The 144,179-nt window shown below is 45.2% G+C and overlaps 1 protein-coding gene across 1 annotated transcript; it reads right to left on the reverse strand.

Moving 5' to 3' along the window:
• Positions 1-2,042: 2,042 nt before the first annotated feature.
• LOC144095679 (neuropeptide SIFamide receptor-like) lies at positions 2,043-112,053 on the reverse strand. The gene is made up of 4 exons (XM_077629346.1): positions 111,916-112,053; positions 76,626-77,166; positions 16,013-16,112; positions 2,043-5,863 (listed from the first exon to the last, which is right to left on the reverse strand). Exons 2-4 carry the CDS (start codon positions 77,083-77,085, stop codon positions 5,095-5,097), a joined length of 1,329 nt encoding a protein of 442 aa, XP_077485472.1. The 5' UTR covers positions 77,086-77,166; positions 111,916-112,053; the 3' UTR covers positions 2,043-5,094.
• Positions 112,054-144,179: the final 32,126 nt, after the last annotated feature.

The following is a 144,179-nucleotide window of genomic DNA, read 5'->3' on the forward strand; positions in this document are numbered from 1 at the left end:
ACACCACACACTAAACTTCTGGGAGTATAAAAATATTCGTACATTTCGGAATAACGTATCGCGTCCTTTGTTAGCAGAAAAAGATAAGTAATTGAGTGGCTTGTGACGACAGACATGAATAAAGCCAACAGTCAGTGAAACCGATGAAAGCGTGGAGGAATATTTTCTTTATGAACTTCACGTGTCTATCAAGAAAAATTAGTACTGTAAGCGTTTATCACCTGAAAGATAATTGATTGAAAAGTAAAACGAATTACGAATTACCTTTCAGGTAAGAATAATAGCAGTAATAATTTTACATTGATCAACAATAAAATGAAAAAATAAAAATAGAAATATTCTTTTATGCTCTCCTCAGTTTCATATGTTTAACGAATTCCTAAAATATAACAAATTGGGCAGCGACTGGTCAAAATTTGGAACGCCTTTTAAGAGTTCTTGATTGTGGCCAACTCTTTAGATTTCACCTGCAGCTTCCCTTATCTATCATGACTCTGTAAATCTCAAGAAATGAAAAACTAAGCGCGGCTTATGCCGAAGGCACTTTGTTTCGAGCGGAAGTTCCCCCTCTGAGAGCCACCGACACTATGGAGGTTATTCTGTAACTTGTGGTTTAAGAACAGAAGAGTGTACCTGTGGTTATGAAGAGGCGCTTTAAACTCCATAAAAAGTTTTTGCTCCCTCTCCTTTTTACTACTTGCACAAGCGGTGGCGGGTCATAGGCGGGTCAATGGCACCACGGCACTGCATGAAAACTAAAAAAAAGCAACGTTTAGTTGCACAAACGCTCTGCTGGCAATCTGTAGTGCAAAGCAGTTCCCTGAAGCTGGCCGAAGGACTATCTGCTTCGGATCCTTCGCTGTTAGTTTTTATCTTCCTACCTTTTCCTTAATGGCTAAAGCTATCTAGTTACATATTTGCTTTCCTCGCGGCAGTCATGAGTAATGTTAGTTATGAGTTGAAGCCACTTTCTGAGCAAAATACGCTTTGTTCTAAATGCTTGAGTGTTCATTACATTTTTTTGTTTGTCCGTCATATGAGCACGAATGAGCAACTCGAACTGCTTCTCTTTTTTTCTTAGGTGCCGAATATAAATGAATGTAATGGTAGCGTCAGGGTTAGTAATTAGTAACCAGAGATGCCTTTAAGGGTCAGGGACCAACCGACAAAGCTATAAGTACTTCTGCACCCTTCAGACTACTAAGTGATCGATGGGCGCCGGTGTGTTGACCAGCCCTGATATTTTAACGAACGATGGTCAGGGCGGGGTTTTGCTATAGGCCCACAAGCTCTCCATTGGCGATAGCCAGCGATATGCCAGTTAATACGTCGGCCAACATGGCACTAATCCTAGGAATAGAAAAGCACGAACGAGTTTCCCTCACTGGCTCCCGTTTTGTAAGCCAGCCACTTTTCGTTTCCAGCGGCTTGTCTCAATCCCTGCTATTGTATACCTATGTGCACTCACATTCAGCGCTCACTCACACCGAATTTGGCAAGCTTTCCATGGGGTTATTTATCGAAACATTAAGCATGCTTCAGAAAAAAATCCTTGCTCTCCTAGTGATCATTGTGCGAAAAAAATGAAAATTTGTCTTATAGGCCTTAATGTCTCCTTAAAGTGAAACTCATAAAAGCGATGATGATGATGAGGGAGAACAAAAATTGCCTTCGAATCATACAGCTGTTATATTTTAGCTTTAGACCAAGAGCAAACGGTAATTTTAGTAAAAAAATGCGAACAATGCGCTAGCACTAGGCATTCTCCTTGCCTTTAATTGCATCTCTTACACTTACTTATTTTCTCCCCATTTTTATTACATACTTTTCGATGTATTTCTTTGTTCAAGAAATTTCCCTTTTACAACTTTGCAGAGCAAACTACTGAGCCATTTTGCGGTGTTCTTTGCTGAGTTATTTGTAGAAATTTCGATTTTTGCTGAGACATGCTTAGTCATTTCTATTTACTGTGTCATTCTTATTAATTTATACTTTTGTTAAGTCACTCGTGGTCATTATCAATTTTACAGAGATTTTTTTTTGGGGGGTGGGGAGGGTTCTTTTCCTGTAGCCACCTCTCGGCCTCTCTCTCCTCTCATCAGAAAGTGGAGAGGAGAGATTGCCATCTCTCCCCTTTGCCGCCTGCATGAAGTGACAGCTGGCAGATGAAAAATGTACAAAATACACTACACCAACGTACGTCGGACACTTTCTTTATGCACGGTGGGGCTTCAAATGCTAGCTCATTAATAAATGCGCGGCACCAAAATTATCATCCATACCAGTATGTGTGCCCACGGGGAGGCAGGCAGCAGAATAGAATGTTATGGACCCTTTAGCATACAGAAGTGGGGCGCATAATATATTCACAGCCAACATTTCCTTGTTGCTTTTCCTGCAGAAGAAGCGCAAACAGGTGTGATTGGTCGGGACGCGTGTGTATGCTGGCCGATAGCAATGGCCGGGAACGAGAGAGCGGAAGTTACAGCCAATTTCACTGATTAGTGCACAAACGAGAGAATTCGCACCCTGGTTAGCTGCTGTGAGCTGCCATCTCTCTAACGCTGCGAAGTATTTGTGCTACAAGGTATGGAGAGAGTAGAAAATTTGCTTCTTTCTTTTTTAGTGGATAACAAATTCTTGTTCCGAGACGCTCTGGCCCGAACAAAAATCTTAGCTTGATAAAGACGCCTGCCTTTTTGCTCTTTGTCCAATTTTAGTTGCATCTGAAAGTGTCGATATAATTTGGACGTGTTTTTGTCTCATTTTTTCTGTCTGGGTGCTTAACTCGCTAACAGCAGCGCTACAACTAAACATGCGAAAACGCGAAAATTCATGGAACAATTTTATTTAAACATATGAATAAATTTCAGCTTATGTTGTATTTAATTTAGTTTTTTGTCTCGAACGTTTGTGTCCGATCTATTTCACCGCTCTTTAATGTTATGTTAGTGCAATCAGAGAAGTGATATATTATTTCGATTTACTGCTTCTAGAACCTCAGTGTGCTCTAGTGAGTGAGTTTTGAAGTTAATCTGCGCAGCCTATTAGCCCTCATTACATTCACGTTACTATATTAGGTTTAGGAAAATGCTATTTGCAAATCTTAGTGCTTAACAGCCTAACGCGTCATATTTTCGAAAGCCAAGCAACATTAGGCAAGAAATCGCGATAAATTCTGTGAGGTTCTGCTGGGGTGGGGAACGGAGAATTTCGCGCCAAAGGTACAATCACTGGCAGGGAATATGGTGACTTTCTAGCTTTCGTTATTAAAGGGACTATTATTAAGGTAATCATTTTGCCAACACTTAAGTGCCGTTGCGAAAACAAGCTTAATATATCTGCAGAGCTAAGCCTTGTACTTATCAGGCGCATGTTGCTTTGCAGGTGATCTAAGATGATGGCAAAGGCTTACTCACACCAAAGAAAGACAATGGCGGAAGAGGATTTCACTGGCTTTCATACAACCAGTGAACACCATTCTGCCTGTGATAAGCTTAGTTGTCTTCGAGCACCCCATAGGAGGAGAAAGAGACGCGTAAGCACTAAAAAGGAAACGATGAAATGGAGAAAATTACATAGGTACTGACAAGGTGAAAGCTGCAGGGAAGCCTACGCAGTGGCAGAGCACGGAAGATGAAATTTGTGATAATGACTGTGACCTAGAACTCAAAACAAGATAAGTGAAAATGTTTGTGTGCTGCAAGCGCGAACGGAGTTTCGCACCGAGTTTGCGTACCTGCATTGTAATAGCAGTCAAGTGGCTTAGGTTTCCAACTTGGCTCAGTCACGACACCTTTTATCACAGCCTTCCTATAAATTCACCAAGCAATATTTTTCACTGAAGGAATACCGAATAAATTTCTAATTTCATCCTACAGCCGCTACGCCAGCTCTCCGGCTAAAGAAAAGGGGACAGCTGGACCTCCAATATAGGGAGTACGTGAAGCGTTCTTAGAACGGAACATAAATGCTCTGATTAAAAATCATAGTCACGTATATATAATAAGCGCATCAGTATACCGACGAGAATCTATGTTCGGGCGCTTTTCTAACCAACGGTGGACATAGGTATACCCAACAATCCTCGCTGTAAGTGTTTTAGATTGTCAAGTGCTGCTACTCCTAGCATTTAAAGGTAAACCTCGAGAAAGTGCCACAGAGAAGCTTTCTGGGGCTCACTTCCTTGTGACGCTCATCATCCAGCCTCCTATCGTGAATGCAGACTGCTGTAGCATATACTTTTGTTAGCCTGGTAGCAATGTAATGGTCTCCATACTGTTTACGAATTTTTGTGACCGCAAGTGCCAGTCTTATGCTCGGGAATTTTGCATTAATAAACATATAAAGACACATGACGAACTTTAGTTGATCTTGTTTGCACTGGCACCTTTCTTGAGGCGGCCATTGTGGAGAGGCTCCTGAAATTGAAGCTTCTTTTTCCTGTGTGCATTTGTCAGCATGAATCGCATATTTCTCCAGTTTTCTTGAAGTTTTCTCTCAGTTTTTATAAACTGTTTCACTGGTCCATAACATAACTGTACACTCGCACCTGGTTAATTAACGGGGCAAGAATGCGATTTCAGTGAGCATTTTTAAAGCAGAATTTGATCGTTCAGAGCACCAAACTATTGTGAGGGCAATCTTTCAGAAGCTATATACAGAGAGACGCTTCGTGCTATGCACATGGACAGCATGAAGTGAGCAACCACACTTGGCTTAGAACAACGTCTTCGAGATAATGTGCATTAATTTAGACAGCGGGAGCGGGAGTTGCGCTGTTGTTCTGCTTACTATAGAAGTACCTGACACAGTGATGGTAACACGACAGGCGCGAACATTTACGGGAGAACCATTACCACATCACGCGCTTCCTGCAGTGCTCCACAGTGCACGTTCCATGATATCTCAACATTACAAACACTGGATATGAGGCTGTCATAAAAGAGCAGCAGGTAATAAAACTGCTCTCTGCCGATTTCTTGAAGACATATCGCGCTTTGCGCCTCTATCATTCCGCGTGTGCGACACAGTGAAGTTTTGTCTCCTTAAGACTGCACCGATATCGGGTACGGCTCTTCGTCGTCGTCACAGTCAAAACACGTCCGAGAGGCGGGAGTCCTTTCTGCGAGCCACAGCTTGCGAAGTCCGCACGCTGGAGGGCCGGTTGCAGGAGAGCTCGTGGCGCGCGGCACTTGCGGCGGAACGGCGACGGCCACCACTGGCCCCGTCACAACAGCACCAGCAGCAGCATTGACGTCGGAACAGGATAGACTTGAAGCCCATGCGAAACTTGCTGTTGAAAAAGGCGTACAGGATGGGGTTGATGCAGCTGTTTGAAGCCCCCAGCCACTGGGCCACCGGCGCGGCCACCTCGATGAGCGACTGCTCAAGACTGCCGTCTGCCAGCGGCTCCCCAATCTTCAGCCGAGCGAATATAGCGTACAGGGGCAGCCAGGAAATGGCGAAGACCACGACCACCACGAGCAGCATCTTGGCCACCTTGATCTTGGAGCGCTGGATGATGTTTTCGACGGCGAAGTCGTGCGCCTCGCCAGGGGGCCGTCGGCGCCACACCTTGAGCCAGATGAACACGTAGCAAAGGGTGATAACGCATAGAGGGAGCAGATAGCACAGGACCAGGTTGGCCACGACGAAGTAGAGCACTCCCATGCCTTCGGTGGGCCAGTCTTCGCGGCACACCTGCAGCGTTGTCTCGCTCTCGGTCAGCATGGGCATGAGCCGGAAGAAGAAGGTCCACGGCAGCGTGATGGTCAAGCTGAACGCCCAGATGACGGCGATCACGACGCGACACGCCCGCAGGCTGATCTGCCGTTTCATGGGGTAGCAGATGGCGTAGTACCTGTAAAGGAGAAGCCGAAAGAGAGCGCTGCATTAGGGGCATCATACGCTCGATTCAACATTTGCGAATGCGTTCGCAGAACGGCTTCACAGAAGAAGAGACAGTTTCGCTTGAACTGTAAGCCGCACTTGGAGCACTTGGTTGAAATTCACCCCTCTCTGCACGTCCAGTGGGAAAAGGACCTGGGTCCGTATTCCGAGTTTGTGTCATAATAAAAAAGCGTCATAATGTGCCGCAGTGGCCACACCTGATTGGTCGAAACGCCGGAAGCGGATGTGGTGGCTCGGATGCACCGAAAAGGGTCGAAGAAACTGGACGGTGACGTAAAACATAGCGTAAGCTGCTCAAGGACGGCGGACATGGCGGCGCGCTCTCGAGCGGAGCCTCTCGCTTCGAAGGGAACTCATCGGTGTTACTGCGTTTTTCGGCACGTGAACTGGTAATAGACCGAATACGGGGTTTTCGATAAGTCTTATCTTGCCTGTAAAAAATTAGACGGACGATAAATTTGGCCTGCTTTAATTTCGTTGGGCGATTCGGTAGCTCCTAGGACTAACGAGCACCGGCTTGTTGTAGAAATTGTTCTCTTTATTCAAACCGGATGGCGCCACTATCACTGGAGTCATCTCGTTTGCGTACGTGAAATGATGTAACATCGACCATAATTTCCCGCAGAACGCTTGCGTTTACTGTAGTTTACTGCACGCAAACGTGCATTTCCTATTCTAGAACTCTCTATTAGCTGTGGAAGCGTCCTGCATCATGATCGCATATAATGCTTGGCAGCGCCGCGTGAAACCGCTCATATGCACGGATGGTCAGTTGCCAGCGGCGCGCTACTACACCGACGCGTTTAGCATGCCATATGCGGCATTCTTACGGCGTTTCTATCGGTGTAACTCCGGGCGGCAAACGGGGGTGTTCTCGACAGCCGCGGTGGTGTGGTTCTGCATTAAGCTCGCGAGTTAGCTTGCAAGTTAGTTTTCGGGCGTCAGTGCGGGCATGCGTGCACTTCGTACCATGGCGAAGCTACGAAAACTTCGTCTGCGAAGTCTCCCAACGCATATATGAAGAGAAACACAGCAAGAAGATTTTTTTAGCTCATCCCTTTTATTTACTTGCTGCAGAAAAATTAAAAACCTAAACACAGCATCTCGTGGTTCTCGCAGTGAATGCATAAAAGGAATTAAAACATGTTCGTGTTCTGTTTGCATTTCGGTATTATTGCTCGACTTGTGATATGTTTCTGTAATCCACTCCTGCTTGGGCCTCACGGCCTGCAGTATGTATAAATAAAATAAATTACCGTGTGCGCAACCGTCCGATCACAGCACCAACTTATGTTCAGCGATGTTGCAGACGGCAAGTCGTCACGGTGTCTTGCTTCAGCACGGCACGGAGCGCGCATTGTGCTGCGATTGAGTGCATGACACAAATTTTCCTCTCCCTATCCTTTTACCCTCAAGATAAATGTAAAACGCCATGGCGTGCGAACAAGCTAGCTGCCTTTTATTAATCATCAACGATCGACGGCTGCAGCGGCCGCCTTCTGTCGCTGAAAAGCCATGCGTAGTTGCGTACAATATTTTCTTCTTAAATACACCCCCGGCCTTTACGGTCCAGCAAACAGTATCTGAAATATTGTTTCTTTTTGTTGAAGTCCATTTGGTAAATAAAGCAGCTCTGATATTACCCTTTACAAAAGGAATCCGATGCGGAACTAAACTTGTGGCTGGATTTTTCTTTCGCATTGGTCGCGTTCCATTTCTCGGCAAAGAGCAATAGTGCCGCTGGACGTTTCGCTGCGGCAACCGCAACGCAGTGACATCCTGCCGCCGCTCGCAGTCGAAACCAAACCGACATCCGCTTCCGGTGTTTCGACCAATCAGGTGGGGCCGCTGCGGCAGATTATGACGCTTACTATTACGACACAAACTCGAAATTCGGCCCCTGATAATTACAGTGCTTCCCTTGAGCTGATGGAATCATGAAAAAAGCAAAAGACTGTTCCTGAACCACGGACGGTACAAGATAACAATTATATTTACACAATTTTAGTCTGTTATTTTAGGTTACTGGCAGTCTTCGAGGGTAGCGTGGCCGTGCCGTCGTGTTATACAATACGAAGGGCAAAAATAACCGCAGTTGCTTGCTTCGAAACTGCGTAACTGTGCGCTCAGTGAAACACTTAAGTGCATTCGGAAAACGTGAAACAAAGTACATTAGCTGTTCTTGCGAAAGAAAAATGAATCCCATCAATTGTGCGTCCCGGTGTTCCAAAGTTATATTCTAATTTGAGCATGGCGGCCTTACATAGAACGACGAAGTTATTTTCACACTCTGCAGTTTACCTGCTCGCCACTCCTTGTTTGCTGTTTCAGGCGCTTCCCTGGCGAGCCAGGAACGAGCCAACTCAATTTTGGATCTCGAAAACATGTTTTCCATTCCTTCGAAGGACAGCGCTGAAGATTGTAATTTTCCATTTATGCCACCGCAACACTAAACGAAAATCGCTTTTTTTTAGAAACTTGCAGAAAACGCTGCAGAATTGCGTACACCCTCATATTCTTACTGTCTCACTAACTCTGTCAATAATTGTATTTTTAATAACAAGTAACCTCAGCATGCGCGCTTCCCCGGGTTTTTTCTGCTATGGTCAAAGGGTTCCTGAGAGTTTCGTACTTCTGACAATTGGAAAGATCCCTCTCGCCCCTTCACCTCACCCCTCTACATTATTCTCCGTCTACAGTAATAACATTTACATTTGCCTCGTTACGGTAGTAGATCGTCGGTTATTTGCTCTCCAAATTATATGCCCTGCTCATGCAAATCTTCGTCTTAATATTCGCTGCGATCTCGCCAGGTTGGGTTTGCTTTGCTACTCCTGACACTCCGCTATGTCCTCAAGGTCACACCAATCCCTTTCCTTTGTAATGCTCGCTGCATTTTCCTCAGTTATCCCGCCACGCTTCGACATTCGTCGGGAACGCTGTATAGCTGTGTGGGGACAGAATGAAATAGATATATAACTTTATATTTGAGGGGTGCAAATCACGCGCTATTTATCACTCAGGAGCGTGTGTCAAATGCATTTTAAGCCTTTATTGTGCTTCACATCAATTTTATTTTGCCATATCTTTACGTGCCAACAACTCGGCAAAAGCACATGTTCTTGTTCGACCCTGACTTCCAATTTTTCAGTATCTTTTTTGCAGTTTTTTTCTCATCTTGGCTTCCAGGACTGTGTTTCCTATCAGTCGTTGAAATTAATCTCTAGACGTGACGGTTAAAACAATCCTGTCGGAAAAGGAGTTCTGTGCTTAACTTTTAGTCTCAAGCCAATGATACTTCTCGTATACACCCAGCAAATACAACAAAGGACGTCTCTATCTGATCCCCTTGCTATTATGTAACCTGCTCGCTTCTGTTATGAGGAAATATGCTCCTGGTGCAGCCCCTGGGAATATTTCCTGCACGCGTGGCAGATATAGTACGTTTGATTTTTCAACACTTCGAATGCGCAGTGCTTACGCGGCCACACAGGTTTCCGGTGACATTTTTTACGCATTAGATGAACGCCATATTAAATGGTTCATGCCTGTAACTACGAAACCACGAAGTTACTTCGGATGGGAAATTTGTATGCTGTGTGAATATGATGATGGCTCTGTGAACATAACGTTACCATGCAACACGCACATTATTTGGCTAACTGCTGTACATGGACGCTGTTTCATAACGATTCGTTTTTCTCTTCATTCGTGCCATTAGCATCAGAGGCCACCGCACATGAGGTCAGCTAACAACCCAGTTAGCTAGCATGAATTATCGCTTCCAAGTCTCCTCAGACAGTATTCCTTCGCAAACTAGCGTAACAAGAAAATATTCATTCATAGCCGTCGCCCCTGTCGTCACGTACTGACATAACGGGGCAAAGTTGGTGTTCAATTTTGCTGGAAAAAGTTCTTTTTGGAATCCTGTCTGGCAGATCTTTGAGAAGACTGGAACGGCCACAACTGGTATATGCACTGGTCTATATCGTCATTAAGATCTATATTTAAGAACTTTTTTCAAATGGGACTTCAATATTTCTCTCTCTTTTCATTTAGACCTAACGTATAGCCGTTTTTTTTTACAAAACCTCTGTATAACATCCTTTGAGCCTTCACGATTTGTAAAAATAAAAAAGCAAGTCGCTGGCTAAGGTATCAAAGCAAACAAACAAAAGAATGCAGAAAAAAGCACGAAACATGCCCCTTGGTACATACAGAAGACACGCAAGCTCCTTCCTAGAATTAGTTAGCAAAGAAGTGGAAGCCAAGGAGAGTGTCCAGAGGCCGAACTGACAAATCATCTCGCGCTCAAGAACTGTTCGGCACATGATCACACCACATCTTCGGCAATGACTATTTTGCCGCTTCGCGGCACCAAAAACAGCCGCCCATTCACGTGTACATCTAACCCACAAAAGGCATAAAAAATCACCTCCCTGATTAGCTAGCGCGGGCTGCAGTCTTCACTGCAGGGCCAGTAAGTTGTGAGACCGAGTATGGCACCACTACTCTTTTTTGCGCAACACCCTTTCGCTTAGCAAAAGACGTGTGCTGAAAAGTGGGATAAAAAACGCCGTTCTCGGGAAAACTTGAGACGCTTCTTTTGGAAATGCTGCGGCAACGTCGAACAGAAAGGTACGTTGACAGGGATTATGGCAAAAAATTTGCCCGAATCAATGAAACGCGGTACTCGCGGGCAATCACTTCTGTTGCAACATAACCAGCAATTGCGAAAACCTACCGCGCGCAAGGGAACGGTGCGCGATCTGTCCTCGCCCGCAGTTACAAGCGGTACCCGCAGAAAAGAACGCAGAGCAAAAAAGAAGAGAGAGAAAGCAAATACAGTGCGGTATAGATTACGAGAGAGCCGCTCAGACGCGACACTGGATATGTCAGTGTCAAGTCGACGCAGACGGGTTGTCTTGAAATTCTCTTTGAAGTGCAAGGGAACCGTCTGGCGAAGGTAAAGAAAAAAAGGGCAACGCACGCCAAGACACGAAGTAACACAGAACTTTCCAAGACTGATCGTTGCTCTGAGAAGAGCGCTCTTTCCCCCAGGCAATAGGAGGAAAGGTTGAAAAAAGGAGGCGAACAATGAGGGAGACGTTGTAGGACAGAATTCTATCTTCAACCGCGGGATTGCGCTGCTGCGCGGTGCGCCGTTGCTCCACGTGCGGGGAAACTGGTCCGCGAGTGAAACTCTGGCCGACCGAGGTGGTGGAATAAACAGGTCGGGCCAGATGGCCCACTGAGCTTTGTTTACCCACCGAGCTCGGCGAATAAACAGGACCAGGCGCCTCCGACTTGTAAGCGGACGGGTCGAAACAAACGGACCGCCCGCCCCGATCCCGCAGCCCCGCCAAGACTCCGGGCAAAGAACTCGGTAGCCCAGAAACCGCACCAGGAAACTCCAGCGCAAAGCAAACAGGCATTGTTCTCAGCGCAGAGTGGTTGCCTGTTTTACTTGCGTTTGCCTATCCGGTAGCGCTGCTTCTTTCACTATCATTATCTTTACATTTTGAGCATTTCGCGAGTGCAAATGTCCCTTGTCATCTGCTGTGTCCTTTCAGTCTTAGTATCCACATGCTCATGCTTGATGTTAAGAGAACCAGAAGACGCTGCTTATGTACCAAAGATGCGGCGTTGAGGGAAGATGGTGGGCGCTGCTCTTGACTCAGATGTGGAAACGTTCGGACAGGATGTTGGAAAGACCGCAAACAAGTGGAGGTATTGTGTTGACTCGCGACTCAAGCGAGCAGCATGTTCGCGGGAAGATTGCAACGAAAAAGGAAAGAACAAGCTTAACAACGCAAGGTGAAGAGACCGCTCTGAAGCGTGGTTGGTGCTGATTACTCGAGCCATTTTTGTGGCAGTTGCGGTGCGTGTAGCTTAAGCTAGTCACCGGGAGAGGTGTAGAGCCCGCTTATAGATAAAACTTGAGAGATTAAAATGTTGCGTCGGAGAAGCTTACACATTTAATGTGTTTGGTATCCCTTTCAATCGCCTCATTCCCAGTAGCATTCACCCTAGCGCAGCCACACGGCTGTAAGAAAGTTGTACAGCCTTGACGGAAACTCAGAGACGCTGAGAAGGTCTGATGTGATAAACTGCGCAAGCAAAATGAACTTTTAGAATGGTGCTTTTCCACTTGATACTCGTCGACCTGATTCGTTTCCATTTGTTGCTTGCTTTTCCCGTTTGTCCTGTCCTATTGCCTGAAAGTTGTGCCAATTGATTTCGCTTCACTTTGGCTGACTTTTATGGCTGGCTCATGATTTTGCGCTTTACATTTGCTGCATTTACATTCGCTTTGCTTTGTCTGTCTGTATGGCTCACTAATGACTTTTCGAGCTTTTAGATTTCTTTCATTATGCATATTTTGCCATGCGCTTCGCGCTCGCCACTCGCTTGGGGCCGTCTCTGCGCCCGCCTCCCTCGCGCCTCTCGTCGGGAAGTAGCTCTCGCGCTCGGCTTGCTGTAGTCGCCGGAGGTCACTAGGAGGCCACGCAGAGACACCCGCCGGAATTTTCGCCCAATTACTGCTTGCACAGTAAAAAAAAAAATTGTTGTGTTCCGGCAATCGAACCCAGGAATACCACTCAGCAGTCGCTCTACCAACTAAACTAAACACTGGAAGATTACCCATGCAAACGCTTCTTTCATATTCTCTTCGTTCATTTTCGGTGAAGGCTTGCACCGTTACAAGCCCTTGGGCCCGAAGCGGCACAGCCGGCCAGATCTGCGCTCCCCATAAAAATGTGACACCTCTGATCGCCGGTTCACAGCGTCCTTTCCGGCCTTCCTCTGGCACCAGTCACTGGCACCTCACAGAGGACGAACTTAAACTCGGCGATGAGCAAAGAACGTGAGCGGCATTGCGCCTGTTCCCGCGCGGCCCCTGCGAGCGTTCCCCCCAAAATGTTTGAAATTCGTAAGCCTACTGCGTCCATTCGAGCTGTGTTTCCTTTCTTGTTTTGTTCACGGCAGTAAATGATTTTCCGCTACCATTTGACGCCCTTGCTCCGCGTGTTGTTTGGAGAATGCAGTGGGCGCTGAAAGACATAAAAAAGGTTATCAAAGAACGACTGACGACTTTGCTATAGAGGCCCTGGAACTCCCACTTTCTCTCTTCCTTCTTTCACTGCCTCCTTCCTCCCTTTCCTCACAGCGTGGTTGAGGTAGGTGCCCACCGAGATGTGAAATTGGTACTGCGCCTTTCACTTAATCAAAACGAATTTATCCACCTGGATAACATTCGCAGTTTTTCATTGCGACATGGAACATCAGCTTCGTGGAAGCCAAATAAATTGAATCGCACAAATATTTTTGCTTTACTCTCACAATCATGGCCAAATTCTTTCTGAGTATTAAGAACACATACTGGAGAAGTTATCTATGCAGCTGCTACGGCTGCCGGGGCGTTTTAGTTTAATATGATCAACCGTTTCTCTAGAAGAATTTAAAAGAATTTTTTTTTTCAGTGCACTCGTACCAACAATTATCGCTATTAGAAACTCACTCTGTTGAAATGTAAATATATTTATCTTTCTAATGAGCTAAAACTTGTTCTGCTAGCAAAAGCGGGAGGATGACAGCGATCGCGCAAAATAATTAAAAATTACCAGCAGCCGCGAATGTTCTAAAGAACATTTCTTCAGTACAAGAGAAATCCACCGTTATGAAAAACTGTGAAAATTTGAGCACAGCTATACTTGTCTACCCTGTAACAACCAGCTAATAATATAGCACCTTGTGCGCTAATTCAACAACAGTCGCTAACATTTCATGGTCGAGTGCATATTGCAGCTTAGGCGGCCATGCTCCAAAACTGAGTGACAAAAGGTCAACAGCGTTTGGGTACACAATTGTTGTGCCGCCGTGGCTCAGTTTTGTGCTAAAATGCTGTGCAAAACTGCACAATGGTTTGCTTTGCACGCTATCATCCAGGCGCCGTAAATTCTTTCACTTCGTATTCACAGAGGAGAACGGTTGTCTGCCCAACTTTTCTGCAGAACTCCCTGCCATTTCTGATGCTGTAATTTCAGAGACTGGTGTTTTTAACTTGTTTTTGAACCTTGATCTTAAAAAATCACGAGGTCCCGATAACATACAAAACACTTTATTGAAGCGCTATGCGGAGTGGTGCGCAAAGTTCATGACAGTAATATTCACCAGATCTTTACATGATGGTTCTTTACCGGATGACTGGAGGACCAGCCGCGATTAAACCTCTACACAAAACCGGAAAAAAAAACCCACATCGAGAATCCCCGACCTATATCTCTAACGTCGACCTTATGTAAAATTTTGAGAACATATAATTCATAAACATATTTTAGGCTTTTTGGAAGAGCACAAAGTACTTACCGATTTTCAACATGGTTTCAGGCGTGGGTTTTCTACAAGTACACAGTTAGTTGAAACTGTGCATGACTTTGCTCAGTCTATTAATCAGGGAAAGCAAACAGCCGCAATATTCATGGATTTTCGCAAAGCATTTGATAAGGTGTCACATAACAAACTAATTCATAAATTAAGTTATTATATTAAAAACGACCGGATCCTTACTTGGATTACAGCTTACCTCTCGACCAGGTGTTAATTCGTCACTCTAAACAATATTTCTTCTGGCAGTGTCCGAGTTATGTCTGGCGTCCCCCAGGGATCCGTTTTGGGACCAGTCTTATTTTTATTGTTTATTTATAACATTGAGGCAGATATTTCAGTCCGCGTAAAGTGTTACGCGGATGACTGTATTTCGTATCAAGTGGTGTGTTCAGTTGACGAACAGGTGCGTCTAAACAATGACCTAGCGAAGGTGGTTGCGTGGTGCAACAAATGGCAGATGTACATTAATTTTGAAAAAAAAAACGTCTTAAAAGAACCCCACCCTGCAATTGTCTGTACTAGATCGCGGTATCTATAAATAAAACAAATAAAAAAATAAATAACAAATAAAATTTGATACACATTTCTTGCGCGGGGAACTACATTTGTTGGTCTCCAAATATCAGCTATTTTTTTACTTCCATCATTTCTCTTCCCACGACGGACAAACTTTCCCGGGCTTGAAAAAGAAGGGTAAGGCCCTGTGCAGCCAGCTTTTTCGAACCCTTACGTTCTTTCAGCACATGCATATGAAGCGTGCTGGTCTGCGCGTCCCTTTCCATCCGACATATATCGCTACGTTGCGCTGACTGCCGCCGATGTAGTTTCCCTCTTGAGGTTGCTCACAATTTCCTTACGGCTGACTTCTAACTTTGTGCGCATTCTGCATCGGATTTATTGGGTTGCGTATGCCAACAATAAGAAACGAGGAAATACTAGGATTTTTAAACCGCCTCATAGGGCGTAGCCGCCAAGGCACGCACAAAATACCCACTTCGCCGACGACCGGCCGAGCGCACAGCCTTGAGCGCAGAGCAAAAAATAATGATAATAAATTTAGAAAGGTTGCGACACGTCTCCGTCGCTAGGCTACGGCTGGCATGCGCAGAACGGGCCTCCTGGAAGCTACTGTAACAACCTTTCTCTTCAAGCATGGCGAAGGTTGAGTTCTGGTAACAAAGGGACAGGTTCGGGCGAGTTGGTTGTTCACGCTATGCTTGGCCGCAGCGCGAAATGGACAGCAGGAACACGAACACTGTGCGTGCCCGGTGCTTGCGTTCGTGCTGCCGTTTTCGGGCTGTCAGCAAGCTTAATTTAGTATTAAACTTCAGCGCTTGAACAGGGGGCCCTGGCAATTGCGTTCCTGCACGAAACAGTTCACTCTCGAGACCATTTTTCTGTGCGCGACCCTTCAGCAAAAAGAGGCACTTGCTCGAGATCTGATGCCAACACTCGACACCCACCCAGCGCTACCAGGGCAGCGACAGGAGCAAATACGCTTTCTTCTTCGGCGCTATACTAACTTCTTTTCAAGGTGGTCGTCAAAAGTTCGCGCCATTATTGTTTATTTTCTGCGGGCGTTATATTTTTCATTTGAAAGAGTTTTTCCAAAACTGAGAACTGTCAAGCTGAAGACAAACCACTTCTCCGGCAAGAAAAGTCGCCTGTCAGTAGTAAAAAAAAGGAGAATGAAAAAGGTTCATCTTACCTGTCAATTGAAATGGCCATCAGAGTGTTGACAGAAGCGCAAACGGAAACTCCTTGTAGATACGAGACGCTCTTGCAAACAAAGAGACCCAGGAGCCAAGCTGAAAAGAGAAAAAAAATGAAGACAAGTCAGTACGGCACTGCTTTTCGTAGAGTCCGCAGCATTTTGAATGTGCGTACGAGCGAAAACAAGAGGTTGCTATATTGTTTTAGCTTACAGTACCGTACAGTGAGCCTGGCAGGTTTCTTCACTGCGCAAAACGTGTAATGCCGCAATACCCCAGTTTTTGTCGTTATCAAGGTAATCACATATCACTTCTTTAGGGGCACTGTGTTCACTACAAAAACAATACAGGGTTTTGCATTAAAAACTACATTTGACGTTAAATCGCGCATGGTTCAAAAAGAAGGAACTGTAAATGCTGTTAACCCTAAAAGCTCACAGCGCTGAACTTAATAGCGCGCAAGAGTGTGGAAGGTAAATACGGCTCGACAAATAAAGCACTGCACCAATATTAAAACAAGCGAAAATAAGACTGCAGACGTGCTCGAGGATATTTGGCATTACGCTGTGTGATCTTTTATGCGTAGGATCTCTCTCTTTAACCTTCTTCTTCGTCCTCTTAAGGCCCTTTAACCTCGCTGCCTATCCTCTTCTCCCTCCTCCTCCTCCCGCACAAACGAAAACACAGTATATCGCATTCCATTTTTGACAAGCACTTCTGACGCCGAAGTAGTATGAACCCGTATTCATTCGTAGTACCAAATCGAAGCATGATAAACTTTCTGTAGCAGCTTCCTACTGTTTACGTAACAAAGCTTTGCCGAACCCTGAACAGAACTTTTTGAAACAGGCTCTGCCATTATGCAAACTGGTCCACATAAAATGACAAATGATAATTGGTTTCAGGGTAGAAAAACTACTTTCACTCGCAATTCGGAGTCCCTGGACGACAAATGATGCGCTGTGGTAGCTTCAAAGAGTCAAACTTGTCGAAAGGTATTTTGGGCTGGTTCGAAGAAAAACAATGCACAATGTTTTGTGCAGTTTAATGCCAGCTACTCTACCGCTTTGCAACTGCCGTGTCAGTCTTTCGCTAAGACACAAGATAACCACGCCGCGGCATTCTAGAAGCGAAAGCTTGCCAAGTGGATTTAAAACGCTCGCGACGAAGCAGGCAGGCAGTGGTCATGCAAACAGCATAGAACTCTCACTTCCACGCTTCAAAGGCAGTTCGCGAACTGCCCTCTCGGAAGTCAATGTAGAGGGTGGGATTCTCGCAAAGTACGCAGAACAAGTTGGCGAGTCTCTTAGCTCTACATGACCTGCATATCACAATCTGCAGAAGAATGATCACTTACACTGTTGCGCTTGCACAGTTTAATACACATGCACTGCTGCTTTCTAAACAATAAATAATATCGCGCATTTGGTTTTCATCTGAACTTCAGGGTCTACTGTGACTTTATTGTCGTTTAAGAAAAGGAGCGTGGATTCACGGCTTCCTGGAAGCTCACATAGAGAGAGCGACACTTAACTCAAGGCGAACGCAAAAGCGCTGCTTATAGCACACATTCTCATTCCCTTACAACTGTGCCAAAAGGTGAATACCGTGTGAATGATTACATCCCACTGTCCTGACAGATTCATACGCCTGTATGCTGCGATGGCACGCTCTGCGCATTAAGAATCGTCTGGATTGAAAAGATTTCTTGGAAAGAATTCGATATAAACATTACTGGGGACTCCATGAGATTATAGATTATCGAAGCGTGTCCCTCTTCAAGTTTTGTGATTTGCATTTAATAGCGCCATTGGTGACCAACAAAGCTGAAAATGCAGCGGTCCTGATACAGCCAACAAGATTTTCACCATTGGTTCGCCATGGGACATGGTAGAGAACACGCACCTTGTTGCCAGTATGATGATTTTCCCTCTTGAAATGCGTTCGGAGCTTGATAATACGTCGAGAAGCGATAATACTTCTTAAAGCTTTAATATTTATGCTTAGACATCGTAGGGGACAGCGGCCACGTTGTTAACCGCGACAAGTTTGGGTCAATGATATTCACCTGCCCTTCGCAATCAGCATATGAAAAACCTCACGAAGCCAACTAAACGCATGATAGTTTTGGAAATAGGCAATCGGACAACTGTTCTCCTGAGAACTTTGCTAAGTGCAAGGTTTGCTGCGGCACCACGTATGATTTGGCAGGTTGATCAGAAAGTGCTAGAACGTGAGAATTTTGAATTATCGATTTCCATATTTTATGGAACAACGAGCTGCAAGAAAAGACCTGTGTGTCGAAGGCTGTGGCTAACTTTACGAAAGCGCTTGATATTACTATTCTGGAAATGAGTGCAAACGATTCATTCAGTGAATGTGCATCTTCATAAAAATTTTATATACGGCAATCGCACGCTCTAACATCTAACACAAAAGCATTTCAAGTCAGCCAAATGCCTTCATGGAATTCACATAGTTAGGAGCAAGCATCGCCTGACTGCTGGTAATGATTAAAATTCTGGTAGTTTCATCAATTCAAGCGTGTAGCTTTGAAAACCTAATTCTGCATATTTGATGACCAAGGCCAAAAAATATATCTTGCGTTTTAACGGAATTAGTGCTGCTCTACAACCCTGGAGATCGAATTACGTTGGTGCCAAAGAAACGCACTAGTCATGCTATTTTGTGAATAACTTTGTTCTTTTTTCTGTGCGAATCAATAGATTTTGTGTCCTTTTCCCACCAGTTATACTACACCTCTCAGTATATGCCGAAGCTTCAGCCTTTTCATAATACGCCTGTGCGTGAATCGACTCCATGCTCTCCCATTACTATGTATATTAGCCCGTAGATCCCATGGAAATGATTCTTTGCCGCGGATTGGGCGCTGTGCTTTTAACATTAATTTGCGGATAGTGCAGATGTCAATACCTATAACGTGATTGAAAGCCATTACCAGGCCGCTTCACCAGCACATAACATCGCGTGGGATAGGAAACTAGAAGCCTCCAAGATATTAAACTCAGAGAGTTGAAATCGAAAACCCGCTCTCATATATATCAAAAGCAGCTTTGTGACCAACCGCCATGACTTTGTTTCCGGGACAAGTACATGCGCCAACACTCATGCTACACGCTTTTAGCGCACATGGAAGATCCCAATGAATCTTCCCCGTGGACGCGCTCCTTACTGTGTGTGTTGTGTTACATCTGCCGGCATGACGCTGCAGTCCTGACAACAATCGCACTGTCTTCTATTCGATAACAAAATGAAAACGCACGGGTGACAAACGATTTTCTTACCCCGCTCTTCGCCGGGCTGTCTTCCGAACGCAGTGTTTTATGGCAGATTCGGTGCTCCGAAAATAATAGCCCCGTTCCACCCCAGGATTCCAAGCATCATCTGTTTCTCGTAACCCGCCTGTCTTGAACCGTTCTGTGGCCGACAGTATGGATGAGAAAATCTATTGGAAAAGAAGTGAACAAGTGGTGTCCTGCCATTCTTGACGGTTTGTCACCGCTAGAGAAAGTAATGGCATTCTATATGAACGCGTGCATGTCTTAGTTCAGCACCGCCGTCAACTTCCTCGTCCCTCAAAGAGTACTGTACGCGATGTTTTCAGTTGAAGGCGACTATGTCGCCGGCCCAACATCCTGAAGGAAGAGGAACGTGCTTTGTAAATTATGAGAGGCATAGCTGACGAGGACAGAATAGTCACTGCTCAAGGCGATATTAATCGTCAAATATTTAGGCGCTCGGTTTCCACTGGAGATCTGAAAGTTCCGGAAACGTCCTTTTCACATAACGTTGTTCTTAGGTGAAACGGTCCCTATGGATTTATCCTTTGTTTTTAGGCTTCTAAAGGAAGCAAATGTGTGAACCAAACGGCACACGTTAAAATTTTTAGACCATATAACACAACAGACCTTTTAAACCTTGCGTTTGGCGCATGATAGCCTAAGCTGCTTATGCTCTATAAAACCCAGCACAACTCAGAAAGAAGTTTTGCAGGAATACCAAGACGCGGTGCAAACTGAGCTAGAGTAAAAGAGTCGAGGGCAACCAATTAGTCACTCAATCTAGCTTTATTTACGTGTGCAGGAATAATCATGCGCTCTTGGCACTGCAGGTTTAAAGACAAAATAAAAAAGTGCACATAAATATTACAGGCAGTACAAAAATGAAATAACACAAAAAAAGGATGTCAGTAAAGAACGTCTCTACCGAATGAATGCCCTCAAAATAATTATTTACAGAAAGATATCACATGAACAACATCCACAAGAAAATAAAAAAAAAGCGACCTTTTAGTAAAAAGGCTGATCCACACATACAGCAGAAATACAGTCAACAAACGCGATATGAACAACAAAACGCAAAACACCGCTTCTAGAGTAAAGAGATCAACGAAAACACATAAAAGTGACATTAAATAAGAAAACAGCAAAAATATACAGAAGAAATCCACAAACTAAGTGAAAGCAATGTGCTAGAAAGGCAAAGTTGCACGTAATAAGTTAGAGACGGCTCAGAATCGAACGCTGCCAAGTGCAAACTTAAACGAGGACAGCGAGTTTTCGAAATATCCTCATGAAGGCAATAAGAATTAAACGATAATAATAATAATAATAATAATAATAATAATAATAATAATAATAATAATAATAATAATAATAATAATAATAATAATAATAATAATAATAATAATAATAATAATAATAATAATAATAATAATAATAATAATAATAATAATAATAATATTAATAATAATAATGATAACTTTATTGACATTTTTGTACAAATTCGGGTCCGAGCCTGCCAAAGTCGCCGAAGGACCTGTTGACAAGGCTCTGCTCTTAACACATGCCATGTTTGACGACAATAGGGAGAAATTACCTAACACTGAAAACGAAATGGTTCCCGATGTAAAGTATGCAGACATGGAGGAGGAACGGCAGTGAATTTATATTTCATGCGTATTTAAGCCTTTGAGTTACTTTTTGAGACCTGGTAAAGTATTCTGGCGCAAAACATCGTATGGGAGGCTGTTGAAAACATATGGCACTTAGTATTAGAGCGAATGTCCGGACCTCGTAGAATATCTGTTACAGGTCCAATTGGACGTATTTTTGGAAATGTGGCGGAGAGTTTGAAGTTTTCGTCACTTCCGCCACCGGTTGGCGCGGTATTGCACTACCTCCGGGATCGGCCTTGTCTTTAGCGAGTCTTTACTATCCTGTATTTCTATCCCATCTTTCAACTCTCCTTATATCTGCACGTGGTAGCGATTGTGGCTCGTCTTGAGCCAGTGAGCAGGCCTGTGCATCTTCCTTTTCTTTCTTCCTGGCAACAACAGACAGACAGACTTTGTATTCGCGGGTCGTTCTGCCGTATCGTGTAAATGTTACGGCTATTAGAAATTTACGCGCATTGCGGAAAGGCGTGTTTAAGTTATTCGCTTTAAACTCATTTGAGCAAATGTGCTACCAGCCTGCTGTGGAAACAAAAAAGGTGTAATAAGAAGACATGTACAACGACAGAGACAATGAATTCAAACCTGAGAATGCGGTGTTGTAGCAGACAGTACGACTATTATAAACGAGGCAGGCACCACTCTCAGACACTTATGCTGGTTCCTAGAAAGTGCACCCTTCCCTCCTAAACATTTCATATAAATCTTCATAGGCAGTAGGAGCGCAGTGGCAGTTAGTTTTACTATCAGAATCGTGGATATACAATGGACGCGACAGCACTAAATGTTTTCATGGGTTCCTAAAGCAGACAAGGTTAGTTCCCGATGCATTCAAGTTTAGTTTATTACAGGATAGCCAGTCTGCAACATTAATAACATCGGTTTATAAAATATCCAGCGCCTGTTAGTAGTTAGAGTGGAGCGATAAAACAGTGCCGTCTGCATACTGGAATAAGCGACTAACTGTGACAGATGAGGGTGATTCGTGAACATGTATTTTAAATAACAGAGGCGACATAATAGAGACCTGGACAACCGCCTGAGCAAGTTGAAACAAGGAACCTCTCATCATTTTTGCAGGGACAAACTGTGTCCTGCTAGGTAACTTTGTAAAATGCTAAAAGCAGCACCCCGAAATCATAATCTCAGTGCAACAGGTCTGCAATAAATCCGCACTGTTGCGAAGGCAAGGCCTTTAACTTTGTCAGAAAGTTGTTTGCAAGTAACGAGACCAATTTTTTCATTATGAGCGCTATGCAGGAAACCACGGAAATTGGACAACATCCCGCCGAGCTGGCAGGTTCCACTTTCACACACACACACACACACCTCACTCACACACACACACTCACGCACGGACGCACGCACGCACACAGAGTGACACACATGCACGTAAGCACACACGCACGTTCACACACATGCACACACACACGCATTAATTCGGTCTCATATGGGACAATAGTAGCATGGTGCCTTTCTGTCAGATGTGTGCTTAAACGCAGATGCGGTTCCGTGTTATACGAACACGCGTTCGATGTTCAGCTCTGTTAAGGAATGACTCCAATGGTGTTGGAAGAAGCCGCAAAAACCCCGCATCGCACCAATGTCAGCTTATTAACGCGACCAGATGCGCTAGCTATCTTTTAACACGAGCACCTACTGTCCCAGCAAGTTTGCCCTGTAGATGCAGCTTTTATTATGTCTGTGCTCTTCAAAGAATGCGGTTCTGAGTTCCACAACTGCTTTGAGGGAACTCGGACTGGTGTTCAGCGGAAGATTTACAAAAGTCAATTCGACATCATGTACACTTCCTCACTGGCCCCATCTTGATTATATCCTCCGAAAAGACCTCTTGGGTTGGTTTATTCGTTTTAGAGCTTAGTTTCAACTGTACGACAAAGACGAAGACAATGCATGAAACACGCATCGCACGGACGAGCGCAAACTGCGCTCCTCGAAATGCCGTGTTTTTTCCTTCGTCTTCATCTTTCTAACGAAGTTGAAGCGAAGCACTAGTCACACAATGAAGTTTTAAAAATCGTTTCCGCGTGTAAACAGATTGCACTCATGTTCATGTGGATGCTGCATTCACATAGTGAGTGTTGGGCTCGAGGAACACAAGGTAACGAGATAGCGCTCATGGTTGTCCGACTGATTTATAAAGCGCTGTTAATTAACTATAATTATTCACTTTCTCTTGAATATTTCAATTGCAGCTTTAAAGATTTTAGTAATTTCAGACTAATCTAATTCACAGAATTGCATGAGTACAATAGGTCTTGATATATTCATCAATCACTTCTCAGTTTTTGCGCACCGCATTTCGGGACTGTACGTGAGCTCGGCATGCGCCGCACCGTAGCGCACGCTGAGAAAAAGCCGGGAATCTAGTGATGAATATATCAGTACCCGTTGCGCTTAGACATGTTGTGTACATAGGATTAGTCGCTATTCAATAGAGCCGTCAAGACTGCAATTGCAACATGCTGCAAAAATGAATATTTAAACAGATAATTAACACAATATGGCTACCTAGGCGCACAACAGTGGCTGCTATCACGTCATTTTGCGTCCGCCGAGCCCCACAAACACTCACTGAAAGCAGCATGCAGGGGACCATCAGTATCATTTTCTATAAAGCTGCGAAGATTTAAAAAAAAAATTCTCAGCATAACTAATCTTGTTATTGTACTATTATTAGTTATCCGCAATTGTCGCTGTTCCGGACCCAGCCATAGTCACAACGTACTCGTATAGTAGCCAACAGGGCGCGTAGTTTGTTAGCCTTTCGTTTTCTTTCTTTTCCTTTGCCATTACTTAGCCCTAACTTTGATTAGGGAGCCGGCAAACGACATTGCCTTCCGGCTACTAGCACTGATGTCAGAGGCAGCCGCTACCAATGATGAAGATTCATAAAAAAGCGAAGCAAAATGAAGCCTACAAAATACGGCCCCGGGTGTGCACATTCGGCGGCTTGGAAGCATGCGTTGTGCTGACGCCAGCCCCAGCGTCCGCAGCGTTGAGCATCATCAGTGAAGTTGTATCATTGAATATTGATTCCTTTGAGGAGCTGAGTCTAAAGAATGACAAAGAGCGTAACTCCTGTCCAGAATGCAGACGTTCGCTTACATATGTATTTATGACAGTGCTGCGGTACATTCTTGAACTTAGCCGCGATCCTTATCGCAACCAATGGCTGCTTCTTCTGCCACAAAAAAGGAGATAGATTCACTTCGCAGTTTTACACTATATACAGACGCCGCTTTGGCAGTGGGGCTAAAGACTAGTTCAGTTGAGCTTCTATAACTGCTGGTCTATGAACGGATAGCGCGGATTGCTTACTCTAGTTTCCTTGCGTCATGATGTGCGACGCGCTAACACAAAAACGACAATCAGGTCTTTTTCCCGTCCGAAGAATGGCTTCTAAGCTCCGCCTGCCGAAAATAACTGAACGAACGAAAACTTCACAGCGAATCTAAAGTAGCCCTCCTACACGTGTACCTAACGCGCGCGGCCAATCACTGGTGGTATGGTATGCAGGGTTTCACGTCCCGAAGCTGCAGGTGACACATGAAAGACGCCGTAATGGAGGGCCCCGAATTAATTTTGGTCCTCTGGATTTTTTTAACGTGTTTCGACAAAGAAAAAGAAAGCTGCCACTTTTTACTTTCCACTTGTGTTACCTCTGACCTGGGCGCAAATTAATGAGGTTGTTTTGTGAGAACTCTAGCGGTTTCTTTACGGGTGGAGAATTAAACTGCCTTTTTATTTTGGGACGGGCTCAAAGAATGCCGTCTGCATGTGGATAACCAGGGCTTAAATGGGAGCTCTCCTAATGTGCTGAAGGCACTTATTTTGACTTTATATATATTGGAACGCTTCAATGTAATAGTTTTCAATGCTTTTGTTTCATGAAATCCAATTACTGCTCGTTTCTCTAACTGTTCTAGCGCTGCAGTTTTCTGAACTGCTGAACTAAACGAGCTCTGTAAACAATTACGAACCTATTGAAGTGAGTCCATCGTACTGAAGTGAGAAAACGACCAAGCCAGAGCTACAGCGCCTTTCTTCGCCCAGCTGTCCACACCGCCGTCTCGTAAGCCTGGAGACGATTCGAGACTGGAGACGATTCGAGACTACTTATGAACAGGGAGTTTTAGGAACATGGGTGGAAAGCCCTCTTCTTGTAACTCATATCGCGGCTGTCTTCATAACACGCCGATGCTCCTTCTTGAGTGGTGCGACTGTACACGAATCAGGCAGCTCTCTGCGAGTTGTTTACAAAAGGGAATGGTGCATCGGTGCACGACAGACCACCGCAGCGTTGGCGCGTCACACAGAAGCCCGCTCGTAGCGACAGTTCCCGAAACCGGACACGTGAATCGGGCGGAGCAGTAGGACCTTTTGAATGGCTGCCGGGGGAACGTTGCAGTGAATTGGTGTTCGCACAATTCGGTCCCGTCACCGGCTAATCAAGAGAGTGCGATGGCGTAGTCTCTTGTTCCAGACACCGACAACAAACGTGGGTGGCAGTGCAGCTATCTTATCCTGTGGAGACTCGCCCGAGAGCCGTTTACGCTACTGTAACATGGTTTTCCCTGCTCGGATCCGAGCCGCAGTGCTTGTTTCTGCGTATGGCTCTTGGCGCGACATTGGACCCTTCCAGGAGACGTTGTGGAGACATTGCATAGGCAGCGCGCAGGCACCGTCCGCTCATTGCCAGATTACGCTAAGGTCGCGTTAGAGGATGAGACGAGCGCAGTTTTTAAGGTTAGACATCTGTGGGGACAATTTGGCGTTAATTTAGCAGCCATTTCCATCTGAGAAAATGAAACTCATTTCGACATTAATTTAATTTAATTTTCTATTCTTCAATATCACATGCAAAGGTAGATAGTAATATAAACCAGTGTGTCAGAAGCAGTTCCAGAATATCTACCAGGTCAGTTGACAGCCCGTTAGATATCTGCAGTAGGTTTCTTCTCTTTTATATTCATAGATGGAGTCTTTATGGAAGGAGCGGTGCAGCTCAATGTGCAAAAAATCTCCAAAGGTGTGTGTATGTCTTGGTTAGCTCTGCTATCATTATACATTTCAAGTTCTCTCGTAGCAAACTGAAAGTGTTGTATCCGCAAGATTTCGCCCCGTTTTTTTAAAGAAGCACCAGAGCTTAGGCTCTCGAGTTTAGTACACTGTTCACGTGGAAAGCAATAGCAGTTAAATAAATATAACTAGGAAAGAAATGATACTGACTCAACCTTAAACACCTTGGCAAGGAAAACAAAAGGGAAAGGAAAAGTCAATAGGCTACGCTAATTACTTGCGTCCACTTTGCAGCTCTACGCCTGGGCACGAAACTAATCAAAATATCGGCGGTAAAGGACAAGTGCTGACAGGTCGTGCGCATACGAGAAGTTAGAACATGAGCGCAGACGCCCCTTGAAGAGTACAGACTGTTCACTGAACCATTAACCCGGCGGATTTGTGGCCTGAAGTTTTGTCTTTTGTAAACAAACCATATATGCTCGATTTGAACAGCGCCATGCTAAGACAAAGGCAGACATTGGATTTTGAAGCGACAGCAGTAAAAGAGAAGGTTTAAAGATGTCCGTAATATGCACTGGCACCAATTATAGGGCGAAGCAAAGCGTGGAAGCCACAGCCCTCTGCTTACAATGCGACAAAATGGTTGGCCCGATAGCGCGCTAAGCCATGCGATATCCGCCGTGCACTTGAAAAATGTATCATATTCTAAAAACCACACTCGCTTACACACAAAGCTGTCGTGGGCATGGCGAGGAAGATTGCGGAGTTTATAACTCGGCTCTAGCGCAATAAATCCCGAGATAATTGTCTGGGATCACGGAACAGGTTGCAGCCAAGTCCCCTACCGACAGCCAGCTTATAATACACTGCTGTTTCTAGTCATTTCTCTTTCTGTACTACTATGCTTGAGGGGTTTATTGCGACTGAACTTATTGGAGCAAAATAAGCTGCATTTAATGCCACTCTGCTGCACGGTCATCGCGCTGTTCTAGCGCTGAAGGGTCATTTGCGCTAATATAATCAGAAACAACGCCTATCGCCGAGGCCCTGATCATCAAGCCTTTCTCGTAAGGAAGCACGAACGCTATCTCAGTTTCCTTCGGGCAAGAAAATATCACATTGCCGCCAGCGCTGCAGAGGAGAATGAAGATTTCTGAGCCAGAAGTACACCGGCTAAGGAATCTTGGGCCGTTCTTGCTGAGCATAATTCTTCGGGCTTCGTCTTTGACGCACCCGCAAGGCTATTTACCTACGTGACAATACTGCGTCAAAGTAAAGAAGTAAACCATTTATGTAGCAGTTTTTAGGAAACTGGTAAAAGTTTCAAGAAATCACGTGGCGGTGAATCAAAATATGGAAAGTGCGTTTCCGAAGATGGTTTATGGTTTATGGGGGTTCAACGTCCCAAAGCGACTCAGGCTACGAGGGACGCCATAGGGAAGGGCTCCGGAATTTTCGACCACCCGGGGTTTTTTAACGTGCACTGACATCGTACAGTACACGAGACTATAAAACTCCGCCTACATCGAAATTCGACCGCGACGGCCGGGATCGAACCCGCGTCTTTCGGGTTAGCAGCCGAGGGCCATAATTCCACTGCCACCGCAGCGGCTCGTTTCCGAAGAATGTAACGGTACTAGCGTATTGGAGTTTTAGAAGTGTAGAATTTATCTATTGGCAACGCTCAAGTGTTAGAGGGCATAGCAAGGTTGCCTGCTGGACCATTTGATGTATTTTGAAGTAAAGATAGAGAGCAACTAAAACGAAGGACCAGGGAACGGAAAACACGTACGCTTACGGGAAAGAAAAGACACGTACGCATAGTTGGCTGTTTCGTTATACCAAGATGTAATACCTGCTCGCCCACTGTGCTATTCTGGTAGAGTTGTACACCGTATATTTAAAAGCACAAGTATAGACGAAGGACGAGAGAACAGAATGGGACAAGCGCTACTCGCAACTCTCGGGACAGTCGTCACTCTCTCCCGGCCAACAAAGGTTTCTACTGCTTGCATCGTTGAATTACCCTTCATAATATTTCATGTTAGTGCACTTATTATGAAGTAAGACTACGATGACAAGCCGGTGGAAAGTTGCCTTGTTACGCAAAAAAAATGGCACGCGCAATGTAAATCACTTCTTTTTCAGCAGAAAGGGAGCCCCTGTTTCACATACTTATGATTATAATGGAAAGAAATATTCACTATAGAAGATATTAGATGCGCCTATGCTCTGGTACGCCAGAGATGAAATGCCTTTCGATGTAGCGGATCGCAAAAGAATATATTCTTGACCTTTGAAATATCGGCAGCTATAATGCAATGCTTCTTGACGTCCACAAACAAACTGTTGAATTCATTTTAGCTAATGAGGTGAATTACTTTTACAAAGTATTGGCATCACGATTCTATCAAAAAGATACTCGAACTCTTTGTTGGTCGACAGATTTCTTAGAGGTTTGCTCTTTGTGAGTGTTGTTTTCTTATATCCCGCAAGCGATTCTTTCCCACTGTACTTTTTAAGAACTTGTGCATGTTACAACTATTTTATGAGTGATAGAACATGTAATAGTGGAGAACATTCTTTTTCAGCCCCTATTATTGATGTGCATCGTACCTTCGGGGCGAAAACCGTATTCAAGTATTTGGCTCATTTATACATTGAGATAATTACGCTTTCAGTAATGCGGCCGGTTTTATGGATATTATTAGATAGCTTTGAGAGAAGTTAAATCACAGATATTCCCTCTGTTCTACATGCTTATACAGAATGCACAAGGGCTTCAAGGTTTAGAAAAGAAAAATGATCTTTGCGAAATATTGAACGAACCATATTTAATTCAGCTTTTTGTTTTAACTGTATAATTCTTTTTCACCAAAACGGACTACGCCTCTAAGTCTGGGATCTATTGCTGACCGTACAAAAACTACTGCGGCTGTTCTCTGAAGGTAAAAAGTAAGACCATTGACATTGCGAGTGCTGCATTCCACCCTGGTAGCTGTTCCAGTGTGATCTGAGTATTATTACTGTCCGTAGCAGAAGCTCAAGGCCTAAAGCACCCAACTGCTCAGCATGCGTAGGCAGATTCCACACCTTGCTGCAGAGGCAGCATTTATGTCGGGTTCAAAGCATAAAGTTTCGAGGTGCTTATATTATAACGTGTGCTAAAGAATTCCGACTGGTGGAAGTCATTCCGGCCGCTCTTCACATACTCTCGATACTGTGTAGATCTGTTGCCTTACATTATAAAAGGCAGAAATAAACACTTTAAACTAACGACGCTGACAGAATCTCGAAGAAATTGTTTCTTTCTTTTCCGCGCAGCATCATATAATGCCACTTAATTATTTCAGATCTTCTCTAGACGGCTTTGACTTCTGTTTTTGTCGCTGCTAAAAATACAGTCGCTTAGTACGCCACCTGGCGCTCCTACTAGTGCCTAACGTAGAGAGAGGGAAAAATCATAACAAATGTTCAAGGGTTTCCTAAGTGCTTTCTTATTGTGCCAGCGCGGAATGTAGTTTCTTAGAACCCCGCCCCCCTCCCTCCAGCAAAAAAATAATAATATGCATATATGAAATTGACAGAAAAATTCCAACTGTGTAACTGGATCTGACAAAAGCGGTAAAGATGAAAAACACTTAGAGGCTTCAAGCTGTGAAAAATAAAAGTATCCGCTGAGCTGTCAGTGCTAGGTGTTCGGCTTACCTGAAAAAACAACAAATGTTTCACTGCTATCAAGATCCAATCATGTACGCGGAGGAATTGAACGCTCCCGGGGAACGTGCAGGCATGCTTTCATCTCCTTGACAGCAGCCGCCTTTGAATCAACACAGGCTATGCTGGCTGATCTTTTTCTTTCAGTTTCACAGCACCGAAAGTGTGTAAGAACATAATCTCGAGCCTTTCACGTAAAACGAATAAAGTTCCCAATTGAGCCAGCAGTGGAGGAAAGAACGAAGGCGGCGAATGGCGAGTCCTTGAAATGGCGAAGAATTTGGCATTGATCTACGCTCGATTTTGTTCTGTTTCTTTTCTTTTTTGTTGTTGAACGGTGCTCTTTTCGCCAGGTTTCGCTTTTAATCTCAGCCTGGGCTGCCTGGAGATCCTCGGGGCAGAGTCGATAGTGCGCCATAGAAACAATCTAGGAACGCAGCATACACTTCTGTTTTAGTCGTCATGCAACCTATAACTTCCGCCTCAAATATGCCAGTCAGGTCAGGACAATTTTCTTGTGATGGTTTGGTTTATAGAGGTTTAACGTACCGAAGCAACTCAGGCTATGAGGGACGCCGTAGTAAAGGGCTCCGGAAATTTCGACCACTTGGGGTTCTTTAACGTGCACTGACATCACACAGTACACGGGCTCTAGAATTTCGCCTCCATCGAAATTCGACCGCCGTGGCCGGGATCGAACCCGCGTCTTTCGGGTCAGCAGCCGAGCGCCATAACCTCTCAGCCACCGCGGCGGCTTGTAATTTTCTTGTGAGGACAATTCAGTAGTTACGAAGGAGCCAACCGGACACATCAGCCGCATCATCACTAGATAAATAATGACCTAACAAGAGAGGAGCAAGCAAGTTGGCTTGGCAAAGAATGGGCAACAAATGGGAGTGATGATCAAGCGTAGCCTTTATCGCGCAGTGTTGTGCAAGTCTAAAACCAACAAAAACATTTTTTGTTCTGGTGTTGGGAGTGAAGCATTGCAAAAGAAATCAACGATAAACAAGCTCTAATAATGCGCCGTTTGGTGGTAATATTCGCTAAGTGTGCACGTGTTAGTAAAATGACAAGTACCACTCAATGTAAAAAAAATAGACGCAGGACAATGTCTATGCTAAGATGCGTGTGGATAGTTCCCAACGTCATGCTCACAACACTAGCTCAAGAACCTGTGTAAGGACTTCCACCGCAGCCTGCAGAGATTTAGGGCGTTTGACGTTGCGCGCTGCGACAATTTTCCTTCAGTATTGTTGATTCCGAAGCAGGCATCGGTACTGCACGATAATGCACTCCTGCCTTGCAATATCAGTGCTTAGGAGCTTGCCTGTTAAACACAACTACTAATTTAATATCAGATTCTTTGAGTTATTTGGCGAGGCACCGAGACATAGCAGTGCAATGATCAGTAAACTTAATTTTATTTTATTGTGCTCAGTGTTCTCGTTGGGCGTTTTTTGCCACCGCGAATCCTTTGGCTCGTTGCCGCTGTGAAAATATTGGCAATATGCTATTATATTTACATTATTATTAATATTGTCATCAGGAAAATAACTGAAATGCGGTGCAACTTAGTTTAATAATTAAGGAAGGCTTTAACGGACCTCAGCATCAGGTGTAGAACTAAAATTCAGCCTCCCGAGGAACTCCATATCTTGCCACCACCCCGGATCAAATAAACAAATAAAGTCTCGGCAATCTCAGATCAACATCACGGTGTCACACCAAAGGACATGACATATGATTCAATGGCTGTTAGGGTAATGAGGCAATACTTGATCTTGCCGGATGTACGAAAGCACCAAATCTGCCCACAACGACGGTCAACACGTCTCCATCCCTCACCTGAAAGCGGATGCTACAGGTTGGACGCGCATGCTTGCAAGCCGGATCACGCTAATTTTGTGGGTTTCAAGGCACTTCACAGACTGGCCTCTGCGCATCATGTACGCTGACTCGCAGCTCTACGTTCTACCTATGTCGGTCGCGCGATAAGAGAAAACCTGACTGGCTCGTTTGTGGCTTGGTGTTACTTTTAACAGCTTTTCGTTTATCATTCTATTGCATATATATGACTGGCAGTCCTACCGTGAAGCTTGTGGCGGATCACCTCGATCCTCACCCGCTTATGGAGAACATGCATGTATTGCGGGTAGTGTTCCGGGCAGCCGTCAGGCCTAAGGCATGCTTGCCGAGGGGGTCATGCTTGAACGACAAGTTGTGACATCTTCGCCGGCATTTTGTCTACGTCATTGCGCCTGATTACTGTATAATTTATCTCCCTTAGATCTCCCCATTTCCCTACGCCGTAAAGCGTAGTTAATTGAAGTGCATCTCTAATTGACCTCCCTTGTTCTTATTGCTTTTGTTTTACTGCAGTAATTGCGGCCATTCTGTCTCTTTTTCGTACAACTAGGCTGCACGCAAAGGCAGTGTGTTGCAATTGTTCACTTCAAGCTCACACAGCATGACGGTATGACACACTTCTACTGCCGCAGTGTTTCTTGGAAATCTTTCATCCCGTGCGTCATGACCTTTATGCGACGCAAAAAGGACGAACCGTCGATGCTCTCTGGTGCCAATAAAAGCACGCGCTCGGAAATCCCCTCCTTTTGGGGAAGCCTATCCAAGCCGAGTCGAGTTGTGTTGCAAACGCTGTGCGGGTCTGGCTGGCCGGCTCCCGTATAAACAGGGTGACGTAAGCTGCTGTGGGCTTCGGTGCAAGAATGTACCTACTGCGCACGAGGGGCGTCTGGCGGTTCTTTTCAAGGAGGAACGAAAGCAGCCACGAGCAGAAGGCGGCTTTATGGGTCTTCCGGTCTATGAGCAGGCCTCGCTCCTTCGTGCTAGCGCGACTGTGTCGTTGTATGTTCGTTTGCCCACTGTATGAGTTCTTATACGGGAGCGTGTGCTTCGCGAACACATGCGTGCTGGTGAGGCCATTGAACTTACCACGCTCAAACCAGGCGCCGAATGGAGTGTTCGGCGAAGACACCGGTCGCAAGCAAAAACAAAGCGCACAGCGCCTCCAAGGAAAAGACCTGCACATATGCGTGTGTGCAGAGTGTGCTAAGGTCCTTTTTTGTCTTCCTATAGTCCCAAGATCAATCCTCGCAAAGTCGAAAAAGAGTTCAGAGTGAAATAAACAGCGGCGCTGCTCAGCATTGTGGCTCTTGCCGCCCGTATTAAGTGAGAAAACAGCCAAAGGTACCTCAGTAGAGTTAGTTGTTGGGCTACTTGGTAATGTAGATCTAAGTTGATAGCTTTCCAGCGCAGCGGCAGAAGGCCAAAGAAGTTAAGAAGAAAGACGAACACGGCGGAGCAGGACGGGAAGGACGACCACTGTGTTCGTCCTTCTTCTCGTCCTTCGTTTTTCCTTCTCTGGCCGTGTACCGTTACAGTGAAAAGCTATGAACAGCCAAAGGTGTCGAACCCAATTGCGTGCTCCTTCAAACCCGCTTACAGTTAACGCTCTTGTTCTGCCATTTTGAGAGACTAGAAATAAAGGGTTTTAAGAGAATCACTCTTGCCTGAACCTTACCCAGGTATACGATTTGCGCGAAGTTACGGCTGCGTAATTTCATGTGAAAAGAAGGCTACTGCCTTCTTTTTATTAGTACTTCATTAACTCTGCGCAAATTTTACCTGTCAACATAGATTAAGAGCAGAAGATTGTTAAAGACAGGGGTGCTTGCAAAGCGCAGTGAGGTCGCATATAATAAAAGGCCGCTGTTTTTTTTTCTTTCCTCATTTAGCAGAACCGATCTAGTAGTGAAGAAGCCTTAAGACGGGGGACCAGAAAAGTTAACAAATTCCCCCCCCCCTCCTTTTTTTTACAAACTCCCAGGACATTGCGTTCGTGCTTAGCAGGCAGCATATAGCTCTATTAATGCCCCTGGCACTTGAAAGTGCTGTAAAGTTTGGCGCAAGAGCTATCCTCATTCCCAAGGCTTTTTACAGAGTTACGGATGGCGTACACTACCACGCCTGCAAGAAACAGAAGCAAACCAGATGACCTGGGAGTTTTTTAAAAGGATGGTGCATATCCCCTCTTTCACAACATATGCAGCTAATGAGTGTCGATGCATTGCTGCCTGCATCCTTCGATCTGCGCATTAATAGTACATGAGATGTGACGCGCCAAATGCGCCCATGAGCTATGAACAACGCCGGATTAAATCCCGTCAACGCTATCAGCGCAACCACCGCGGCGTGCGTCGCTGTCTCCTTGTGTCACGGCAGCCTGAATCTGTTATTACATTAAGCGAATCGATCCTGAAGTATATGTATACTCGAGGAGTTCTTCCGAAACAACCACCTCATGTTTCCGCAATCCGATGCGACGCAAAACATGGTTAACAGCTTTTCGGCGCGCACGCAGGTGCTTTCCGTTCATTGCATTAGAGAGACATTTCGACTTGAAATAACAACTCAACAGCGTTAGAGGATTTCTCTCGGCTCGAATTCGCGATGGCGAACGCCATACATAGTGCCGTAAAGTGAGTGGCCATTTTCTTCCTTTCGTGAACGGCAACAGGCGAATCAGAAATTCGATGAAAGGCGCGGAGGGCAAAACCGGGGCATTTTAAACACGGATTGAACACTAGCGGCTTCCCACAAAAATGCACCAAAGGCGCGCGTAGCGTAACCTCTCAGCAAGCTTTAAAGCTTTACATTTAAAAAAATTCTTTGCCGCAGTAAAAGAAAAAGTGGCCAAATCTGGGGTGATGCTCTGCACTTTCATGTGCAGCCGGTTTTTTTTTCTTTTGCGGTATAGAAAAGCGGCTAGAACGCAATCTGCGCGGCATTTTACTGGGGTGCTTATATTTTATTTAAATGAACTAACATTTCCCGAATAGGTCATGAAATACATGAAAACACTGAATAAACAAGCAACGGCGCTCTTCAAGCAGATGTATAGCTGGTTATTTCCATTAGGCGACTTGATTTTTCGCAGTAAGGCAAAATGGTATTTGTGTCACTATCGAAGTACTGAATGCCTTTCAGGCGGACGGAAACAAACAGCAGGCATCTGCTGAAAGGATGCATGAGGCGACTGCGTGACTGGTGCGGTGCGCGTTTATCTCCATTTTGCCTTATTTCAAGCCACGATAAAGAGTAGCGGATTGTCGGGTGCGTCTCTGTCCGTTTTTATCGCTGGCACATGCTGAGCGTGCGCAGTAGAATAATTTACAGAACACATTTTTTAGTGGGCTGGGAAAAAATGCTGTTTGCGCTTTTACTTTTAAGTCCTCGGAGCAAAAAATTGCGACTCAGGTATGTGCCCACTAAGGGAGCTCTGGGACCGGTTCTGATTCGCTCTCACCCCGTCACTATCCACCAGACTGACGCATATGGAAAGGTTCTCTCTTTCCTTTATCCGCAACATTAAAACAACTTCTCTGCACACACCCTGCTTCTTTGCTTGAAATGTCCGTGGCCCGCTGGATTTGCAGTGAGGATTTTGGCGCCGGAGTTATGGACAGTTAACAGAAGTATTTTTTTTTAATGAAAAGTCTCGCTCAACAGCTTTATAAACACTACGCTGGCCTTTGTTTTTGACCAGATTCATCTTCCCTGTAATGAATTTGGTGCCAATAAAACTACAGGTCATGCCTATGGCAAATAGAAGCAGTCAGTTGAGCTCTTTTACAGCCTGATTGCTATGCATGGCGAGGTAATGCTTCAAGAGGCTAATCAGCCAGCGAGCAGATGGTATAGAAAAGGAAGGCGGTTTGTGCACTATTGATGTGGCGGTTGAATCTGGGGCAACAAGGCCTAGTTTTCGAGTTTCACGACGTCTTCGCGGACAGGAAGTTTATCGAAGCAACGAACAGTTCATAACGTAAATAGATTTATTACAAATGACGGACGTTGTTGCAGCAGCCAGTGTAAACAGTGACGAAAAATCAGGAAAATTCCAGGTTGCCAGAAAACCATGCTGATTATTAGTACTGCTCTATAGGGAGGTGGGGGGGGGGATGTAATAGCTGATTAACGCAATGTGATCACAACGTTCTGCAATGTCAAACCCAATGTGTCAAGAACTGAATCAGCGCGCCTTGGTGTTTTATGGCCTGATTGAAGTCACAGTCATCGTTTTATACATTCGAATGTTATTTACAGCGTCAACCACAAGTGCGTTTATGGCATTATAGGGTTTAACTTCACAAAGCGACTCAAGCTATGATGAGCGCCGTAGTGGATGGCTCGGGTAAATTTTGACCACCTGGTTTCCTTAACGTGCGCTGAAATAGCACAGTACATGGGCCTCTAGCATTTCACCTCCACCGAAATGCGACCACCTTCGTCTGAGAGTATGACATGGACATTATTGTATTAGAAAATGTAAAAGAAAACCGAAACAGAAGTTTGCGCTTGTGTATCATCTATTGGGTTACGCTTGCGTGCTCAGACTTACAGAGTACAAAGGCTGAAAGACAACACCGGCAGGGGCAAATTTGTCATGCCAGTCATTTAGGAGGGACATCAGAGTCCGGCTGCGCACGTTATGTTAATTTGCGTTATTTATTAAAACAACGAAAAACAAGCGTTCACATACAGCACAGTTTTCGGAGGACGTGAATAGCACATCGATCAGCTCATGACTATACAGTGCAAAGAAAAAAGATAATCAATTCTCACTTTCATCAGCACTCTAGCATACAGTGATTTCGTGCAGCATATCTATAAGATGGGTAGTTATTTGAAGGGAGAGCCATTTTCAAAGACTTTATTGGCGCAGCGTTTTTCCGGGACGTGTCGGACGGGTATGGGCATACAGCTCTACAAGCCAACACTAAGATAACAGCATGCCTAAATTTATGTGATTATGTTGATTTGTTGTCAAATATTTTGGGATTTGATGAAACGGCAGCATTTGCACGAAAAGGAGGAGTCTTAGCGCTAAAGAATGTCGGTCATTGTTTAATACAATACTGTTTAATGTAAGGTGTTATTCACTTTTTTGTGCAGGTTTTCCGAACAAAATTTTTTTACATCTCATTTCGGCGTCACTGATGCCGACAAAACCACTTCAGCTTTTACGGCTTTTAAAATACAGCGGTAAGCAGCACTGACGGGTAGGAAAAAGATTTAACCTTTTAACTTTGCCTACACACCGAAAACTCCTGTGGACAAAAAGTAGACGCCTATTTTTTTTTGTTCAGGTTTGCAAAGGGCGTTTGGATATCTTCTCGAGTCTCCCTATTTGTTCCCACCCCTCTTTTGTGACTGTCACTTTTTGCAGCCAATTTTGCGACTATTTCTTTTGTCCGTCGTCTTCTAATGCTACCCTTGATTTCAGACGTAAGGTGTCAACGCCGAAACGCGTCGTCAGTCTTTGCAGACAACAGTATTTGAAATCGAACAACTACCTTACATGCAATAAAAGAAGGCTTACTGAGAGAAAAAAAAGTGATTCAGAGGACCCGTGCGGCACCGCGCATGATTTGGGGACGGCTGGGGCCTTCTGCAGAGCAAACAGCCCAGTTTTCGAGTTCAAACAACTTATCGGTTCGTCCGTGTCTACGTTTAGCACGCGAAAAATTAAGAAGAAGAAGAAGAAAAAGCAGCTACGCTGACTTGATGTGTCAGCGTTCTGCGTGTTTCAGATGTGGTCAACTAAACTTCAGCAGGCGCCAGCTTGTCGTCCAGACGCCATTCTATGTCGAGGAAAGCAGCGAGTAAGGTGTGTGGCGCCATTTTCTACAAAAAAAAAGAAAGGAAAGCGAACGAAAAGTCGAGGTGCTGTAGAGAACATTACGTAAGGAAAAAGCGACCCCTGGGACAGCCGTAAGTCCTAAAATACGAGTGAGCGCTTCGGTAGCGAGATATATTGGCTAGGCAGAGTGCTTTTCCGTCTATTTCTATGACTAGCTGTCTTTGACACCACAGCCAAGGCTACGCAACCATGTGCGCTGTTTACTTGCGCAAATGATCTCAGCAAGCCAATTTACTTTGCTCACGCATGAACGGAGATTCACTTTGCCAACTATCCCGCTTTTAGCTTTAACTGCGAAACTTGTGCAAACACAGCGCGAAAATACGAGGACGGAAAGACAGCACAAGACATGCATACGGCGCAGATTCTATGTCCTCTGCAGATTCTGTCTTCTGCAGATTCTATGTTCTCTGCAGATTCTATGTCCTGTTAAGATGCTATGCCTTCTACATTCTTTCAGGCCTAGTGCTTTCGCGCAGTTTTTTAATATGAACGATTTGCACCAACTAGCCCGCCAAAAAACTGTGCATCTGTGGAGATCGCAGCCTTTAAATTCTTCCCAGGTTTTGACACAAATGTGGACGAAAACTGCATGCTGGGGTGGTAAAATTTATACGTACCACCGCACACCCACTGAAGCGATATATAGGCCGAATCCAGTAGTAATTTGTTGGAGCATTTCCGTTAGGTACACTCAAAACGTCAGCTCGTCGGGTCTAGAAAGCGTCGCGTCATGCTGCGTCAACCTGCATGCGAAGTCCGGATAGACTCGCTGAACTCGTTTGGTGAGGCTTACGAAAGGGCAGGCTGCTAGTGGCTGGTACGCCGCCATCCTGACTCAAAGTTCTCGGCTCGAGTTCTCAATTCAAGACAAGTTTAACAATGCGGCCGCTGATTTGTTGTCGCCAGTTCTTGCTTCCCGATGCTAGCCCGTTTTAGCGAGACGCATTACAGAGTTGTAATCCGGAGGCTAACGAAAAGCTTCGAAACTGGACCGAGCACAGCGCAGCTATCTACGGAAAGGAAAATGATACGGGTAACTCTAGCAGACAGAAAGAGAGCAGCGTGAATTGAGAACGAGCCCTATTTAACGGTATGCTATTTAATATAGCGAGGGGCGAAATCAAGTTGGCGAGACATCTGTAATGCGCAGAAACGGCAACCGTTACTTCATTGCCGAACCATAGTGGATTCTAAGAGAAGAGAAGCATTGCCGGGATAGGTGGAAACGAGGTGGGGAAATTAGGTTAGGAAATGCGTGGGACTGTAGGCACGCTTCAGCTGCCACAGTACGTGGTTAGTTGAAATGAGACGGAGACAAAATACTATCTTTAGACCACCAGCACTTTGGAGAAGCCTTTCTCATGCAGTGGACGCACCCGGAATGATGATGCGTGCGGAGTAATGAGCCCAAGGCCGCGGGATTTAATCCTGGCCACTGCAGCCGCATTTTTTTGGAGGCGCAACGCAATACATCCATGAGCTGTGAGTTGTCAATGTGCAGCACACGTACGATGTGAGTGAACGTTACAGAGCCCCCCCCCCCCCCCCCCAGGTTATAGAAATTATTACCGGCCCCTCCACCGCAGGCTCTCTCAAAGAGCCCGCGCCGCTTCGGAGCTGTAAGCTCTATATACACACATGACTGAGTATACCGGTCAGGCACCGAGGTTTTCTGTGCCATGTCATTTTTGCTTACCTATACAAACTCTGATACTTTCAGCTGTGGCTCATCAGTACAGCGTCGCTTGGCCATCACATGAACCAGTACTGTGTTCTACGTTTCACAATCCTCAGTTCCCCTAGCGGACCACCGGGCCTCCCGCACCCCTTTTTCTTACTCTCTCATTGCGGAAAGCGAACACAAAATCTAAAATTTGACACAATGGACACAATGGAAGCGCGTTCAAGAGCGAGCGCCGAGGAGGAATACTGCCCCTCAGCCTCAGTTCGATCCAGCTTACTACTCCCCCCCCCCCCCCTTTTAGCTAAGACTTATTATTAACACTCGCTGTTTTACTCAGTGAAAGAACATTCCTTGGCGCTTTTAATGGCATCGCTCCTATGTTCCGGTCCCACATATAATGACCGAGAGGGCTTAGACGCTGTCGTCATTGTGTTTACTCTAGCAAGGGCGCTCGTCACTGCAGGGACAACGGACAAAATACGATTCTCATAGTGCGGCGTTATAATAGCCTCCCATCATTCCCACTCCTCGCTGTCCCATTTGCATTTCCTTTCTTTGTTCTTTTTTCGTTAGATGGCTCGATGACTGCGCGCACAAGAAAACTAACTGCAGTAACCCGTTGCACTTTCTCCACAGCTTGATAGTCGCGCTAGACGCAGCGAGAAGTATCATGGCAACGAATAAATCCCGACGCAACTTCCCACGCCAACTTGCATACCCTTAATAGTGTATTCTTGAGGATTGTGAAATTGTGGCTGCCATTTATGGCCTAGATCTCCGCTGTAGTTGCCTATGACTGTGCATACGGAAAGTGTGTTTGTAAGGCAGCCTTTCCGATTGGTCGGTTTCATTCGGAGAAAATGGGAGTGCTGCATTCAATTTTGGTTCCCCGCAGCTCATGCGCTTTCAAAGCGTGTTTTGTACGCAGCGATGCTTACGAATTCCTGTACAATAAATAACATCGATACCAATGTCATTTTGAGAGCCAGCGCCGTGCCTTTTGACTTAGGGACGCCATGCTGTCAGTGACCCGCTGTATAAAACATTGTAGCTTTATTTGTTCTTATCCCAGAGTTTGGTTGAGACATAAGCGCGACAACGTACGTTCTGGAACAATTTGCGATTTACAGGCAGCCCCGAACCAGTGGAAAAATATCCGTCCGTATCTCCGTCTTCGTCTCCGTCTAACTCCGAAATTACCTAAATTGTTCTTTACTGAAAAGAAAAGTGAAAAGAAAGCAAGAAAAAGTTTTAAGTTGCGAAGCTAGCGTCTTTGATCTCTGGTGCAATCAACCCGCATGCTTCCGCATCAACGCGCGTTATACTGCACTGCTGCAATTTTTTTCTGTGGGAACAATCTCTACTACATCATTCATCACACCTTCACCCATCATTGATGCCCTGGGGCAATAAATTTCGCTTAAAAAAGAGAATCTCGTCCTAACCTATAGATACGGCACGTCACGGGTCAGTTGCACGTGGATTGCTCGCCAGCTGTGCTTGGTGTGTTTATGCAAAAATAAATGTTGGCTTGCAGTCTCGGTAATCACAGCACGCATAGGCGCTAGTTTTTGTGTGAGGAAGGTGTATACTGCACTGCAGTTTCAGCGCAAAAGTTATAGCTCCTTAGCTGAGAAATGCGCTGGAGTATGGTGCTGTATAGTCACCTTCTTGACTATTTATACGAACATCCTTAGACGCAGCGGTTGTAAGTGCACATTGGGGAACTGTTTGTCGATAGCGTTGAAAAAGATTTTATTCAAGAAGTTCATGCAGAAGCAGCATCACCAACTTGTGTTCATAGCGGCATTATGCACCCATTACCGATTAAAGCTTATTCTGTTATGCAAATTCGTTAACACTCGACGTGCGACCTGATTTTTTGTAATACGAATAAATATAGATATTTATGAGGAGCACAATCAGCGGAAGACGACGTTTCGAGTCATTGCAACTGCGGTTAGCTAATGGCTTGGGTGTCATCAGTTTCTGAATTTCTTGCCTGGGGAGACTACATCAAGGAGCAAACAAAGACAGTTTCAAAAATAGAAAATCTGGCATATAATATAAATAATAAAAATAAGTACATTTATGAACTAAATTTATAGTTTTAATGCCATCTCTTAGAGCTTTCTGAATTTCAATGTGGTTACACTACGGCCTTTCGCAATTTTATTTTACTAATTGTTCCGATATTTGGCGTTGCGTGCGCTGCCTCCAAAATTCTGACATGATTAGTTGTGCGCCCACTGATGTACTCGAACATTTATTGCCGATTATTAGCACCGAGCCGAAACGGTTAAAACTTCATAACCACGTTTGTCTTTCATCACACGAAGCTAAAAATTGCGCAGAAGCAGTAGCTTTATGGCAACAGTAAGTCATTGCCGTCATTTTGGCATATTGAACAACTTTAAAGATGCCGCAGGCGACACGTTTCTAGGTTTTCTATAAATTTCTCTTTCACCGCGCGAATACGATGCATTCTATGGAGGATCAATATTTCGCACTCGGTGGGCTCGATAGGCTGAATCGTCCTTTCGCACAAAAACTTTAAATATGTCGAGCCTAGTATGCGGAGAGACCGGAAAAAATGACAGCAACTCACTTCTAACAAAACTGCGATTTGATAAGAAGGCGTGTCGAATTAATGTTTTCACACATTAGCCATGGAAGGATACACGGCTTAGGTGCTTGTCTATGCTCTTCATAGCCATAGTCAGGTTTTTGCGACATCACCTAATGGAGTTGTCACATTCGATACAGGAAAAAAAGCTGTTTGCTCACAATCATGGTTTTTGCGGCAGACTTCACGCAATGTATGTGCACTGCTTTCGCGACGCCGGCTTCGCGGCAATGAAAGGCTCGTGTTGGCCACGCCCATTTGGCCGAGTTCCAAACTGGTGCGCAGTCAGTGTTTTCGCGCGAGAAGCGAAGGATCTAGCTGCTCTGCGACAGGCAGAATCGACCCGTGCCAAGGAAAGCGCCTATCGCTATTTACTTGATGCACTACATCTCCGACGATCAAACCAAAGTGGCCACATTGTGCAGGCGTACACCGTGTGTCATGCTTAGAGCGAACACGAGGAATGGTTAGACCTGTTCTTAACGCGGAAAAATCTGACTTTCACCGCGAAGCTGAATCGCGGCTTCAGGCTCCTCCTCTCGAGTTCTCTGCGCCATTTTTGCGCCCTGTGGTGACGCATATTTTTCTCAAGTTAAGAGCTGATTTCACTATTTCTAGTCTCCGTCTGTGACACGTACTGTACATGGCCGCCCAACTGAAAAACGAAGCGCTCTCTCCTCTGCTCGATTGCCTGCGAGCCGCTTGGTACGTGAGAGAGAGAGAGATCAAGACGGAAAGGCAGGGAAGTTAACTAGGCAGCGCCCAGTTAACCTCCCTTAGCCTCTTAGAGATATCGCCGATATCTCTAAGAGGCTGTGTGGTTGAATTCAAAGGCCATCCTTTTCATTAAAACCGGCCATAGAAGACGCATCGCTAGTCCACTGTGCCGGAAGCGTTCTGAGGGTTTGCACATTTGCGGCCAGTTTTAGCAGCCCATAAGAGCGGGAAAGTATCTTTTTATGCATAGCGCAGCAAATGCAAATGTTCCTGCGAGCACGGTGGGCGGTGCCCAACTACGCCGCGGAAATCCTCGCTATGCAGCAAAAGAGTCGACGTTGCCGAAGCGCATTTAGGTTTGTGCGCTCTCAACTTACATGCGCTCTTTGTGCTGGAAAGACAGCGTATCAGCGGGCACACACTGTCTCGTTTCTCTCGCATTAGTCCAACCCGTGGCTTCTCCATTCCGGTTAATGCGCTGGTAAGCTCCCTCGGGAAAGCAGCAAGATCCAAATGGCCCGTGTCCGCCGCTGTCCCATTGCCGGGGTTTCTGTAGTAATCACGGGATGTAAAATATAGCATCCGGCGCTTCACTTCATAGCCTTGAATTTACTCTTGAAGCCTGTATGGGTGGCGAAGAAGTGTGTTTTACTTTTTCTTTCGAACACGGCATGACGGGAAGGGGGAGCGAAGGATGTTAGAAAAAGAAAAGAGTACGCCGCTATGTAGTCTTCGATCTTATTCGTTGGAGCGGCACGGGACTCAATTATTCTCAGACCGGACAAACCTGATGAGATTTGTCGTTAACCCATTCCAAAGGTCTTCAACTCCTTCGGGGCCAGAGGGAACTAAGTATCAGCAACGTGGCTCTGAAAGCCGCGTTATCTTGGTGAAACAAACCTGCGAGTCAGAAGAATAAAGGGGCGGCTGTTGGCGACGCGAACGGCGCCCTATATGGGTGAACAGTTCGTCGGACGCAAACCGTGCACCTCTACAGATTCCTTTATCTTGGAAAACAGTGTCTTCAACAGCCGCTCTTTCACTCTATGACTGATGGCCTGGGGCGCATGATGGCCTGAGTTGCCTATGTGCCATAAAACACAACTCTATGACTGCAGGTAAGGACTAGTGCTCCTCTGGCGGAAGAGCAACAGTGCTGACGAGGACTATATATCGAAAAGTGAGGTTGCTCCTGGAAAAGGCAACATTCCAAACCTTTTGCTTGAATGTAGCATACTGAAGACTGTCAACTAATAAGTTGCAGCTCCGGAAGCGGAGCTTATGGAACACTGCTTGTGTCCATAGAAAGCACGCCCATTGAACGCTGAGGCGCTGACTCTGCAGAGCCAGGTTTTAATAGCTATTTCCGTTTTCTCGTCTACCGCAGCTTTCCCTTGAGCTGGTGTTTAACTTATTTGGGGATAAATGCTTCGAAAATAGGTGTCTGAAGCCACCTTGTGTGAGTAATAATACCTTGTGCGATGGAGCTCTTTGTCTAAAGCTACCCTTGAGCCATGAAAATTAATAATTACCATGATCATAATCCTTTCTCTCGTCTACTGCTTGCAGGGCCCTGCTCGCAAAAGCGCTAATCCTACCGCATGTCTGGCTTTAGCTTTAACCCCCAAATAGGTAGGAGCGATGGATAAGCTGAAAGCACTAAAATGTATTGCTTTCACCCGAGGGTAAACTCCATTCTCGTCCACCATAGTGTTCCGCTTCTCAGCACAACAAAGTAACGCACTGCTCTTAGACTGTACTTGTTACCGCCACTGCTTGAGGAGACAAGTTTCATTACCTCGTATATATATAACTGTTCCTACTGGAACCATATTTTCAGATCTTGCGAGGAACTCGTTCCTTTATTTCTCGGGTTGAGAGCCCGGCTTTGCGGAATCGTCCGATGCCTTCCTGCTTCTCGGCAAGAGGTCGTTTGCGAGAACATGCTCCCGCGATTGTGTCCCGAGTTTGAACCCTGCACTACATTCAGTGCGTGCATGGTCGTGTACTTTCTAAATATAGGAGTGCAACTCCTTTGATTCCTCATCACATTATCAGTGATAAACTTTGTGTTTCGTATTTACTAACAAGGTATATCGTTTACAAGGCAGTCAATGCTATTTTAAAGCATCCGGAAGTTTGTTGTTCGCAAACAACACATATGAGTTGCTTGAAAGAATTGCATTTTAGAGTTTTAACCGCAGAACTTGAGGTAAAGTAATGCGTACGCACACTGACTTAGTGTCTTGTTTCGGCCTTCGGGAGAAATAATAAGGCGGCATGTGAAGGCAAATGTAACAGTATGTGCACGGATAAATAAAAACATGAAACTACCCCTTGTTGATTATTCCACGCTTGCTTCAGCAGTTAGAGGCGTGATAGAGCATGGCAGATAATTTTGACAGCTTGTAAGTTTCGATGGTAGTTGTTCGCTACCACCTCCTTCCTTACCTATCTTCCTGGTTGTCAGGTACATTCTCCTTAAAGTGAAAACAGTGTAGGTGGGTCAAGATCAATCTGCCCTTGTAGGGCTTCACTGTGCAGATTTGCGCTCTTTAATATAAATGACTCTGTTCATGCTTTTAGTAAGGCACAACTCACCCATTACCTACAGCCTTGAACAGAAGCTTTCACCAATGCTAATTTTAAAATTCAAGTAATTGATTTTGGTCTTTATAAAGCAACAATAGGATTTGCAAAACGTGATTTTAGAAAAAAAATGTCAACATTGCAGTATGTATACAGACCTCTGTCTAACACCATAGTCAAAAGAAAAGCCTCAATCGCTCACAGCCACGTGATTGCTTTCATAGGCTACACCTTCAGCTCATAACAATAAAAAAACTCAAACCCATTCGCACGGCATGGAGAAAGGAAAGAACTCAGGAGAGGCGGTTACGTCACATTTTTTGAAGCCGGCTCCCCCCTGAGCTCCCCCGTACTTGGCCGCCGTCTCAACGCGCTTGCGCATGCGCAGCGGACAATGTAGCACACGACGCTCTTGCGCCTAGCGTTACTATTGGTTGCGCCGTCGGCCAGATACTCCCAGTAGTCCCTGCGAAAGCGCGTCACTTCCGGCGCACTTTTTTGGCGTGCAGCTCGGATAGCGAGGGCTTCTCCTGGTTTTCCTGTGAGCAGATAACTGCTGTATTGAGACAAGAAAATCGGCAGACACCCGCGTGTATCAAATCAAATTAAGGTTTATAGCTTTCAGAATTATCACATGACAAGTATACGGACGACGGTCTCAAATTCTTACGACTCTACCGGAGGCAGCCTCTGGCACATGATATTTCTGGAGTAGATATATGTCCATTTTCACGTAAACTGCACACAACGTGACGCTAAATCGCCATGAACGGCTTATTACATCATCATAAAGTCTCCTTACTGGCTCAGCTGCAACTGAAAATCTATCATACACTTTAATATCCAGTGTTCACGAAAACACTGCGATGATTTAGCTATATTTCTAATGCTCGCTAGTCATACTTTTTTCCTAATTTGACTTTCAAGGGCATCGTTTTGGATCTGACGATGACAGGCTGTTTTCTTTACCAGGCTATTATGTTGCATATCACTACAGGCCAACCCATCGGCATGGTGGAACTGCAGTTTTCATTTTCAACGTCATTCGTGCAAACGATGTCACAGCATTACGTTTACCATAGGAAAGTGGGAATCTGAGTGGTAGTTCCTTGCTTCAAAGAAAAACACTGATCGTATTTTGTATTTACCGTTCGTATTCCTAGTCTTACGACCACTTTGTCCATAAGCTAGAAAGCATTCGTCATACACTTGTTCGCGAAACAAGAACATTGTCATCTTAGGCGACATTAACATCGACGTAACAGATTTCACTGAAAGTTTTTATTTTCAATATACTAACTGTGTGCTCGGTTATAGAATGGAGTTATTATTAGCTTCACCCACAGGCTGTGTTCTTCATGGTCATTGGACTGTCATTTATCACATAATATCTAACATTATTTCGCCTCAGAACGCAAGAATCACTGATTTTGATATTACCAATCATCACTCCACCTTTTTGGCGATTCAACGCTCTACTATCAAAAGTGCCCAAAAAAGGTTGCAGACATTCATTTGACCGAAAGCGGTTTACAGAAATCTGAATACTACTGGAACTTTATACTGCAGGAAACATCTGCCAATAAGGCTTTCAAAAGTTTTTACGCCTAACTAAAATATTATAATGATATGTACATCAGTTACTTTCGCCACACGTACGTATTGAGTTCTCTGGAACCGACCCGCCATGATGGTTGTGTGGCTTTGGCGTTCTACTGCTAGTCACAAGGTAGCTGGTTCGATCCCAGTTCAATCCCGGTACTAAAATGACCGTTTGCTGTGCGATGTTAGCGAATGTCAGAACCTGAGATGGTCTAAATTAATTCGAAGCGCTCCACTGCGGCGTCCGTCGTAGCTTGTGCGTCGCTTTGGAGGTTGAACTCCAAAATTTACAGTTTAGTTCCTCGGAACCCATCGATCACCAAAAGGCTTTTACGCTCTATTACTAACAAAAATAACCTCCACAAACGTTGAAGCGCTACCATTTAAACATGACCTGGAACAGTGCTTACAAGAGCACTCTAACACCCTTTCAGCAATACTTAAACGCACTAAACAAGGCTACTGCAGAAATAAAACACTAAAAACCCGCGTAACACTCATAAGAACTGGGTAAATAATTCAGGAGTTCTTGAACTTAATTGACAACGAAATTAAGAAAGATGATGTTAACTACTAAAACAAAAAATTCTGATGACATATGCACTTCAAAATATTATACCGATATTCCAAATGCATTTAATTCGTTTTTCTCGTGCGGTAGCTTCTCGCAACAAAGTAATTTTTGTTGACCTCGTCTATCTCCTTATTCCTTTTATTTGCGCCATATTTTACCTGAAAAGGTCTTTCAGGAGATGTATAGCTTATAAAATATAGCGTCTGGACTGGGCTCAATTCACACTTATAAAATAAAGCTAGTTGGCCAGGAGCCTTTCGATAATCTGGCTCTATTATTAACCCATGTTCCATTCATCCTACAAGTCAATGCATCTACCTGTCTGCATCTCATCGGCATCATAGACTTTCTAGAATGGTACTGGTTCCTTCTACAGGACAGAACACCCCCGTATGCAGCAAGTATTTGACACACTGATGTAATTCGGACTGATACAGATTTCGAAATACATGGGCATGCTTGGATTCTGATGCTATCAGCTTTAACTGCAAACATACTCCGTTAGTTCACAATCCACGGAGCGGAAATACATTGAGCCAAAAGCGCTCGGCGGAAACATGGCATTTTCCTTCATCTAAACTGTCCATTAACAAGACAAGAAAAACTCAGAGGGCACATAGGACTGCTTACGTGCTGTGACGGCGAAAGCATTAATGTCGTCGTGAGCGTTCGACCTCGACGCAGGTTGCGCACTGAGAAATAGAATCTAGAGGCGCCTCCAAATGCTGATTCCACAAAATTATGAATCTACAAATGTCTGAGTGAAACACTCGGGCACTCGGTTTAAATACCTGTCGCGAGCTAGCCTCCAACCTGACTAAGAGGCCTATGCTGCGCGCAACGAGAAATCGTACGACACCGCGCGCAACGGTGTACGACGAACGGTTTCGTCATAATTTCTATATTAATACTGGTTTTTGAGGAAAGGAAATCGCGCGTAACTGTCTCACATCTAGGTGGACACCTCAACCGCGCCTTAGGAAAAAGTAAAAATCTGGAAAGACTTACAATTGAAGGTTCATATGTCGTTGCTTAGAATCCTTGTCGCAAGCTAGCCTCCAAATTGACTAGCACATGTAGGCAATATGCAACGAGAAAATCGCATGATGCCCCCAGGAACGCTGTGCGACAAACGCTTGCTCGCAGTTTAGGTGGGAATGTAATCCGGAAAACTGGCGCCGCATTCAGGAGAGCCAGTGGGGGTATATATAGACGAAGACAGGTATATGGTCGTTTGAAATGGAGGTGCTCGGCTTGCTGTGTGCGTCCTATGGCCGCTTGATGACGTCATCTTATTTTTCTTTCCATTGCGGGGATTTTTTTGTACCATCTGCAAGTACACACACTAACATAGTGACCACTGATATACGCCGCCGGCTTTTCTCGTAATGGGACTATTACTGCTTCCGCATTAAAACTGGAGCGCTAACGCAGTAGTTTAGTGAGAGCCCCTGCCCTCACCTCTAAGACCCCAATGCATCACTACCTACAGTTACCCACACCAGACTAGCTACCGCGACGAAGAGACGAAGAACCCCACTTATATGCCTGTGGAATCGCACCCCGTTTTTTGTCTTCAGAGCCTCCATCTCAGAGCCTCAGTCAACATTTAACTTGCTGTTGCAAACACTCGCGATTACATTCGAACCGTCCTTATCAAGCACATCACAATGATTCTTGAACTTTACAACACATCAGCTACCTAAACTACTACTAATTTATGACAACTGAGATTGCATTATTACTGTTGGCCGAGTTTAGCTAAGTCGAGAAAGGTCCACACCTTTAAATTAGATAAAAACAAACCTAGAAGCAGAAGCTGAAAGCACATAACTAGAAGTTAAACTATGACAAGTTTCTTTCGATCAAATTTCTGCGCCATTGAGGGTAAGTATATGTGCGTATTTGTCCTTTTCTACTCATTTTAATTAAGTAATTCTAATCATTTTTAGCATGGCTGATGTAGAGCGCACGTTGACGACCTGGTCTCCCATTAGGTGCTAAGTGCCAAGTTTAGAAATAGTGGAGAAGAAAACAAGACCGCTGAGGCGGCTAATTACCTTAGAAATAGTGGGGAAGAAAACAAGACCGCTGAGGCGGCTAATTACCTTCAAACCACTAGAGTCGCAAAACATTAATAGCCGCAAGTTTCGGTCGTCTTTATAGCCGCTTCCTGTGAGTCGAGGAAACATCTGGTGAAAAATAAACTAAAAGTCATTAATTAATAATGGTTCCAAAGTCAGGTTGCTTCCATTCAGCCATGGTTATAACCAAAACTTCAAGATCCCTTTCGGATGAAAACACGGCGTATCTTGCAGTAACTGTTCGGCGAATCACATGCCCTGCCATGTCGTGTCTTCAAGTGAAGTTCCATATCGCTTTAGGTTTCGCCGCGTCGCCAGACTTATGAGCGAGAGCACCCTTATGGAGAGAAACATGAAAGTTTACCCGAAATTGTGAGAGGCGTCGCTTCCGCTAATATTGTGTTGACAAAAGACCTCAGTAAACAAACCAAGACGAGGGAGAATGCCCTCCGGCCCTTTCCGAGGCCCAGAAAGAGGGAAGCACCGCCCGACAACAAAGCCAGGACCTTTCAGCCAGGACCGTTCAGCATGCCTGTCCTTTCGCGAGTCACGCTGCTTGGCCGGTAGACAGAGAAAGAGCGGAGGGGGCCAGGTTTGAATGACGCGATTTGCTCGAGTTAATCCCGGTCTCCAACGCGGAGACTTTCTGAGGCGTTACTGAAGGTGGAGCAGTGCCGCCGCTATCCGCCGAGGAGGGTATCGCTTTCGAGACCACTAACCTCGACGTCATATGATACGCACCGCCGCCTTTGTTTGATTAATTTATGAAGGGCTTTCGGCACACGCGCTAAAGGTGAGCGAGGACTTTGAACTTGCAGTAATGCGGCTTAAAACAGGGCTCTGGACCTATCAAGTTTAGGGGTGGAAGTGCAGCTGCCTTTGTTTTTGGCAAGGGACAATGCCACACAATTCGCCCTTTTTTGTCTCACTTTTTAGAGGCAGCTGATAAAACCACCAGCACACTCAGAGCACGCAACTATGTTATTCACACTCGTGTACCTAATTTGTGATTCGTATATTTATGCACGTAAAAATTTACCTCCTCTCGTATTTCTCACTGCTTCAGCCTTTGTTAATTTCTTGTTGTGAAGGTCATATACTGAGCGAAATATAGCTTTACAATGATCGTATGTCACAAAAGCAAAGATTGCATTTCATTAGGTGCACCGACTTAGTTTCTAAAAGCTCCAGGAGGGAACGTATAGGGGTCATAAACTTGCAAAACTTTCGGAAAAAACTATAACGTTACCTATTCCTGGTCGTATTATCTTATTAGGAAAGAAAAATAATATGATACTCTGATCTGTTTTTAAGAATGAAATAAAAGAATGAAGTCTTTTATAAGCGTCGAGCCGTGGGCTCCACATACCACTTAAACACCTGTTTTCTGACAGCTCCACTATCATCCTAAACTGACTGCGCCTGTACCTGCATTAAAAGAGAGGATGCTGCGGCGCTGACGCGCACTCCGGCCATGGTAGAAACTCGATGCGGAAGAAGCGGAACGAAGGTGAACATGTTCAAGTCTGTACCAGTGTAATGACGTGGCGCAAGCCAAGTGTTGTACAGGCGTCAAATGCCCAATCAGAGCAGTGCCAGAGGGGTTTGTTAGTGTCAGTGATTGTGACGTAACCAAAACTTCCCTCAGTTAGGCGCAGAAATTCCTGGAAACAAGAAAATTTACCGAATGCAACATCACTACGTGTTTGCCTGTATGAAGAGGAGGCCGGGGGTGGGTCGTTATGTATCTAGTTGGCGCAGCAAATCAGAAGCGGAATTCTCAAAGCTGTTCTTATAAAACAACGGCTCATGACCATGTCATCTCTGCGGTCGTCAGAAGTCAGCGCGGACGAGCGTCGAATAATGAAGGCACTCCCAGGTTCCGGCAAAAAATTTTTTATGCCAGCTTTGGCTTCCAGCAGACCCAGATTCTAAAGATGCACAGAATATCAAATACGGCCTCTGGCGCCTAGTCTTCCGACGAACTGCTCTAGATGTAAAGGTGTAAATATTTTTGTTTTATGATTCCTTTGGATTGCTGTGTGAAATCAGAAAATGAATTTCTGAATCTGCGGCTGTAAATTTCATCTCAAATGGAATGCAGCGCTAAACCGCAGCCACTGAAGCCTACTCCACATGGCGAAATTGTCGAATGCGATTCTGACTACTGGAGTAGCGGGAAAAAGCAGCGAGACGGGCTGCAGTGGGAGCGATACGGGACCGACGGATGCTGCGGTTTGTCTCGGCACGAAGTCACAGAACAGTTGAACAGAAACCATGCGGTAGAATTCTATGCAGTCCAGAGATTTTGAGTTCAAGCGCTTTAGTCTTGAACTTTACGATGTTTCAAATTAAAGCCCCCGTTCGCAGTCGATAAGGATCGGCCATGTTCCCATGCATGGCAGTTCACGCGGCGTCCAGTCTGACATTTATACGTGGGCCAGAATAGATCATGAGATCAGAGTGGGCCAAGAGATTAGGATTCTAGGCTAGATTCTTAATACTGTCGCGCTGGAAATGATGGAAGCACACTTTGTAAAAGAAAGTGGGCACGTCTGTATCAGCGACTCTTCGGTTGTTCTTAAGAAGAGTGAGGTAGCATTCCTTTAGGACACTGCTTTGTTTGCTGCAAAGTGTTGCCTGTTTTCTGGCTGCACATACTCAATTTATATCTCTTCCCCTCAAATATATGCTTGCGAGCTTTCAATAAAATATGTTGTCAGTGTTGCGCTCATCCTGTACCCCGTCATGTGTGTTTTTTTTTTTTCGCCCAACTTTGCCATGTCTGAAAAAATACACAAACTAGCTCGAAGACAAGTCCTACACTATCTTTAACCTTTGGAACTTTGGTTTGCTATCTTTGTTCAGTTCAGTCGCTCTTTGTGAAGACAAAAAAGGAAACGAACTGCTTAAAGGAGGGAAACATGAAAAAGACGTGCCATTGAGCTTCTAGCAAAACCTGCAGATTTTCAAGCAAATCCGACGCCTCCGCACATATTCAAAGGTCAACTAAAATGCCACGATATTGCTTTCAGGTGAATATCGAATGTCAAAAGACCCTTATATTCGTTTCATTTATAAAGGCAAACAATTGCTGTAAAACTGAGAAGGATTTAGAATAAGCTATTATCAAGGCAGCAAAGTGTGTTGCTGGATTTTTGTTGTTTCTCAAGAGGTCTGCACGCATCAATTCTTTCTATTCTGTTCGTTGGCGCTCTTTTGCGTCTCGCAATATCAAGACTTTATTAAGTACAAGGCAAGACTTCACATTAGAAAGCCCATTTTATTTAAGGAAGTAGCTGCTTTAGTGCAGTAGTCATGCGTAGAAAATTCATCAACTTCTGAGAAGAACCCACCCACTGCTAAAGAAAAAAATTACAAGCCTTCTTTTCAAAAGCCTTGGAGATCTTCGGTACGTAGCCCACACTGTGTGGATAAAGCTTTGACCTTTTTGGAAAGACTGTAGACTGCAACACGAACTGTTGAAGAAGGAAGTGCTTGTATCATGCAGTATTTTCCACATGCCAGCTCGTATCATCACTCTACCGCTAGCCTAAAGGCAAGGAATATACCCATGTTATTATTGCCAACCAGATTAATGCATTTATAGACACGCACGCAGTCCTCTCTAATTTCCATCCCGGGTTTAGAAAAGGATACTCAACGATTACACAACTAGTGACAGTAACATATTCACTCGCTTCATGTCTTGATAAGAACGGTCTGATTGATGCAATATTTCTTGACTTCAGCAATGCGTTCAATGGAGTTCGCTATGAAAAACTAATATTAGAACTCAGACGCATTGGCATTCTGGAAATTTTAATCGTATGAATATCAAACTGTTTAGCCAATCGCTACGAATTTGTAGCAGTTAATGTGCAATCATCAGGTTGCCTTGCAGTCGGCTCTGGCGTGCCCCAAGGAAGTGTGCTGGGGCCATTATTGTTTTTACTATATATTAATGACATTACTACTGAACTTGATCCGAATGTGCAAATCAGGTTGTTGGCGGATGATTGTGGGTTTTTTCAAGAAATAACTTCAATTAAAGACCAAACCCATCTTAACTCCTCCCTTGCTAAGATTTTTGAATGGTGTGAAACGTGGGACATGAAACTGATAAGACCGTCTTTCTTCACTTCTCTCCCAAAAAAGCTCCGCTTTCTTTTAACTACAGGCTAGGTTCGTCACCTTTGCTGGAAGAGACTAAATAAAGTATTTTGGTGTCACACTAATATTTATCATGGAATTTAGAGATAACATCTGCTCTTCCGTATTCCGTAAACTATACTTTTTAAGACGTAAGCTTAAAAATTCTCGCCCTATCGTAAAATTACTGGCTTACAATTAACTAATTAGACCAAAATTTGAATATGCATGCGCCGTCTTTGACCCATTTATTAAACACAGCATCACCCGCCTAGAAAAGGTACAGAGAAAAGCAGCAAGGTTTATTTACTCTAAATTTTTCTCGTATGACTCACCCTATGAAATAATGCAGGTTAATGGTATTCAATGTCTTGAACAACGAAGAAAAAATTTACATTTGGAATTTCTTTTCTTGCTTTGGATTCAAGATCTAGCTATTAACCCTACTCCATATCTGTCGCTTTCAACATCGAGGTATACACGCCACCATCATCCCAATTCTCTGACGCCGTATTTCGCACGAACACATTTATTCAAGTTTTCATTTTTTTTTCCTCGCACTGGCACCGACTGGAATGATTCTTTATTGCCTTTAGCCACACTCTGATGTTTATTATTTTTGTTATTATTGTTTTGTTTTCCATTTAAACCACCCTGCTTAGACTTGTACAAGGTTTGCAGTATTGAGTAAAGAAGGAAAGAAAAAAAAGAGTATTATTGCCATCAAACATGTATATCGAGAAACAGGCAAGACAAGCCTCAGTTACCGAGTGAACGGTGAGATGCACGTCGCCCCAACACCAAAAAAGGCATCAGACAATAAAATTCAAAGAGAACTGAATTAAGAGAGAAGGGTACACTCGCGTTACTGCAGCTGTTCCGTATTCACAAGCCCAATACGAGAATAACCAACGCAAGTGACTTTTTTTTTTAAATCAAGAAACACTTCATGAGTAGCTTGTTCACTTGAGCATCCAGGATTCAAGTCCCATGTCTTTTCCGATATGCGGATGTATTATCAGGCCAGAATCTTTTTACGATGAACGCATTCCCTTCCACCCCAGTTTACTTTTAGGAGATAATCCACTTGTAAGAACTTGATCTGTTTTTATTTTCTGAAAGACGCGGCCATCTTAAACAAAATATAATATCAAATATCGCAGAACTATTAATTCTAAAAATTTTTTACCCTGTGCTTTCGCGCATTTTATGACGCACCTCATCCTTTTTCTCAGCCCTGAGAAGAAGGCTGTGGTCTGCATTCGATTTGATGGGCTCCTCGGAGTCCTTGTCCGGACAAGGACTTTCGCTAAGGACACCCAATTTTTGAAATAAATTATACCATGTGTTTGGCGCATGATAGCCTAAGTTGCTTATGCGCCATAAAACCCAATAAAATACAATACAATACAATACAATATCAAGCCAGAATCCAATACCAATAGTGCCTACATATGAACTAAACAGCCCTTCCGCTTTTAAACGCAGCCGTAGTGAAGAACTCATTTATGTTCACACCAATAAGGTTCCTGACAAATGTATAATTAGAAAGAGGGGCCGTATTCTATAAGCTGCCAATTTTAAAACGGACATTTCGCGTCCATCTGGTCATCTGTCATTGGCCACTCAGACATACCCGGGGCTTTAAAGCGTCGGTGGAAAGCGACCTGGCCATTGGGTAGAAGGCGACCGGAACTCGCCGCTGGCTACATATCGCAGCCAATGCCCCCAGCGGGCTTGTCTGGTCGCCTGCAGCTGACCAAGTGCTGCGATGGACCTCACCAGTGGCTGCATATCGCAGTCAATTCCAGCCAATTGGTAGGTCGGTCGCCAAACACGCAATGGTCGGGTCGCTGTCCACCGACGCTTGAAAGCCCCGGGTTTATCTGAGTGGCCAATGACAGGTGACCAGACGGACGTGAAATGTCCATTTAAAAATGGGCAGCTTATGGAATACGGTCATTGGCTATACATCGAATTCGCGCTACATACACGAGGAAGAACAAATAGTAGTGCTCGAATTTGAACCCATCCTTGTGATAGGCTACTTACGTGCTCATTCTGTGACTTCAAGAAAGAAAAAGTGTGCGCTCTGCAATCTCAGAGATGTATGTCACACATTGGGCTATCTCCCTTTCCTTCCTTCTTAATTAAAAACACTGTGATTATCTCCCGACCTGTGTCAATGAGAATACATGGCGTAGGGGACGCGGTTGGACTTGTCACGATGATACAGTCTCCTACTGTCTCTTCAATCCCTGTCGATCACTTCATTTGTTTTTTTCCACACAGATTACTCGCCAGCAAGTCGGAAAATGACGGAACCCGCGTGCATGAATGGCACTCGCGTCCAGTGCACCATAGTCGTAAGTGTCGGACAGGGAGGACACAAAATCTGTCGAACAGGCGCTTGTGGTTTCCCAAGGCTAAAGGAGGTGGCAGAAGGCACGAACAGAAAGAGAAGCTGCTGCGCATGCGAGCTCAGCAGAAGTGTCGGGACATAAAGATGACCAATGATGAATTCTTACTGCGGTAATCAAAAGGGGGGAGGGGGCATCTTTCTCGTCGAATCTCTGGCCTGCCGAGTTTATCAGCTTAGAAGGCTATCGCTCTCGTCCTCTAACGAGCGCGTGCCAACTTGGCGCGGCTGTATTAAAAATATCCCCCCCCCCACACCCCTTCCCAATCCTAGTTTCTTGGGCAAAACGCTCTAAGAACATTTGGAATGTGTTAAAAGTGCCGTTATCTGAAAAGAATTGTAAAAGACCGTTTGAAGACCCGTTAAGCAAGGGCGTGCAAGCGTTTTTTTTTTTCTTGAATAAAGGATGTCAACGCCTTGATGTCGACTGTGCACTTATTTCAGTCCGCAGCCCCTGTTTGCGTACCCCCCCCCCCCCCCCCCCCTACTCCATTCCAAACCACTGTGCATCATTACGTCGTCTTTAACGCAAGAAGGATTACGTTTTTGATATTTATTACGATCATCTTGAACTTGTATGAAGCTATATATTTTGTTCGTAGCAGTGATCTTATTCTTTTGCTTGTGCCTTTTGCGCGCGGTAAGTATCTTCGTAAATGAATGCATCGCTTATGCTTACAATGCCAATCAAAACGTTCAGACATGCCCTTGTTTTAGGAACCGCTGAGAGAGACGAGAACGACAAAATCTTTATTTTTCCTGCACTTCTATTTTCGCGCAGTGTACATGGCGTAGACGATGTACATCTGGTTATACACCAACCCTCGCGCTTGAACCTACTCTGCGCTGCACGCCTTGAATACGGGTCGATGGGAAATGTCGAGCTGATCCACGTGCTTTGTTACCGGAAAAGAAATCAAAGCAAGCGTTCCTGGAACAGCTTAGCTAGAGGTATACCCTCCAGCAACGCCAGTGTCGTGTCAGTCGCAATTGCTTTCCTGAAAAACGCGCAGTGCGGTGTGTCCAGAGGGTGCAGGGGCAGGATACGTAAAACATCTCTTAAGGTTAGCGCTTTTCTGGCTCTCTTTTCGTTGCCTGCCCCTATGGGCCGTTCTCGCGCCTAGCCAATAACACACAGGTTTTGCATAAGGCTAGACTTTTCGATACAGCCGCTATTCAAAAAAATTCGCGTGGAAGAGCAGCTTTCGTGCGCGACTGGTACGTCTTTTAAGACAAGAGGCAATCGCTACTGCGCCGCCCGCCGATCGCGAATCCGTCTTTCATGGAAAGACGACTTGTAATCTTTCGCTGGAGCCATGTCTGGTCTGATTCGTTCGCTTCGCTTTCGATGCAGGCCTGACTACATTTCTGTCAGATTGAACTGAAGAGTCTGCTGTACAAAACGTACAATTAGGCAGAACTAAAACAAACCAAAATTGATGTTTAATTATACATGTTTCGCTGTTGTTTACATGTTTACTTTTTGTGACAAAACTTGCATTTTTGTGCATGCTTTTATCTTTCTTGTAAGCAACCGTTTCCAGTTTAAAACCTGAGGAGTTTTAATGACTTCTTGCTACTGGAGGGGGGCCTTCACGTAACTTTTCTGTTCTTTTCTTGACATACCGAACTCGTACCCTGGCCAACCTCGTTGTTTATTGTTGTTCGAGATGAGTACACTTAGAAATAGATTGCCCAGAGTTCGTTGATTTATTAACTGCATTTGTCCAATGCTCCAACTGCTCCACTTATTGTTTTATGTATTCTGCTCTTGTACACCTTTGGAAAGTTTGAGATTCTTAATTCTTTACTTTTTTCATTGCGAAACCGGTAAAACGTTCTCGAGTTAGTTTTCTTGCCCACTTTTGAGTACTCGCTTTCTAACCTAATTTATCGGGAAAACAAAGTCTTAACCTCGTCGCGACAGAACCCCTCTTCTTTTCATGTACGGTTGGAGCAATTTTCGAAGTTCTCATCCTCAACATTGGACGCGGTTGAACGAGAGTAAGAGAATCTATTTTTTGCCCCAATAAGTGAAGAAGCGGCTTGACACGCTAGTGAACACTCTAGACCGGTGAAGCAATGAAAGTTTCAATGACCTGTTTGCGATACCGGCCGTGCTGAAGCCCGAGATTCGCGAAGCAAATTCGTTAAGGGTCTCTCCGAAACCTTATGAAATTCCCGTCTGCAGCTTTCCAGCTAAGTAGTGCTGCCGGTTTCACCAGCACTAAGCCAACATTTAGAACACAAAAACTCGTAGATTATTAAAGTGTTTGCGTTCATTTTGATTTCCCGTTTTTTTTTTATTCTGGTTGCCCGTGATAACGACCAGAATGAAAATTGAGATTCTGATCTGGCAAACTCATTGACGCTAAAAGAGGGCTTTTTTAGTCTTATTTTGAAGCGGATGTCCGAGGACACATCATAATTTCGCTTGAGTACTGAACTGATCTATTCAAAACGTATTGCAGTACAATGAAAATAAAGGATGCAACAGTCGAAGAAATATTAATCTGCCCTACTAATTGCTGCAATAACAATTTTTTACTCTGTGTGTTGAGCGTTAGGAGCTGGAGGAGGATGAGGAAGAAGAGGAAAGGCAGGCAGGTTCAAAAAATATACTTCCATCACTTCCACTCGACATCTGCAAAATGCTAAGCACTTTAAATTGAATTCTTAGAAGCCTTCAAACAGAGATTCAGTTAGCTGGTGACATATAGAAATCAGGATTTGTTGGAATAAGCGATAATTACAACATACCTGAATGGAAAGCAAATGATACGCGGTAACAGTACTGCGGTAAATATATGAAGAGTTCGCCATGCAATGCTTGTCCCTTCTACTGCGTCTTGAAAGATGTGCGGTCCAGGAAGGTGCACTGACGCACACGCATGTGGGTGTGTAACCAGAGATGTATCTGTTCGTGTCATACAGGTACTAATCGATAAAAGAAAATGAGATTCACCAACATAATGGAAAAGCTTGTTTTGTAGAGACTGTGAAGCCGAACGATTACGGCCACTTTATCTAACGGCCAAGAATATTTTAAAGCCATTTGGACGAATAATCTATCAGCTCAACATAATGATTACATGAAGGCACGTGCAATCTGTGTAAGCTCAGTCTACGAAACGCGAGAACATCGCGCAATAACCAGGCTGTCGTCGCTATCCTTTTGCTCTATGTAGTATAAAGGGCAACATGCACATCCTCTCATTGCGAGCTCTTTTCCTGGAAAATTAGCGGGGACGAAAGCTATTTATCGCGAAAGCAGCCGTTGCTGGAGAAAAGAAATAAAGTGGTGGAGATACCGCGGGCTAACGACCACCTCTGCCACCCAAGTCCCTCTCATTTCTTTACTTTGGCATCTCGCGGCCTTCTGTGTCCTTCCTCAGCTGGGAATTTATTTTTTTCTTCCAGCGCGTAATTAGAGCCAGGAAAAGTGCAAGAAGCACTGGCTCGTTGTGTATTGCCGTAGGCGGGCTGCGCCTCATTGTGGCTTGTTCTGCGTGACGAAATTCGACAAAAAAAAAAGAAGTACTCCCACGCGAGAAAATTAGAGCCGTCCGCAGGCTGTCGCAAGTGAAGTAGCTGACGCATTCTTTCCTCGGATGACCTTGCGCGTTGATAGCCTTAGTGTAAGGAGTTTGGCCACTCTCTCTTCGCTTTGCGAACAGCTTTGTTTTTTTATTTTACTCTAGATTTCGTTAATCAAGAGCTGGCAGCGCCTCGCCCCCTAAAGTTCCGGATCACTGCGTGCCTTGCTGACCGGTTTGGAAAGCAGCATGCAACAACAGCCTAAGCGGTGTACGTCACTCATTGCTGGTGCGGCGCCGTTATCTCTGGCTCTGTAGACATAAATTTAAGAACCTATATTTCTACGAACCTTGGAAGGTTGACACCAGAAAAAAAAATACAGATTTTTTTTTTCACTGTGATAATTTGGAAGCTGAAGGCAAATTAAAATAAAGCATGAGCATCGTGAGAGATGCTCCTCGTTAACCTCCATTCGTTGGCAGCTGCCCCACAGTTCATTTTTTTATCACGCTTAACTTACGCCACTTGGTGATTACGTGCCCTAAAAAATTGTGCCATCAGCGCCAAACGAAGCGCGTACAAGACAACTGAAACACGAGCAAAAACGATAACAAAATATCAGCGGGTGGAGAGAAAAACCAGGATTGGTCTCTTAACACTTGCTGAGACCCGACTTCACGCCTTCGGTGCGCAAATAAACCGCTCTAGTATCCTTCGTCCCTAGTGTAATATTCTCCAATTTTGCAGTTCGCATTTCAATTCTCCTCTACGCGTTTCATTTGACGCTGATACGCAAATGACGTTCACATTGAAATCATCATCCCTAGACTTCCTTAACGGGTCGTTAGAGACCTAAATTTAAAGAGGGGACAAGGCGCAAAAAAACGACAATAATTACGTGTCTTCCTGTCGAAACACTGGCTAAGAAGCCTGAGGCTCCCTCCTCTCTTGTTCACTTTGTGTACTCAATAAATCGATCTTCCCGCCCTCTCTCTTCCATGCACATGTTTCATGTGCCAGTTCGTATGTCAGCTGCATAGAATAAGGCTCCTCGCTAACACTATTGGCCGAGGAACGGGAAAGTAACAACAGTGGTCCCTGCCATATTAGGTGAAAACTGCCGCGTATGGGTGCTTTCTTTTTTCTGACTGTAAAGGCGGCTTTCAAAATGCGATAAACTGAATTGTTTAGCTAAAAAAATGAGTTGGAAATACCTATCAATAAAGAGCTGCAGGTAAATATTTTTGAACTCAACTGAACAGATGAAGCAGCCGGGGTTAAGTACAACATTAAAGCCTGATTCGATGTGCATTCGTGATACTTGACAACAGGGATTCAGGACTATAAGCATACCTGCCGCAATACTCTTTTTTTCTTTTACGGCTGCACGCAGTAAGCGTTTTTGCGGTATCGATATACCCTGTCTGAGATTTTTTTTTTCTCAGGGGTGTATTTAATTGCGTCAGTGTATTGAACGTCGCCAGTGCTCTGCAAGCAACAAAGTGCGACACTGAAGGTGAACTAATAGAAGTAGATAGGCTAAAGATGACAAGACATGAAATAGGGTTCACTGCTTGGGAATATGGCCCTTATCCACAAGCGGGCTGCAGACAAAACACAAAAAGGAAAAGCTATGCAAAACAAGACAGCAAGCTGCGCGAGAACAGAATAAATACTAAAAAGAAAGCAAGAAGACTCTGATAATCAGTCAGCAGAGATTGCTGTTAGAAAGAGGAGGAATTTTCATTTAGCTATATGCATTATTCCAATAAATGTTATTTGTGATGACGCCAACAGGCTCGGGCGGAGACAGCAACGAATAATATGTTACAGTGAAAACTGATTAGCAAACTTGGTACTGCACGGCAAACCAATATGCGAGTCGGTGCGTGTCCATCACTACAAAAGTGCAATCCAATAGAGACGCGCCTGTTTTATTTGTTGTTGTTGCCTGCTCAACTGCGTCACTTGTGATTTCTCAGTTCAATTATGTTGAGTTGCATCCGCGGGTTAGGGTGGTATCTTTCTACTTGGGGAAGGGAGAACTTGTGACAAAACTCGAAAGCTATCGGTACTTGAAACGGTTTTTCCCCTCGTCATTACGCACCAACATGCCATTCAGGATAGGCAGAATGACAACTGCCAGCGATTCGAGCAGTGGCATACCTTTGTTACGCACAAATAGATATCTGAAATCGGCGCCTACTTTGAACAACTGAAATTAGAAGCTTGTGACTCCCTCTTTGTTACTGATTTCTCCTGTTCTGTCAACAGTTTTCTAAAAAAAAGAATGTATTTCTCGACTGTCCAGCTCTTTAACTCCAGTATTTCAGTGTCACATGGTGCCGCCTGTATTGATGCCTCTTTGTTTCTTTTTGTTTCGTCAAGTGCGTTTTTTTAAACCACCTGGTAGTACATCGCCGTTTACTGGGCTTGTTAATCTCAGAAGCCACCGTGGGAGGCGAATAATTGAAGAAAACATCACGGTGCTCTTCTCGTTCACAAGTCTTACGGCAAATAACCAACCGTACTTCATACCGAACAGTTCTGGACTGAAGCATTTTTTTAACGGGAAGGTTTATAAACGAAATTTTTTATATACTGTTGGACTTTACTATAACAATCAATATATTCGCAGATCTCCCCGTCGACAGTCTTAATTTTTTTTTTTGCTATGAATGTTTTTCCTATCGTCAAAAGCATTCGCCATTAGTTTTCTAAGGCAGTCTTAACTGCTCGATGCGGTCGATGGAAAGGCTTTAAAGGAGAGATTTTGCTACGGATAGGAAGAATAAACTATTACCTTCAATATTTTCTTAAGAGTACCATAAAACTTTTCAAATGTTTTAAATTTTTGGCGAAGATTGTTAGACATGTATATTACGAGAGTAGCACGCACGCCAATTATTCCTCATTTTATTAACGCTATAATAAGTGAATTTTCGTCTAGCAGAGCAACTGCTGCTCCACAGCTGTTCGACGCTTGAGCACGCAACGAGTAAGTACCCACACACAAAAAAAAACATTGCCCAGTGCTAGCAGGCTGTGATGATCCATCTCATTTTGCCTTCTAAAGGTGTGCCGGATAGCCTCCAAGTTTTTTGTTCAAGGTTGCTTCCGCTAACTATTGTTATGCAAAAATTGCTCGCGAGCCCACGCTTCTTATTCTTTAAAGTTCTTTGTCTGCAGTGAAAGATCTGTAAAGGACCAGCCTTAACGGTCGTCAAAGAGATTTTTAATATCAAGACGTCCTTTACAGTGTGTTCGGCGTTTCTGGGTACCGCCAAATTTGTTAACGCGTATGCGGCAACCGTCGAGGTCCTGCTTTATTTGCTGCAGAATTAAGGAAACAATTGGGGTGTTACCTAAATAATTCTTTTCCAGTGATGGAGAATTAATTAAAAAAACACAAATGAGGTTTGGCGCTAACGTTGCATCTCGAATTTTTCACCAGACTCAACTGCAGAACGAAGAGCATGTCGACAAGTGTATCGCCACGAACCAGAAGATTCTAACTATATACCTCTGAACGGAGCTGAATATCAGCCCCGGTGCGTTGGAAACAAAACTGGCAACCTGGCACGAAAAACGTTAAAATGTATTACATCGGCCAGAACTTCAAAATCGGTGACGTCATCTCATGTTTCTGAAGACTATAGGACGTTATACGCGCATAGCGTAAACACATGGTAATTTTCAGACTTTTTAAATTTAAAATATATAAATGAATAGGATAAATTATTTTAGGAGGAACTCTCGTGCAGCGAAGAAATTAAAATAGTTAACAACTAGAAAACAGGCTGCAAAAGTGATGGCTTTATCCGGAAGAAAGACTGCTACACGGTAGGCACCTTAGTGAGCAGCGCTGTTGTGGCAGTCCCGCCCTCTAAACTCTGCTCGCTTAAAGCGCTCTTTTTCTTGCGATGGGTGCCATTTGCATCTGAGCAATACTTCCAAGTTAACCAAAACGCTAATGTTCCGCCTCTACGCATTCAGGAGCCAGCTGTGGCATAGTGATCGCCGGCGAAGGGAGGAACTGGAACCAAGACAGATTTTAGAAAGAGAGAAACCTGCGAAAAAAAATCTACTTTGAATATTACTGCAACTTAAAAATTGAAAACATACACAACTGGTAGCGAAAATCTCCGTGATATCATATAGAGTGGTTGACCATTCCTAGGGACAAAAAAACAAAACAAAACACGGAAGCCTTCCGCCTACTCCAGTGCAGTTGCGGCTGTAAATAAGTACACCTGCAAAATTGAGTGTCCATATAAACTCGTTGCTCACACCTAACCGTTCACACATCAGTGTTTGCATAGAATTTGTGCAGGGGAAAAACACAAATTAAATTTTGGCTCACTTGAATAAAATAGCCAGCAATGCATGATTCAAAATTAATCCCCAGATTCGAGCTTATGAAACAAGGGAAAAAAACTGCGATTCTTCGGAGCACAGACAAATTGCGAGAGCCACGAAGGGACCACGCAACGCACATTAGTGTTGCAGACTATTATTTTGTGCTTTTTTTGCCCTTCGTGTATTTTTGAAACAGACCCTGCGTTATTAAATGTACAGCCGCGTGCAAAAGTCCTCCCCCCCCTCCCCTTTCAATCCCCTTTCTATTCCGAAGCTTGCCGCCCTGAATGGGGGCGCCACCTGACCTGGTAAACTATGCGGAGGGACGCTTTAACTTTTGCCCACAACTGTACATATTCCTAGATTTCAAGCTCAGAATAAGGCAGACACGCCAGATATTTTTGATAACCATTAGAAGTTTGCAAGCAAAGTCTTTTCAGAAATGCAATGTCTGGCGGTCATACTGGTTTTTTGGTGCGTTTGTGCCTATTTTACCGTCCAGCTTTTCATTACGCGTTCTCCGCTCCCAGCGCCATTTGATCACTCTTCTCTTCTTCTTTTTCTTGGCCGCCTTTCTTCAAGAATTTTGGGGATGGGGAGCAAAAGCAACTGAGGCCTTCTTGCTGACGGTCCTCACTGTTGATATGTTATACTTTCTCCCAAGTTAATTAACGTTCCTTTTTTTGTCATTAGAGTCGAGTGCAGTCGTTAGCCGTACTCCCCATACCTATCGTTGTGCAAGTGAAACGTACCTGTTCATACGAGCACAGTATAATGCGTAGTGTAGTAAAAACCTAAATAAAATTCATAGTCTACGTCGTCGTCGAGCGTCACTGACTATACGGGCACACACTCGTCCTTCGTGCAATAGAAACTTAAAAGAAAATCTCAGGTCAATTTCTGTTTTTCTCAGCAACGGGCAGCCAATATTGTCAGACAAGTCTATAGGAGTGGGGTTTCTCAACGTTAGACTTTCTTAATATAACCAGAGGGAAAACTGGCGGCGCTACTCTTCATCCACCATGAAGAGATGCAAAAACGCCGGGAAGACAAAGTTTCCTCCTTGACTTGACTATTGTTGGGCGTAAAGCGTGGATTCTGTCCTAAAGATACGACACTTCTCGGGGCAAACCTCGAAGAAATGCTGTGAAAGTTTCCATACCAGCGTAACACTGAACTTTCACTTGCGTTAAATGTATTGAAGGAGTTAAAGAGGCAGTAGTCAAATAATTTAACCCGTGCACAGAGGACAGAATCGCGGCGCAACTACCAATACCGAGGTACAATCCACGCTTTCGTCTGCCTAACGCTAGCCAAGCCAAACACGAAATCTCGTCTTCCCGGCATTCCCGTGGTAGATGAAGTGCTCTTTAAGAAACTAGCATAAATGGTGGCGCCAGCTTTCCTTCTATAGCTAATATTTAGAAACTCTATGTTTCGAACACCACTCGCCATTGCACGCAATATTGGGGCACGTACAGTTACAGGGAGGGGGGCTGGGAGCTGTAGTGGGAAGGAGAAGGGGCGGTGGGCTCGGCTACTCCACTGCCATTAGCTACGAGTTGAAAACGGGCAGTTTGACGAATTAAATACATGCACAAACATTCGGAATTTGACTACACATGGGGGCTCAAGAAGGAGCCCCAGAAGCCACCTTCTGTTTGGAGTTTGGAAAAGCACTGAGCGCAGAGCAGGAGGTATTGAAAAAAAAGTTGCGCAATTCAAATTCTGCAAACCGTTTCTTCTGTGTTTTGTCCAGCACACTCTGGGCCTTCAAAGAAGAAAACGACGCTCTATGCCATTTAGGAGCGCGGACTGACAATTTCTCTCTATTTTTCTTTTCAGGCGTAAAAAATAAGTGTAGGCGCCGGTTCTCATGCAGCTCTCGAGACATGGCCCGAGTCATAGATTCTGCATGAAAAATTTTGGACAGAAAATGATCCGCCCGAGCTACAAAGACCTTGAAATGGCAGAACAGGCTTTATCTCCTCAAGGAAGGACGGCGGAAGATACGAATTTTAGACAAGGCTTCGCGGCACAAGAGGCGAACTTCCAGCCGCTTTGGCAGACCGCGCCGCACAACCTTGTACCGAAGCTCGTGCAAAAATTCGAAACTTCGAGTGCCTCGAGCAGTAAGGGAGTCGGCCGGCTTCGCAACGCGCCTGCTTTGCCTGGCAATGTTGTTCGTTTCTTGTTGAAGAAAAACATTTACTGAACACAAGTTTAGCGTCCAGTTGAAAATAAGCAGCAAGATGAACTCGTTCCCGGAACATGAAAATCTAATTAAAGCTACTTTTGGCATCCTGGTTTTTTTTAAAGCGCAGTACAACTGAGAGTACTACAAAAAAAAATTCTAAGCTGGGGATGCGGACCGCGTGGTCAATGTGCTGCTTTAAGCAATAACATTGTGGAAACGAATGTATATATATATATATATATATATATATATATATATATATATATATATATATATATATATATATATATATATATATATATATATATATATATATATATATATATATATATATATATATATATATATATATATATAGGAGTGTTTGGCTTCAGTTACAAAATACACGATCACATACGTTGACCTCTTCGGCAGAAGTATCTCTGGAGTGGCGCGTGCGTTGCGGGGCCGTCTATGCTGAGTGTCCACTGCAACGCGGCTTGCGAAAGAGTAATCACGAGGACAGCTGAGTTTTTGTGAAAGTCCGCAGATACCGTTCATGAGTGGTAGTCGTTCACTTCGGCAAATAGTGTTCGACTGAAAGTATCCTGATGAATGACAAAAATTGTGTCAGGGTTCTGAACAGTGGGATTTTCCTAAATAAAGTGACTGCATGTGGGTGAATTTAATACGCTCAAATATGCTCTGGAAATTTCAATCGTGATGTCAATGCTTACCCAGATTTTCGGACAAATATAGTCATTTGGTGTCGCTGAGAAGTGGAAGCAAGCAGCTCAATCAAAACTGGATATACAACAAATACACAAAGCATGAGATTTATGTCCGAATAAGCTAACGCTGCCTGAAAGAGAAATCGTGACGGACAAAAGAAAGAACAGTAAGATCCTATAACGGAACAAAGTGCAGTATAAAATCTTGAAATACAGTGTGAATTACTCAATGTCAGAAAATGCATCAAATAGGTTCAGCGACAGACTACCGCTAAAACGCCTTCCGAAAAAAATAAAAAGAAAATCATTCCGGTGGCCAGTGATCCCGGCAACGCGAGTGACGCAGTCGCAGGACAAGATCGAACTTGCGTCACAGGCGCCGATGGACCACACTCGACCTTCGTTCGCACCTTTTTGTTTCGTCCATTTCAGATGAGGCGCCTTGCGCTTCTTCAGACGGGCCAATTACCAGCTGAAAGGGTTTCTGCAAATGAACTCCATTATTGTCCGCAAGCGAGTAAATTGCTCATTCCAGCCGTGCTACACTTGAACCCTGGCCTTCGAAGAGAGCAGTCGTCGAATGTAAGTTAACTGCCTGAGCTAGTAGACTAGCAATTTCCGGAAATCTATTGTTCAACGCTTATCGCACGGACGCATCCGAGAAACTTTGGAATGACAAACTTGATACGCATTGAGCGCATAGTATTCTTGAAGCACACGTATCAGAAGAGCACCCATTGGGAAGCGGTCGCCCTTGAGAATAGGTTCGGCCAATGCAGTCGTAACGCCATAGCGTGCTGTTTGGTTAAAGGGGAACTTAAGAGGTGTTAGAATTCGATGAGATTAAAAGGGTCGATTGTGTGAAACATTCAGCTAAAACCTGCGAAATCGTTTTGCTCTGGCATTTGAAATGGCGGCGTAATTGCCTAATAAAGCGGCGTTGGCGTTGAGGCTTCTCTGCAGCGCACAGCGATGGGCAGATGCCTCTATAATGACGTCACATACGACGGCGCTATGTTTTTAGCGAAGGAACAGTTGTTTCATGGAAGAAAACCCACGCAATTTAAGGTGAATCTCACAAATCATTGTTTCGCGGCATCAGACGACGCGCAGCAGCATGCCTGCATACGTTCGCAGCAGCAGCATGCATCGGACGTCTGAAATATCTGCAACAACTACGTCACAGCCAGTTTCCTTGCACTTCCCTAACGCAAAGAGGAGAAGCCTGAACATCGTCCCGGTTTTAATCGACGATAACGTCACCATTTTAAATGCTAATGCAAAAATTGCCTCGAAGCACCGTGGATTCAATTTCTTGAAAAACCCGAATTCTTATAAAACTACTTAAGCTTCTTTTTAAGTGATTTCTCGGAAGAATCGCTGCGCTGTTTCGGTGTTCGGAAAAAAAAGATGTTCAGCTGAGGATTACTGGCAGTGGCAGGCCACCCAGCAAAAGAAGGTTTTTTTTTTCTCGAATTCTGAAGCTCAATATGATATTGAGAAGTGCTAATTTGGGCGGTTTGGTTCGCTGTTTCGTTAACGAAAAAGATCATGAGAAACACAGGAACCTAATTATTCCGTGCAGTGTGCAATATATAGCAATTTGAAAATTGACCGTACTTTTCTTCTGGGAAAATCATTGCAAGATACAGATGCTAATCAGACCCGCTACGGTGCTTCGGTGGTTACGACGCTCAGCTGCTGATCCCGGCGACATAGGTTCGATCCCTACCGCGGTGGCCACGTTTTTATGGAGGCGATATGCATGGCGATGCGCATGCTTGCAACTTCTGCTGTACAAAACAGCTGTGGATCTTAGACGGCGGGAAAAATGCTAAAAAAAATCTTGGAAAATCGCCGCTGATGACGCAGTGCTAGTTTCTCATTGCTTCCTTTTGCTCTTCTGGAATTTTTTAAAACAGTTTTACTGTCCTGAAACTTAGCGCTTTCAGCATGCTGTTTGCACGAAGCGTTTGACACATGCGTCCGAAACCTGGCAATGCTGCCTACAGTGTAAGCAATAATTATTTACAATGCTGCTGCTTGTCTTTCCGCTTCGACGACATCGCTGCCTTCAAGAACTGTCGGCGACATCTCTCTCTTCAAGAAACCGGACATATTCGCCATGCCTCTTCTGACTCTCACAGCAAGATCTTCGACTAAATTCGCTTGAGTGAAGACTGCATGAACGTGATGTGTTCGATTCTTCAGCAGTGAGGAGTTCTACTGCAATATTAGGAAGTTAACGTGTTGCTGTGCTGGCCCATTTGCACTCGTTGTCGAGTGTGTGGCATCGCAGGGGGGACTCCTAGATGCGTACCACAATGTCAGGCACGATTTCTCGATGTCAATTACGCTCACTCTAAAACATGACTTACGCTTTTTACAACCGAGTTTCATTATCAGACCAGGCTATATTGAAGACGCTTGCGCTCCATGCCAGGGTGGGCAACCTCAGAACTTTCCGCATAGAAAGCACTCGCAAAAAAAATAGCGCAGTCACCGTGACAAGCGTGAGTATGGCAGTTGTAAACTGGATTGCAGATGGGGTTATCCTGAACATTTTCCCTGCTGAACTGCCACGCCCTCCTTGTTCTGGTTGGAGAATGTGTCCTTCGCCATACTCAGACGTCAGTCTTAGATGACACGCCCTTTATGTAACCGCGCGTTAGTGTACAGATCGAGGGACTGATTATTTTAGCATCTGTTGTGTCGACTGCCAGACATGTGCGAGTGAAGTGCTGTCGCGTTTGAGTGAATTAGAATTCTGGGGTGCAATAAAAAAAATCAGATCTTTAGCAGCCAAGTTACCTTTGCCTTCCCTGATCTATTTTTGAATCAACTCAAAGCCGATATCCAAAATCTCGATGTCGTTTCTTTTTTTGTCCTGCATGAAAAAAAAACAGGTAAGAAAGAAAAATAAGCCTCTCAAATACCTCCCTCGCAAGCAAATGATTATGATAGGTTTATAAGCACATTACGCTGCCAAAGTAATACATATCAATGATATGAATTCATGAGTAAGATATTTTCCGACATTCAATTGAGACTTCCCAGCTTGTGCGCTTTCCGAAAGATCCTGAATAATCGTTGACAATATTTTCGATTTGCATTGTTGCTTAGTGGGATTGAGTGGTAGTTATTTTGCGCCATGTAATTATTCTTGCTGTTACCCGTCCTGAGGTGGTGCTTCACATCGAAATACTATTTTGTTGAAGCAATAAGATTTTTCTATTTATTTGTATTCTGTTCTTATGGCTGCAGAAGACAACGAAAGAAAGCGAAAAAAAGTGTGACAGTCCTATAAGCACCTCGTTGGATAACCAATCCCCTTTGGGGAAGCTTGAGCACGTGACAAGGGAGCAGGGTTGCATTGGGGCAAAGTGGAAGTAGAATCTTTGGAGCGCTCGGGTCGAAATGTACTACTCATAAAGACTGCAGTAAACGCTAAAGCAATAAAATACTGTCGCTGCAACTTTTCTGAGTCGCGACTGCATACAGACCAGAAGACCCTGCGTTTTTATGAAGCTGTAAAAGAGAGCGGCAACCTCAGCGCAAAATTGTCCAGTAAAAGGCTGCGGATCAATATTGCATTCTGAACGACGCACGCTCAAACTCCGGAGCATAGGGACGACCTCATGCATGAAATGCAGTGATTCATATCGAGTTCCATGCTACTCTCTCCATATCCCTGTGTAAGTTATTTTGCTTTCTGTGTTCTAGCATCAAGCGGTCAGCGAATTCATTCACGAGACGCGCGCAAGCCCTCTTACTCGCGACCCATTTCCCGTTTTTAGCTATTTGACGCCCCTTCTGCGCCCCCCCCCCCACACTCCTAAATTTAAAAAAATGAGCTATTTCTTCATACATGTGAAAGACAGCATTCTTCGTTAAAATGACTTTACGTTCACAAGGCACTAAAACACGCGGGTCATGAGGGAAGCGTTACTGGAATCTAAACTGGAGTAATTAGGGCACGATGGAAGCATCACTGGGTGACTAATTTCAATAATAAAAGAGTAGATTCAAGTTGATCTGCCTGGGTAATAAAGTCTGGCTCAGCAACGGGAATGTACATTGCACACTTGTGCTCTATTTTTTTTCCCCGTCAAGTCAATTCCTCGGGGCCTGCTTCAGTCCACAGTATCGCCGTGTTCATGCGCTGAATTAGAGAACGCTGTAAGGCACTGTTTTCTTGCATCCACGTCTTTCCTTTCAGATAAATTTTTAGCCACGGACACAAATTTCTCGGTTCTTCCATTTATTTTTGCGTCGGGTGGTAGCGGAAAGGCAGTCTGAAAGTTCTTGAAAATAGTCTCCTCCTTCCTAGAGTTTCCAGAATGCTTTTTTTCTTTTTTTCAGCAGAAAACGTGACAAGAAATAGCAACATTCTATTATGCTTTCCTTGGTGTCAAAGACTGCTGGCTTATTTCGTAAAGATGCAGCGAACGAGCCTCGACTGCAATATTCCTGTCTGCTAGTAGGGGGCCTCGGCTTCGGCTGTCTTTATGTCACGAGAAGCATAGCAGATCTCTCGCACAGCTGCCGCCGGCCATTTTCGATCACGGCCCACGTCACGCTTGCGGTATATAACAGGTGGTACCACGTCCGTCGCTATTGTTGGATGCAGCACTGACCAACATTCTTATGGCTTGCCTACACGTAAGGTAAGTGGCGTCGATAGTGGAAGGCCAGACAGCGGCCACCGTAGGTCAGTTCACAGAGTACCGAACGCGACAGGCGCAGGTCGTGCGTTCCATCTCGCTGGTGGCTAGCCGTTATCTTTTATCTAATTTCTCGAAAATTGTCTCGTATCTGTAAACATTTTCGAATTTGTTTCCTCCTGTTATGAAGAAAACCATAGAAGGAAAATAACAAATGTAGTGATATTCCGCTACGACAGGTATTCTGGCATGCATCATCAAAAGCTGCTCTCCAATGCAAGAGAAAAATTTGATGGCCAGAACTCGTGAGTTTAGGTCCCATGGCAGCACGCCAAGCAGAAATTAATTTCTCTGTTATTTTCAGCTGCAGCACGCCGTTTCTTGCTGTAAGTACTACGGTCGGATAAGAAATGAGCAAGCAGCGCAACGAGTCATGGGCGGCAGCTGCACAATAACAAAGAAAACAGAGAATAGCGACGCTGGGGCTTGACAGTTTGTCTTATTGCAGCTGCCATTCTGAGAAGGCACTACCTGATGTCTGACCGCAAATACACAGGCGTAAAATGGTGGAGTTTTAATTAACTGCATTGCTGATCATTGCCTTGTTTTCAACAGCGACAAAAATAACGATATAGGGCAATAGCACAAGGTCCCCTGAATGTTGCTGACTGTCTTCATTCTGCATCGGACTTGTCCCGTAGTCCGCACTAAGTTAAACAAGTGCCGGAAGAGGAAGGAAGCCTTATGAACGAAGGAACCGCGACGTCAAGAAAGAGTGTTTCGAATCCCCGCAATGCTATTCGTCGTACATCTCACGCGGCAAAGTTGGGCGGCACGCTCCCGCCTATGAGTTGATAAGCCGTCCTGCATGACCAGGCGCTTCTTGCTGACAGTGAAGGGCAAATCACCGTTGTTGAAAAACCGCGACGAAATTTTTTTCGCAAGGATAACCTCGCCGTTTAAACGAAGTCTATCTTGGGTGAAATGTCGAATTATAGTGCCATGACATGAGTGATGGTCATGGCTCTACTGGGCGGAGGATGATCGGCTGAAATTTCGGCTTATTTAAAACTATGAAACCAAGGGAAGGCGAACAAGGCAACCTCCCGCTCGCAATGAACGATTACCGTCATGCAGCGGCTGCTGCGCCGCCTTTTCTTATCTAATCCTTATACTGCACTAACTGCCAAGGTCTAACATTTGTCGCAGCTGGCTTAGCGCCCTCACCCTCACGTCTAGACTGAACGTCTATTTTGCCGCCCTTCTAACTAGCACGACGACGGAGCCCACAGGAAACTGGTGCCGAGGTGGGCCTCGCTTTTCTATTCTGCGATTTGCGAAGGCACTCGCTAACGGAACGAGAGCGTTCGATAACGCGGTAAAGAGAGAAAACAGAATCTGAGATGGAGCAACCCAATCGCGTGGCGCTCGCTTGCCAGGTAAGGGCGTGCCTAAGCACCAAATCAATCGTTCAGTGGTGCTTAGGCACACCCTTACCTGGCAAGCGAGCGCCACGCGATTGGATTGCTCCATCTCAGATCCTGCTTTCCCTCTTTACCGCGTTTACCGGGATTTCGCTGGAATTTGGCTAAATTTCGCCGCCGGAATTTCGCCCGGCGAAAATTCCGGGGCTTGGAGCGAGGCGACGTAGAAAAACGCAGATACCTGGTGGGGCCAGATCTCAGCGTCGGCGCCGGAAATACCTCGCAAGTGGGGATTGGTGGGAACCGGTGACTATACAGCGCACTGGCTGCGAGTTTTTGATGTATCCTCATCGCTGCTGTATCCGCCATAAGCGCGTCCCGTTTCTGCGAAGTTAGCAGCGCCCTGGCCACCACAGTAGTTTCCTGCCGCCGCTAAATAAGGCAACTAGCAATGGACAGGTTATAACTGGGAGGCTTTATCCACGATCTCCCCACACAGCCGTTTGTAGACGCCTATTCGTATGCCTTTATGTGTTTGGTCACGACCGGTTGATAAGGTGGTTTGGTCGCCCGCCTCTGCGGGCGCTAAGTGACAGCGCCGGTAGACGAGACGCTGACGCGACGCCGGAGGAAGGCTGCCTTGTGGTTCGGCCTTAACATCGCGCTGTCCAACAGAGGTTCTTGTTACAAGCGGAGGGGGAGCATACACATGTAGCGAGGCCCATGTGTATGCAAGACTTTTCGCGTACATCTTCAGCTCGAGAGCACCGTCAAGTTTGAGTCTCGCTCGAGATGTTCGAGTGGCTAGTAGACGTCATTCTTTGATGCGAAGCGATGACTTATAGTGAATCCCACTAGAAGATTTCGAGCGAACTATCGAATTTTTGCTAGAGCGAGAGCATCCAGCGCCGAACGATTCATCTCTGATTGGCCAGTGGAAAACATGTGCTCCGGCAGAGTGTTCGGCGCTATTGCTGTATGCTACACGTTCTAGATTTTTCGCCTGGCATATTTTCGTTTTCGTAATGCAAACGCCTTCATGATGAAAAAAAAAGAGCAGTCGTATCCTGCAGTTAGCTGACTGAAATGCTGTTTTCTAAGCGGAATTCACACTCCGCATGCTTATGATTTATGGGGGTTTAACGCCCCAAAGCGACTCAGGCTATGAGGAACGCCGAGTGAAGGGCTCCGGAAATTTCGACCACCTGGGGTTCTTTAACGTGCACTGACATCGCACAGTACAAGGGCCAATTTCGCCTCCAGTACAATTTCGTACAGTACAATTTCGCCTCCATCCAAATTCGACCGCCGCTGCCGGGATCGAACCTGCTTCTTTCGAGAAAGCAACCGAGTGCCATAACCACTGAGCCACGACGGCAGCTTGCATGCATGCATGCTTAACTCTGCGTTCAAATAGCTGCATCTGGCTGCATACTTTTAATTAACTCATAGCGAAGCACTTACATTTGATTATTTTTCCTGCTGGTGCTTTTTGGCCGACTTCAACCCCAAGGCGAGAAGCATAGCTGCTCCATTTGGCGATGCAATATCATCATCATAAGTATAAAGCGTTATCCGGCGATGTCTGACAGAGCGATCACAAGAGAACTGTCCTGGGCTTTCCAGAGGTGATGACAACACACATTAGGAGCTCCTGCGATATCCGCGTCTGCTCGGAGGATAGACAGAGTGCTCTGTCTTCGGAGCAAGTTTTTCTGAAGCGCCAAACCAAACGCGTCAACTCGATCCGAATCGACCAGTCAAACACGGATTCTATGACGCGCAGCAAAATATACGCTGCACCAGGCAGGATCAGCAATAGTTACCGAACGTCTACATCGGATCCATTAGCAGCTTGGCTCGAATTCCAGTGCCGAGGAAAAGGCACTGGTGTTTCTGCGGGTACAAACAGCCCCAGATTTTTTGCGCATTCCCACAACCTGCAGGAAAGTTTCGTTTGCGTAATTTTTCATTCAGTCTTCATTAAATGTTGAGTGGACAAAGAAAAACAGCAAAGCTGTGAGCGGATACTGACTGCGCCTGCACTCAGTATAAACTTGCCGCCCATCTTCTGACCAGCCGCCATCTTTAGTATGGTCCTCGAGTTTCCAGTAAATGCTGCTGGCTTTGCAGGCCGCGAGGTCACGATCTATGGATAGTACAGGCAGTTTCACCATTAGGGTTTCCATCTGACGTGAAGACGTCCTTCCGGCAGTTCTCGCGTGCTGTTTTGTCGTTTTCCATGAAGTGAACGGCACAATTCGATGACAGATACCTCTGGCACAACTGCAAGATGTAAGAAATGGCGCAGGCCAGCGCATGCCGCTGCGGCTTGGTCGGGCGCATGTGGTTCTTCTAAAGACTGGAGGCGCGCCGCGTCGGTCTTGCAACCGACCATCCTTCATTTTAAAGAATAATAATTAAAAAAATGTATCCTACTTCAAATTGGTTCGGACACCTATAAGCTCTGGCTTAAGGGTATGACGCGATAACGTTGGTGGGGTAATGCCCACACACGCGGAATCGTCCATCCTCTATGTCACATTCATAATTTTTGGGAGTCGTCATACCAGTCATGGCGCAGTGGCGTAGCAGTTAAGCGATGCGCCACTGCCCTGCGATGGCAGGGGCTGCCGTCGGGGAGGCCTGTGAAACCCAGGTTGCTCTTCCCGAGGAACCTCGCGTGTCCAATCATTAATTCAACTGCCGCCTGCCACAATGGGCAGGTTGCTCACAGTCCGGTGGGCAGGTTGCCACCTTCCACCTAGGTTGATTTTCTGGGGACATTTCGCGGATTTTTCACTCACGATCAACACAGCCTCGTTAATGCTGTCGAGTTAAAACAGTGCTCCACGTTTCATAAACTGTAGCACACACCGAACGAGCATTTCTGAGTGCACTGCCATCTGGCTTCCTTAGGCAGACCGCACGCTAGTGTGACGGGGAGCGCCTGCAGTGCTGAGAACAGGCATAGGTACCAATAACCCCACAGTAACACGTGCGCTTTTGTTCCCTTTTATGTTCCTTTCATTCATGCATGCGCGTGTCAGAGTTCTTATGCTATGGGGTAAAGCCTTAATAAATCACCGTCTCGAAATTGTCTTTATGAGTACGCGTTGTAAAAGCTACAGTATGAGGTCTTTGGACTTTAATCAGTTACTGATGCGGCATTTACATCGTTAGCAACGCGGCACTATGCAAAGCCAAAAGTTTGGCGAGTTGGTTAAAGTTCGTGATGAAAAATAGCGCAAAGTAACACGAGGGATGGAAAATGAACGACGCTGACAAGCGCTAATTTGAAAAAAAAAACAAGCAGCCCCTCCTCCTTGGAAGCCCAAGTCAAAAGGAAAAAGGTATTGTAAGCAGCACGTGTCACTCACTGCTAGGGAAGAAACAATTTTGCAAAAAGACCCGTTATCAATTTAGCAAAAACACCCACTTGCCTAAGACTTTCCTTTCCGTCCCTCGTGTTTCTTTTGCGCTATTTTTTATCGTCAACATGGCACTTTTGCCTCGGCGCGCAGCCCTTCTATTCATACGCCCTTCACGCTAATATCAGAGGCTCCTTACATTGGAATTTGCATCGTTTAAAAAGAGAAATCCGTCATAACGCTCCACAAAATAAAATTTCTCTCTCCTAAATTGCTGCCCGAAAGGTGCCGGAAGGGGACGCTTTCAGTTTCGCCATTGCTTAAAACTAGTGCCTCATTGTGGCACAAAGTGGCAGCAGTGAGGCACACAGCGAGCACTCATGATGCTCGCAGCGTGCGCATGCGTCACGGCAATGAAAGGAGCGCAACTCACGTCCGAACAGGTGGCCGACAAGCGTGACGGGCAGGCAGAACACGATGACCATGAGGTCGGCCACGGCCAGATTGACGAGCAGCGCGTGGAAGGCCGAGTTCTTCATGGACGCGTTGCGGCTCACCACTCGCAGGACGCAGCAGTTGCCCACGACGCCGACCACGAACACGGCCGTGTAGGCCACGCAGTAGCCCACCACCCAGGGGGCCGAGTGGCGCAGGAAGCACGCGTCCACCCATTCCTCCGTCGACAGCTCGGCCCCGGCGGCGGCGTCACCCGTGGCCGCCCCGGTCGAAGGGGGCGCCTGGGGCGCGGCGGCGGTCGCCAGCATGGCGAGCCCTCCGCCCGTACCGTTGGGCCCCGCTGCGACCAGCGGGGGTCCGCTCAGCGCTGGCACCAGCGTCGACAGGGTCCAGTGGTACAAGCCGTAGCAGTGAAACGTCACGTTCGCCTGCCGCATTCGAAGGACGCGCGCACTGTGCTCGCAGGGCGCCCCGAAGCGGTCGGCTGGCGCGCGTGAGGCCTGCTGCTCCGGATGGTGCTGGGGAGCAACGGAAGAAACATGCCATCCCGTATGCCCACTTCGCAAAAGTGTTTGCTGCGAAAAATAGTGGATTTTGGCGCAAGCAACGAGAAAAGGTGCAATTCTACTCAATACATGGTTTTCATTTACCGCTATAACGAAAACTTTATTCTAAGACGGTCAGTTCTACTATATTGAGATATATTGCCAGTCTTACAGGAGTGGGTCTTCTCAGCCCCGCGTGCCGTCACTCTCATTGCTTAGGCTTATGCATGCCTAAGTTGACAAACAGTAAACGCAAGAAAACCGTCGAGATTTCTGCTTTGTGCACGCACAGCACGATCTTTCCACCAGCCGTCGTTAAGCCGATTGCTTTCTGCCTCATGCTATGCTATACAGGAACACGTAAAACAGACATTTGAAACGCGTTTTAGACCGCTAGCTCTCCGCCTCCTACAAAGCAGCTGCCTCTAGCCATTAGAATGTCATAATGCACACAACTTCCTCTTTGAAGCCTTCGAAATCTTATTCATCACTGACTTTTTTTACATATCGCTAGCCATTAATGCAATTGTTCCTGGACAAAGCTTGCCGTCATCATTGTCGTAGTAGTATAGTGTGGTATGGTGCCATGTTGAGGCTAATATAGAAACAAGAAATATGGCCTCTAACCTTGTCACTAAGAATAATAGGCTAGTAGCAGACAGGAGTCAAAAAGTGTCCGTGCAGGCGAGCGCTATTGGAGAATGGGACAGGCTGCTTGCTGGACAACGCCATGGAGCCTGGATTACGAGACCTCTACGTATATAGCCCGTGCTTTGCGCCTTGCACAAGTATTTTCCCCAAAATACAGAGTGAAGGCTGGCAGGAAAGGCGATTTGCAAAAACTGCAAAAACTGCTGGCTGACGTGTTTCGAATGGTCCCCCCACAGCACAAGTCGCTGTGTTACTACCTGCTATGCCGCAATGGTTCAACCCCTACAATGTACGGACTGACAAAGATTCATAAGCCTGATGCCCCATTGCGCCCTATTGTGGACTTCACGCGTTCGCCACTTATTTGTTCAAGTTTCTACACCGAGTAATTTCTCCACTCGGCGGCGGGAGCCCTACACACATACGAAACAGCCAGGACTTCATCGGAAAGGCTCGGCAGGTTCGTAAAAGGTTCGACGCCGGAGAAGTCACGGTTTCATTTGACGTAAAATTCCTCTTCACAAGCGTCCCAATAGACATTTCCATAGAATTCAGTACCGCTGCAGACCTTGAGGGTGACCCGACACCGCCAGAGAGAACTCCGATCGATGTGGACGACCTGACCCGTCTTCTCCTATCCTGCAGTGTCTGTCGAACACGTATTTTACTTTCGACGATGTCTCATACAGACAGATTGAATAATAATAATAATAATAATAATAATAATAATAATAATAATAATAATAATAATAATAATAATAATAATAATAATAATAATAATAATAATAATAATAATAATAATAATAATAATAATTTGGTTTTTGGGAAACGGAAATGGCACAGTATCAGTCTCATATATCGTTGGACAACTGAACCGCGCCGTAAGGGAAGGAATAAAGGAGGGAGTGAAAGAAGGAAGGAAGAGACCGGTACTAGTGGAGGGCTCCGGAATAATTTCGACCACCTGGGGATCTTTAACGTGCACTGACATCGCACAGCACACGGGCGCCTGAGCGTTTTGCCTCCATAAAAACGCGGCCGCTTCACAGGCAGATTCACGAAGCAGCTATGGGTGCATCTATTTTCGTAACGGTCGCTAACTTAACTATGGAAGAAATCGGAGGCCACGCACTTGCATCGTTCACGCCAGTCCCTAAAGTGTTCCTGAGATACTTGGACGTCTGCTTTTGTATCCTGAAAAAAAGAAGCATTGCACGATTTTACTGCCTACTTGAACAAATTGGAACCTGCCCTACAGTTCACCGTCCTAGAGGAAATCAATGGCCGCCACTCTTTTTTGGATGTGCTCGTCCGCCGACAGTCCTCACGTCTAAATTTTAACGTTCACCGAAAGCCCACGCACACCAGCCATTACCCTCATTTCAATTCTGTAAACCTTGATTCCCAAAAACATTCTGAAGTTTCTTCACTCCATCGAAAATCGTATGTTCCAAACGTGAAGACAAGGTCGCTGTAGCGGAGCACGTACGCCGTGATTTGTCTTCTTGTGGCTATCCTGGGCATGTTATTGACTCGGTACTACGCCAACTTGAACGGGGTGCTGCAGCTAAATCAGTGTACTCGGAAGCGAGCTGCAATTCCATATGTTCCAATCGTCAGTGAAACGATGGCGCGTATCTTACGTTCCTATGACGTACAGACCGCACATGTGCCAGCTTAAAAAATACAGTCGATCTTGTGTAGTTAGTTAAATGAGAAGTAGGTGCGTTAGCACTGCTTACCCCTGATATACTTTTATGAGCGACGCATAGTGCACCGGTGTTCTATGAGGCCGCTTCGCCTTCTCATCGGCTAAGACGCGCGATGCGGCGTCACCCCAGTCTCCTTCGCGCTTCAAGATCACGGAGAGAGAGGGAGAGAGCAGGGGCGGCTTGCACGAAGCAAATAAGACAGTCGTATTCTCAGTCTAATCTTATTTGCGGTCTAAAACATATCTCAGTTTGTATTGAGGAAAGGGGAGGCGCATAGCTAGCTTACGTTGTCGGTGGACGCCTCAAGCGTACCATGAACGCCGGCTAAAACACGGTTACCAAGCTTTTCATCAGCGTTCGTGCTGCACTTGAGGTGCCCACCGACAAAGTGAACTTGCAATGCGCCTTTGCTTTCCTCAAAATTGAGAGAGGTTTCAGTCCTCCCGATACAGGCTTCGGACTGCCATCGGCGAAATCTTTGATTGCGGCTAGAAGTGCTACACACTGAAAACTGGGGAGTCAATTGGTGCAAGTGAAGGATAAACTAAAGAAAGTAAAAATTCCGGGCGTGGAGTGCGCAATTCCATGTGACGGTTCCCCATTTGTGTATATCGGCGAGTCAGATGCACGACTACGAACGAAGATTGCGTGATCACCAAAGTGACGTCAGGAACCGGCGCTCAGAAAATAATGACTTGCCGAGCTCTCGATATCAAATCAAACAAAATCAAATCAAATTGTATTTTGTTTTGTATGAGGTACAAGAATGGAGCAGCCACACACTGGAACAATCTGGCACACAGAACATAAACTGGACAGGTGCACGTGTGATCTCAAAAAAAAGGAACAAGAAATGGCGGCTCTATCTTGAATCAGTTAACATACAGACGACAGCGTATACGCTTATTCGGAATAACGGATATTATAATAATAATAATAATTGGTTTTTTGGGAAAGGAAATGGTGCAGTATCTGTCTCATATATCGTTGGACACCCGAACCGCGCCGTAAGGGAAGGAATAAAGGAGGGAGTGAAAGAAGAAAGGAATATGTGCCGTAGTGGAGGGCTCCGGAGAAATTTAGACCACCTGGGGATCTATAAAGTGCACTGACATCGCACAGCACACGGGCGCCTTAGCGTTTTTCCTCCATAAAAACGCAGCCGCCGCGGTCTGGTTCGAACCGGGTACTCCGGATCAGTAGTCGAGCGCCCTAACCACTGAGCCACCACGGCGGGTGATATTTTCGCCCAATCTAGGCAAATGCCTAGGTTCGTTCATGAAATGAAAATTGTTTTTATGAGGAAAAGAAATGGCGCAGTATCTTCCTCACATCTCGGTGGATACCCTAACCGCTCCGTAAGGGAAGGGATAAAGGAGGAAATGAAAGAAGGAAGGGAGAAAGAGGTGCCGTAGGGGTGGTCTCCGGAATAATTTCGACCACGTGGGGATCTTTAACGTGCACTGACATCGCACAACACACGGGCGCCTTAGCGTTTTTCCTCCATCGAAACGCGGCCGCCGCGATCGGGTTCGACCATGAGCCGTGTTTAAAAAGCGACGCTACTACGTTTTTCCTCATTCTGAACAAGGCTCCCGTGCGGCAGCAGAACCGTCTCTCCATCTCCATTCTTTTGGTCGGTGTCTTTCACTTTCCTCAAGTCATTTCGCGTCAGTGCAGCCGAGAGGGGCCGGAAAGAGTGGGGCAGGGACCATCAAGCATGGACTGCACCTTTCTCTGCGTAATCTTTATCGGATGCCAACTGGAGCCGTTTATTAGCATTTCCAGTGGCGTATTCGCCATTCACTATTTATTTTTTTTTTGGGGGGGGGGACACTATATTGTCTCGTTTTCAGCTGATATATGCTTATTTCACAGTTTTCTCTTTTTGGGAGGCAAATGTGATATGCTTAACAGCTCCCCATTCGTCCGTGTCGCCTAATATTTAAAGGTCCCTCTGAATATTCGGGTGCAGCTTACCTCACCTAAGTTCCCTCTTCAAATCGCTTGCTTTCTGACTGTGGTGCCCCTGATTTGACTTCTGGGATTAAGGAATAGTTGCGCACTAGTTGGTTCTGCACATCTTAACGCAGCGCAAAGGACGCGGACAGTGACAAGAGTGGACACTGATGCTGTTTTCTGCAAAACGAGTGAACAGTTTTGAATAGATGAAACTCGGTTTTGCCTGCGCCGTTCGCGCTAGTGCTGTACACGTTGCGAGTGAGTGACGAGTGAAGAGTACACAGTTGCACCATGCGGTGCCTAGAAATTCTTGTAATGGAAAGAAAAACCATTGTTCTGGTGTTTGCAAGTACTTTCGTTTCAAAGAGCTCATTGACAAGCTATTATGCAAGTTTTGGTCATGTGTGGATTGCAGATAATGTCACTGCCAAGGGCAGCTACTGGGCCCAAGTGCATGCAGAGAAAAAACAGACATAAAAGCCTATATATATTAATGGTGGCACGAAAGCGTGCCACCAACACCGCGCGTTTAGTTTGATGTTTTAAAATGAAATCATAAACATGCAAAACGAATAAGAGATAAGGTACGCGAAAGGCCCTCTACTTTCCTCTTTATTTACTCTCCGCTACGCCACAAGCTTGTCAATCCCAAGTGTAGAAAGCTTCGTTACTGGCCGGCCCCCATAAAAGAATCGCATAAAAAGCCTCAAAAACTCCGCTCGAAATCAAGCATGACGCCAGTGCAAAAGAAAACAAGCGTGCGTCTTCCATGTCATATCCTCAACTCGCCACAAGATTTCACTTTAAGTCACCAGTATAATTCGGCAATCACTTTACGTATGGCCACAGCCCTGCTGCGTGGGTTGTTGTCAGGACGCGGGCGGTTGCTTGCAGCCACGGTTCTTGGCATCGATTGCAACACTGCTGTCTCCTGCAGAGCCTGACCGCAGTGCTCGGAGGGTAAGAGCAAGCGAAGAGAATCGAAGAAAAGCCTGAGCCAGCGGTACGCTTACATTCGTCGACAACCTAAAGCGAAGTGACAGCTTGTTTTTCTAGCTGATGACGATGTGAGACTGCCGAGCGCGCCGTGGCACCTGAAGGAAAGGCAGGGAAAAAGCGCTCGCCAGATTTTCTTTTACCAGAGCCTTGCCGGTGAAAAATCGCCTCTCCATGTCGAAACATAGTTAGCCAGTGAACGCTCGGTGCCGGCCATGGTTGTTTGTTCTAAGTAATGGTTATCCTCTCTCAGCAGCCGATTGAGGTCTTCAGTTAGCCAAGGCAATGCTTTACCTCATTCAACTATACCACCAGCTCGTGGCGCCTTTTTGCTTGAAAACTGTATGCCATTGCTGAAAGCAGCTCCAAAGAAGTGGGCTCTTGTCGTTGAGGTTACATTAAACGTTTTTCTTTAACCCAGTGCGTTGTTGTCAGGGCCATTTGATTAATAAATGTCCCGGTTAGTGCCTGTTGTCTCATCTCACTTCAGAAACAGCCCTGGTTTGGTTAGCAGTAAAGAAACAATAAAAAAATCAGTTGTGCAAGAAATGATGAAGCGCTACAGACGCTCACTTAGCTAGCAGATTGCACGCAAGTACTGCCGTTGCCGTATCCTTGAAAAAACGCGCTGTCGTGTACATCAATTCTCGAGGGATCACTGCGGGGAGAAAAGCGTGGATTCTTCTTACCGATCTTAAGCGGTTTTACTATCCTGTGCAGTATAAGCGTGGCAGCGTCAAGCGAGTCCGTCGTAAACGAGACGACCCAGAAGCCTACTGACGCAAGTAAGGCAAGGCATGTGATGAAGTTTAATTGAGTAATTTGGTACAGGAATATTTCCTGGAACGGTGAAGTTGATGCCGCAATGTGACAAGGTGACAACAAATTCCCTCTGCTCGTCTTTATTAGCCTCTTCTAGGGGATGCACACTGCTCCACCAATGATGCCGCCAACATTCTGACCAGAAATGCGCAAGGGGAAGGTATTTTTTAGAATTTTTTCGGCTATAAAGCAGATCAGTCATTATTTTATTGTTTCTGAATATTCAGTTTTGAAATTTTTGCCTATTGTCGACCCACTTATTTACAAGTGGCAAAAGCCTTGAAATCTGATCAGAATCTGCCAGCCCTAGCGTGAATATGCTCGGCAGCATGCTGCTCAATTTCTAGGCTACTCAAGGCGCGATATTAACAAAGAATGGCTGAAGTGCGACATAATAAGAATAGATCAAAATTGTGCAGTCATTTCCTCACAACTAACTAACAGACGGCTAGTGCTACAAAAGCGATATTTTATTGCTGTCAGAAAACGCTACAAACATCCACTGAAACCACCGACTTCAAGATTCACATGGCGAACAATTGGTTTCATTTACCCTCAATCGCATAAAAATATTACGCAAGAGGGTGGTGGCAAAAGATTCAAAAGCATAATAGCACGAAACCGAACAAAATCCAAACAGGAATATGATGCTAAAAAAAAACAGGCAAACAAATACAAAATAATAAAAAGCACGAAAAACAACAAAATATGAAAGGCAATCTAAAGCGGGTTACTAAAAAAGAGGTGAAATGGTTTCCGGTGAAACTAGACGCAGGTCTGTAACTGACCAGACGTGTTGACAAAAGGCAATTCCAATAGAAAGCCTGAAAAGTACGAAACTAGACAATACAAGCAGAAATATTATGGTAAACCAAAACAGGTTAGAGCAGGAAACCTCACGTAATGAATTATAAAGAACAGGATCTTTAATTGACATGACATCCTGTGTAAGGCGTTCCCAGTCAGCTGATACGCAGGAGATGAATGAATAAAAGAAATATCGAGTTGCTACAAGTGACAATATGAACCTTGAGGAAGTAATCGATGTGCGATTAGATATGAAATAGACGAGTGAATAACTTATGGCTTAGTTCAAGACGATCACAAATTTTATAAAATAAGCAGAGTCGAGATAATTTTTACGGTGTTCAAGAAGTAGGAGTGATAGGTTTTTTCATGACGGTGACGCTGCTTGTGTGGTTATAGTTGGATAAAATGAAGTGTGCCGAGTTATCTTGGTTTTATGGTTTATGGGGGTTCAATGTCCCAAAGCACTTAAGTTATGAGGACATCGTAGTGAAGAGCTCCGGAAAAATCGGCCACCTGGGGTTTTTTAGCGTGCACTGACATCGCACAGTACACGGGTCTGAAAGAAGATGTAAGTGTCGAATGTCCAGGGTCGCAGATTGATTGCGCGTACTCTAATTTATGCCTAACTAACGTCTTGTACATTATTACGTTGACTGTAGTAGATGAATTAAGAAAGTTCCGAAGCAGGTAGCTCGCAGTGACTTTTGCGTTGTTAATAACCTTGTTCGTGTGACGCTTTCAAGTAAGGTTTGATGTTAAGTGCGCGCCCAAAAATTTATAACGTGAAACGGGTTCCGGGTTAGTGTTATTCAGAACATTTATTAGGGAGCTCACTGGCCAGCATAGCATGTGAAAGCGTAATTTTCTAGTCAAGGCTGCGCCAAAAAAGAAATTCCCTTGCTAAGTCACACGAGGCTTCAATCCATGAAGTATCGAGGCTTGTTCTTGATTTGCACGGCTGTTACCAGGTTCGAAACAGGGTGCCGCACGACTGCTTGATCAAGGGCGTACGGAATCAGCTCTGGTCAGTGATGGCGCCTGCGTCACGTGCACAATTTTTTATTCCCTTGTTCGCGTTTCGCCCCTTTCGTTCTGGCTCGCGCTTTTTCACGTGTATAAGTACTTTGATTGGGATGCAGCGCTCCGAAGGAAGTGCTCGACCACCGGCTGTCGCTGTGCGGCGTGTTCTTGAATCCTGCTTCGCAACGAACGTTTCCTCTGTCCCCATCCGCTTCTATTCAAGCGAACTAGAGACGGTGCGACAAATACTTGTTTTTTTTTGTAATCTTATAGTGATCTACAAGAAAAAAGAAGCTTTGCAGCAGACAAGCAACAGAGACTCGCAGCTTTAGTGTAAAGTTCTCCAAGTTTAATTCCCGTGAAGAGTAGCAGGTGCGTCGAGAAGAACAGAGAGAAGGCTGTTGTTGCTGTTGTGATTAATCTGAAACGTGTAGGGGAGGGTGGTGGAAACACTTATTGCCAAATACAGAGGGGGGCAAACCCCCTAACATGGCACGAGGCAACCCTTATGGGGATGTCCTTACAGGGCAAAAGACAGCCCTTGGAGGGCCATCCGCTTCAGTGTAGGGGAGGGACATACTTCTGGAGGTCTGGTGTGTGCGTTCTGTGCAGCTAAACCTCACTCCATCTACTTTGAAAATGGGATCAAGCACGTGGCCCACGGCCAAACGTGAAAGGAAGAGTAAAACTCATGCACCTCACATTACAGCAGGCGCATATTTCCCAAACGGCCACATCCATTTTCTCTCGTCGCAACAGCTCAGCCGTTCATTGCTGTGCGCAGGTGAGAAGTTTCGTTGTTCGCCAAGATGGTCAGGTAATGGGAGTCGGCACTTTCTGCGCTTCTGAAAAAGCTGCAGAGAAATTTCGCATTCCGTTTTCCTGCACCATATCGCAAAGCTTCCCTCTTTGCCGTCTCTGAGGCTTGACGTTATTTTACCTGCAGTTCTCGGCAAGTACATTTTTTCGCTTCTGTCCACAGATTCTACAGTAGTCCCTGTTTTTTTCTTCTCCGTCTGTCTCTGCATTACATTTACTCGAGAGTCCTTTTTTTGAGCCTCCTGGTCGCCTCTTCCCGGCTTAATGCATGCAGACTTCAATGCAGGCAACACCATGCATTCTTTTTTTTTCATCTTGTTCTCCCGGGTATCAGGCCAAATAGTTAGGCGCTCACATTTCTTCTTATGCACGCGCGCAGGGTTTGCGCTTATACGAACAATCTTATCCCCGAAAATCTTCTTCAGGACGTGTTGAGAAGAAACATTACCAATCTAAAAGTTTTCGCGCTGATTTGGCGACCGCTGTCTCCCAGACCATAAGGACGAAATTCACATTCCGTTTAGTATGGGATACCTTCTCCGGATTGGAGCCTGCTTTTTCTATGGTCCTCTTGGTGTCATCTTTGAACTGCCTCCCAGTGCACCGGTCGGTCACGATTAAAAATCGTGTTTGTGCCCTGTGTTTTCGGGTCTTTTGTTTGTTTGTTTCCTAGATTCGCGCATCTCCTGCTATAATCTTCAGCGGGAACTCTTCACACATTATTATCTCCTGCCAAAAGGTCCTGTGCAACCTATACATAAAACATTTTTATTGTTTCGCATTACAGCCCAACGGAAGAACACAGCCGTGCAGGAGTGTCCTCTATGAATTCTGCTTCCAGCTTTCAAAAGCAGCTCGTTTTCTAAAACACCGACCATGTATCTTCAGTTTTCGCCGATCGTGGTCCTCGACCGTTCCACGCTTTCGGATGTTCCGTCACTGAAAGGCCTCCTACGGCATGTACCGCTTTGAATGTCGCCCCGTACACTGTGCCCGTACCAGCAACTACCCGAATTTCTCTGCTACTAGCAGAATCGTCTTCTCAAGTTTTCGCGAATGACCTTCGCAGTTTCCATGGATGAAGGTCAGAACCAGCAGCACCACTTGATACAAATGCGCTGATCAAGTCCTAACGCCAAACTGAATGCCTCGCTGGCGTTGGCCACCTCGTTCAGTGGCGCCGAGCTCCCTATGGCGCGGATAAAACAGCGTGCGATCAATGCGCGTGCGTCCAGCAGACGGCCGAATGACGTGCAAATCGAGCCACATGTTTTGGTGATATTAAATGCAGCAGTATACTCGTCCTCCTCGTTGTTCTTAGCTTTTCGAAGGACAATGTGTACAGCGAAAACTCAACCTCATCATACATCGTCTCTTACGTAACGAAAACCAAAATATTAAATAAAATACACACTTTTCTCCTTTCACCCGCTCCCCATGCATGCACTGCAGGAGTGCCCATTCAACACCTCCTCAACTTCAGTGTCAACCACATATCTTTCGCCTCGCCCTTTAGACGCCTCGGTTCGTTTGCACACCGCGATACGGGGCTACTTATGTGCAGCGTTCGCATACATCATAGGACGAGCCCCACTTCGCGAGGAAAAAAAAAAAACTTTATTCACTCCTTTCCCGGAGTACGTCGCTTTAGTTATGGGGTGCTATATTCCTCTCACTGCAGGAGCGGAGAAGGCAAGAGGGTTATTGAATGGAAGAGAGAAAGAAAACATACTAAGAGAGTGCTTGATTTGCCAAAACCGGCCGACCTGGCCAGCGCTGGAAAGGAGGAGTTGGCCCACTCTAATGGCGAATTCCAGTTAGCGATCTGAAGTGCTCTTCGAATCCTCGAAGGAGCAAGATGTCTAGAGATCCTAGCGACTGTACCGTCGCGATCTAACCGGCAGTCATTATTTGAATCGAAATCGGCCATTGCAAATAGCTCTTCGGTTTCACAGAGTAAGAAAATTTGGTCCGCATAACCTTTTGAAATTTGCCAGAACACCGGAGTGGTCCCTGCTCGCCTGATTAACATGATCACACAGGGCACAGAATCGAGAGCAGCCGCTCACCGTCCCTCCAGGAAAACCCTCTCACTGCTCAAGAAGTGGACGAGTGGGTTCATGGTTTGCGAAAAGCGACGAAGCTGAAGCCCTTTACCCCGGGAAAGGTACCCTTCGTAGCCACCGCAGTAAAGAGCGAAACAAAAACAGCTGCATGTTACTGAAAAGAAAGGCGAGTATTTTGTTGTCGTTCATTTGTAGTTAAACAAACCTTTTAGCGCCACGGAATTTTAGTGATGTAAACAAGGAGAAATGACAAAATTTTAAACTGGTAGAAAAACACGAAAATTTTCTTTAAAAGTGCGCAACCGTGAAACGTCAAAAACCAAGCTCTAAAGAACGCAGTCATCTCAGACGCAGCCTCAAACCGAAAGATTTATTCTTTTATTAACGTTTGTTGCAGGGCTAGTTGGATATGCATGTTACTCTACAAGAAATAAGGCGTGTGTTTTGCAGCGCCTTATTTTTTTGAACTCGAATCCCTTACCGCCAAATTAATTGCCAAAAACGTACCAAAATCACCAAATTTTTTTAAGTAGTCAAATGTTTTACGTGTAATTCTGCGTCAGGAACTATATTACTTAGCTGGTTTCAGGTTAGAATTCACACAAAAATTTCAAAAAGAGAAAGCTGCTCTTGAGGGCGGGGTTGCCTCAGTACGTGTCGCAGCAACGCGTTACAACGTACAGAAATGCGCCGTATTTATGGGATATAATACGCTGTAACACACTGCAAAATGAATAGAGGTTGCTTCGTCCTAACACAAACAAGGCTTCATCCCTAGCAGTTAACGTGCACTACGCAGCGCGTCACCGTCCTCGCCGTCGTTCTCGGCTTCATCTGAAGCCGTCTCCAGCTCGCAAATGAACTCAGAGTCACTGTCGGAAACAAATCTAGATCATCAGCAACGCTGCTATCAGAACCGCCCCAAGAAGCAACTCTTTTGCTCGGGAGCTCACCGCTACTGGCATTCTTGATGAGCGATGCCATTATGAAAGGACTCTTGCCAGGCTTAAAACACGCGCTAAAAACGTGAAAAGCGTTGTTCTTTTTTTAAGAACGACTACCGCTCTCTAGCGCTGAAAATTGGAAGCTACGGAATACTGCCGACCGTAAGTCATCTTTGTCGGGAGGAGCACCGCAACATCGAGACGGACGAATGTGACTCGTCAATGGCGATATTGGTGCACTCTCCCATGACGAGTACAGCTCGGGGTTGACGGTTAAAGGGTTCTATCAGAAATAAAAGCAAAAACTAAAACCCTGGGCTGGTTTGCAGTAACGTGGAAACGTTTCAATGAATTTTTCTTCCTCCTTGTTTATGTCATGTGCTAAGCATTTTCACTTTTCGCCCTTGCAAGAACCACGTACCGTAATATCAGCTCTAAGCAAAGCTGTAAACATTAGTGCTTTTCTTTGATTTTCAAGTTGCTTCGTTCTGTGCCCCCTTTTTTATTCCTGTCTCTTTTTCTCTCTATTTCTTTTTTTTCTTTTTGTAAGCGCCCACAGTTTCCCCGTCCCAGTCTGCGATGGAAAATACACGTTTCATTTCTGTGTCCCACGTATGGGTTGTGGACGGAAATGGGATTACCTATAGCTAGAAGCAACAACGGTTACAGACTAAATGTTGTTCCACTTCTGTTCAGCTCTTTAGGAGCGTAATTTAATGATTAAGCTTGGGCGCCTCCCTATACCTCGTTACGAATTAACAAACATGCAAAGTAACGCGAGCCCCGCAAGAATGGGCACCGAGCGGCTGACTTGTTTATGTGGGCGACCACGTGAGAAATGAGCCCTCATAATTTTGTAACAAGAACCAGGTGCGTAACGGTGACCTTGGAAAAATTCTTGCTAAGATTTCAGCAGACCACACTGGGTATGTGTGGTCCACACTACACACCGGCCACACTACATGCCGGCAATTTCGATCTCTTTCGTATCAAAAAAAATGAGCTTTCAACGGCAGTGCTGTGCACTATAGAAATATTCACTCTGAGTATTAACTGCAAGGTATATCGCAGCGAACGAGGACAGTGTTAAAATTTCATGGGCCAGAAACTCGAAGCTGGAAAAGTTCGCAGGCCCGGATTTCCACGTGTAGAGGTTGGTTAAAAATGCAGCATTTTTTTCTCTTGTTTTAAACCTTCATTCACGAAAGCGGACGCCAAGTGCGAAGCTCTGCTCGGCGATCAGAATTGAAGGAAGTCATAATACACCACGAAGAGCACCTTCCTCTCCCGCTTTATTTTCAGCGCATACTTTCACCCCGTCTCTTCAACTTTCGCGTATCCTCTAGCCACAGTCAGCATAAATCACGACTGTAAGCAACTAATTACAGCTTACAGTGTAGCTGTTGGTAGCGTGCTGCTTTATTTCTGGGAAACTTTACGTTACGCCCGCAAACTAAATACGAATGTATAGAGTATGGGACATCATTAAAATGAAGAATGCCCGTTAATAATAGTGCACTAGATACCGGTATATGGGACTCTATATTGCCGAATACTCTGTGGGCTCTGTTTCCTTTCTGAACGTTACTCGATTTCAAGCTCCGATATACACTGCTTTCTGCTGCCGGCTATACAGAACTGCATTTTGCGCGCAAATGAGCCCCGAAAGGAGCGGCGCGGCTCGTTTATGTGTCCACATAGCATGGAATTGGACTTATACTTTTTAAATTATGTTTTCTTATCGCGAAAAGCGGGTGCTGAAGAACTTCGACAAATGCTGGAACATACTTTCAATAGTAGACATTGGGGGTGTTTTTTCTCTGTCATATTTAATTCTGTGCTGTCCTTAATGTAGCAGGGAGTATACTCATAGAGTGACTCCTTCTGCAAAGGAATTCGCGTAAGTTATCACGACAAACATGGCCTTAGGAACCATTCATCAATCCCTTTTAATGTTATTTTAGCTAACACGTTCAGTGGATCGTTGGTGCAAAGCTTGTTGAATTAACGCTGGTCGAAAATTTTGCAAGGCGAAGGCAGATATAGCGAACATCTCTTGAAGCGATAAAGGAACAGCTGAGAATCAGGGAGAAGATCCGCTATCCTTGCACCTACATACATTTAGAACGTGCGCCATGTGGCTACTACTGCCCAGCAGGAAGACAATTTCGAGAAAGTGGTACAGCGCTTATGGTCCTCATCGTTAATTCCGGGACGTTGAGGATGCTGGTGTTGTTTATAAATTTCTGCGCTGAATTAGCATGGTCTAAAACACTAGGCACTATTTAAAATAGAAGAAATACCTTTCGCTTGTGGCTCAGCTGCACACTACGTTCGGAGCGAGATTCGTTCTGCAGCACCGAAGCTTCGCCTTCGAGCCCCGCCCACTAGCCTTTCTCACGAACCGAAAGTTCTTCAACCACCACCTTTCAGAACAAATAAGTAAAACCCTTCAACGCGCCGAATCCAGAGCGAGGCGAGATGACCTTTCAAGAAGCACAGCCAGGGCCCCCTGCTACACGCCTCACAATGGCTGCTAACGAAGCTATAGGTGGCCTTTGAGAGACCCATGTGGCGCTTCTTAGGCTTCCTCGCAAGATGCTGGCTTGGTGCTAGCTATCTAAGCGGTTTGTACACTTGCGTTGCCCAAGAAAGCTGAGTTTCTAGCACCACCTAAATTCTTCTCTGGCTAGAGCGACATTCAGCAATTTCTCGAAAATATTCCAAGCAATAGGCCCTCGTCGCGGGCGCTAAGTGCTATAACATCGGTATCTGGCACGCTTAAACCTATTCCAGGCTTTCCGATACGCGAATAGTTTTGTTTATAACACATACAACCACTGAAGGGCATATTTTTTTACTTTATTCTCGGTCGCCTTGGTTTGTCGGTATATAATGAATGCCTCTCATCAGCGCTGTGACAAATCTGTGATAAACTTTGTATAGCAGAAGACTGAGGAAGAGTGCGAAATCACAAATGATGGTCCTTGGCGTTGAAAACTGTCGGGTTTAATTAGTTGCTTAAGCATGGCAAACAGCTACAGCAATCGCAATTTCGTTGTTAAGTCCGTCCCCTTACTGACATCACCAGCCAGGGTTCAGTACACATGAGTGTAAAAAAGTCTCTCTGATTGCCCCTCACATGCGCCAGCCGAGTTGGCCTTGCTCCAGCGAACTCTCGTCACCTCGCGTGCGGTGTTAGATATGTTCAGGACCAGCAGACTTGCTTCATATTCACTCATGTACATATATGTGCCATTGGGTGCCACAGTCAGCTCTCTAGTATTCGTCTCTCATCACACAGATGACCTGAACGCTTTAAAATGTTCGTAAGTGGAAACTGAAGTGGTTTTTGAAATCGGCGAGCTTAAAGACATCGAATGTGTGGAACTCGCAGGTAAAGGGTGTGAAATCTTTTTGCGCTAACATTAGAAATGGCAACGTAATCGCTGATAAAAAACGCGGCGGCGTTCAGACTTCTCCGCAGCGAAAAGCGCCTGGTTTTGGGCGCACGATGACGTAATTTACGATGCCGGCATATCTACAGCTCAGAAACGCTTTCTTTGACGGAACAAAAAATCAACACCGTTGAAGGCAGAGACTGCGGAGCGTTGTTTGGCGGAATCCGATGACGCCTGGCTAGTTGTTGTCGAAGGCAGCGGAATTTTTAAATCTCCCCGTCCGTGACGTCATTACCAACGTCTCCACACTCCTCCGATCCTGCGAGGAGAAGCCTGAAGTTCCAGCGCAGATTACGTCACCATCTTAAATGCTAGCGCAAGCAAACACTTGACATGCTTTACCTACAGCCTATATAGATTTGAACCCTTGAATATCCAAGAGAAAGAGAGAGAGATGAACGTAAAGGCGGTGAGGTTGACTAGACGACGGCCAGTATGCTACACTACACGTGGGAAGGGGAACGGAGGGAGAAATAGAAAGGGGAGAGAGGAAAAGGAGGTCACTTTTCCCCGTGTCCGTAGGCCGTTACTAACAGGGAACCCAGGGCACACACTGATAGTTCACAATCTCGAACTCAGTCCTGAGTCCTTCAGGAACTTGAAAAGCGTTTCACAGCTGTTCTATGCGATGAGGATTTAGTGATAGGACCCAGAGTCTTGGCTTCTGTAAGCGGACGAGGGTTTAAGCGGCGGAGCGTTGCAGCCATAAGGAATATCCGAGAATTCTCAAAAAGTGACACAGCGGCACTATATAAGGTAGCGGCAGAGTACTCTACCCAACCTTAAGAAGACTCGCAGCATTTCCACAGTCCTTTTAAAGCTCCATTGTCCCTGCGACACTAATAAAGGGCACGGATATCAGTATATATATATATATATATATATATATATATATATATATATATATATATATATATATTGGAGATGCATATTGTCTATACTGGCTGTAAAGCGATTCGCGTACTCACACAGGAGGTGCGATGTGTTGTGTGGGTTCTAACTTCCAAAACTGCTCGTGGCCCATGAGAGATGCCCCACTGGACAGCTGGGGATTAATTTCTATCTTAAGGGTTCTCCGAAGTGCACTGGCATCGCGCCAAACATATGTGTTTTAGCACTTCTCCTCCAACGGAATACGGCAGCCGCCGCCGGGATTCGATTGCGCGACTTAGTGCTGAGCAATAGAGCGCCTTAACCACTCCGCTATCACGGCAGATACAACTTAAGCAATAACGCTAATGTGTGCAGTGAGGCAAAGGAGATTTGTGCGGCATGCAGCATCAACATATTTTCGCTCGTGAACAGGAAAATATTTCCAAACGAAGCATCTTGCACGTCCTTTGACGCCCCTTATATAAATAAAGAAGTTTAATTTCGAATGTTTACGGTGTTGAAACAACGGCAGGAACTATGGAGATCTGGGCCAGAAAGCAGGCAGACAATCAGAAAGCAGGCAGATAATAAAATAAAATTGCTTTTTGGCAAAAGAAAACTAGTAGAGACAAGCTCGGCGTTGAAAGCGCCACCGTTTTTGACACTGTAACGCGTAATTTGTGCGGCATACCGGCAGCTGTAAAATTAGTCTAGTCACAAATGACCGCCGAATCAAAGTGCCTGCCCTTCCAACCGTTGTCATGGACAGTTTTAAAGTACGTCGTATTGGCCGTGTCTGCCCAACCCCATTTATGTACCCGTGCGACTCGCTTGAACTCCAAGTTTTGACGTCTTGTGTGAAAGGCAGTAAGCACAAAAGAAGCCAACAGACATCGAGGCCGACAATGCAAGGAAAGCAATTCTAAACCAACTAAGAGATAAAAAAAGCTTCGCGCTAGGGCGTGTGATGTTCATTCCAAAGGACAAGCTTCCTGTTTGTTTCTGTACGTAGGAGAAACGATGAGCTCCCACGGGGAATGCATTCGAAGGCATTCTGCCGAAGTTGCTCATGTCACGGACATTTCATTAAACAAAAAAATGAGGCAGCTTCCTTTGTGAAAAGCACTCGTATGTTTTCTCGTGAGTTACTCCGTGCAAACGTGCTTCACATCGAAACGCCAAGACGCCCCTGAAATGGACGGAGGGCTGAGGCCGAGCGTTCGAGGAGTGCTCCCTCAACGGCACAAAGAAAAACTGCAAGCCGCCGAAGCACGTCGCCCGCATTACATTTGACATCCCTCTGTTGCACTCGTCATCATTGCTGACGTTACTCTTAAGGCACCGTTTTTTATCGGTCTATACGCGAAGCTTTCACAAATTTACAAAAACAGTTTTCACTACGCTATTAGGTATCAATCAGCCAATCAGAAACTCCACCTTTGCAGGGTTAGCTTGATCTATAAGAAGAATCAGTCGCCTTCTAATAATGCATTCAGTTCTCAAGCTTTTATAATCTCGCTGGTCTATGCGCTACGCGCTACGACATATGGCTAATCTTATCCGCCTACGTTACATGGCTCCGAACGAGCAACGTATCGCTCTACACATCTGCTCCTACGTGGAAACGACTGTGGATTTCTTCGTGTCTGGAGGTCAAAACAGCTGCCACTGCAACCGTTTCAACGAGGGTAGCAGAACGTGCGCGCATGCCTTTGTGGGGGCTCACTTGTTCGGACACGTGTCGTTGCGCGCGCATTCCTGCGCCCCTACTTTGGCCGCGCTGCATGCCCAGCCAAAAGCTCAGCACATATTCTTGTTTTATTTTTGTACATGGTCTTGTAACGGCACGAAATATTCTCGTAATGTCGGCGCTTTATCTGTAGTGTACAGCCTGCCAGATTTTTATTAATACCTCGCGACCGTCGACCGGCTGTCAACGGCTTGTCGCAGAGAGAAGCGGGGAAACCTTGTAGGGTTCGGGCATGCGCACAAATAACTCTCCAATACAAGCGTCGTCTGTTGCGCTGTTCCCTTCGTGAGGACACGTGCCCTGCCACGCTATCTGTTTAAATAAAGCCCGTGTGAATTAGAAAATGTGCACAAATAAATTGTGGCGTCTGTGATGCGCCTTCCATTTTTTTATTTAATTTCACAGCACCCTCCGCATGCGGCAGCGAACTATGGTAAAAATGAGCGTGCTCTTAAGCCGAGCACGTCGGATTGCTCTGTGTTTTCCCGCAAGTGCCTGCCTCCAATGCTCCGCGGAAGCAAGACAGACACGAGAGTCCATGGTAGTTGCGCATTGGGCCCGGCAAGGGAGAAAAACAGCCTGTACACCCCTCTGCGGCTGGCACTGGCAGTAGTTAACCAGTCACTTGAAGAGCCTCCTCACTTAGTCGTTTCCCTCGAGGCAAGAAAGACAGAAACGCTAGATTAAAAAGAAATACCGTTTTCTTCTCAACCGCAAAGAAATCAACACCGAATGGGCCCATGTCAGGTGCAGTAAAGACTTAGAACTACGCTTTGCAACCATTGAATAATTAATTGAATATTTTCTTTGTTCATCGTTGCACGAGGCGATGCTGGCAACCAAAACGGCGGATAGATGCCTGACAGAGGTCCTGGCCCCAGAGTGTACATCAGGAGTAGTATAAACATCAGTAATATTTGAAATATTCATTGTTTACATCTTACAACATAGGCTTTTGATGAGAGTTATGGCATTCGCTTCATCTGCACGCGTACAACGGCTAGGTGTTACGCCTCATATACCATCGAGCACATTTGTTTTTCGCTCGCGTATGCACTCTGTTACAGTCGCCTCAATACTACGCTCTTCCGTTTCTACTCTGTCTCACTGACGGTTGATATTCTTCAGGAGGCCTCAGGTGCCGTCTGCGTATGAGCAGCTTCATTCCACTCTAAGAGGCTAGCACATGACAATGGATCAATACTGGCACACCACTTGTAGCCTCGGCGTCCTGACAGCCCAACGCATGATAATCAGGAGCCGATGCCTTGAAGCCAGGTGGACCTTGCACAACGTTGGAAAGCTTTTTTGTGAGGCTTGCATTCGCAGCTGCAGATACCGGATGTGTGCAAGCCCCGAAAGGAGTGGATCTGAACCTAGGAACACCCCGATTTGATTCCTAGGTAGGTCACGGATTTGCGTTCTAGCCTGCATCTCGCCGGCTGATGCGAAGCGCAGTGGCCGCTCTCATCTGTGAATTTTTTGAAGGCGCTGCGGCGTCTTATTTTAACCTGGTCGGGTCCAGTGACTACAACGGGGCTCTTTGGCATTGTCAGCCGTCCGTTTACAACCTGTAGGTGCGCTAGAAACTGGCTGCAGTGTATTTGTGCCGAAGTTATATGCTCGCGACCACCGGGTTTCGAAACCATCGTGTCGATGAAATTTATAACAGCCAGCACCGTGAATCTGCCACAGCCGTTAACTAGTCTACACATTCTGTAGTGACTGGAGTGTTATGCCTGGCTTATGTCACTCTGGGCGAAAAGCCCGCGCGCATGTGGGTTTGCGAACGGGGTAAGCCTTTATGGGCGAGAGGCACTCCCAGCCATTCAGAGAAGAACGGCCATCTAATTCTGCCTCTTCTCCATATGCAGGTTGACTAATAAGCGCGTGCGGGGACGCGTCCTTATTAGTCTTGTTATTAATAGGTTAAAAAAGTGGTAGGGTTTTAACGCAGTTAAACCGAGTAGACTTGCGAAAGTAACTATTTAGAATGGTTAGCTCATGGCTTTGTTAGCTGGGTCGCCGGCACGTCTGGCGGTGATATTAGGTCGATAGCAATAAGTTGAAGTCGACGATGTGCAATGCGCAGCGGGAGAGTGTGTTGCAGTTTAACACGACGCGTGATCAGCTGCGGCGCAAGTCCAGCTTTCTCTGGAAAAAATTTTGAAAATTGAAAAATTGTAAGACACTGTTATGAAAACATTGAAGGGAATGGTCCATTATTCTGATATGTAGAAAAGTCTTTCCTTTGAAGTATTTCCAGCGATCGCATCGAACAGTTCAGAAGGCCATAGAAAACAAATGAGGGAACGCTTTTGAAAATAGCAAACACGTGAATAGAAAAAAAAATACAAGACTAACGTCGGGTGATCTGCGGACATATCGATTGTTATAGTGGAACATTGCATTATATGAAAAAATTGCGTTCATAAACGGGTTCCGCAAAAAAATGCTTTTGTCCAGAATTGCTGGGTATGAACATAGGTTTTTTTTTTTGCTCTGGTCCAGTGGCCAGAGAAGTTGATCTGTTCTTGCCGCTTGTGTTCGAATACGTGTCGCGGCATTATTTATTTATTTATTTATTTATTTATTTATTTATTTATTGCTTAGCTAAGGTCACCCTCACGGTCAAGCTTCACGCAAACTCGATGAGCCGGTTAGACCTCGTGAAGTAGAGGCTTCGCACTAAAATTTCTGCATCAAATTTTCAACTTATTACGAATAAAAAGAAAGCATATGTGTCAGAATGGTGCCACAGAATTCTCTGTTCTCTTATGTGTCTAGGCGATCAGTCAGTGAGTAGGTACTGTAAGGAAAATATAAAAAAGCAGCTGCAAGGTGGTGGCGGTGCAAACGTCTCCTTTCAATACTGACATCTGGGTCTCGATCGATGGCCTCCGTCTCCTACTGAAGGAAGCCGCGGCCAGACTAAGTGCAAAATTTTTAAATGCTGAAATTTAAGGCATACGTTTACACCGCAGGGCACCAAAAAAAATAAAACGCTCGTATACGAAGTTTTAAGCGTGCTCTATATAGCTCCTCCGTGTGGTTCGAGTTCACGGGAGAGCGTTAGTACCGCCATGTCGGAAAAAAAAAGTCCGCTTTCGGCATCGGTGGCGTTGACCGTTTGAAGCCTACCCGCTGCTCCGGCAACCTAGGTGGGCCATCTATAGGTCACGGGATTTTGTGGCATCATCACCACCTGCCCACCGGATGGTGAACAAACTGACCACAGTGGCAGGTGGCAGTTAAATTAATGATTGCTCATGAGAGGTAGCTGTGGAAGAGCAAGGAGCAAGCTGAGACTCATACGCCCCACCGACGGCAGCACCATCCAGCAGTGGCATGAGGGCTCCCAGCAATCGATGAATCTAAAGCAGAGAATTACCAGTTTCGCATATATGGGCATTAGCCCATTAACGCTACGACGTCCTGACGTCCCCTCCAGTTATTTTCCTGGCGCTCCACAGCAGGTGACCTTTATTATTCAACAGACGGTGATTTTGTAAACTTCTTGCCACGAACGCAAGCTACTGTTTGTCCTCGCTAACTCTGAGGCAGATTCCACTGGATTGAGCTCATACCCCGCAGGTTCCTCCTCAACGTGCGCGATGTTGCGGGGCAGAAGCACTTGTTCGACATTTTGTCTGTTATATGGAAAGCAGCAAACTGCTCGAAGACCGGCACATGCAACGCTAGCATGTTGCCTTCCTACGTACTTCACAAACCCTGTTGGTGCTGTCGTTTGTGAAGTGCACGGGTACGTAATCGGCGGAGTTTAAGCTGCTTACCTCGTTAACTCCAGAATTAGTACGCTCTACTGCTCGTGTTTCTTTGAGATAGAGGGATTTACTAGATAATTTTAATAGAGAAAAGAAAAACGGTAGCTTGGACTCGAGTTGTTTCCGAGCCCTTTCGCTAAGAACACCGCAAGACACTATTTATTTGAAATATTTGCTACAGCCATTAGTGGTCGCTTCCGCTCTTTTTTGCAAACTAATAGAAGTCAGCATCTGAAAGTAATATCGGTAATGTGCTTGTTGCTTACACTTTTATGCAAGGAGAAACTCACTGTTACAGTTGTTCTGGCCTTCTGCTCCTGTACTCTAGACAGTGTCATAAACATGCTCTATAAAACTGGTATTCATGGCTCACGAGATTATTTTATGAGTCACCTCGCAATAAGCGCGTTTCAGGCTACATGAGTCCACAGCAGTTATTTTTTGCAGCATGCGCTTTGCAACATGTTTGCGGCTTTCATTTTAGTACATAGGAGCTAACGTAAACGTGCGTGAGGATAATTGATCCGGTTTTCGAGATAAAGTAATTGTTGCGTTGTTAATATTTAGAATAGACTTTATGACCTGAATCGATGCAGAAGTAGACGGGAGAGGGAACACCACGAAGGCCGAATGTAAATTTGGATGAATAAATATGCCCAGAACAGAAAGATGAAGCCCTCTTTTTCCGGCAAGAAATGCTTGGAGCAGTGTCTTCCAAATATCGTTCCCTTTTACTTCAGCTGTCCTTTCATGATATGATGGCGTTAATAATTCCAAGAATTAATGGCAGTGCATGTCTTTATAACTCCCCAAAATTTCATTATAAAGTGAAGAGATATCACAGTTAGAAGATTACAAAAGCACTAAAAAAACGATATCTTCTGCCAGCTAAAGCCTGATTTTGCAGATTACGCGCAGCGTGATACACCGAATACTGTGCGCCCAAGAAAATCCGAATCAAGAGAAGATGAAGAGGGCCTTACTTGGTTTTAATGATGCGCATAACACTAACCTGGAGACACCAGGCTCGTGTAATGCGCGTATCCTGGAAGACCGCTCTAGCCTGCTACCTCTTTCTTTCCTGGCGCCGCCAACAGGAGCAAAGCCGGTAAAGTTAAGACACTAACTACAGAAAACTAACCCGCCGAAGAAGACGCGAAGCCTCCCGAAGCGCTTCTGCTTGGTTCGGCTCAGCCTCACGTTAAAGACAGACCAGCTGTATTGATTAAAATCCAAGTCAGTTCGTCCCAGGTAATTCTAAAGCAGCATGGTAAGAAGATGATAACGTCTAGAAGAAGCGCACAGTGCTGACTAACAGCTAGGCAAGTTTTATGCGACGGCCTAACTAAGGTGAGTTTCACGTTTCAGGTCACTTGAACTGGCGCGCTTGAGGAAAATAAAATCGAAACAGTTACGTTGGCGGTCGTATGGATAACAAAATAATATTTTTGTCCCCTAATGACGGTGTAACTATATTCGCAAATAATGAAGCAACTTTTTTGTTCCAAACGCGCGAGAAAACATTCAGTTGGGAAATGACAGACGGTACAAGACGCCTTCATTGGCCGTAATTTTTTAACGCCTGCCTAACTCTGACTACCAATAAAAAACAATCAGTAAAATTCGTCTGAAGATTAACATGCCTCTACTAAAAGCCCCACTTCGAAAATATTGCACTCAACTGCTAGTGTAATGGACTGCTTTGACGCACTAAGCTGTTGATCGGCCAAGTATTGACGTCGCATTCACTATTATTCGTAGTAGCACCGCTATCACCATCACTTTCGCGCCCTATAAACAGTATTTTTCTCTTTCCGCAGCAGTTCAAAGAGTGTTCAAAGCAACCCAACGTTTTCTTCTTTTTGCGTGCCTTGTTTTCCCACCGAGACAGAGCTGTGAGTTATGGTTCACCCGCGTGTTGGTTCACAACTGTCAGATACATTTTGCGAGACCACAGATCAGGGCGTTATTTACGATGACCGGGTGTAAACAATACAGGCTGCTTGTGATAGCCCTAAATCTGACAACAGATGAATGATATCGGCAGCCATTTTTTCATCTAATTGCTTTTCATGTGCGGCAGAGCAAAATATTGCTTTGTCTATCCCTCACCTACTGCTTTGTTATGGAAGAGAAAAAAAGACTACACTTGAACGACGCTGACATTTTGTTCTTGCAACGTTTCTGGATAAGCTCCTAGAAGAATCGCTCTTGCAACAAGTTTAGTCTTTGTTCAGTACTTGTTGTTAATGCCTGCCTGTTACAAGCCTGTTTGCGATTTTTTTCTTTCTACAATGACTTTAGCTTACACAAAGTTAACGCCTCCGGAAAGCTTTTCGACGCGTAAATCATCTTGTTTTCTTCGGTCAGCTACAGAAGACGTACGTACAAAGTCTAAATCTGCACAGCAAAAGATGACTCGCAACCTAACAACTAGGATTATTTTTGCGCGGTAGAAGTGAAAGAACAAAGCGAAGTTTACAGAAAAGGAAGCAGCAAGTTAAGGCGTTGGATGCAAGCACTAAATACAAGTTGGACACTCATATTGGTAAGCATTTCCTGTCGCGGTGTTCCTGGCTTACTCCTGACGTTGACGTTATTTTGTTTTGTGGTCTTCAGGCTCAGAACCTTTCCTTTCAACAACAGGGTTTTTGTCACCTCATGAGCTCCAAAACTCATGAAGCCTCACATTATCATTTAACACTGATGCTCTTAATGTCGCAACCAAGGTACACGGTGACGAGTGCTGACGTTTACTGTTATCCCCTCATACATAATACGTAATCACTTATTTACCAAGAAATTTTAGCTAAGTGGAGCGATGATTTTGAAACGAATTGTAATGTGCCGATGTTCAGCCTCTCAAATAGAGCTGTAGATTTCACCTTCATGGCTGGCAGTATAACCCGCCAATTATTAAATTTTCCCAAGCCACAACTACAACAGCACCTTGAGGGACATTCTGTAAGAAGTGCGCGCTTCAGGGGGTCCACCGGTGGGCCATGTAATGAGTTACATATTACACTTCTGGAGCTATAATTAGCTCTGCAAGAGCGAGTAATAGACGCCTGCTCACTCTCCACGGATTTCGAGTTGCAGGGGTGCCCTGAATTTCTCAGTAGAAGCCTGGATAGTGAACCCTAAGGGCCAGACACTTTTTGCAAAAGCTGTGAGCCGTAGTAAAGGGTTCTGGATTAACTTCGACTGCGTTCTTTACCTTTTGCTGAAATCTCCCTACGCATGCTGTGCTGCACTTCGCCTTGGTTGGAATGCGGTCTCCGCGGTTGGAATTGAGTACACGACTTCGTGCTAACGAACCGAAAATCATAGCTGACTGAACCGTAAAGAGTAAAAAAGATGTAGAAAGATATTTACGAAAGAGCGCGCCAATGAAGCAAATATCCTGAACTCGTAATCTCGCTGAATTCGTAATCTAATGAGAGCAGTGCTGACACCTGCCAACGTTTTGTGCAGACTCTCATTGATCCTAAATTATAGGCCTTGTTAGGAATACTGAGTGGAAGTGAAACAAATTCTTGCAGGGTACCGTACCATAAAGATGCCTTAAGGTGGGAGCCACATACATTTTATGGCAGTTAGAGCACAGGCTGCAGTAATATACTCAAAGAGTAAAAAGGCTACAGTATATTTGGTGAAAACCAGCAGCCAAATTAAGTGAAGAAGCCAAAGCTAAAAGAAATATACTTGCAAGTTGCTTCTGCCATCGCTTGATAGCAGAAGCAAGTAGAAGGATCCTGCGTAAATGAAGTCACTCCGGATAACCTCACTAGAATGTATGCTTGAACGTGCGATATTCGAGCTAAACAATGTCAGTGTACGCGGCCCAAGATTTCCCATGTCAGTTTTACGATCATACATGGCTGTAGTGATGGCTGCGACTTGAGTTTTTAGCGCGACTGCTGTATCAGACAAGTTTTCTGCGCTATGTGTATGAGCCGGCGCAGCGCGTAACAGTGATTATGTCTGAGGAGGCGGAAGGGGGAGTCGCGTTTTTTGGTTGCCATGCAACGTGAACATCTGAAAGGAGTCCGCATTAATAAGAATCGTTGGGAATGCATATTCTCTAGCGCACCTCATGACAAATATGCACCGCTCATGTACGCCTGCTGCTCATGTACGCTATGACTTTTCTTTGTCTTGTATTCTTCTCTCCCCCACCTCACTTATGTAATGTCTGTGAGGACCTTAGGATGTGTGAACAAATACTTGCGTAATTAGCGGCTACGTCGAGTTGCGCACGACGATCGGCAGAGCAAGTGCTGCTGTTTATAAGCGGCCGGGCGACACCACGGCCTCATGCAGGTCAGCATGACGAGGTGTTTAGGCACATGAGGCATTTGGTTAATCTTAATGCAACCCTATGGGCTAGTCGGCCTCCCGAGCCGCCTGGAATGCGGCCTGAGTTACCTGGCTTCCTGTCGGTGTGCTCCCTGGAGCCTTGCTTCTGAGACTTGTGACGCGGTTCGTTTGGTGCTGGGAAAGTCTAGTTTACCAGGGCTTGAAGCCAGTCTCCGCCGAAGTTATTGCGGCAAGCTAGAGGCACACCTTTTTCATGGCGACATTCACCGAACTTGGAATTTAATGACGGGGGAGACAAGACTATCCACATATCTTGCAATGAGCGGCAACGAGTCGCGATACATATTTTCTTTTGCGTCACGAAGACCAGAACTGTAGCTTCAACTATAATAAAGTAATTAGCCTACTGGAAATTAAGACTGCACAAACACAGGCACACAAGTATTCGCAGAAACGTATATTATAGCTTAGCCGTATGCTGTGCTCAGTGGCAAATTTTCTGGTGCTTTCTGCGCAAGTACTCAATTTCTTCTTACCCGTTGATCAATAACTTTGTGAGAAAGCGTGAAAATTTATTAAATAAACGGAGCTGTTTTTTATAGGCCTAGTATTCTACTCCTATTTCAGAGCATTGCTGGTTTGGACGTCAGGTCGTCATCCTATGTTTGTTGAATTAGTTCCTGATCTTCGAATGTTGTTACGAGTTCCAAAGGGAGCAAGGAGGACCGAGGCATTGCTGAGTTTCTGGAGCAGGCACTTTTTTTAGTTATGCTCATTTTAGCCTCTTGGACGCCACTATGCTTATATTAACTATTTTGCTTTCATTTAAACCGAAGATATTGTCAGGAGGGTAAATAATTCATGAAGAACCAGTCGAGGAGTAGGGGAGGCTGGAGTGCGTCTGCTGTGAAAGAAATTTGAATTTTTCTTTGACGCCAAGTAAAGGCAAGTCTGATTACAAGCTTCTATATATATTTAATTGGCGGTGTTGCTGAAGTAGGTCGCTTTACATGCCTTAGTATCTCCAACAAAAATGTGGGCACGTTTTTCACAACAACCACTCAGTACTAAAGTGCCTCATACCAGTAATATGCAGGAAGATTATTACGCAGCCCAGCTACGCATCCCAGCTACGCAAGTGTAGTGGAGCATTGTCATTGGCAGCCAATAGAAAGCACAATGCTGGAAAATATATTGCAGCTGTGTCGATACATTAATCGATTTCTCTGCGAAATGGCACATGGTATTAAAGTACGCTCATCGCTCCACGCCAGGGATAGCTTCGCAGCTTGTGGCCTTAAATGTGCTGAACCGTTGTGATTTAAGCAAGAATACAGCGACTTGTGCTGCGTCTCCGAGGGAAGAGAAGAAGGAAGCCCCGACTAGCTCCAATTCGTCCGCCAATCTCCCATCGGATCGGCCAGAATAGAGAATCAAACAGAAATGCACTGCCCGGAAGACCGACCAGCTGCGCCTTGAATACATTACATGAGCCACGACTGCTGCAGGCAAGAATCCAATAACAGGGTGAGCCTCCGACGGCGACGTGAACAGCTAGAGTTGCAGGGGGCTGCGATATTGATAACAAATGGTTGGGTCTGCTTGGCCGGTCCGTGCGAGTGCCTTGGCTGCTTCAGATACCCCCTTAGCAAAGCAACATCAACTTTGCAGATTCACTTGTCTGAAGCTTTGTTGCTCAGCCCACCTTTTTCGAGCTGGTGGCACGCTGGTGCCACAGTTCAGATGGTGTCCTTGTAAGCTTCTGCGTGGATATGTTATTATTGCTTTGCGTAGAATTCTCCTCTGGAACCATGTTTGGATTCACCGTCTGCGCTTACAGCTGTGGTTGCAAGTACAATGAGTGGCTTTCAAGTTGTCAAGATGCCAGAATGAAATTGATTGAGGCGATAACTCATCATGTGCGTTACTTTTATTAAACAGTACAGCGCCCTCCGTCGAACATGAGAACCGTTTCTTGGTTCAACTGGGCAGAACCCTGCAATGTCATGGTGGTGCAGACCTGTTGTATCTTGCAGCTGACTTAAATATTGACGCTTTATGCAAATCAGACTTCTGCGGTAATTCTCCAACGCAAAGCCGACCACTATTCTACAGCCTGCCGTTTCTCGGCTCCCAACGACTGACAGCTAACCGAAGCCAGCGACCGTTCAGATCAGACGAACGTCTGATCTGAACGATAGTATATCAACGTATATCTGATGGTATATCTGAACGATGGTATATCAACGTAACTTTCAGTGTAACAAACCAATTGGACTAGTTGCTATTAATAAAATTCGGTTTCCCTGAGATTGTTTATGAAATATTTTGCCGTAATTTGCTTACTTTTGTGAGATAATGTACGCGCATAGCGAGAACTAAGCAAGGAAAGAACCGCTATTCGCTAAATGAAGTCTTAATTGACGTGACCACATATCGCGACTAGCTTTCGAAGCGCTGCAAGTGGTCGCCACAAAAGATACTCGTACTGAGCGCTGACTAGCAACACACAGGGTAGTAGCGCTTATATGTTAAGAAAGCACCAACACTTTCAAGAAAAATTGAGACAAAGATCAAGAAATCTTGCAAAGGCTTGGTCATTGATAAACCAGTTTCGCGGCAAACAGGAGTCGAATAGTATGCAGTGAACCTAAATTATGCCTTGAAGGCAAATGTGTCAAATAAAAAAAAAAATATCCAGACGACGCCGCTGTCTTTACGAAGCGTAATGTTTAAGGAAACAGCAGTTAATTCGCTACATCAGAATGTTTGTGATTTGATTTCATGTGTCTCGAGTAATGGAATGTCATTTGACCGAACAAAAAATTAAGGCCATATGCTTAAGTGTTACCAGCAGCGGTGGCTGAGTGGTTAGGGTGCTAGGCTACTGGGCCGGAGTTCCTGGGTTCGAACCCGGCCGATGCGGCCGCGTTTCGATGCAGGTGAAACGCAAAAGGTGCCCGTGCGCTGTGCATTGTTAGTCCACGTTAAAGATCCCCAGGTGGTCGAAATTATACTGGAGCCCTCCACTACGGCACGTCTTTTACTCTTTCTTCTTTCAATCTTATCTTCCTTGTCTCTTCCCTTACGTCGCGGTCACGGTGTCCGCCGAGATGCGAGTGAATTACTGCGCCATTTCCTTTCCTCAAAAAAACAATTTTCTAATTTTCACTTCTCATATGGGAAAGAAATAGTTGAAGTGCAGCCTTTTTTGTACATAACTCTTTTTAATGAGACGGCTGTGGAATGTTGCAAGATACTGTTATGTACATCGTGATGGGAATGCTCTCATCTTCCTGTGCGCAGCAAAATCTTTGTTTTAAAATTTCTTGCGCGCTCGTTGCAAGTAGTTAAAACTTCCTTAGAAAACCAATGGGGTGCGTTTTTGGCAATAATTAGCAGAAAACAAGTGCCCTGAGGGAGCGTCTGCGGTTATATTGATTTCTATGGAGTAATCTCACGATATCGGAAAAATTGTGTTCATAAAGGACTCCCCTTTAAGACATCCGCTTGTCAAGAATTTCAGGGTTTCCTGCTCTAATTGACCTACCTGTGTATTTCCATGGTGCTCGCAGATATTCTTGCTACTGCGATACGGACCAGACACCGCAGACGGCAAGAGACGAACACAAGGCAATGCTAGCAACTGAACACTTATTGAAACAACGCCACGGCTAATGAATCTTCAGTTGCTAGTACTGCCTTGTGATGTGCACCGCTGCCGTTTTGTGTGTTCTGCTGTTTTTTATCCCGTTATGAGTTACCAACTCGCCTACAACTACACACTCAGAGTATACACACATGGTGCGTTCGCTAAGTGCGCCAGTTCATGATGTGGACTTACTCAATTATATCGAACTAATCTTTGAATGCCGCTTGCCATGGCGCTTGAATATAGAACACATCTGCAGCATACTGCGGAAAGCCGCTTGGGTTTAACACAATTCAAAGTCTGGCTCCGGTGCAGTAATACAAACTGTAAGGCGTGCTCCTGTCTACAGTGTGCTGATATACGGAATAGCGGTGCTCGGTTTTTGTTTTTCGTGTTCAAAATGCATTGACTAATTTCTGAACAAAATACAAGTATCTGGCGCTTACAACTCCTCTATCGCGTCATCTGGTAACTTCTTCCGGTCGCAAAAGCGCCGTTACGCAGATTCGGTTTTTTTTTCAGCGTAGACCTTAGTTACCGTTTTTAATTTTTAGCTAATAAAGTTTTTCCTCCTCTTCCCACATGGTGGTCACAACATATTTTCAAAACTATAGGAGTTTAAGACGACCTATGCTGCTCCCCGCGTTTCGCGCAGCCACCGCAAGTTTCAGGTGCCAAAATATTCCCAGTTTAAGGTTAAGCGAGATGCTGTACTCACGTTCCTGAATCGTTGAACAGAGTTTCGAGCGAAGATCTCACGGCTACTTCATTGATTGCTTCAAATCGACTGTTAAGAACGTCTTGTGAATTAACAGGAAGCTCTGTACAGTCGCTTTCTTGAGTTTTCAAGAACTTAAGGTTGGTATTTATTTGCCTGGAAATATGTAACAGGTTGGCACCTTTTATTCCATAATCTTTTAAAGCCTTTCAAAAACTCTGTTTAAACCATTGTTATTTATTTGGAAAATGTATAGCAAGTACTTTCGTTCCTGACTTGAACCGCATAGCTGACCCACCAGCAGGGTTTGGCGTTGCCATGCCAGTCGAGCAAGACCTTGTATAGGCTTCGACTGACCCGCAATATCCGACATTCTCATTTTCTGTTGACAATAAGTATTATTATTATTATCATTATTAATTCACTACCAAGTGTCTTTTGGGCGAAGATCTCGGTACCGTCTGCCGAACATGTACAGTGGTTCCCGCGCATTTTGTAGAAGTTTCCGGAAAGATATTTGGTGATACGTTATTTTCTTTAGCTAAGCGGTCCTAAGGTAAGCACATTCTTCATCAAGATATTCTGTTCTCGCAACTTTTTGCTCAAGCTGGAAAAGTCGTTATGAAGGCTGAAGGAAAAACGCCCCGGCGTTCCACCTTCCTTGTAGTAGGGAACGTCAGGAGCATCACCACAGACAGCGTATCCTCATCGGTATGCATTTTCGCCGAGCAGCAACATCAAACAACTGAATCATATTCATTGGTCGGGAAGGACCCATGGGGTTCACTAATATGTTTGCACAGTTCACTGCCTCGCAAGCCCCACAGTGCGCCGCCACTTGCGCTCCGCCGTAAAGTGGCTCACTTCGACAGTATCACTTGTTCCTGTCGCTTATAACTCATAAGCTAAATCGCTTAGCAAATGTGCTTAATGTTTCAGAATGCACAAAATGTACAAAAACTGCTCGCACCAGTTTATGACAGGGCAAAGGAGCGCTACAGGTACGACTCCGGAGGGGCAATTCCTGTGGATGTTTCTAACAGTTTGAGGCAAAATTCTGCGGTAAAGTAGTAAAAAGGACAACCTGTGTGCACAACTCCCAAAAAGAAAACACGTTGAATCAAGGCGTCTGCTGCAAGAACACATCGCTGCTCGAACTGTTTGCGGCAGCAGTTGAAAGGCGGAACTCTAATTGCGTGGAGCGGTTAAGAGATCCCTTTACCTCCTTCTTGGTCATTTTTTTTATGTTTTTAAAATGTTCATGGTGCCCAAGCGGTTTTAATAAAAAGTTATATTTAAAGATATCTCTGTTTTAAAGAAGCTAAAGATGAGTAGTTGGAAGAGAAACGCAGACTGCAATAAAGTAAAAGGTGGAGGCAAAGCTCAGCTTGCCCAATGTTCTTGACGAAATGCAGCCCCACAACAGAAAGAATGTTTTTGCTTTGCTCCCCAGCGCATGCAATACTACAACTACGTAAATCTAGAATGTAGCACTCAGAAATCATCTGTGCTGAGCAAAAATACAAAATTTCAGAACACAAATAGCCTGAGAAATAAGAGCCGGAATGACGAACGTTTCGCAGTGCATCACGCCATAAGGAGAAATTGGTATTTCTACGCGTCCTTTAATGAAAATAAAGCGACATTCATTCATATGTCACCAGTCAACACTTGTGCGCATAGTGAAGATATCTTTGGAACTTTCTAAAGGCATCGGACTGTCTCTGAAATCACTATGTTAACCAGTTCTTTTATTATTAGTGCGTCTGACGTACAACTTGTTATTTCATGCCTCAAATCAGTGATTTCGTGATGACGAAACAAGCGGACACACTATATTGTTAAATCTTGAGCCACTGGCGGTTGAGTAGCGGTTTTTCAGAACGATATGACCGCGCAACGTTCTTTCATTACGGAGCGCTGTGGCCTACAGCAACCACTTTTTCAATATTAAGATACCACTTACCCGAAAATAGCTTTCCAGCCCATAGCTGATCCTGATAGTGAGCCAATATTACCACCCCCCTCCAACAAAAAAAAAGTCGCAAGAACAGTGCTCATGTCTTCGATGAGTTTATAGAAAGCGCAGTGACTTCTGAATGGTGGACATTATGCGCCTCATTTCCGCGTGGCTCTTTCGCGATAAAACTGGCCAAGGACGACAATGCACGGAACCATAGCCTCAGGCCTTTGCAAGGTATTCTAAATAATTATAATATATGGGGGGGGGGGGGGGCACGCTTCAGTGCACAGAAATAGCGCGGCGCTGATGTTTCCGGACTTCACCGTCCTGAAAGGTCAACCACTCCTGCCGGGCATCGAATATTGTGGAGTGATACAGCCATTGAGTGCTTCAGCAATTTCTTAAGCGCTAATCTGCATAACCAACCCCAACCGTAAACGTTCATGCTGTCGGATGGATCACAAAATTGAGAAGCGAGTTAATTGAAAAGGATGTGCGCTGTCTGAAAACTTTCAGCCCATCAGCTTGGTAGTGACTGCTGCTGCGCCCACGGCATTTCACCACTACTGTGGATGTGGAGAGGGAGCGAGGATAAAAAAAAAAAGGCTGGTGCGAGGGGCCGCAGGATTTCTTGCTGCTTGCGTCACCGGCGTCGCCTCCCACCATAAATCGGCGCCGCGGACGGCACCGCAGACGCGGCAATTTAAGGCCCGGCGCTACTGAAGAAAAGGCCTGACAGGTAAATGGAGTGAAGGCTATTTTCGAAACGAACAAGGTTCATGAATAACAGTTCATCGATGGGCGAGTGAATTTGCGTGAGCACTACGCGTGGTTATTAACAAGTTCCCGAGATGAAGATTGATTTTGCGAATGAATCGCTGAATTCGTGAGTGATCGAGTGAGAGACGTTTGTGATTGAATAGCAAAATCTTCCAGCGACTAAGCGTGGGACCCTGCAGAGCCACCAGAACACTTATTCCCACTTGGGTTTCGGCTGAATAAATGCCTAAATAAATAAGGCATCTGGTTCTTTTCAATGCGAAGGTGCAAAAAAGTTGATATAAATCAGCTTATTTGAATAAGACCTGGATGACCTTATGAAGAAGTAAAAGTGACGCATTTTGTGCGGGTGTGAAAGTATTTAAAATAGAGCATAACTTATTTAAGAACTTGCGCAAGCTGTATTAAGTGCGATAAAAAAATTCCTTCTTCAAAAATTTACTAAAGCGCCTACTGTTTTCACCTATTTAACTCCGGGGTATAATTTCTCTTTTTTATTCATTAAATCACGACAAATATCTTTCTGTACACATCACAAAGAGCTGCATTGAAACTGGATTCGATGTAGCCACACTGCATTCGACGAGTTGTAAAAAGTCACCCGAGTCTCCTATTGTGCGACAGCGCCTAACGGTGCTTTGTGCCTTGAGTTCTTCTAGGATATGAAGAAATGTCCCAATCAACTGCTGTGACATCAATAATGTAACAGTTCTCGAGGCAGCAGCATACCTAGGCGTCCTTAACATATTTGCTGACATCGGTTACAAAGTTACATGGCAGGCAACTTCTTTTCTTTGTTTCCAGCGAGGAGATATACTCAGTATCTCATCACTGTGCAAAGAAAAAACGTAGCTCACACGCACCTAATGACGCCGTTTTTTCCTGCGTGTTCTCAGTAATTGCAGGCACCAACATTTTTTATCGCACATCTCTCAAGCAAAGAGGACAGAGTATTGCATATGCCAACATTGACAGCTGTAGTCATTCTATGGAGAACAAGTGGGAGCTGTTCCTTTCAAAGGAAACACTTTACACATTCAGCTCGTTTAAAGGGCGTTAAAATAGGTTGAATAAAATAAAAAAACACACACAGCATTAATAATTTCAAAGTTTGCTCATGCATAGTTTTTTTTTGTTGCTGGTGTCTTCAGTGGCAGCAGATCACAATTGTGTTTTTCTGAGCGAATTCTTATTATTACTAAAACAGGATCAAAAACAAAATAAGGTGCACCAATTCACAAAGCAAGCATTACAAATACCTGCTAGACTAGACTAAATGTAAAGCAGACGACCAAAGCCCACGCGTTGCTTCTTAGCGAATTTAACGCTTTCTTTATGTGTTAGCATAGCACATAATTAGAAACCAGAACATTCACGAAGACGATATTTTCCAATAAACGGATTAGAATAACTTTGTATACTCAACTTTTCACTTCTCACAGAGTGCACACAGAATGTTTTTAAGCCTTCTGTCTCAAACTTTGTCCTCAGCCAAAGTTACGCGCAGGTTGTTGCCAAAGGGAAATATCGAAGTCCTGTGACACCTCACAAACATTACAAAAGTTTACTTTCTAAAATTCGTGACTGGAGAAACGAAGTTGTCTGAGGACGGACTTACGTTCGAAGGGACAGGCGATTGGCAGAGCAGCGGCCCGAGCCGAGAGCGAAAGTCGCTCGGAATTGACTCGGTCTCTCCAAGGGGACCGATGGCAACGGCGAGAGGAGCGCAGCGCCCGCTTGGTCCGCGGCGACACCGGCGAGTGAGGCGCCCCGTCCGCGCACGGCCAGCGCCGCCGCCTCGAAGCGGCGAGAGGAGGCGAAAGTGGCCGAGGAGGAGAGAGCCGCGCTAGGGACAGCGTTGCCGGCGCACAACACGGGCAACAGTCCTCCCCCACTCCCTCAGCGACGAGGGATACGAGAGAACCGCTTGCTCCCGCGTCTCCACACCGTAGGGAGGCGAGGCGAAGGAGCCCGAACGAGAAATGAGCAGGCGAGGTGTTAACGCGAAGTAGACGAAGCGAAATGCCAACGCTAATTGCTCAGCTGCCATTCATGACAGGCCCAGGAATGCATTGCCACTTTCAGCCGTGCCCGCGTGGCAGTGATGAGCAGAGTGCTTGACTGAACAATCATCGCGGTGGACCAGTGGTTATATAGTATACTACATCTATGTAGCTGAGACGGGACAGGGTGTGACGAAGTGCGTTAATGGGCGCCAGACATGTCAGCCTGGCAGTAATCCTGGCTCCGTTCTGTCAAACGGAAATGCTGTAACCTCGTGGAGAAGCGCGACACCGGTAACTGAGTGCAAAAGAGGGGGAGTACAACGATTGAGTCCAAAAACCAGCGAATTGAGAAAAGCGCTACAGACGCTCGTTAGAAGAGATGCGGATACGCCTTGCCTCACGAAGACAACGGAAAGCTACTCTGTGAATGTTCTTTCCACACTTCGTCGTGATGGAAATATCGTGTTTACTCGTCAGTAAGAACACCGCCACAGAGGTCCCGTGGAGTGAGCGCGGTGTTCCAATTAAGTAGGCTCAATGGTGGACTTGGATTGGCGCCGAGGCTAGGCAGTTGCGTCATGCTAACGCACATAAATTATTGTCTAATGAAGCTAGACCTCATTCTTCGGCCGGTCTGACTCGAATCAGCATCTAGCAGAAGAAACTCTACCACATGAACGGCACGACAGCGCACAAACAGCGTGTAGGAGTGCTCTGCCTTCCGTATTTACCCATGGAAAAAGCGAAAGAGAACTAAATCGCTCTGTAGCATACATCTCTCAGGATTTTTAGTTCTTCGCCATTGCATGCTTCACATAAGGGGCATTGATTCTTTGGTCAGTGACGACAATTTGTACAGCTGCTAAAAGAAACATTTATTGTAATTAGTTGTTACTCCAAAAAACACATCCGAGTGCCCAGCATAAGAAGGCCTCTTTAATAGCAGTACATCATGCTGTCATTCTGCGCTTTATTTTTTGCATGGATGTCTTTCAGTCCCTAAACCGTATCATTACTAACGTCCGTATTGCTGGGAAGTTATTCACCTGCAGCTTATTTTAGCCATTTTCTCCCTGGGAAAAATAAAGACAACCTTCACAGATATTTCATGAAGTCCGCACGGCCGGGACTTATCATAAGGAGAGTTCCCTTAAATGCGTCTGTGCACTGAATGCAAGTCTATATTACATCAACACCTTTGTGCGGAACTTTGTAAGGAGCAAAAAATGTTGGAGTCGCCGTCAGAGTATACTGCGAGCGAAAAATGCCGCATTAATTTGGTTGCTAACGAGATTGTTATCCAAGTGAGTCTGTTCTCCGCATTCTGTTATCCAAGATGCTGTCGATTCCAAGATGCTGTCGATTCTAAGATGGCTGCGCTGATGGGGGTCAAGTCCAGTTGCCCCTGTCGGCAGTTCGTCTCGGAGGATGGTGAAAAGTGTGGGAGTTTGTTTTTGCTTTTGTCTGTGGAAAATTTATTCACGTCCATTACTTTACATCAACGGATTCGCAGTTGTCAAGTCAGAAAATTGCTCAAAACATAAAAATATATTGCTCACAGTGGTTACTAATGCACAGTATATTTCTCTAATTACCAGTCAATGAAAACTTAACTATTTAGTTCGTTGATTCCTCTAGAAGCCGGGCATTCACTGCGTTTGGGTACCCTGCTTGGCAGGTATAATACCTATCGTACTTTGATGCTGGTGAACACTCTCACGATTAGGTTACAGGCAACATAATTGCCCCCGAAAGTAGAAGATATGACAGCCGCCGCCATAGCGAAGTTGGTGGAGCACCGTACGCGATATAAGGAGGCCGTGGTTTCGGATCCCACTAACAGCACTAATAGATTACCTTCCAGACATAAAATAACTACAGTACGAAGATTCCATTGACCAACAACACAAATTATATTTTTAAAATGAGACAAAAAATTTTCCCGATGCTTTCCTTAGTTTCGTTCACTGTTGCTTATATAAAACGTAGGCCATAACGAGCCCTCCGTTTCCCTACCCTCGCCTCCATCATACGCTCTCGTTGTTCGAGGAACAGCAAAGGGTAATCGGTTGAATGTTTATGCGCCAGCATCAAAATAACAGGCAGATTAGTTTTTTTTTTTGTACGAAGCCCCCAGTTTTTCACAATTTGAGGCCGCCTCATTTGCAAACACATGAGGACACCATTTCAGAGAGTGGTGAAAAACCGTATCAGTGACGGATGGAAATCCATGTCAAATGAAGAAATTTCATACGCCAGTACGTCTGCGCAAAGAATATACCCAGGTCGGAATAAATCACTTGTCCGTTTTTCATTCCTCCACAGGGATTGACTTTAATCAGTTAAAAAGCTTTGAATAATTCATTCTCTCCCAGCGAGGTTTTTGCCGGGCGCAATGGCGCAACTATGCGCTGCAGCATTGCGCATAGGCAAAACTATGTTTTTCCGGGCGCAATTATGCTGACTTGTTCAATTTTTCCTTACACCAGGGCCCTTCAATAGATACGCCAACAGTGGACTCCACTGTCTCTCAGAGTGGTTGTGTAATGGCTCCTACCGTTACATACCCCTCCACTTGATCGTTTCATTCATCTGGCCATTTGACTGCTTCTGAAAAACTCAAAAGAGCGGAAGGACAGAGTCGCTGGCTGTCGAAATTCCGCCAATGTTCAGCTTTCGCTCGCCCTCACGCAACGCAATAGCCTAGACGTAAGATGATTCGTTCAACGCATAAATGCAGTTAACGGCTTCATTTTCACTTCTCTTTGTCTGCTGATTTTTGTTTTTGCCCGCAGATTTTGTACTTGTCCTCAGACGGACACAGGACGGACACCGTGTCTGTCCATCCACATCACGAGAAAATGACTATCTACAACCGAGCTGCTGTCACTGCCGCGTGTAGACTGAAGGGAGTCGAAAAAAAAAGAGATACGAAAGAAAAGATTGAAAAAATATGCACGTCGCAGCAACTACGTACACCCAAGAGATTGCTGAAGCATCAGCAATACCCCAAACTACCTCACTATCATCTGCCACGCAGGTCTTAGTTATGCAAAAAGGCACTTGCTCATATAAATGTTAACTTGCAATGAGTGCAACGATAACAACAACAGCACTGCTAAAAACTGTCTCTAACTTTGTACGCAACAAAGAACAAGGAGGAAAGCAAAGATTTATAAAAAGACACTGTGCAAGAGGTAAATTTTATCCGCTTAAGAATGCACAGTATCCTCACAAGATGTCCAGACAGACTCCCTGAAACGGTGCAGCTTTTTATGCTTTTGGAACGCGCAGAGTATCTTTATTTGTCATGCGTTCTCTGCTGCGAGAGCACAACTTCGTAGCCTCCCTCCCACCAGCTCTTGTCCGCGCTTGCACGTGCTTGTAGTGTCCGCATTCCACTTTTCGAGTGTGCTACTTTAGGTGAGTTTGGTTGGCTCGTCGCGTCAGTAAAATTGCTATAAATAGGCTGAAACATTGAACAGCACGCATGAATTCTTGCAGTGGGTTTATCCAGGCGGAGTAAGAAGAAGACCACTTACTTTTCAATGACAGTTTCGAGGTCTGCAGTCCCGAAATTTCGCGTCGGGCTTATTTGGTTTTGCAAAAAGGCGTGATTGCCATTACAGTTTGCGCTGGTGACATCAAATTTTAACGGGAGACGGCAGTAATTGCGTCAAAGGTTGGCTCCAGGGGTTTCGGCACGAATATGTGGGCTACTTTGAGAACGGAGACTGTCATTCCAGGTTCCACAGCGCTCAATTCGTTTCACAGAAAATTAGTTCCTAGAGTTACGACTACAGAGCATCCTACATATTACGGATAGATTCCTCAAATTTGTCATCACTCTCCGTTGCGTGAGCAAATGGTGGTCAATTCTCATTTACGGGCGTTTGGTTTCATGTTATTGTTACATAGATGTAACCTATTGAAAATTTCGGAGCAAGGGATTTAAATGTCCGCATCTGCCAACGATGCACCTTTCTGCTCCTGATCTGCGCTGTGCAATAAAATGAAAATATCTCTCTATCTCTCATCCCTTCTTTTTCTCTCCACCACAGCGTTCGTTAAAATTTAGACGGAAATTAATTTTATACGGGCTAGGAAAAATGAAGGTGTATGCTCAAACTCTGCCAGCGCACTATTTCCCGCGGCTTCGGAAAAATTTGTTTCAGTATAAAATTTAAAAATAACACAAGGTTACCAAAACCATTCAGCACCGACTCACATGCTGGAAAAGACTAAGATTATTAGACCTGTGTGCCTTGCCTTTCGAACAGATGCCCTTCTGCTCAAAAATACAACTTAAGCGTATAGTTGTACGGCTGAAAATTTCTTACGTCTTGTTTTCAAGATTTACCGGACAGCCCTCTTACATCTGCTGGAACTTGTCAAAGTTACTAACTCAATGAAGCTTCCGTTCACTCATATACGGTACTTGTAATAGACAGGCAGGGCTGTCGTGTCGCATGGGCAGCAAAAGAAAAAAAAAAGCGGTTTTCGTTGCACTGGAAGCGCATGCATGCATTGCTATAGGGGAGTATCAGAACACCGCAGCGGCACTCTTCAAAACGAATACTTGTAATGGCCTGCCAGAGATTTCTGAAGACAAATAAAACAGGCGTTGACACCCCAGTGCCCATGGAAGATTTCACTCCCCGCAGTCCTCACTGAAAAAAAAAAAAGTCAAGACCGACCCCAGTCGTTCAAGGTTGCCCCGGGTAAATCAAGCTTGACGTCTGCATCCATCGGGCTACCAGTAACAATATATATATATATATATATATATATATATATATATATATATATATATATATATATATATATATATATATATATATATATATATATATATATAGAGAGAGAGAGAGAGAGAGAGAGAGAGAGAGTACATATTGTTGGCCTCACTTTGAGGCCGTAATAGGATCGGGTTTACATACATATGAAAAGGTGTGAAAGAAAAAGAAAAAAGAAGAAAGAAACAGCAGAGAAGGAAGTTTTTCGCTTTACACAAAGGTACACGTAAACTCACATGGTGACACTGTTGTTAATAATTTTCACGTTGATTTGTTAGCTTCGATACCAATGCTTTAGGGGACATCTGGTTCACAATTTCTGGAGGCAACATATTCCACTCATGAATCACATGTGGGAAAAATGAAAATTTGAATGTATTACTACGGTATCTGTATTCGGATAGGTGTTTTTCATGTTTTGTTCTTGTGACACGTGTGTTAGGCTCAAGCAGATATGTAGTCTTTTCTAGTTTTGTCCGATCATTCAAAAGGAGGAACAGAAACTTAAGCCGCAGCAGTCTGGCTCTTGTGTGGATTGTAGAGAGGCCGGCTTTTTGCAGAAGCAGTGTGGGGGATTCACGACCACTCTATTTGTTGAAAATAAATCGGACAGCTTTTCTCTGGGCAATTTCTAATCTATCAATATATTGTTTAGTGTAGGGCAGCCAAGTAATAATACTGTATTCTAGCACAGAACGAACAAGTGAAATGTATGCCAAAAGTTTTGTTTCCGGTGAAGCAAGTCGAAGGGAACGTCTTATCATGTAAAGAGCAGAATGCCCCTTTGTGGTAATGTGTGTGACGTGCTCGTTCCATCGAAGGTCTGAAGCAATTATAACGGCAAGATACTTGAACTGCTCTACCTTTGTGAGTGTCTTCTATTCGATTTCATAATTGTGATTTATTGGCTGTTTCTTTCTAGTGACTGTCATGCAGACAGTTTTTCCAGGTTGAAGGCCATCTGGCAGTTGTCCCACCATTTCGATACGGAGTGCAGTGAGTTGTTTAGGGCAATTTGGACGGCAGGACTATTGATTTCTTTGTAGATGACGCATTCATCCGCGAACATGCGTACTGTTGCATCGATATTCTTGCTCAAATCATTAATAAAAAGAGGGAAAAGAAGTGGTGCAAGCACTGACCCCTGTGGCACGCCAGAGAATACTTCCGCTAATTCCGACTAGCTGTTTTCAAAGAAGACAAACTGGCGACGACCATTAAAACAGGCTTTTAACCAATTAGTTATTGTACCATTACCAAGGAAGTGAACTAGCTTATAGTGAAGCTTAGGATGAGATACCCGGTCGAAGGCTTTTGACAAATCAAGGAAAATTATATCTATTTGTCCCCCTTTACCGATTGTCATAGCTAAGTCATGGACCGTTTCTAGTAATTGTGTCGTCGTAGACAAACCTTTTCCGAAGCCATGTTGATTGGAAATAATTAATTGGTGGTCTTCAACAAACGTTGTAATGTGCTTCAAAATTAAATGTTCTAGGATTTTACAGACCGTAGATGTAAGAGAAATAGGACGGTAGTTGGAAACATTGGCTAGGTCTCCTGATTTATGTATCGGAATTACATTAGCTATTTTCAACATTTCTGTATATATATATATATATATATATATATATATATATATATATATATATATATATATATATATATATATATATATATATATATATATATATATACCATAGCCGCTATCGTCGAGGGTGGCGCTGGAGAACACTCTCAAAGTTCGTTTACACCCAATGAACATAAATACCCACGAGAGCAGCAGATTGGAGAGCCGTCGCCGTAGCTCAGTTGGTAAGAGCACCGGACGCGATATTCGGAGGTCGTGGGCTCGGATCCCACCGGCGGCATGGTTGTTTTTTCTGCTGCTTTATAAGTAACTTTCTTTAAGCGATGTATTAATCTAAGTACTATAATATCCCACTGATAAGCACAACACTTGGTTTCGGTGACTGTTAGCTCCCTTCACACACACACACACACACACACACACACACACACACACACACACACATATATATATATATATATATATATATATATATATATATATATATATATATATATATATATATATATATATATATATATATATATATATATATATATATATATATATATGCTACAGGAGACAGTGCTTAAAGCAAAAAAAAAACTAAAAACAGGAATGGTCGAATTGAGACCTTTTGCAAGCACCGCTGTTTCTTTTTTTGTCTTGGCACGAAACTCAAAACTTCTCTCTACTCCCGTCTCAATGCATTCCAACGACTTGGGCTTTGCGTAGCGCGAGATGCTTCTACCAGCTTGTCCGGGTAGATTGGAACGTCACAACTACTTTCCTGAATGCGAGTAGCCAGTCGCAAAACAATTCCAATCAGCCCGCTTGCTGTCTAGCGCAGAGAGCACCCGTCTGCTGGATTGCGTTCAGTAAGTTGAAAACAACCCGCAAGTGGGATGGAACACGCTCTAACCTTATTATCACAGATGACGGGGCCTCTCTTTAAATGAAATTTTGTTCGCTCTATAAGCCTACTCTTGTACTGGCGCCCCATTCTTTTGCTTGGACGGATTAAAAAAAGAAACTTGACCGACGCATAGATAAATGAATAGATTGATTACGTAATCGGCTGTTTTGTGCACAGCCGGCGGAAAAACATTTTCGGGATGCACGTGTATGAAAAAAAATATGGCGGACAGATTTATGTCAGATGCGAATTATGTGCTCTAAAACTTCGATTTTCAATTCGGTTCCGCTTTTGGTTCGAGGCTCTGTTTTCAAGGTCAAGCAGGCGTTAGACAAAGATGAGCGAAATCGGTGAGTGGAAGCTTTGGTGCTAAAACCGGAAGGGACACTTAAGCTCAACCTTAAGAGTATGTCGCGATAGCGTTAATTGATAATGCCTATATATGCGGAGTCGGCCATTGTCTACTTTACATTCATAGATCGCTAAGAGTCCTTTAACCAGTCCCGGCGCAGTGGTGCAGCGGTTTAAACGATGTTGGTTTATGGGGGTTTAACGTCCCAAAGCGACTCAGGCTATGAGAGACGCCGTAATGAAGGGCTCCGGAAATTTCGACCACCTGGGGTTCTTTAACGTGCACTGACATCGCGCAGTACACGGGCCTCAAGAATTTCGCCTCCATCGAAACTAAACCGCCGCGGCCGGGACCGAACCCGCGTCTTTCGGGCCAGCAGCCGAGTGCCGTAACCACTCATCCACCACGGCGGCTCCGGTTAAATGATGTGCCTGCCCCGGAAGGTACTGGTTCAAACACAGCCACCAGAGGGCTTTTGCGACCCATGTTGCTCTTGCCGAGCAACCTCTCGCGGCCTATCATTAATTGGACAGCCTTCTACCGCCGTAGGCAGTTTGTTCACAGTCCAGTTCGTTGGGAAGGTTGCGATGACGTCACAAATTCACGCGACTTGGGTAGCCCACCTGCCGCATATAGGGCCACTTAGGCGGCCCACTTTGGTTGCTCCAAGATCAAGCAAAGTTCAGATAAATATGGGGGAAATCCCAAAGCGTGGGATTAAATTTTGCCAGCAGCGTGATTTAAAACTGCAGTTGATGACAGTATCTCAGCTTCAAATGCCCCACCAGCCGCGGTGGCTAACTTGCTGTGGCATTCGGCTGCTTATCTCAAGGTCGCGGGTTTGCTTCCGGCCGCGGCTGCAGCGTCTTGATGGAGAGGGGACGCAATACAAAAGACGCCCGTGTGCTGTGCGATGCCAGCGCTCGTTAATGAACCCTATGCGGTCTATGGTCCGTATTAGTACGGAGCCCTTCACTAGGGCATCCCTCATAGCCCATGTATTTCTTCGGGACGTTCAACCCCGCAGTCCACAATCCAAAGGCCGCAAAAGCATAGCAGTGCGTTGCTGAACCAAACGCGCTAGTATCCTAAGGAGACCGCCGTATTTTGGAGGTTGTCATCTACCCGAAGACCGAAACTAAATCACAAATACGGCGATCAATTTCATGCTTTAGAACTATGTGTAGCGTGCTGTCAGACAAGCGGCTGAGTGCTGCACGAAATGCACGGCGTTGAGGAGAAGCGCTTGCAGCCACCGACATGGCACGCCCTATTTTGTCGCACACCAAATATCTATTTAAGTGTTCCCACTGCGGAGATCGCACACTGATGCATGGATCGTGTTCATGAAAAATTATACAACACCGTGGGCCCTTCACAGAAACAATGGGGCGCGCAAAGTAGTAAATTAAGCGAAAGCTGCTCAAATATCGCTGTGATTATCTTAAAATCCAGCGTACAGAGGTAATCTTAAGTTCAGTCTCCTACCGTCTACAGTTTGACGCTAAATCTGCAGTCCAGCTCCAAGTGCGGGTAACCGTTTCGAGACGCAGTTTCCTTGAGTTTGTAACATTTTTCAAGGTATCTCGCATTAAAAGAATGCTCTGTGCTCCTGAAAGCAAGAATATTAAGTGAAGTTTATGAAAGCGGCGACAGTTACCGTCTGTTTTGTTCAGCCTACAACCGCTTCTGACGTAAGCTTAGCGATTCCACCCTAGCAATCACAGCAAGGTGGACAAGTCTACAATTAGAAAATAATTGGATAAGCTGCTTAGCTGCATCCAGGCTTGGCCGAGAGCGTAGTAGAGCATTCCAGAGTATAGTTTTGTTTCTTTAACTCTGCCGGCTACCTCTGTTCATGAGCGTTTTTGCACCATGGCTCCATCGAAAAACAGCCCACGCAGCCAAAAATGGACGTCGCGAAATTGTGCTCAGCAACAAAACACCGCAGTCGCTGAGCCACCCTTGCGACTAATGAACACTCGCGGTTGTTTCACCTTGCTGCGTGCGCGTTAAAATTTCCTCCGTTAATTTGTCCGTGATGGGCGTGTTCTGCGCACGCCCCCTGGTGACTGCCCTTTGCCAGCCACCACTGTACCGGATGCCTGGCTGCGACTTCTTCATCGCGTCGCATCAGCGCAAAGCCGCGCTGACGGCGCACTGCTCAGCTCTACACTGGTGAGCGTTACGCGAAAACGGTTCCCCGTACACCGCATGGCACTTGAGCGCTAGTTCCCACCGTGCGTTCTGCTAGGCGGGTAGGACACATACGGTCGGCTGGACTCGCGTCAGCTCGGCCTGCCTTGGCTCTGGCACGACGCAGTTCGTGACAGCGCTAAAATCATTTGCACCAACGGGGCCCGCGGTATCAGCTGTGAGTTCGTGCGGTAAGTTGTCATTGATAACTGCATGTATAATGGGGATAATCATCCTTATTGTTCAATATCGTCTGGCTGTCGTAAGCGGCGAGTGGTGTGAATGTTTAAAAATTCCTCGCTTTGGGAGAATTATAATTACCTCAAAGAAAACATTTAACGCATGCTGTACAGTCAACCCTCGGTAATGTCTACACGATGAGGATAGGACATTTGTTTACCTTATGCGGAGCTCGAATCAATGAGCACATGTCTAATACACTTTAAGTTTGTGGGTCCAAAGTGCCAGTTAAAAAAATTGAAAGTTTGAATTAGGCGCATTCTAATTAACGATATTGCACTGCACTAAAACATTATCAGTATTTATACATAACGCAGACGGGGATCCAAATCTTTATAACTGACACTGATCTACTCTTGATAACTTCCGAAGTTCCTTGGTTTCATTTCGCACAGAACTGAAGAAGTTGCTAGACTAGCTCGTCAACTTATTTCTCTTAGTTATTCTCGCTGTCACAGCGACAGCTGTACAGGGGAGCATAGCTCTTTGACCATGATCGCTGGAAGACTGCGTTACAGAACCGGATTATTCTCGTTGACCACATCGCAGAGGTTCAGAGATGCTGCACCATCTATGAGCTGGACAGCCAATTTTGTTGGCGCACCGCAACTTTTGTTATGCAACGCTCAGCAGTTCATTCAGCTCCGCACATGTCGTGACAGGCTGGTAACCTCTAATGTTATTTAATAGAGTGTTTCAATTTGTAGCGAATGCAGCTTGAAAAGAATTAATTTTCAGTGATTCACTTTCATCTTATTTGTTGTGTGTTACTATAGAGAACCGGTGACCGCTGCACCGCGGATCAGCGCTCTAGGTTGGAAAGAAAAGCTATTCCATCACTTCACTCTCCACATGAATACCTGAGTGCCAAGACATTTGTGCCTTAAGATAGTATTCCTACCTTCAGCAAAATTTGAAGGCAGAAAATTGGCTATGTATTCATTCCACAAAGCTTAAACAGAATGTACATTATAGAATGCAGCTATGGCATATTATTGCCGAAGGAATGTTAGTCATCAGTTATGTGAAATTCTTATCGCTGACGTACGAGGAACTAGTTACGCCAAAGAAAAATTGAGCATCAGATCACGCTTCTGAGCAGACAAGGGAAGGGAAGTGAGGGAGGGGCTCGTTATGACAAGCATGTGAAGGAAGCCAACAGTAGCGGAAGCCGGGGCGCATAGGGGAATGTTTCAATCTTTTTTTTTAATTTGTCGTGCTGATCAATCCTAAATTAATATTGTATTTACTCATCTCGCAAAAACAATCGGCTAGAAAGTAGAAGAAAAAGCAACCACAAGGCACCAGTTGGTCTCGTGTTCTACCAGTTGAGCTGCAACGGCGGCAGTCTATTTATATGAACGTAAAAGGCAAAAGGACAAGAACACACTTGTCTTTTTTGCGCTTTAACGTTCAGCGTTATGTATCGTGTAACCTAACATTGAGAGGGCTCACCATCGCCACTCTCGTCCCTAGCCGCGGGCGTAGCATGATCCTGCTACCGCTGGTGTCACATGGAAGGTGATCGAACGGAGAGGGCGGAGGCTGTGCAAGAACCATCTTTGTTACCAATGACATCAAGAATGCCAGAACAGAGTCCCTCTTTAAGTTATTGTGAAGACAAAGGAAGGGAAATGAGGGGCTTGTTATGACGTATACATGTGAAGGAAGCTAACAGACACAGAAATGAGGGAGCGTAGGAGAATATTTGTCGTTTTCTGTTCTTATTTGTGTTTATCAATAGAAAATCAACAGTGTAATTATTTTACTACCGAAATATAATTTGCTATAAAGCAAAAGAAAAGTAACCGCATGCCGCCTGTGAGATTCGAGCCCACTACCTCTGAATTTTGCGTCCGTTGCTCTAACAATTGAGTCCAGTCAATACACTCCAGTCCACAAATACAGTCATCAGCACAAATGGAACAGCATCGATTCCTTCCAGCGACGATCTAAAAGCAACAGCTTGTGTCCACTGGATGAGCATTCGCTTACTGCCGACTTTGAAAGCATCTCCCTTTTCCCGTCAGGCGGGAGCTGCGAAACTCCTGCTTTGGAAGAGTAAGACCCGTACGGCAACAAATTTCTAAACATATTGTGAATTGAGGCTCTCCGAATCTTTCTTCTCTCAGTGATGAGAAGCACCAACAGTGGAGCTCCGCTTACAAGATGGACGACTACCCAAATTCTTCGACCTGTCGAACTGCTTCAACGCTACACTCATCCGATGAGCAAGGTTCTTCGCTCAGTGAGTTCCTTGCCGTTGTCGGCGCAAGCAAGTCACATTCATCCAACGTCAGCGCTCCAGAAGCCGAGATCTTTGCCGTCGTCAGAAGACCCGTGCTACCTGAAGCTTCGGAAAAATCGAAATTCCAGGTGATCCCGCCTGCGACAGCCAGCTAGAGGCCGACAGCGTCTGCATGTGTGTGCAGGCAGGCAGGGTATTTAATCATAGCATGGCCGAAAAAGCTGATAGACACCCGACCGGGTGTTTCAGTATGACAAATACGACCTGTTTTCGAGTTTAACACGAGCAAAATGATGACAGCGGGCGCCAGTGGTGGATTTTGCAGCGATGCGAATGACCTATGCATTATTTCACAGTGAGCTTGCCCGCCCTCTCACCTCTTATTACGTCAATGGACTTCACTGGTACATCGCCTTAGCGATTGGGTAAAATTTTGCAGCAGTGTTCCCTTCTCCACGTCTTCCTCTAGAAGACAGCCGCGCTGCTTCCCCTAACTCTGATATCATGGGCCGCATGTCGCTGACACTTCTCGTATAGGTTTTGTTACCTGAATGTCGGCATTGCCATGATCACCGGCACCTTTCCCTGAAACGTACTAGTGCGTCCCAAAAATACTATTAATGCTTAGAAATAACGTTTAATGCTGAGCTCTCCGCTAACGCTCATAACTGCACAGATGCGTTAGGGCATGCTCAAACTTATAAAATCTGGAACTGTTAAAGTTCTCGGGACTTGGAGAAATTTTGCTTAGAGCATTTTCGTGCAAGTCCCAGCGCATTCACCTCATGCCGTTTTGGACACGTAAAAGCCCTGGTGAAGAAAATTCCTAGAAAATGACCACTGCAGACCAGTTCGCATTACAAGCTAATGCAGAATTTAGAAAATGAAGCCGACGGTTTTATGAAGAGTTCGGTCTTCTATATATTTCGCAAACTTTTCCGTAAGCATAATTCGTGCGCAAACAAAAATAGTCTTTCTTATAAATCCATGGCTCGAAGTGTCGTGGGAGTGTCCCTGAACGCATTTACCTGCTTTAACTTGTCCAAGAGCTTTGACTGATGCACACTCATACAGAAAGCATTAGCTGACTTGAGCCTCCCCCCCCCCCCCCCACCCCCCGCCAAAAAAAAATATAGTGGCTCACACTGCGAGACAGACTATGACAGCCTCGTGAGATCACACATTTGGCAAATAAGAGCTGTTTTGTAAATTCACATTAAAATGAAATATATTCAGTCATGAATAATGCGAAAACCTGCACGATAAGAAAACTGTGAAGTGTGGAGAGGAGTAAAAAAAACCTAGCACCTTAGATTGAGAGTGTTACTGCGAAAGAATTTGTCTCGCGAAGTTTGATTGATTGATTGATTGATTGATTGATTGATTGATAATCTTAATTGGGAATCACAAAAATATTCATCGGAGAAGAGGGTTGGGCCCTTAGTGTAGACTCCACTTTCTATTATCTGATATGTTCAAGCGACGAGAGCGCGTTTCAAAATATTCTCCGTTCCTCCGTTTCGTTCCTCAGCGCTTTTTTACTGCTGTTAGACATGGTGCAGCTAGATTGACTCTGCAGGTTTGATATAATTAATGTACCGATTCTGCTCTGATTCCATTCTGTTTTGTTTATCCCGCCATAAATGCTTGTCTGGAGTGGCGCCACATGTGAGCTTTCCCTGAGCTTGATACCATAACAAAGAGTGAAGGCGGGAGATATTTTGATTAAGTCAACTGCTAAGGGCGGGAAAACAAAACTAGAAGGTAATCTACCTTTAACCTTTGCGAGTCAATTTGTCGTTACCGGCAGGGGCGAGCGGTCGATATCTTGTGCTCGGCTTTTTTTTTGCGCTTCATTCAGAGCGTCCATAAAACTTACGAAGCATCTTTTTTTAGCAATAGCTCTACATGGTGTTACTTTGAGAGCCTGCAACATTTAGTTCGAACCTTTGGCTTTACTTTGGTAGTTTAAATTCGATAACTTTGCTTTTTTAAGCACAACGTAAAACAATTGTTTTTGTTACAAACGCCAAACAGTCTTTCTTATTTTTCAGTTTAAGTGTAACCACGTGCACCCATTTTTTTCCTTCAAATCCATGCCCTAACGTCTTCCATCACGAGTAAAAGTAGATCACTTCTCGTTGCACTATGTGACACCCGCTACCCGCAACGGACGGGAGCTCATGTTATTTCACGGACACGCACTGTCGAGCACAATATGTATACTTTGTTCTTGCATCGACGACTAAATGCATAAAATTTCAGCCCCATAGGGCTCACAGTGTTTCAAGAAGTGAGTTACAGCCACAGCTTGTGCGTTACCGTTCATATTGAGCGAAACTGCTTCCTGTTTGCTCGATGCGAGAAAATCTGACATGTTTGCACGGCAAACGAAAGTCGTTTTTGCGAGAAGTGCGCACTCGTGACCGACAGTATACGGACAATGTATGTCTCGGAAAAGACCAATTTTTTCGCAGCCAGAGAGCGGAAGCGGAGATTGACAGGTGCACACTGGCTTTAACAGGTGGAAGCTCAGGTCAGTTTGCAGAGTTCGAGGCTTTGTACCGATCCAGCGAAGAAATTCCGCCTTCCAGCATCCCTGGCCCGCAAATATTTGCCCGTGCTTGTTCGCAAATTATTTACAGCAATGCAAAGAATGTAATACGAGAGACAGAAGTCTAACGATTTCAGCGTCGCAGACGTGGGCGGGGCCCGAGAAGGTCTCCTCGACGGCCACTGCATACAAATGCGAATCCGCACGAACAATTTTTTTTGTAAGTTTCCCATAAGCAGCATGGCCGAGTCAGCTGCAGCTCGCAACGTAAATGACTTCGGCACAGTTCACTATTTGAATCACTGCAAGACTCCTAGCTTAGAGTGCCCCTGTCACTCGTACACAGGCAGGAGCTTATTGGTTTACGTTTTTTTTATGGCAGCTCCACCATACTTTTTGTCACTCGTACCCCACTCAAACGCAACTGACGCACATATGTCACACGCAGCATAAACATCCAAGTAGCGTACGCAGACAATCAGGTGAGTAGACGAGATGAGGCAGTTTTTGGGTACAAGGTGGTCCCAGCTTGCGCAGGACAGGGCTAAGTGGAGGTAAGTGGGAGAGGTACCTATATTGCATTTGCATAAGTGGGCTCACGGCGACGATAATAGTGAGTATGGGCAGAGCCATGCCAAGTGAGGCACAACTCTCGCACGTTGTTCGCGCTACTCTGGAAATAGCACCATGAATGAATTGACAACGCTCTTTATTGGCTCCGCACTCTAAACGCATTGTCTAGGCTGGTGTCGGTTTCGCGATCCTCGACTGTCATAGTTATCTCACCATTTCAGTCCACCGCGGAGAAGCTCAGCGGTAGAAAAGGCTGCCATTCAGCCTCGGATGCCAATAAACCAGGCTGATCTGAAACTTGCAGACGTCACGCCGTATGCCAAGTTATTCACTGAGTCAGGTCGATGAGTACTTCGAGAGTTCCGGTATGTTTGGCTCAATAGGTAGACTCCCCGAAAGCGACCTGTGGTATCATCAATGCTAAGAAGGTGAGTCAAATGAAATCATTCATGATTTTATCTCAAAATTTAGCGACCGCACGAGATTACTGAATGTCGCCGCCCTTCCAAAAATAGTCTGCGGCGCTCAATCAGGATTTCCAGAGTTTTAGAAATACGTGAATGCCTTAAAAAAGTGTTTTTGTTGTGATTCGAGTCAGATTCAAATTGTCATCAGAGGTAAACGTCTTCCTTAACTTCACTTCTTTCAATGGTCCAAAAATGTGGCACTCACTATACGAGCGAGGTCTTGGGTGTGTGGGAGGAACTCAGAATTCAAGCCTTCGATCTGTGCTGCAGCTGTACGGGCATTGTGGAACCGCGCGTCGTCGTGTTCCATTAGAACACATGTGTATTCACGAGGCAACGTCGTTTCGCCTTGATTGAAGATCGTAGTTATTTTCTTTATGCTCTTTAAATGGAGCGCGAATTGAAGTAGAATGTGTTTGCGTAGCTTTGTTAGGCTTTCAAAACAAATAAAGAGCTGCCAAAATGTGTTTCCTTTTTATAAACTATAGAGAATACTAATTTAAAAAAAAAGTGTCTACATTTAGACAGTTCGTGTATGGTCGCGCTAGCGCTTTGTGTTATTGTTGAACCGCCACCAATTGTATGGTGTGCCATGTACTGCAGGCTAGTTTTTCGACTTTACAAACGCTGGAAACTGCTTTCTTCTCTCCGAATGCATTGCGAAGAGAGGGATGCCTTTCTCTGCCAATCCGCGAAAGAAAGCCACGTTTTGAGCAAATCAGCTAGTGTCTCTTGCCGCCTGGCTTGTTTTGTAATCTTGTAACGTGGCATTGAATCAAATGGAAAGCACCTTGATAACAAGGGTAGGCTTCGGGCCTCTGTCGAAAGCAGGAAGTGAGGATAATAAGAGGAATGTAAGAGGAGAAGGCTTCAAAAGGGAATATGACGAAACGGCGGTGAAAAGTATGCACCAGGCACATGCTAGGATTTTTATTAGGCAATCAAACTTTAAAGAAAAATTTCTTGAAGCACAATACTTAAGGGACATTTTCTCCGCATCAATGAATTTTTCACGTTGACTTTTTGCCAGGTTTACCTAATGTCTGGAGCATGTACTGCACTAAAACATATTGTGCTCCTCCTGCCAGGGCCCTTCATTGGGCCTGTAGTATGATGAAAATAGTAATAAATCTTTTTTATTTGTTAAAAATGTTTGTTTCTGTGGGTTGTGCAAACACTGAATCACCAGGATTTACAAATTCCTTTTGAAATTTCAATAAAAGGTAGAATTATAGTTTCAGTTCAGAAGAAAGCTCATAGCGTGCAGAATAGTTTGGACAAATTTCTTTGCAGCAGCTTAAACAATTAGCCCGAAAATGTCCCCTGAGGAAAGGAAAAGATTCATAATTTTTTTTTTCAATATTATCAGTATGCTTCTGTCTTATTATTGAAACTTTTTACATATCATTTATATGCAAATTGTAAGCGTCGTGCAAAAATTCAGTTTCCTTGCTTCACCGCAAACAGAAATAATTTCAAAACAATCTAAATCCTTTGCTAGCTATCAATGGCCCCTGAAAACATTTATCTTTTAGTACATTTTTCTGCACAGCCGCAAATTGTTTAGTGCCATCACTCGGTGGCTTCGATCTCGTCGCGGTGCGTCTGTCATCGAAATGGCTTCGTTTCTGAAATTGGCTGCCCTCTAGCAGACACGTTGTAGCGATAAACATGCCCTGACCACACCGAAATTTCATTAGGCGGTGGATTTCGATTTCCATCGCTCCTTCGGTGAGCTGAAAACGGGGTGGTCGAATGTTTCTCGTATTTGGTGCAGGTGCAAACCGCTGCAATCATAAAATTAACCGCAACAAATTGCTTATGCCTCAGCTGCGACGTACTAAAATTACTTTTCGCCACACTTTCAGGACAAGTCTGCGGTTCTACGAATTTTCAGCAAACCTTTAGGCTTTTCAGCTCAATCACTCTTGTATATTCATCGTTTTCCCATTTGCAGAAAACATTAACTCGCACACAGATATCGAGCCAGGCATGGGTATCGTTTTAAGTTGAAGATTCTGTGCCAATAGACCGTTTTGCTCTGCCCATGCAAGACGCTTGGCGCAGTTCCGGCGCCCGAGATGGGCCTGGAAGGCTAGAAAATGGAGTGGGGCTGAGAGTCGCATGCTTGTTTGTAGGCGCATTATTACTGTGGCCCACTGCGCAACGTTCCTATTCTTTGCTCACAGCATGCTACGAAAAAGTGGAGGAGCAAAGGGCGGCAGGGCGGCAGAGTAGCTTGTCTTGCTGCTTGAAGGCTGCGCCGACTAGCTGCGTCTCAATCAGGACGAAGTATCTTATGTATTCTGGCGTTTGGGAAATCCCTCGCAAGATATCCCGAGTGGAAACTTCCCGCATTTCGTTTTCACTTTTCTGGCATCGGCAACAGGCTTGTACAGGATGATGCCATTGAAGGGGCCTCTAAACGCTCTTAGACTATTCGTTTTTTTTTCTTTTAATCGTCTGTTATTTGTTGTGGAGTATGTTGTGCTGCTATATCTCTAGTACGGGGCGAAAAGAACACGGTGCCTTGAGTATATGTGAAAAAAAACGTTAAAACAGACCCAGCATATTCTAGCGTGATTGTTAGATGATATCTGATGCGTGATGATAGCTGCGCGAGCTTTTCCTTTCTAGCGTTCAGCATCTAGGCATATGTGGAGTTAAGGTGAAATGAATAGCCCCAGAAATATCAAAACATCTGGAACGGAGGTATTTTAGAACCATTTCATGATATACTTGAATATTCAGTCTGCGTTGGCTTCGTTATTAGAAGTAAATTTCCGGACTATACTGGAAGCCAGTAGTTGAGCTGGCTAGTAGAGCATAGGTAAGTTTTATTGCATGAAAAAATAAGAGAATATCAAAAGAAAGTGACTAAGTGGCGCAGATCACTCCTGCAGAAATGAGTGGGAATACAAGAACTTTTATTTTACTTTTAGAGAAAGGAAATAATTTACGTTACGTACAGTAGTGAACGAAAAAAAAACATTTTCAAATCTGTCGTATAAATTCAAGATATCATGAATGTAAAATACCTATTTGCTATTTCTGAATATATTAGGATGCAATAATACCCTTTTCTGTCATCAGGAGTTGTTAGGGGCGTAACTGTTTGCATTCAGTTCGTTTTTCATTGTTGTCCTTTCGTGGACGCTTCCTATTGCGGTCATTTTCCGCCTGCTCTAAATTATTATTAACTTGGTCTCATTTTCAGGGAACTTAATATAGGGATACATGTATTACTGCACATTTTGCAAGCACTGGGAGGAGTGTGAAGTTAACATAACGTCATCAAGCCTGCTCAAATGGCAGTTAACCGCGGCTACAACTATGGGATATTACACCATCAGTTTCCAGTGCATTTCAGAGTAGCGCAGTGGACGCCTTCACACGCTCTGACGAGATATAAGTTGAGAAGAGGCTTGGTTTTTTTATGTTCGCAGTAGACACGGCTCAACTACCAACCGAGTTGTCGAGAAGGGACATTGTTCGCGCGAGCGTAAAAACTCTAGACTGGATGCTAGCGACATTTCCGGAGATTTGGCCCTGTCATAAAGCTCTACAGTAACCCCATGGACTGTGAAAATGTGCTCATTTAAGCGATAAAAGCCAAACTGAAACCCCGCACATCTGTGAAAAGAACTGGGTTTCCAGGATGATGTAGTTATACGAACCCGTGGTGTGGATAGGTCACGAATCGAAAAGACTGACTTTATTAGACGAGTCAAAGTTCTTGTCGTGCCGGAATGACGGGTTTGTTGTATATTTTGCCCCAAACTCAAATGCAATTTATATTGACTTCGTTACAACTTCCACCGCTAAACCGCAGAGGCGGGAACTTAATGGGGCAAGGCTGATTCTCAACTCGTGGAGCTTGTGTCCTTGACTGAATTTAAGGTACCATGAGCGAAGAGGTTGATCAGGACATTCCTCAAAAGGTTATGCTTCCACAGGCCACGCAAGAATCCGGGATTTGGATATGTGTGTGAACACAATTACGACCCGGAGCACTCTTCTACGCTTTGAAAATTTGGGCAAAGAAGAGGATGGGGGATCTTATGGAGTGGCCCAGCCGGCCTACTGAGATTGTCTCAAATGAATATATTTGGATGGAATCGCGCATCGTTCGGGGGGGGGGGGGGGGGGGGGGGGGGGGGGGGGGGGGGGGGGGGGGGGGGGGGTGGGGGGGGGGGGGGGAGGGGGAAGAGCCAGCAGGTCAAACCAAGAAGTCGAGAAGCTGCTGAAAAAGTGAGAGACATGGACTAGACGTTCACTGACAGCTTCCTGGACTCCTTATTTCGGCGGAGGTAGGCATTGATCGCCGAAAAGGTTTGCGTGCGAAGCACTGACGCATTAGGTCATTGCGAAAAGGCATTCTTGAAATTGTCGCTTGAATCTGTAATATATTATATAATATATAATATATATATATATATATATATATATATATATTAGCAGAGAAGGTAAAGGAAATGAGGGCTCAGTCGTTTGACGAACTTATGAAGGGAGCGAACAGTCACCGAACCAAGCCGCACAGGGGAATGTTTCTATTTTTTTTTTAAGTTTGTGGCGCCAATCAATTGTTTAAAAAAATTACTTAATAAGCAGCAGAAAAAAAAATAACCATGCCGCCGGTGGGATCCGAACCCATGACCTCCGAATATCGCGTCCGGTGCTCTACCAACTGTGCAACGGCGACGGCTGTCCAATATGCTCCTCTTCGTGGGTATTTATGTTTTTGCGTGTAAGCGAACCTTGAGAGTGTTTACCAGCGCCGCCCTCGTCCATAGCGGTGGACGTAGCACGTAGCACATCCTGTAATACCGCAAGTGTGACGTAGAACGTCATCTAAGTGTGAGGGCGGAAACTGTGCGAGAGCCCTCTTATGCTACCTATGGCATCAAGACTGCCAGAACCGAGACCCCCGTTAAGCTATTAGTAGACAACGCAAATGATATGAGGGGCTCGTTTGACAAACAATCGGTGTTGGAACAGAAGTTCTAAAAGGAAAGTGGGATGAGGCTTCGAGCTTTTAGTAAGGTCTGAAAGCGCAACGCTGGCGGTAACTAACCTTGAACGCTAGGCAAGCAGTGTCGTTTTTCTGCATAGGTAACAGCTTCACGCTGCCTCGCGCAGGAATTTTTTTGATATTCCCGCTGAATTTCTGCTCCACGACAAGCAAAGATTCACAGAGACTTTCTGAAGGAGGGGGTTATATGTAAGCTCTTTGAACAGCTCTACATAGCACGTCTCTAAAAATACAGCAACCCTGCGGTAAAAACACTGAAATATGTGGTTCCGGCCAGGAAAGACACCTGTTTTTCATCCTTCGGGCAAAATATCCTCTCGATCCAACCACATCTTTGAGGCATCTCTGAGGCATTGGATGATAATTCAAGGAGTCTTTAGCTCTGAGTGAAAGCCAAACCCACCGGGCATGCCTTAGCACACCTCGAAATTGACGTCCCGTGCGCAAGGGGTTTGCCAGGGAAGCTTACATTGCTGTCCGCGGAACAGTAAACTCAGGGCTCAAGCGCCCCTTGAGGAAAAGAATGCTGTTGCCGAACTCCATCAGAAAACATCAAGCGGCATATCAGTAGCTGTCAATTAGACGGCCCAAAAAGCTCCGAAAGATAATGACTATAGGCACAACAGCAAGCTCCATGATGAACTTCACGAGCTCCAAACAAAACGTGAAAGTAATAACAGCAAAAATCATAACAGTTGGCAGGGAAACCTGCGCTGTGCCGTTAAATAGGCAAGAAGCTACCGGCAAGCGTAGCCTCAAGTGTTACCTCCTCCTAAACTTGGCGCAGAAAGTATGGAAAGCCTCGAAAAAAACGTTCGCGGCGCTATGTTTACAAAACGCACATAAAAATGTACTGCAAATGTATTCTCATGCCTTGATACGATTTAATATGAACTGGGGCCACCGATGCCAACAATTTGCGTCGAGCTGTTCTCCTAAAACTTCTGCCAAATAATTAAAACTAAAGGTTTTTTTTTTTACGAACGCACCCCTATATACCGAGGACCGTCTTCGCAGTCCACTCCTCTATAATAGAATGGAATGCATGCCGCATGTCCAAATATTCCCAGGACTCGGACTGAAATTAAAGGCGGCACAAGCCACTACAATAAATTCTCTAGTAACTGTGAAAACAAATCTTTACCTTTTTTGTTAACGTAGCAAAGTTGGACATTGTTGGTGTCAGGGGCAACATGCGCTTTTCTTGCTGCCAATGTAAGCCCATGAAAGTAACGCTTCGTGGGCGTACGTGTGATAATCGGTTCTAAATACACGCAGAACGAGAGTGGGAACAACAGGAGCGTTCACCAATGCCTCGCCACGCTCGTAACTCAAGACGATTCCGCAGGGGGCAGGCGGTCGTAATCATCAAATGCTTCCCGTTTGCGTAATAGATAGTAACACCTTTCAGGAGCGTGTATCTCATTTCAAAAGCTTGAATACGCCAAACAGTACAAAAGACTAACCTTATCGAAGTCCTTGACTGAATCAAGTTGTACCAATGCCACTTGCCGAGTACCATCTTCTACACGCTGCAGAGCAGTATTTATCGCGTGAATGTTTACAATAGCTGCTGGTGCTCCTCGACACATGGTCACACCCAATATGGATCAAGTCACTTCAAGCGGACGGTTCACTTGGTATTTCCCCAATTCTGCGCTAATCACACGACGCCCCGCTGCAGCACTATACAGTCAGCTATGTCGAATGGCGATGTAGTCGCACCCGGCCCTAGTTGACGGTGGCTGCGCCATAAAACAGCACCCAGTTTGAAAAGTGACCATACATCTATTAACGTCGTATTCCTTCAAAGGGTGAAACAACACCCGTCGCACGATACAGCGCCTCCTCGCTAGAGGTAGGCGCCGTCATCACAGTGCGCGGCGGTACAACGCCAGGCGAGTGAAGAAAACCACGCGAGAGTAGTCTGCGAGTAAGCGGGACAAGGTCGTTTACGCAACCAACCAATCAAACGCGTGTCTTTACGATAGGAGCTAACCAGAAGGCTCTAGCAGAAAAAGAAGAAGCGAAACGTAACGCTGTGGAAGGACACCCCGCAGAGAGGCCTCAGCAAAGACAGTCGAGTGCACAGCGAAAAGCAGACTCAGAGCTCGGAGATGACACCAACTCACGCGGTAACAGCAGAAAACTGGACCCGTAAAGCAGCCGCCGACAAAACTGCCCGAATGCGAGAAGGCCGGCGAATTCTTCAATGCCGTTTTCTCAAGCCTGCCCTACGGCTTGGCATCCAGCATGTGCCAGCTCTTGTGGTTAGGTAGTAACCGCTCATAACTATTAAACGCTTGCGTTTTAGGTGCCTGCGCAGCTTCCGATCTGTATAAAGTGAATGCATCTCATAATAGACGTAAGCGGCGACGTCTGCGTTTCTGTGGGAGAGCCGATGACATCACCAGTACGGAATGACGACAGATTTTTCTACGAGGTATTTGCATCGAGAGGCAACATTGCCGCCAACATTAAAGGCACAGTGGTTTATTCGGGAGTAGAGCATTGTTTGTTGATTGTCCACGGGCGATCTGCGCTAGCTCCCTGCAATTAAAGCAAATTTGATATAGGGGGCGTTGGTTTTTTTTTTACTGTCCCGATACTAGGTGGATTTTCTGATTTTGGGCCTACGTACCGTATTTGTCAAAAGTAACCGAGCAACGGGGTGTTGCTTCTAAGCCGTGTAGCGGCGCACTTGGGGCAGCTGTTAAGCTGTAAATCTCGGTGAGGTAAAAGGACCCTTTGTCCTCACCTGACCACACAGTTCAGTTTGTATAGGGACGCTGTACCTGCTACACGGCAAGGCTAAGAAGCGAACCCCGCTGCTCGGTTACTTTTCACAAAGGGGGTACGTACGTACACGACGGTCCGCTCTTAGAGCGAACACACGAGCATGTGTCCACGCTCTTCAGAGCGCCCATGCGTCCGTTCAGGCCGCGTAACAAAACTAAGTGGCGCACGGCGCGAAGAAACTCCTGCACGTCCTCCTGTACCTGTGCCATTTTGACGGGATGAGCGGCTGTGTCAAACGCACGGGCCGTCTGGAGTGCGTGGCCGCTTATCACCATGTATATCACAGAAGCCTGCTTTGTGGCAGGTGACCCACCTGTCCACCGGGTTGCGGGCAAACTGCCAGGTGTGTACGCCTGGCAGGCCTTCACCTGGGTGACTCAGGGAAGGGCCCACCCGGCTGAAGGCCTTCATGGTAAATGCCCGCAGGGTAAAGGCCTTTCTATAAAAGGCTTTTATGGTAAAGGTTTTAGGTCAAAGGCCTTTAATGCAAAAGCCTTGAGGTCAAAGCATGCTTTCGCATTCACAGCACGTAAGGACTTTATGTTCCCAAAAGAACTAGTGCTAGGGCGCGATATTACGCGCATAGCCTTGCTAATTCGTCTGCTCTTTTAACGCGACAGCGATAAGGAAATTATGTTGAAGAAAATCCAGCATCGTTGACCGTGAGCGAAAAATCCACAAAATATACCCAGAGAAGCAACCTAGGAACCGGGTGGGCCACCTTGGTCACGTAACCTTGTGATGTCATTGCAACCTGCCCAGCGGAATGTGAGCGAACTACGCACCGTGGTAGGGGGCTGTTAAATTAATGACTGGTCGCGAGAGGTTGCTAAGGAAGCGCAACCTGGCTCGCGCAAGGTCTATCGGTGGCAGCACCATCCACCGCAAGGCAGTGGCGCATCGCTTAACCGCTGCACCACTGCGCCAGGAGGGGTATAAGGACTCCCAGGGATCTCTGAATGTTGAGTAGGGAAAGACCAATTCTGCATATATAGACATTAACCCATTATGCTATCGCGTCATACCCTTAAAGACGAAGCTTAAGTGTCTCCTTAAATTTTTTGTTTTAAATATGCGCTCAACTGTCTCACTGAGCCGTTACGCTGCTCTCCTTGCAGGCCATTTAAAGACGAAAAAAAATACGATTGCTTAGGTATTTACTGAAATGGTGATAAATTTTTCACCCGCCCCGGTAGCGTAGTAGCTATGGCGTTCGACTTTTAGCCCACTGACACGGGACCAGATCCTGGCCCCGGCGGCCGCCATTCAATGGAGGCCAAATGCGAAAATGTCCATGTGCTGTGTGATGTCAGTGCGCGTTAAAAATCCCCAAGTTGCCGAAATTGGTCCAGAGCCCTGCACTATAGCGTCTCTCAAACGGCCTGGACAATTTTGTGGCATTAATCTCCACATACAGTGACCATAATTACCTTTTTAATCGCTTATTTAAGAGGTAAAATTGTATTTGCACAGATGTAGCCCGCGCGTCAATACGGGCTGCTAGGAAGGCATCGCTTCCTGTACTATGAAATGGCGAATCAAGCCCTTTCCTGCCCCCCCCCCCTTCCTGCCCCCCTGCGCTCACTAGCTTTTCTGACGATTCCAGCTTACGCTAGCCACGTACAAGGTGACGCCAGACTGCGCCGCGTCGCGGTGGCTGTGGGAAGCCTCACGCGGTGCCGCAGCCCAGTTGACAGAACACGAGGTACAGCCGTAGCATGCTCCTTCATGGATAACCGGTGGGTACGGCGTCCACGCTGCTCCCATTGCAAAGCAGATGATTTGACAGGCAGCCGCCGGACTGGGCCACGTCGCCGATACTAGGCAGTAAAAAAAAAATTGCACCCTTAAAGGTGCAACGCGCGTTGTATGTATTGAATAAGTTAAAAACGCGGCGTTGAAATAATTTAATCTGCGCACCGAGGAGAGCATCACAGCGCAAGTAAAATCCATGCTTTCGGCTTAACCCTTGCCAAGCCAAACGCGAAACCTCGTCTTCCCGGCATTCCTGAGGGATATTAAGTGCTCTTTGAGAGACTGGCATAAACGGTGGTGCCAGCTTTCGCTGAAGGCGATATTTAGAAACTCCATAACTGCTCCATCTGAAAAGCGGTTGATCTGACAGGCATTGATAATGAAGACAGCGCTGCTAAATGGGGCTGCACGAAGAATAATTGTGCACCAAAACGAAACTAAGTTGTCAAATTGCGCGGCGCATAAAGTTTTCTCCGCTTCTCAGTTTCGTCGCAGTGCTGCCCTCACCGCACATGTGGTTATCGTGAGCGGTCTGTCTCCGTCAGCAGCATCTCGACCTGACGCGCGCATTGCTGCCGAATGTGTCCTGTCAGTTCACTGCGCAGCTTCGAGCTAAATGACAGCTTTCAGCATTTATTGCGCACTTACCGCGTGTGAGCGCTCAGCCAGCCAAAGCATCGAAAGCGCTCACCCTGCTGCGCAAGTGATAGATGAAAGTATAAAACTTCCAGGTCGGCGCTTTTTCGAGCTGAAGCACAGAGCGCCAGTCGGTGGTTGGCGGTGTTCGCCATAGGCGCAGAAAGAAGCTGAGAAAAAGTACTGGTAAGTGTGAAAGCCCTCACACCAGCCAGCGCGAAAGAAGAAAGAGTTGGTGACAAACCCGCTCTCGCGGCGGTTCCGCCTTTTCTTTGCGGCTGCCTTTGTCGCAAACGGTGTCCAAGGGGCCACAACAAACACGCTACACGCGTGGTGGCCGCCAGCCGCCGCCTAGCAGCAGTTACACTGCCATTAATGCCGCGTTCGGTTTCCTATGTAGGTGCCTCCAGTATCAAATGTAACAACCAACTTGTGCAAAGAGACAAAATTTTGGGCTACTTCTGAAGTAGAATTGAAAATACATTTTGGATATTATATGCCAAGAGAGAAAATAGTGAGAAAGCAGGAAAAAAATGCGCTTGTAGCAAACAATTATTGAGCAATCATTAGGTGAATGCCCACACTTTGTTCCCTTTCATACTGGAGGGACTCTTACTCAAATGTGAACGGCATCGGCGGCAAATTGGCATTATACGATAAACACCAAGTCTCAAAGAAATAGCTGAGGCCCTATTTTTAAACCTTTAATTTCCCGACTCATTCTTCTGTCTTACCGTAGTAGGTACTGTAATTTCCGGACGATTGTCAGCACTCATGTTTACTAGTCTGCGGGGCTCAATTTCCACCGAGAAGCAATTTTTCTTAGAAGTTTTTCCGCACCTGGTACACAATCTGCAAGGGATATAGTCACCTGATCAGCAAGGTCGCTGAAACATCAATTTTTTTTTGACCAGTGTACGTTTTTTGCTGCAGTGGCTAAACAATAGTGCTGTCTCTCAACCTGTCGTATACAGCTTGTAAGAGCAAACAAGGTTAGTCATTTTGAAGTGTTAGCTGCTAAGGTGAAAGCTTCGTGCTGAAACGTAGTGGTAGCTAGTTCTCGAGGCCACCGAGCGTCAGTGATCACTTGACCACCCAATGCGCATGGCCCCTGTATAGCGCCTAGCGTCCACTTCGCCACGATCAGTCTGGGCGATAGCATGAAAAAGGTGCCGCAAAACGGCTTCAAACGTCTCTCATGAAAACATCCTCCAACGACTTGGTGGTGCAACATCCTGCGCGCCTGCACAACAGCAGCCGCCGCAGTTATGATGCAGCCGCCAGCGGCGACGTTGCACATCGGCCACGTTGCGAGAGGGACATAGATGGCAGTCGAGGCGGAGCATTGTGCTCTGAACGCAGTACGTATGCGGAAGTCCAGAGCCAAAAATATACGCTGGGGTCAAACAGAGGACGAACGCTCTAGGGACGGTGGGCGCTAATGCGCCGCACAACATAATGCTCAAGTCCGTGACAACACACTTCTCACATCTTAAAGCACCTGTTGCAACTCTCCCAAAACAGAAACAGAATCATCACACCCTCTTGCGGGACAGCAGCATTCAAAGCATATGCAACAGTTGCAAAAAGCAGGAGGCGAACGAGCTAGCGCTGATAATCAGTGTTACCAATGGCGATAGCGCCATTAATTTTTTTTTTCTCAACGAAATGATCGCCTTCGCTGACTTTTTTTTTTCAACCACAGAACGGACGTCTACAGCGCTCAGTTCCCAGTTTTTCTGCCGGCGAGGGGTAACACGCAGCAGCATACTGCGTTGGGCGACTGTGATACTGACATTGCTGCCCGCATGCCTGGTAACGTCAGGTGTCGATGGTCGGCCACGTCCTTAATTTTCAACCTGCGCTGCATGAAGAAAATGCTTTATATTCCTTGAATCAAAACAGCTGCAAGCGCTACTGATCACTCATATAGCCGACCCGCAGCGTAATGGCATGTCTAGGATTCCTGGACATCAATATTGATTGTGAGTCAACTGTGGGATATTGTAAGATAACATACTGTGGTCGAAACATTGAAGGAAATGGTCCAATCTTCCGAAGGGTAGAGAGTGACCTCCTGCATATATGGGAACTAGCCATTTACGCTATCGCGTCAGTCCCTTAAGGCGGAGCTGAACGGTCCCCTTTTTTTTTTTGATCAGTCTGCTTTGATATACAACCAGCGGAAAGTTGACAACAAGCTGCGTTTTATTCAGTTCCTCATAAATATTTTTTTTTTACCAGTACTCTGTGCGCGAGGCTGTTTGGAGTCGTGGCAAAGGGAATAAATAAATCAGACATTTTCATCGGCATCCAAAGAAAAAAACGAGCTCCAAAGCGAGCATCCACACAGCACTGCAAAAAAATTGCAGCGGAATCAAAAGTAACCGCATAAGATTCCCATGCTCTTGAACACAAAAATACCAAAAGCAATCGCTCGAGTAATTTTAGAAGGAATTGGAGCCTCCAAACATCAACAAATGTTTTTTCCCAGACATTCCCTCTCTGCTCTGTCAACATTGAGGACAATAAATGCAAATACATATGAAGCGACCGTGATGAAATGCTGGTCTGAAATTCTTCAGGCGCTTGGATGGAAAAAGAAGAGAGAAGCGCCTGCTCGTGGGCGTAACAGGAAAGAAAGCGCCCATAGGTCACGACCACATGGTCACGACCTTCCCCGCAAGAGAGGAGAGTCCTTAGTATCATTTATTGGGCGCGCCGTACAATTAATAGGCACATGCTCAGGCCATTCTGTTTTCACCTAACTTACACCGAATTCTAGGAGCAATGGTTGCGTGGCTGCAAAAGCAACATAGTTACGAACTCAGAACACCAAAATGGCTCACAGAAGGACGCAGAGAAAAACGGCGGTGATTGACGGGGTACTCTTCCCTTTCATCGTACTTCATAGCGCTTACTTAAACGGCCCTACAAAAAATACTTAAGAATGGCGATGATAAGGATTAGACGCGGTCCCAAAAACTATTTTTTTCAAGGGAAAGTAGAATTGTGCAAGGAAGAGGAGGACAAGCGTAGTGACACATAAGACATCTACAGAGCGCAACCTCCTGTGGACTTACGTGTCACTTCGTTCTTCCCCATCTTTCTTGTACAAGTACGTACCTTTGAAAAAATTAACCAACTCGTCCCCCCCCCCCCCCCCCTACACTAAAAAAGTACCAAAAATATTTCTATCATCTAAAATGGGCAACATCAGTACGCAGGAGCGTGGGAACTCCTTTCACACAGATATGCTTCCGGCTGAGGGGATGTGCTTGCGGCCGTGCTCGACCACTTACTTCAAGCGGCTCGTACTGCACGACTGAAGATCGCTGCGTCGTTTATGTGCGGGCAGCGCTCACCGTAAGCTCGAGGGTGCGGTCTCGACTCGCACGTTCTCATCATCCGTAGTGGCGCCGGCGAATGTTCAGACCAGCCGAAATCGTGAACATTATATACAGTGGAAGCTTATAGATTCATATCATCTCAAATTTGTATCAAACGTGATGGTATCATCGAGATTCTACTGCATTCGGTTCCTGGGAACCAGGCTAATTTTCCATGAATTTATTTGCCTAGTGTTCAAGAAACGCGCACACATACGCAATGAAAATTTTGATATTGGACAGGTTCACCCCTTTACCTGGTCTGCCGCTTTGCATTTTCTCGCCTGGTCGGGTAAGGTGTGGCTTCTTAGTAGCGCCGAAAGAGTTTGAGATCCCGCTGTGACCCAAAGGCTTGAATTCAAACGAATTACTTGTCGTCTATCTTGCAGGAACTCTTCTTAATGTGGGCTGCTCTCGGGTGCCACTCATCCATAGCACAATCGTTTCCTTTACACGCGGAAAAACTTATGAGATACAGGGCACCTAGACCTATTTAAAAATTTTGAAGCCGAAGTTATTCTCATCAACTAAACCGTCTAGGTGACGGCATGTCTATATTTCACCACAAGTGCAACGGTACCCTCAGATGAGTCGGCAAGTTGAAATTCTCACAAGGCACACATATATTCGTTGCCAAACTCGCGACTTACTTCACTGATTACGCACCACACAAAATATATTAAGATTACCATGTGATGCTTGTAGTATGTGGTAATGTAATTTTTGTATAGCATTTGTCTAGAACATAACAAGGAAGACCAGCTATATCGGATATATACTAAATTAACTAGATCTTTTCAGAATTTTGCAGGTGAACCGATTAATCCCCTTTAGCAGCCATCATACCTGAACGAGACTCACCCTCCCCAGCATAACACCCTTCCCACTTCACGCCCCCCTTCCGCTCACCGGGTCTTCTTTCTCGGAGCGAAGACGCTTTTAAGCCCCGACAATAATGAACGCTTTGCCCAGAGGAAGACAAGTCCTTTTATCGAAACGTTGACAAGCATCCTGAGCATAACCCCTCCTTTGTTCATTTTGTGAGGGTCAAGAAAAAGCTTAGTTACCTATAATAGGGAGGATGCTTTTCTTGGTCGAAGTGCAAGGCAGTACTTCTGCCAGATAACTCCGCTGCGTATAGTATCCGTGGTCAGGAAGGCTGCAGCCACGCTTACTTCATTAATCAATCTGCGCAATCCACAGTCGATAAAATCTGAGGCTCTTTAAAAGTGTTAGACAAAAAAGAAAGAAAAAGGAGCAACCGTGAGCCCCTATCCACATCCGTAATGTAATTCAGGCGTCTTCAGCGGCCTTTACATATGCTCGAACATAGCAAGGGTAACAATCAGTGTATAACGCGTTTGCGATCTGTAACTGTTATAAGGGTGATAGACATTGTGTGGGCTATTATTGCACAAAATTAAGTACGTTCAATGCGTGCGGAGAACAAGCAATTAGTAAATCGCTTGTCAACCTACTTTTACAAACATTATTAAAAGATGACATTTTTGTTGGTAATTAACCTTACGTGGAGTAGCGGACATTGCTTCGAAACACTCCAAGTGAAAAAAAAATCATCCATCTAAATGCTAACAATTTTTGTCCATGCTTCTTTTATGCTCAGAGTTTTCATTGCTGCTCTTAAAACACCCAACTTCGTTTTTCTGCCGCTGCTGCACAGAGTCCGCTGTGAGCGCACTCCTTTACAATTTGTGAAGAGGCACACGGGGCCCATTGAAATTGCGCTAGTGGTTGAAAACTGAACTGTGGCAATATTTCAAGGGTGAGAGCGAGGGAACGATCGAGTTTCAAAACTGACGACCGCGGTTGAGCTTTTTTTGTGTGCATACTTTTTAATAGTATTTTTCTACCTTAGTCTGAGCGCGTTCACCCGAATGTGTAAGCTGAGCTTGCTTTTTGATGGAGACGTTAATGACCGCCTTCAGGTGACACTGAGCGCAAAAACATAAAAATCCACGCGCAACTCTCCGAATCGCTCGCAAATACCTCCTGGGCCTCTTCGTTTGAAGTCCTGGACAAGTTCTTTGGGATCAAAGGAATCATATTTTATGGCCGGAGAAATTTATTTTCCCTTTTTCAACAAGACACTTTCTTTCTCGACCAGTCGTCTAAATATTGCATATCATCTTGCAGACCTCTGATACCAAGCACTGGCGCGGATTCTACATCTAAAAAAAAAAACATCGGCGGTGAGAAAATTCATGTGATTCTTCGCCCTCAGGGAACTTGGAGGGAAAAGCCAAGCGGTGCCGAAGTCGAGAACGTTCTTGCATAATGTGCAACGTTCAGCTTTCTAGTGCGGAGGAAAAGAAAGCCAGCTGGATGCTGAAGT

This window comes from Amblyomma americanum, chromosome 1, assembly GCF_052857255.1.
Source record: "Amblyomma americanum isolate KBUSLIRL-KWMA chromosome 1, ASM5285725v1, whole genome shotgun sequence".
NCBI lineage: Eukaryota > Metazoa > Arthropoda > Arachnida > Ixodida > Ixodidae > Amblyomma > Amblyomma americanum.

Excerpts from the sequence above, each read along its gene's own strand:
- LOC144095679 (XM_077629346.1), bottom strand. The coding sequence starts at position 77,085 with ATGCGGCAGGCGAACGTGACGTTTCACTGCTACGGCTTGTACCACTGG. Across the intron at positions 16,113-76,625 it reads TGTCGGCCACCTGTTCGGAC|CTTGGCTCCTGGGTCTCTTT; the intron begins GTGAGTTGCGCT and ends TTCTCTTTTCAG. Across the intron at positions 5,864-16,012 it reads ATGGCCATTTCAATTGACAG|GTACTACGCCATCTGCTACC; the intron begins GTAAGATGAACC and ends TCTCCTTTACAG.